General features: G+C 45.7%; 2 protein-coding genes across 4 annotated transcripts; both read right to left on the reverse strand.

Moving 5' to 3' along the window:
• Positions 1-21,749: 21,749 nt before the first annotated feature.
• CHST15 (carbohydrate sulfotransferase 15) lies at positions 21,750-74,888 on the reverse strand. Of its 2 annotated transcripts, none has more exons than XM_066601165.1 (9): positions 74,850-74,888; positions 49,404-49,558; positions 48,954-49,299; positions 37,776-38,115; positions 35,202-35,348; positions 34,961-35,117; positions 30,418-30,574; positions 25,729-25,876; positions 21,750-22,389 (listed from the first exon to the last, which is right to left on the reverse strand). In XM_066601165.1, exons 2-9 carry the CDS (start codon positions 49,535-49,537, stop codon positions 22,202-22,204), a joined length of 1,617 nt encoding a protein of 538 aa, XP_066457262.1. In that variant the 5' UTR covers positions 49,538-49,558; positions 74,850-74,888; the 3' UTR covers positions 21,750-22,201. The 2 variants fall into 2 exon arrangements, with proteins under 2 accessions (XP_066457262.1, XP_066457261.1); XM_066601164.1 differs by having other exon boundaries at positions 74,648-74,888.
• A 26,230-nt stretch (positions 74,889-101,118) lies between these two features.
• Positions 101,119-130,741, reverse strand: OAT (ornithine aminotransferase). Of its 2 annotated transcripts, none has more exons than XM_066601167.1 (10): positions 130,702-130,741; positions 115,681-115,899; positions 112,745-112,969; positions 111,062-111,157; positions 109,781-109,908; positions 106,856-106,978; positions 106,653-106,781; positions 103,972-104,085; positions 103,739-103,883; positions 101,119-101,633 (listed from the first exon to the last, which is right to left on the reverse strand). In XM_066601167.1, exons 2-10 carry the CDS (start codon positions 115,874-115,876, stop codon positions 101,473-101,475), a joined length of 1,317 nt encoding a protein of 438 aa, XP_066457264.1. In that variant the 5' UTR covers positions 115,877-115,899; positions 130,702-130,741; the 3' UTR covers positions 101,119-101,472. The 2 variants fall into 2 exon arrangements, with proteins under 2 accessions (XP_066457264.1, XP_066457265.1); XM_066601168.1 differs by lacking the exon at positions 130,702-130,741 and adding an exon at positions 116,907-116,927.
• Between the last annotated feature and the right edge of the window lie 13,438 nt (positions 130,742-144,179).

Consider the following 144,179-nt stretch of genomic DNA (forward strand, 5'->3'; position numbering starts at 1 on the left):
ATGGACAGGGAAAGAGCCTAACGGTACACTGACAGCAGAATTTGTGTGCAGCTCGGAGGAGGGAGATGGCGGAGCCCAATATTACATTGTTCAAAATAGTGTGGAGCTAGCCTCCGCTCCATCCAAGTCCCTGGCCAGCTCCCTTCTTCTTCTGGTCTGTGCATGAATTCTCCCATCCTAGATTCAGAATAAAGAGATTTTGACAGAGTGCAACCAGCATGTTTTAACAATGGCCTATCAAAGCTGATAGTTGTCACAACCACAATATGTCCTAAACGGTGGCACACACTATACTACCTGAGTAGCACACTGCTCAATCATGACCATTTAAGCTCTGTTTGATCAGTCCGTTTATATCGTCATTAGTAATGTGGACAAATACGGTCCCTTGAAATACATAGAGTCTAATAATGTAGCTTATCTTAGTGGTTCATGTGCCTTGCATGACTTGGGGAGCACTCTGCAGTACACCTTAGGACAAATGAAGGCTGTACGGTTCCAAGCTTAAAAATGGCAGTGGTCAACCACTTGGAAGTTATAGTTGTGTCTTATTTGTTTTTAAATGTGTACACTATGGTCCTACTCTAGAGACCGGTCTCTACTTACACTTGCGGTTTAAGTTCAGCCACTGCATAATCACCATCAGAATTCTCTGTAGCATTTGGAAACGATGTATCTCATCACTGCTTCTTTTCTCTCCAGCAGCACCAACCAATCCTCTCCAAAAACAATGGTGACTCACTGCTTTAACCCTTTCCACTCCAATTTGTATACTAGTTTTCCTAGGGGGCTTACTCTTTTTCTGCTGTTATACAACGGCGCTATATGCTGGCTAAAGCCAGTACTGCATGAGGTGACATGTTGGATAGACTCAGACAGAAGAGAGGTTGGCAATATACAGTAAGAGAACCCCGACGGGCATCTTCCAACATTAAAGCTGTACAGCCTTAAATCCTAATGTCTTTGGACGTCAGACAGTGGATTGGAAAGGGTTAAGCTCTCTACTGAGCATTTCTTCCCTGCTCTAAGTAACTTCCTTTCAGCTCAGGTAGCTCTCTTTTTCTACCAGCAGAGTAGACTTGGGGGACCCACGTTCACTCCTACTGAGCTGCTTCAAAACTAGCTGCGTCACCAGTCCTCTCCGCAGCAGCACTCCGCAACAATTGTTCGACCCCCTCTTTGTCAGGGTACCTGAAGACTACCAATCCGAAAATGATCCAGAGTAAAGCGATCCAGAGGTATTATTACTATAACTAGTTGCCACTCTAACATCAAATGTTCTCTGTATAAATTTGTCAGCTATGATGATTACTTAAGTGTTGTCTTCACACATCCCAACAGGGTAGCCCCCTTACAAATCTCATCTTGCCTTTAGAGTTTAGAAGGAAGAGTAATTGTGTACGAGATCTTGTGTCATAGATTGGATGGGGAAAGAAGTGACTAAGTGCCAGGAGGGACTCTCTTCTTTATATATGCACTTTTTTGTTGGGCTATTTTTTTAACCTCCTCTCCCAATCTGAAGCAACGATCTACACAATGTTGTCACTTCCTATAACTAACACATATTATAATGTATTAACAGATAAAGGAGTATGAATATTTCACTATATCCCCTTGTATACAGTAGAACCATGCAGCCAAATTTAATAAAGTTCACACTTAAAAAATGGAAAAATGGGACATGGAAAAAAGTATGTAAAACTTACGGTACTACCTTACTGTTCCTCCAGTTAGAGGGGTTTTAATGTATGGTCAGGTGGAAAAATCTCCTAATTCTTATTAGTATCTGGCAATATATTCTAGAAAGGCCTTATTGGCAAAGCGCTGGTTAAATTCCACATCTTGTGTGAATCAGGGCTGGGAGCGTGGCCTGCCAGGATTATGTAGTGAAGCTCGAGCGGGAGCCGTTTCAGAGCTGAGATCTTTCATCCTGCAGACAGTAGCGGAGAGAAGGGGCCGCACACCTGCGATTCTCACAACTTCTCCTGATTCACCTGGAAGAGATCATCAGATCTCTGACAAATACTTCACATAGCTGGAAAGTTTAAAAGTCCACTCAGGTCATCTTAAAATATCAGACAAGGAAAGCAAACTGAAAAACGAAGAAACAACACATATATTCCTTGAAACAGAGACTTAACTTAAAGCTCCAGGACCCCAATGCAAATCTGTGTCAGGGTCCCCACCTACCATGTGCTGTTTATAATACGGGTGACTTGGTATGTGTCAGAGCAAGGGGCCTTTGTGTCCTCTCAGATGACAGGAGTCACGGGGTGCTACCTGTGTACCCCTTACAGCTATGCTCCTCTTTTGCATATAAACATACAGATCTGAAATACAATGGTGATAAATTATTATAAAGGCCAACATACCACAGTAATACAAAGGGGGCAACTTGGAGCTTCTATCTGTGGCCATCAACTGTAGTTGCAAGTATCCACCATGTTTTCTACCAGTGCCCAAGAGGACTAATGAAAGTCGGGACTGAGTCTCCCGTCGGAATCACCAACAAAACAAGCTGCAGTAGCAAAGATATGTTACACCCTGAGAGATGATACTGTTGTACTGTTGGACCGTCTACAGCTGATGGACTTTGCTACAAAGCCCCACATGGATTCCAACATGAATATCCAAATGGTGCCCAGCCATCTTGTTCTTTTTCTTCTTCACAGACTGTTCCCGCCAAACATTCCCTGCCCAGAAGTTCCCACCTTGGCTACAGTAAAAGTAGGGTGGAAGACCACCCCCACTGGGGAACTCTGGCACGAAAGCCAAGACCGGCCCCAAGAGGAGGAGTCTTCTGTTGTAGAGGACCCGTCGTATCTCTCAGCTCATAGCACATCTGAATACGCCCACAGTAAGATGCTTCCTCCCTAGAGAGAGACCGAGGGCACCAAGTAGATACAGGGTGTGCCTGTGGGATACTCTCCACCGCAGCCGCTGTTTTATTGGGGAGATGAGCTGGAGCTCCTCGGATTGGCGACACCCCTGTAGACCCCTCTTTCTCCACAGCCGGGGAAGAGTACAGAGGAAGCTTCCGAGAAGAAATTCATTAGCTTGGGGGCCCTGAAGCCAGCCAGGCCCAGAATAGGATTGCGATCTATCCTTACAGAGGAAATTCCCTCATCTACGGCGACCCCTAGGATCTATCCTTATCAAAAGAGACAAATGATTCTCCCCTGGATAATTTTTCACCAGGAGAACTGGGTGGTCAGAGCCGCAATATCCCCAGGATTGCGTCCCTTTGTCAGGGACTTTGAGGACCCTGGGGTAAAAGTCTATTTTCACTCCCGTGAACGGTTGCACCTTTGGGAAGAGTGTTGGCAATCGCTGGCAGGGCCACGTGGACAAGAAACAGAGTCGGACCATCTAATGCAAGAGAATTTTTGTTCACAGAACTCATTGTCTCCTGCACAGACTATGGAAATAAGAGTCCAGGACCCCGACAGTCCCTCATCTCTGGCCTCTTTGGGGATCAGCACGTGGTCTAGCCTGCCACCCCCACCGGCTCGTCTACAGATTCCACGTCGGACGAGCCAATTCATGCCAGAAGTGTCATTTCACTCAGACACAGAAACTGCTTTAAATATTAACTCTAATGGACTCTCTCTGTAAGAGATGTTCCTTTTTTTCCTGTTAAGTCCCTTTAAAACAAGGACAAAAAAGTTTGTTTTTTCTTCCCTTTGCATAGCATGATAGATGACAAATGTTTATATCGTGCATTATACTGCTATTATATTGCAGGTCTTGAAATGTTTCATAACATACAAGATATTTTCTTATGCTAATTTAAAGCTCTTGTTTGAATGTGACCGCGCAAATGGCATGAATGATCAATGTGAAAGTATAGAGTTCTTGTTCCCTGCCATGCATCTTTTATGCCAGTGTCTGTTTAGTGTCCTATCTGTCATAGTAGGCATAGCGTCCTTTTTCACCTCATCCTCTAAGTCCCGGATAGGGGAGTATAGACTTAAGCTACCACCCATCATGGTGTTTTTCTTCAGAGAAAGTGATGGTCATTCCACTTGTCTCTTGTTTTTTCTGCCAGTTGCCCTTCTATATTCTTCAGTATTGCATCAGTGTTGTATTCACTTTGTCAGAGAAAGTGATGTTCATTCCAGTTGCCTCATATTCTTTGTCTTTGGGGAGAAGCGTCATGTACGTGCCACATAGCTATGCTAGTGTATCCTGAATTCAGTTCAGCCTAGCAGAAATTCTTTCATGGTTTAGGCCAAAACCATTTCATACATGCTGTCATACTGTAATGCTTTTCTAAGAAAGTGACATTTTTAAAGTGGCCTCAGAATACTAGAGTGGGTTAATCGTCTGTATAAATAATCGGAGGGTAGGAGCTGTGTTTACAGGTTTCACTTTGCCCACTCCGAAATTATGCAGTGCTCTTAGAGGTGAACTGGATTAGTACACTGAGATGTCTCTTCTCTGGATGTCACATTCTGTTTTGGAATGCTGGGTCGGCTTATTTTAAGTAAGGGGGAACTGTAATGGCCGAAGTATATGTCTAGCCCCTCCATAACTGTCATATATGTCATGTCTTTTATGTGGATGTTCTGTACACATTGTCTTGTCTTTAGTTATGGGCATTTGTACAGCTGCAGCATGTAAGAGGTTAATGTCTATGAATGTCTAGGATATGTCTGGAAATTGTAACCAATTGTTATGTCACGTGGGTATGAAAGATATATATAGGAGGTAAATGGGGGTACCTTCAACACTCATTTGTTGAAGAATGGAAGCCGAGGAGAGGTATCCTGATGTCCCAACTCCAGGACCCCTACCTTAAGTGAGAGTGAGAGAAGGAGCCGCCGTGCAGTGTCCAAGTATGCAAGTGAGTGTAAGTGGAGTGTTGTGTCCTCCTCTGGTGTGTGTATCCAGGAGCAAAGTCATACAGATAACCTTCCTCCTTCCTGACCTTGTTGAACCGTTCTTCCTGCACTGGTGTGTGAAGTTGTAAGGTGGAGAAGTAAAGTTCCAGTCACTGTCCATTCCCAGTGATTGAGTTTTCCTAATTCAACTGTGTGAGGAGTCTCTTATCTGCCCGATGGACATCCAACAGAGTAAAGGAACAGTGGCGTCACCCGTGACAACTCTTCAGGTCCACCACACCACTTATTCAGGTAACCGCTGTCACAGCGTGGCCTGAAAGTGGCTTAGCGGTGCCTTGGCTGAGATTGCACGCATTTCTCAGGGTGTAAAATGGTGAAACAGCACTCCTGTTGTGAATGTACCTGTTTCTGTAAATAAGGGTCTGCTGTTATAACTGACATTTTGTTGTTTGACCATAAGAAGTCACTGTGGCCTGGAATGCCACAGGAAAGAGGAAGTGCATCATTATTGCCCAGAGGGGAAAAAAAAGAAAAGAGGAGGTGTGTGTTGGCTTCGGGAGCAGTGTGCTTTTGGAGGAGTAGAGAGAGTGAGTCAACATGATCCACATGGAAAAGGACATCGAAAAGGGACTGGAGTCACCGTAAAGGGGAGCTGAATTAGAGACTGTTCCAGAGTTTGTCAGACCCCTATCCTATTAGAGGGGATTGCCATAAAGGGCCGGGCTCAGAGGTAGTAGTGTCAGTGAGACACATGGTTCTCGGATGAATCCCTATTCCTGCCGTTCTTGACAAAGTCTAGAGGTACCCAACAGACCCGGGTCAGGCAGAGAACAAAGGCCTCTGGTGTAACCGTGCACGCACCGCATTATATGTTTGGCGCCAAACTGTTCGAGGCTAATAACAAGGCCTGTAGTTAGTTTAGTTAGGTATACTGTCTGTCACAGGCCACACTACTGGTGACGGATGTGTCTATTTAGTAACCCTCAAACACAGAGAACTCTGTGGAGCTGGAATTTTCAGAGAGAGAGAAAGAGCTTATTAAAGAGGTCTAAAAGTCACATGTTATATAACTTTACATTCCCTTGGCTTGTGAGCTATATACCGATATATCTGTTTGGTGGTACTGTGGTTGGGGAGGATAGGGGTATGTTGGTAAGATTGTTAAGCTCTCGTATTGTGCCACCGGTGCGCTCCTAGCATCCTCTCTAATTGTTCCTGTTTCGAGGGTGATAGAAGGTAATAGCGGCTGGTTAGAGACAGCCTGCAGGTAGGCAAAAGCTTGGAGTATATTGGAAGCACACATTATAAAGCACCGCGCTGCATGGCATAAGGGCCCCGGCTGCTCAGCTGCATGTAAATATCCGGAGGGGTTCTTTTTGGTAAAGAGTTTTGCTAAACTAAGTAAACTCTCATTTTTACTAAGTGGGTCGGAGTCGTCTCTTTTGTTAGAGACTTCGCTGTATCCTGGGGAGTCCACCCCGGTACACGGCTTACAAGGGGAGGAGTTGATAGAGCCACCGTGACAAGTGCCATCTCTACCCCCGCCATCTCCTCAGCGTGTGCCTCGGTCACTGCAGGATGTTGCAGTTTCACTTCATCCCGTTCTAGCCCAAAAGCGTACCTGGGTGTCAGTTCCTGGCCAGCTGGCAGCAGGTGTGCAGATGGCAGGTTTTGCAGACAAGAACACAGAGTAGCATAATATGAAGCAAGACCATGTTGAACTTAAGGATGCTGGAAGCAGCTTAGCACCAAGGCATAAGAACAGTTCAAGACACTGTATTTGGGGGACACAGGCAGACCTGAGGTTCACAGTGTATGTTATCCATCGTTCATCACCCTTAAAGGCTATGGACACCTTTTTTGAAGCATTTTTTTATTAAATACATGTATTTTAGGCTGACCATCGTTTTTGCACTAAGGTTTATTAAAAAAAAAAATGCACCGTTTGTCTTCTGCAGCTTCTACATATCACTGTATATAGAAAGTGCAGTCTAATTCTCAGAAGGAGATCTGTCAGTGAGGCTGGATTGATGGCTTAGTTTACCTCTTCTCTTTTCTCTCCTGCACCTTCATATCAGCTAATTTATGACCACAGCAAAGTGTATCTTTATATATACAGTGATGTGTAGAAGTTGCAGAAGGCAAACAATGCAAATTTTTTTATTAAACCGTATTGTAAAAATGATTGTCAGCCCAAAATACATAATTTGAGTGAAAAAATAGTCCCCCAAAAAGTGTCCATGACCTTCAACCTTCGTATTGGATACCCAGGTTGCTGTCCCAGGAAGAGTCCCCAAGGATGGTCAGGACAGTTCCAAGTCAGCAACAGGCATTTAAGTGTTAGGTTCCAAGATAGGTAACAGAACTCATAGCCAGAAAGAACAGGCCAGGGGTCAGGACATAGAGAATGAAGTCGAGCAGAGTCAGGCAAGGTGGGTCAAAGACATGAAAATAGCTGGGCAAGTCATCAAAGAAACTGATAGCCAGCACCAGTATACTGGAGCAATCCACTTCTATGGTTTCATCTTAACAATTGGATGCCACAGCTTCAGGCGGGCAGACATGATTCTTACCTGGTTCTGATGGCACTACACTGGCTCGTGTTACTAATAAAACCATGAATGGCTATTTCTCACCTCTCTTGAGGTTTCAGTGGTTGATCTCAGACATTGAGTCAAATTTTAAGGAATGTTGCTGTAACTTGTTCTTTTCTTTATGCAGCAGTAGTTAAATAGTTAAGATTCTCCTCTACTGTAATGCATTGTAATCCTGCCAAATAATGAACGTCTGGACCCTCTGCCAGCCAGGAAACCATATTGTGCTGGTTATCAGCTGGGAACCATACTTCCAGAAATATGGGCTGATCATTCCATGCAAATCAACCTGACATTTATGGTCTTCATGTGTCTGTAGCACCTTGGATTCATTGGATAATATTCCAATATGTGACGTGGCTTAAAAATCAGGTGGTATACCATGTTTGGACTCTACCATCCCATTAGTAAACCTAAGTAATGACTATAGCTTTACACTCACCATGGTAAATCTATTTCAGTATTTGGATTCTAGGGAATGGATATTCCTTGTGGACATCCAGCTGGCATAAGGAGTCCTACAGGCAATGCTCTCTGGGAAACGGTATGCAAATTAGCAGAAAGAATAAAACGCTCTCTAGAGCCACCTATTGGATATATTCTTCCCTGGCTAAAATCTTTAGTCATGTTAGGAGGCTCTTTAAAGGGGTTGTCCTAGGAACATTTTTCTATATCAACATCATAGTTGATATGGATCTGATCAGTGGGGGTTCAACTGCTGGCATCTCTATTGATCACAAGAGAATGGGGCTCCCAAGTGTGCCCGAAAGAATATGGCAGAGGTTACACATGTGCAATACCACTTCATCTCTATCGGACTACTGGGGACAGCTGAGCAGTTGTACTTGGCTATCCTGGGCAATCCCACTGAAGTGAATGACAATGTAGTTGCTCAATGGCCGCTCCATTCATTTCGGGACCTGTTCTCATAATCATTAATGGTCCTAGTGGTGGGACCCATACAATTGGAAAGTTATCCCCTATCCTATGGATAGGGTATAACCTCTTTTTTGTGGGACACCCCTAACCTCTTTAATGGGTCAAACTTATAGGGTACCTAGCTCCAATAGGTAGCACTAGAGGGACAGCTTTCCTTTTCCTAGAGATTTGATATCCTTTCTCTAAGCTTTTTCTGTAGCGAAGTTTATTTGACTCAGAACGCGTCAACATAACTGTGACACAGTTTATTTGCCCTGGCAATAACTTATCAATAGCTGCTACTTTATTAAATAAGCATAACAATAACTTTTCAATAGTTTAAGCTTAAAAACTTGTCAGAGAAAGTAATCATAGAGAAATTAAACTTGGTGTAGTATCCCAGACTTGGGGTCCCACAGCACTTTTATAGCTACTTCCTGTGGTGTATGTATGTGTATGTATAGTAAACTGCATTTAGTTATGTGTAATGGCATTAACTAGGCACTAAAGAGTTAACGTCTGGTGTCCTCACTACCTAGCACTAGGTGACTAGGCAGAATTCACCCTAACCTGCTCTGTTATTGGTCAATCACTCCTAGCTAGTACTGGGATTGGGTAGAGAGAATCCTCTTAGCTCAGGATTGGTTAGTTGGGAAAGTCTAAAAGACAAATTGTGGGCGGGGTTAGTGTAGTAGAGAGTAGAGGAGAGAAGAAGATGAGATGGAGTAAAGTAGACTGGTCCAGGTCAGAATCTGGAGCCCGACTATGAAGGAAGTCCTGGAGTGAAGTTGAAAGGGGAAGAGAAAGGGACCGGTTTCAGAGAAGCTCTGCTGGTAAATCAGGAGGAACCTTGACACCACAACTGTGAGTTTGATTTGTCCCTGCACAACGAAGAGTCAGAGCATCCACAGGAGATCCTGTCCTGTCCCCTCATGCCTCCACAAATAACCTCCTAATTCAGCAACCACTTAACCTAGCCTTACAGTCTATCCCCTACTTCAGCAGAGAGTTAAGGAATTAATGTATGATAGTTAATATACTCAAGAGGTTGTTGGAGAATTTACTGCCTGTTCATTGAAACCTGTGAATCTTGTACTCCATCCGCAAGTTCAAGTAAACTGTGTGCCTTCGGTTTTACTAAAGCTCTTCAGACTTGTCTCTTTATTTCACCGTCACAATGGATTCAAAGGCACTGGTGTCACACCCAACTTATACTAATTACCCATTGCGATTGCCAAGAATCTCTTTGCAATCCCACCTGCCGCAGGAGCCACCATTTTGTAGGCAGAGTAGCCACCACGATGACCTGGCCAGAGTCGGCGTACCCATTTGGGCTACTCCTGCCAACGTCTGCTTGCTGCACTTGGCTACATCTGTACATGCAAAGGTAACCTTAAAGAGGTTGTCCAGGACCTTTACTATTAATGACCTATATTCAGGATAAGTTAGCAATAGACGATTGGTGGTGGTCCGCCACTTAAGATCTTAACTGATTACATGATTCCCGGGACCACTGGACAGCACTGGAAATAGACAGTGCTGTCCATATTGTAGCAACTCAATTTGATACTGTAGGCCCAGCTCCCATTGAAGTCCACACTGACAACGGGCTTGGCAATCATTTGATTAGTGGGAATCCCTTACAGCATGACTCCCCACAATCAACTATGGATGACATATCCTCAGGCTAAGTCCCAAAGAATCCTTTAAGGTCAAACTAAGGAATGACTTATCTCTAATTATATACTGTGCTACAGTACATTCCCTTAATATTGCCTTGTAAACATGATGGCTTGAACATAATAACCTTCATGGTGATATCTTCAATGTCACCGCCAGACATGAAGACTGATCACTGCATGTTACAGTGATTGCCTAGTACCATCTACTGGCCATATGGCTCATGGTGTATTACACATCACACAAGTGTCAGCTACAGCATAATACAAATACTGTCAATATATAGGACTGTTATATTATATATGTTAATAGTATTTGATTAAGTATAAATTTGTATCTCTCTGCAGGGTTTGGCACCATAGATAAACAAATTCTCCTCAATATGCTCTGCAGAGAAGTAGGAGGAAAACCAGGAATCCCCTGTTGGGATTCCTCAGGGTTCGGCCCTTGGCCTTCTTGTCTTTTCCATCTATACGGTCCCCACTGAACTTCCTGTGTTTCTGCCAACTACTAACTGACCTAAGGGTGGACACCCACTTGATATACGATAGCCTTGCAATGCGAGAGTGAGTGAAAACGAGTGAGTGATAATTTTTGATGGTTTCATTCTCATTTGCAATGTTTTCAATGTAATCTCGCATCGCAAATAAGAATGAGCGATATCGCCCATTGTTTTCAATGGGGCCAGCCGCAGCAGTGCTAGCCCCATTGAAAATATAGGGAGAACATTGCGCTCCCCTGACACAGCTGTGACGGCTATGGCAGGGGATTCCTTCAGCCCTGCGGGGACCGCGGGGATGAAGGGATCCTCTGCCACAGCTGTGGCAGAAGCCTGTGATGCTATCCCATTCCTTTCAATAGGGCAGGCACTGCTGTGGCCCCTTTGAAAGCAGTGGGTTTGCAGCAATGATTTTCAGGGAAGGGCTTGAAATATAAGCCCTTCCCTGAAAATGAAAGCAAGCTATAAAATAAGTAAAAAATAAAAAAAGATTAGCTCACCTAGAAGAGCTGTCCAGCTCTTCTCTCCGGCCCCGGCAGTCTTCTTCTCTGTTCTGAAGGCCAGGGATTGAAAAATCCCTGCCTCTAGAAAGTGCTGCCTCTGATTGGTGAGTGCTGTGGCCAATCAGAGGCAGTGCCCAGCCGTCATTGAATGACAGCTGAGTATTGCCTCTGATTGGCTGAGAGCCTCTCACTGCATCTATAGCTCCACCCTGTGTCAGTCACTGCATCTATACCTCCACCCTGTGCCAGTTCCTACACTGATGCTTCCACCCTGTGCCAGTCAATGCATCTATAACTAACCCTGTGCCAGTAACTACATTGAGGCCTCCACCCTGTGCTAGTCACTGCATTTGTACTTCCACCCTGTACCAGTCACTACACTGATGCCTCCACCCTGTGCTAGTCAGCGCATCCATACCTCACTCTATGCCAGTTACTACACCGATGCCTCTACTCTGTGCCAGTCAATGCTTCTATACCTCACCCTGTGCCAGTCAGTATACCGATGCCTCCACCCTGTGCAGTCAATTCATCTTTACTCCACTCTGTGTCAGTTACTGCATCTGTACCTCCACCCTGTGCCAGTCACGGTATCTATACCTCCAGCCTGCACCAGTTAATGCATCTATACCTCCACCCTGTGCCAGTCACTACAACGATGCCTCCACCCTGTGCCAGTCACAGCATCTATACCTCCACCCTGTGCCTGTTACTGCAGCTACACCTCCACTCTGTGTCAGTCACTACATCTACACCTCCACCCTGTGCCCGTCATGGTATCTTTACCTCCAGCCTGCACCAGTCAATGCTTCTATACCTCCACCCTGTGCCAGTTATGGTATCTATACCTCCACCCTGTGCCAGTCAGTGCATCCATACCTCACCCTTTGCCAGTTACTACACCGATGCCTCCACTCTGTGCCAGTCAATGCATGTATACCTCACCCTGTGCCAGTACACCAATGCCTTAACCCTGTGCCAGTCAATTCATCTTTACTCCATCCTGTGCCAGTCACTGCATCTGTACCTCCACACTGTGCCAGTCAGTGCCTCTACTTTCTTGTAGTCTGTAACACAGCCCTCACTCCCAAGAAGTGCATTGCTTTATTACTGGATGTTATGACCTATGTATTGTATGTTTCCCCAATTTGTAAAGCGCAGTGGTATATGTTGGCACTATATGTATAAAGATTTGATTATGTCAGAATGCAGCAATCATATAAAGGTACCGCTTATCTCAACCATTAGAAACAGGATTGATTTGAAATATATGGGTACATTCACACCTCTGTTGGAGCTTTCTAGCACAATTTCTCCTCTCTGTTCTGTTTTGGGAGCAGAAAGACTGATTAAACATTTGGCATGGAATGGCGCACGAAGCTGCAGAGTGCTGGATGGATTTAAAGGACTAGTAGGCCGAAATTGCGGTTGTTGTGGGACAACAAAGATTCGCAGGTTGCATTTAAAGGGCCAGGAGGCTGAAATTGCAGTTGCCGTTGGGCAGTGAAAACTGCAGGATGCGTTTAAAAGGCCAGGAGGCCGAAACTGCACTTGCCGTGAGGCAATGAAGGTCCAGGCAGAGAAAAGTTGGTGGACTTCTGAATTTTTGTCTATGTTGGACTGTACAGCCAAGATGGGGGTGATCGAGGGAGACCACGTAAAAGAGCCCAGCTGGGATTCTGTGCGGTATGGACTTGAAAGAACTAATGCCAATGTATTGAACATGCTGCATAATAGATTGTTTTTCGAAAAACTGTATTGCTAATCATGGGTTGCAGGAAAGGTTTCTCACTTACACAGAAGTATTATGTGTGGGGGATTGTGGAATGTTTTCCATATATGATATGCCTAGAATTTGTAGAAAATTTCCCCAAATGAAGGCAAAGTCTGAACAGGATGTTACAGGGAGTTCAGCCAGCGCCCTTAGGGAAGTTAGCTCAAATATGCATCTAGTGATAGAGAGGAGAAATAGTGAAAGCAAATGAGATAGAGGAGTTGCAGCTGTAGTTTCCTGTGAAACTGACACAGTCGCTAGTAGCAACCAAACATCGACTGGGACAACAGGTAGTACTAAAAAGGCAAAGAAGAGAAAAAAGACTGTTTCGAGCAAAACAGAGGATGTAGTCAGTGCAGACCCTATAGTCCAAAATGAAAAAGAAAGTGGAAAGTTGCTCATGTGAGCTTACCCAAATTTTCTTGAAAAACCCCATCAAGCTGCGAGTAGAAGGTAGCATGTGCAGTTAGGAAAAAAATGGCCAACTGGTATCAACTTGGAGAAGAGGTAGAAGCTGCTGGCAGAAAAGGAAACAGAAATACTCCAGAGAGAAAGAGAGAATGCTCTCTAAGAAGCCGCTCAGGTGGAAACAGAAAGTGTTCCTATCTTAAAGGAGAATAAGTGCCTTAGAAGATTAGATAAAGCTGAAGCTGATCACAGGTTGTTGCTAGAAAAGCAACCCCTTCAGTGTGAACAAGACTTGAAAGAATTGAGAAGTAAGAAAAAGAAATGTGAGGAATACGAGTATTTTTCAAAAGCCCATGAAGAGATACAAGACCTCAGAAAGGTAGCCAGAGATGAAGCTGATCGTTTGTCTGGAAAAGCAAATTGTTCAGTGTGAACAGGACTTTAAGAAAATGCAAATGAGAGCCCAAGAATTAGAGATGACGTTTTGCAACCTAAAAAGAAATAATACAGATGCACGAAATCAAAATACAGATTTGCAGAATCAAGTTGTAGAGTTGAAAGTGCATTTGGCAAAAAGAAATGGTGAACTGGAGTCTCAGATGTGAGCTCAGAGAAAGCCTAGAAATGGGGAATGCTGCTTGCAGTAACGCAGAAAACCAAACAAAGGTCTTGAAAGACATACTGGACTTCAAGGAAACCCAGGAAGCACTTCATGAACAAATTTTGACCCAGCAACAGATAAGAAAGGGTAAGGAAGCTGGAGTATATGAAACCCAGATCCAAGAGCTACAAGTAAAAATCTCTGAAGGTGACAGAGTATAGGCAGAGCTGTCTAAGAAGGTGAACAGACTACAGGTGGACTTGGAAGCTCAGAGTGAAGAGTCTCAAAAGCTGGTGCAAGAGGAGACGCGCCAGAGGCTTGGCCTTAGTGCACACCTGAAGAGAATGGAAGATGAGAGAAATGTGTTCCTCAAGCAGTTAGAGGAGGATGCAGGAACTAAGAGAAACCTGTCAGAGAAGATTTCAACACTTTAGGCTCAGATGTCAGCTACGGAAAAGAAAATGGAGAAGAATACTACATGCTTGAATTCTGTTGAAGGGTAAAAGAGAGAAATTCAAAGAGAGTTAGAAGCTACAAGTCAATGGTATGAAGAAAAAGCAGCTGCATATGATAAATTTGAGAAGTTAAAAACGAGTTTTCAGCAGGAATTAGAAGATATTACTGTGGAGCTTGATCAACAACATCAGATTGTGTCCAAACTGGAGAAGAAACAGAAGACATATAAACAGGGGCTTACTGAAGAGAAAATCGGGTCTCCGAGACCTGAACGTGAGCATGCTGAAGAAAGGGCTCATGAGAAAGAGACCAAAGTGCTAACCTTAACACGCACCCTGGAAGTTGTGTAAGAGGAAAAGGTGCTGTTTCAAATGTTCATCAAGACGTTAAGCACAAAGATGAAACACTGGGAGTCAAATAATCGTGTTGCTGACAGGAAGGTTCAGAAACTAGAGATGTCAAGGACCCAGTTCAGACAGCAAGTAAAAGTAAAAGATCTTGTTAAAGAATCTTAAAAATTAGATACAAGCAGTGAAGTATGCCAAATTATGCTTAGAAGGTGACCTGCACAGTACAGGTAAACAGTTTGTGAAAACTAGGAAAGTTTTGAGGAAAGGAATCGCCTCTATAAATACTAGTAAAGACATTGAGATGATGGAGGGTGAGCAATCCTCTGAAGTACAAGTGACCAAAGAGAAGGCAGAAGTTGAGGCTGCTGAAGCTCAGAAAGCCCCTAAAAAGGCAGGGACTGGAAAAAAGGCCTCAGAAGTTGCTGGTGAAGAAAGCTATGTGAAAGAAGTTGCAGTATAGCAAAACAGACTCAGTAGAGACAGACTTTACACAAGGAATTGAAGAGATGCAAGGTCAAGAGTTGACAGCTAGGAAAGGGCCAGTTAAGGAACAGACTGAAGAAAATGTTGTGACGGTAGTTGAGAATGCTCAGAAAAGTGAAAAGGCTCTTAGTGTTATAGAACATGAAGAAAGTGGCAGTGATAGCCCCACACATGGAGACCCCTGAGCTTGGATTTTTGGCCCCTAAGGGACAAAAGCTGTGATAAGCCCTATGGCCTTTATCAGATAAAATGGAAGGGATATGTAGAAGGGTAGTACACAGAATGGCCTGTAGGGGGCTGCAGACAGACTTTCTGGCACTAGAGATGAGAGAACACCTGTGGGTGTGTCAGGAAGTGAGATAAAAGGATCAGTTCCTGCCACATTCAGGGGGAAGCTGGCTGTCAGCCAGAGTGAGAGGCTGTAGAAGCAGCCACCAGGCATTGGTAGCCTGAGGTCTGTGTGGATCAATCTGGGCTGATCACCAGTCTAACAGAAGGAGGATGCCCTCTATATAGTGACAGAGTCCCCGTGGGTTGTGAACCCTGGATTGTTGTATGTACCGCAGCTTGCTGGGCTGTGTATGGAATAAATGCCGGTGGAAGCCAGATTTACAAGAAACTGCAAGTCTCCTGGAGCCTTTATGTGTGTTGTGCCAACCCATCCTGAGTGAAAGATGGTGATCCTAATAGGTGAGTGACCTTAACTTGCCACAATATATTTTTTTATTCTGCAATTTTTTTAACGTTTTTTAACATGTGTCCCTCATGACATCATATAAGACCCCTGGAGGTCATTCACACTGAGTTTTTTTTTGTATTTCACAGTTTTCTACTGTAATTAGGGCATTGATAGAAGCAGCATCTATAGGAGCTCCAGTTACAGGGATAAATATCCCCCTAGTGTGACAGTAGTCCCTAACAGAGTTGGGCTTGGGTCTGCAGCTCTGACATGCCGGGGGTTGCCGGTGATCACGTGATTGCCAAATCTCATGCAAGCAACGGCAGTGCCACTTTTCACTATGTAGCCTGCAGAATAGAAAGCAGAAGCAGTTAAAAAAAAAAACGCTTCTGTCTTCTACTTCTTCCGCTCCTCGGCTGTCTATGGCACCTAACAAACCGACGTGCTAGACTGCAGGAGCTTTAATCCAGCGCCAATTTTTACAATGGTGTGGGATTAAAGCCCAGAACCAAGCAGTGTATATTTACGGTGCTTCGTCTTCAGTTTATTCTGCTGCTCTTACAGAAGGAAGGAGAAGAGTGAAGATCCTAGTGATCAAACTTACTTCATATGTCATTCTTCAAGCACAATTTTCGCATTCGAGGGCAGACGCTTCTCAAAACTCATGTTGAGCCCCTGCGCAACACATGTTGTGTGCCTGAGCTTTAGGGGTGCAGAGACCTGGACCATGCTCGAACCCCCGGGAGCCTTTCCCGCCTGCTGACGAACGTCCAGAAGACTTGGATGACTTCCTTGCACATTCTTTGAAAGCAAGGGAGAGATGAAAGCAGAGTAGAGAGCCGGGGGGGACATCCTTCTATTCCTTCTATCAGACGCAGATGGGAGCTTGAAGAATCCTTTTAAACAGATGCCAGAATATGATAATCAGTGAATGCGGCGAATGCGAGTGGAGGACAAGGAAGTGCACCCTCACCCCGAAATGGCTCACACTGCTGATGTGCAGACAGTGACATAACAGAAGTATACAGCGCTCATGGGAGAGTGGGGAGTTCTGGGAAGAAGTCATATCCTTCTGTGGCTGTCAAGTCTTGCACGCCGCTCACAGATGCACAATAGTCGTACTAGTGTCTTCTCCATCTAAGGCCTCATTCTGGTGAACTTGTCCATTTTTGGTCCAACTTTTAATCCATGTGAATGTCCATGTGGGTCCATGTTTTAAGGCTGGTAATCACTCAGTGGCACTGCTACAGATGCACACATTGACGGCAGTGTGTGCACCGGGGTTCCTCCTACCCTGACCTCTCCTCCTTGGTTACATAGGAGGAGAGGGGAAGAGGAGTCCGGGCACATACTTCTGCTCGCAGCAGCATCAAACAGAGGAACAGCGGCGCTTTAAAGACCAGGAGGAGGGTGAGTATATCTGCTGAGGGGATTGCTATTACTACTAGGGCCATGTATATGGGGTAAACTACTACTACCAATATAGAGGACGCTATGACTATTGGGGAGCACTAGTACTACTGGGGCCAATATATGGGTCACTAGTACTACTAGGGCCACCAATATAGGGGAAGCTATAACTACTGGGACCACCATAATGGGGGGGGGGGCACTACTACTGGGGCCAATATAGGGGACACTATTGCTATTGGGGCCATCAATATAGGGGTCACTATTACTACACGGGGTGGATTTTCCACAGAATTCACAGTAGCTGCAGCAGCAAAGTGAATAATATTTTGAAAATCTCATCCACACCCTGTGAAAAAAATCTGCACAATAACCCTGAGTAGACATGCAGTGCAGAATTTAATTCCACAGCATGTCAATTTTATCGCCTTTTCTGCTGCGGAATACACCTCTTCTTAATGAGGGGGTGGATGCCACACAAAAATATGTGATAAAACCCATGAGGAGCAGGTGAGGCAGACGTTCTGCTACAGGGTGTCCGCAGCTAGGAAACAACCGCAGGGCGTTCCTGTCTTTTTTTAAATGGCCCTGTCCTTTTTATAATGACAGAGGTAGGGCTTATTCACACGGATGTATATTGGTCGGGTTTTCACGCCCGGCCGATATACGCTGCCCCTCTCTGCAAGGGGAGGAGGCGGGACGGGGCGGGAGCTTTGGTGCTGAACTCCCGCCCCCTACCACTGTTTGCAATTGGAGGGGTGGGATGGGGCGGAGCTTAGCCAATATACGTCCATGTGAATAAGCCCGTAAAATCATAAGTTACAATAAGCCCCGCCCCTGACCACACCTCTCTGTCCCGCATTGACCCTGGGAAAATCTCGTCACCTTACCTAAAAGACCAGGGTCTTTTTGTCCTGAAGGACTTTTTAGGGATTTTACCCATGTGGTGATTTTACTGCCCTTCAGCCCTTTTCCTTCAGCAACCAAAATTATTTTTGCAGTGTTTTTTTTCTGTGACACATACGGCTATTTTTTAATATCCATTTTCACTGACTTATTTTTCCATTTTTTATTGTTTTATTGGGGTAAAAAGCTAATAAAAGTTTGTTTTTTTTAAATTTACAGTTGATTATTTTTTAAATTAGTATATTTCTGCAAAAATAAAGTATGGGAATTTTGTTTTAGACGTTTTGGTATATAATATGTATGGTTTGGGATTACAGGACGCATACGGCGACAGTTTTGATTGGCGTCGGCTTTGGATCATCTTTTTTATGCATATATTTGTATTTTGTTCTATAATCTTTTAAACTTATTTTTGCAACTATTTTTTTTACCATCTTCAACCCCCATGACATCATATAAGACCTCTGGAGCTCATTCACATTGTATTTCTTTTATTTCACACTTCCCCACTGTAGCTGCGGCATTCATAGGAGCCCAGGTTACAGGGGAAATCATCCCCTGTAGTGACAATAGTCTGATCGGAGTCTGCTAGAAAGGAGAAGGTAGAATTGGTTAAAAACCGGTTCTCCAGTCTTCTACAGGTCCTTGGCTATAACTAACAGCCGAGTACCCGACCTGCTTGATTGCAGGAGCAGAGGCTTTAATCCCACGCCATATTTCTGCTATCAGTCAGGATTAAAGCCCTGGACCAAGCGCCACATATTTGTCACAATTGGTCCTTAAGGGTTAATAAAGGATAGCGTGAAGCCATTCTCTTAAAGGGGTTCTGACCCGAAAAAAAAATTTTTTACTCACCTTGCCTCACCTTCCCAGGACCAATCGCCAGGCATGCCCCCTCCGTCGGGTATCTTTTTCGGTGGCTTCTAGAAGCAGAGCAGGAGCGGTCAAATTGACCGCTTCCTGCTCTGCTCCGTCCGTCAGCCACTTCCGAGGTGACCGGACGGGCCGCCCACAGCAAGCACGTCACAAGCAGTGCTTGCTGTGGGCAGCCCGTCCGTCCTGGCTGAAGTCGGAGTTCTGCGCATGCGCAGTGGAGGCGCGACCCGTCCTGACTGCTGTCACAGGGCACCTCTCCACTGCGCATGCGCGGATTCCCGGAGAGGGGCTGCTCATCGGAGGATGAAGAGGAGCCTGCTGGAAGATGACCCTGCTGCACAACAACAGCAGGAACAAAAGGTAAGTATAAGATTTTTATGCTTTAGCAGCCATTGATCGTGAGTTCCTTGTGTCCATTAGGCAGACCAGGGAACAATGGCTGCTAAAGCATAAACATCTGATTCGTGTCAGAACCCCTTTAAAGGGGTTGTGCGAAGATGCCCGACCCCTTTATATAATCAGGGGCTTGAGGCGATCAGCGGTGCACTCCGCTCTATGACATTCATAAGCCTTAATAGGCAATGTGAACAGGGGATGCCATGTAGGGCGACACAACTCAATGCAGCTGCAGATCCTTACATTTTTCTCCAATTTAGCCTAAATCAAAACAGCCATAATCCGATAGAAATAGATGCAGAACAACAAAACCCCAAATTCACGGCCATGCAGGCATTTACCAAGGAGAGAAAAAGCCTGTAATTATCATTTAGCACAAGCAAAATAACGAGCATTTCTTTCTTTCTGGCATTGTGATGCAACAATTACATTGTGCAATCCAGGCTTCAGTGTCTGTGCAGCACCTAGTGGCCATTGTTGGTATTACACACTTGGTTTTCATACCTTCTTGCAACTCTTAGGGCGCCCACCCACTGGCGTTTGCGATTTCCGTGCGTAAAAAACGCAGCGTTTTCGGCGCGTTTTTCGCGGCGTTTTCACGGCATTTTCGCGGCTTTTTCGCGCCATTTCCATTGACATTCATGGGTGCATTACGAGAAAAATAAGGACACATATGCAACTGACAGTTCCTATGTTAAAAATCGCAACGGACCGAAAAAAAAAACGCCAGTGGACAGGAACACATTCAAAACTAATTGCTCTTGAGAAAAAACGCAAAACGCAAAGGAAAAAAAACGCCAGTGGGTGGGCGCCCTTAGGCTAGTTTCACACAGGGCAATCACGATTTCACCACGAGAAAATAGCGGCAGTATCGTATCTTTGTTCCTGCGATTTTTGAGCGTCAGCAATGCTTTTTTTTTTAAGATTAATCTCGCATTGCTGCCACCTGTGAGAAAATCGCACGTTTTTTTAATGTGAAGGTCAATAGGACTTTCTAGTATTAAACTCACATTGTAACGCAAGTTTGATGCATTGTGATGCGATAAAAAGGATGCTTCATAGGGAAACATGGAAGATAAAAAAAAAAACGCAAAACGCAGAAAGATAGAGCATGACGCGATTTTTTGTTCTCTCAACATCACATCAGTGAAAACATCGCAGATGGGAAGGAAAGCATTGCAAATCACTGGATTTATAATCTGCTTTTTTACTGACTCTCCCATTAGGCGAAAATCGCATGATTTTCTTGCCCGTATGAAACCACCCTTAGGCTAATTTCACACAGACGAGTGCGATATCATAGATGAGGCGACACAGTGAATAGAACCCATTTATTTAAATGGGTTTCTTCACATGAGGGTACTTCATTTGCGCAAAAATAAATATGCAGTATGCTCTATTTTCTTGCGTACTTGAATAGGAAAGCATGGATGCGCTACATGATGGTATGACGCATGGGCTCCCAGGAGCCCAGAGACAGGGATTTCATATTTGTGTTGTGGCCCCTGTAAGAGATAGAAAGTAAAACCCAATTGCAACATTGAAGAGTAGCATGTGAGAAGCAGAAATCCGCTTTCCCCATCCCATGGGACTACGGCTATGGCTGAAGTAAGGAAAGCTTTCTTGGAGTGGCCTCCTACTACGATGGGGCAGATCATCTAGGATCTCACCATCGTCTGCAGGAGCTTCAAGTACCGGTTCACGTTGAGAGTCCCTGGAATGAATGACGGCTCCATGCATATATTGTAGCCGAAGGAGGCCACTTCCAATAAACTTTCCTTATGATTGTGTGAAAGAGGCCTTAAGATAAGCTAACTTTCTGCAACAAGTTAACCTTTGCTACATCTGTAGGCGTTGTTCATCATATACACGGGCAGCACATGACAAACCTATAAGGCTGTATGATAGGGTCCCTGTTGCTACAAGATGCTATTCCAAAGCTGGCATGGGACTTCACCGGCGAGGATTTTCACATTTGCACACACGCCATAGACTTCTAGGGAGACCCATTTGCACACAAAAGTAGGGCATGCAGTGTTTTGTGTTTTTTTGCGCACGCGAAATGCACGCAAAATACGGAGATGTGTACAAACCCTTTGAAATCAATCTGCCCTATTCTCTGTGTATTGTTGTCTGACAGATAGCTGAAGTTGTTAGGGTTTCTCTATAGGGTTGTGCTATATGATAGTGGGGGGAGGCTCCTGCTGCAGCCAGAGAGAGGTCACTTTTACAGCTCAGGGACCAGATTATGATCTATACGTGAATTCCCCTCGTTAGAACTGTACTAGCACGCAAGCTAGGACCAAAGGCTGTAAATGCTTCCTTATAGCAATATAACAGAAAACGTCCCAAGCTAGAAAAAAAACACAAGACCCAATTTAAATATTAATTTAATTGTACATGAAGCATGAAAAAATAGGTTTCTGTGAGTTAAGAACAGCTGCATCCTGGCATGAGACGAGCCCTTTCTAACAAGCGCAGCTTCATTAAGTCCTTGCTGTATTCAGTGCATTTCACTTCATTAACAGTCCATTTATGCTTACCATAAATTAGTTTACGAGTTCATTAAATAAGTAGTGCGCCCTTTACAAGGAGGCCAATGCTGCACCCGAGCCTTTACATCAGTGTTAGTCCATATTGGCAATTTTTGGCACATTTCTGCGACTGCAATTCCAGCATTTTAAACACTAGAGGGCTGTCAACCCTTGCTAATGTCTGATGCATGCAATTCCCACATCAGGCCACTAGATGTCAGAGCTTCCCTGTACGTGCAATTGGCCATGCAGCAGAGAGAAAAAAGTTCAAGGCAGCGGTTTATTTCTTGCTACGCCTCCCACACATAAGCGCTGTCTGCAAGCATCTGAGCCAACTTCTGGTTGTAGGGCCGGTAGAAGTCAATCAGAGCCTGCCTGGTGTGGGGAAGCATTGGACCCAAGCTGCAGTCTTCAGGACGACGGCTGTTGGAGGCTTGCTTGTGCGTTACCGAAGCTTCTTGTTCTTCACTCAAAGGCCCTGCAAGTCATGAAAGGTCATTTATTTAATGCAATTTACAGATCTCCAATTCCTACATGTTACATTTTTCCTCTCTGTCTGGCAACCCAAATCTGATCATGCGAGTGAGAACATTTGTTTCACATCGTTATCTCATTCCACAGTCCAAATTTTCCACTCGGCCAATATAAAAAAAAGTTTAATTGGATGAAGTGAAATAATAGCTGTACAAAAAGGTCAACGCTGCTCAAACACTTACAGATGGTAAGAGAAAAAAAATGTAAAATAAAACTTTTCCAGAAACAGCGCCACTCTTGGCAATAGGCTGTGTTTGGTATTGCAGCTACGTGCCATTTAAGCAAATGAGGCTGCACTACCAGACACAGCCTATTGGACAGGAGTGGTGCTGTTTCTGGAGTAAAGCAGTCATGTTCTTCTACTGTCATGAAGCACTTTGAGAGAACCTGATGCAGTCCTACTAGGGTGCTTCCATACAGGCAGAATTATTCTGCCAGGGCTCAGCGGAATTAGCAGGCCTGCCGAAAATTCTGTACCGAAATCTGCATGGCTACCTTGCGGGATTTCGATGCGCAGTTGAAAAAAGCTTACAATCTGCCTGTAATGCCACATGAAAAGCTGCATGTAGACATGCGGGTTTTGCAGCGGCAGATTAAGAGGCATTTTACATTGCAGATTGCGGAGATCTCTCTCTCACACTCCTACATAAGGCACTAGTTTGCCTTAGCGAGTACACTCGCTCATCTCTAAGGGCGACCTTTTAGAGACCGAGTGCTCAAACTACAACCCAAAGCCCACTTATTTATAGCAAAGTGCCAACACGTCAAGGGGCGGGGCTTATCACGACATATGATTGTACCCCCGTCGTTATAAAAAGGACCGGGCCGCTTCAAAATAGACAGGGTGCAGATTTTGACTGCTTTTTTGATACGGAAATATTGCGGAATTTGCCACGGAAATTTCTGTATCCTGAGGACATTCTGTAACGTGTAAACATACCCCAAATTAAAAGTGACCCCCACAGTGGCCTCAGCAGTAATAGTGTCCCCCAAAGTGGCCTCAATAGTAATAGTGACCCCCTCAGCAGTAATAGTGACCTCCACAGTAGCCCCAGTAGTAATAGTGACTCCAACAGTGGTTTCAGTAGTAATAGTGTCCCCCACAGTTTCCCCGCCAGTTATAGTAACCCCCACAGAAGCCTCAGCAGTATTAGTGACCCCCCCTACAGTACCCTGAGTAGTAATAGTGACACCCCACAGCGGCCCCAGTAGTAATAGTGTTCTTAATAGTAATAGTGACACCCACAGTGGTCTCCGTAGCAATAGTAACCCCCTCAGCAGTAACAGTGATCTCCACAGAAGCGCCAGTACGAATAGTGACCCCCACAGTGGCCTTAGCAGTAATAGTGACCCTCACAGTGGTCTCAGTAGTAATAGTGACCCCTTCAGCAGTAACAGTGACCTCCCCAGTAGTAATAGTGACCCCCCACAGTGGCCTCAGCAGTAATAGTGACCCCCTCAGTAGTAATAGTGACCTCCACAGTAGCCCCAGTAGTAATAGTGTTCCCCACAGTAGTCTTAGTAGTAATAGTGACCCCACAGTGGTCTCAGTAGTAGTAGTAGTGACCCCCTGAATAGTAATAGTGACCTCCACAGTAGCATCAGTAGTAATAGTGACCCCCACAGTGGTTTCAGTAGTAATAGTGTCCCCCACAGCTGGCCCAGTAGTAATAGTGACCCACCACAGTAGCTGCAGTAGTAATAGTGCCCCCCCACAGTAGCCCCAGTAGTGATAGTGCCCCCCACTGTGGTTTCAGCAGTAATAGTGACCCCCACAGTGACCTCAGTAGTAATAGTGACCCTCCCAGTGGTCTCAGTAGTAATAGTGACCCCCACAGTAGCTCCAGCAGTAATAGTGACCCCCCCAGCGGCCCCAGCAGTAATAGTGACTCCCACAAAGGCCCAAGTAGTAATAGTGACCTCCACAGTGGCCCGAGTAGTAATAGTGACCCCAACAGTGGCCCAAGTAAAAATAGTGACCCCCAACAGTGGCCCCACTAGTAATAGTGACCCCCACAGCAGCCTCAGTGGTAATACTGACCCCCACAGCAGTCCCAGTAGTAATAGTGACCCCTACAACAGCCTCAGTAGTAATAGTTTCCCACAGAGTAGCCCCAGTAGTAACAGTGAACCCCACAGCGACCTCAGTAGTAATAGTGACCCCCACAGTGGCCTCAGTAGTAATAGTGGCCCCCACAGTGGCCTCAGTACTAGTAGTGACCCCCACAGCGGCCCCAGTAGTAATAGTGACCCCCATAGCGGTCCCAGTAGTAATAGTGACCCAGCGCTAGCGGCGCTAATCCCAAGTGCACACTGTGACATGGTAAGCAGCCGCCGGCGCATGTGCCAGCAGGAAGGGCTCTGTGTGCCGCCTCTGGCACGCATGCCATAGGTTCGCCACCACTGCCCTAAGGTATGTTCACATGGCAGCCTCCACTTGTAAAACTGCGGCGGAAATGCACGACTATTCTGCTGCATGTTTTTTTGCAGAATTGCACACGGATGTAGCCCTGCCAATGGGCAAAATTCACGTACAGGATTTTACTGTGTTTTTGCGTATATCACCATCAAGAAGTGACATGGAAACGCACCAGAATCCCGCACACTTTGCCCATTGAGCGGGCAAATGCAGATCCGTGGCAAAATAGCCACCAATTACTGCTATGGTTTTACATGCGAAATCTACACGGAAAAGTCCACGTCAGATTCCGCCTTAAGTTGCCCATATACCATCTATAGCTCTGATGTGTTCAGCCAGCAGCAACTAGCCCTGATGATTTCACATACGTGAACACTAGATGTGGTCAAACGTTTATAATGGCACACAAGAGAAAGCCGCCACCAGGCAGGAGCTTATCTCCAGGGCAAGCAAGAGGATCTGGTGTTGACATTGAACGTGCCCAAGCCTTCTTTCCTCCGACATCATCTGTTAGGGTAAAGTTGTGAGGCCCCCATACAAGACAGTCAACCTTTCTCTAAAGTGCATTTACAGATATAGCAAGAGCCAAAACTTGAGCAATGGTGGACACAGGACCCTGTGGAAGAACAGTGTACGGCCCCGTGCGCTCCCATCTCTCACCCCATACTGTAGCACCTCCCCTATAGTTTACTAACAGCCCACCAGGAAATTCGTAAACTCAGACCCTTATATCCCAATAACAGATGGGCCAAAGTTACATTGGGCCCTCTTTCCTTCTGGACCCCTGTGCAGCTGCAGAGGATGCACATATGATATATCCGCCCTGATTGAGGTTACCCCCACTAGAGAAAGCGCAGGACTCACCCAGGTTAAGAAATCTGTACACCAGCCTCATGCTCTGTGTGATATTCGCTGCATGGTCTTCCAGACGGAGTATAAGAAACTGATCCAGATCAAACACCGACAACCAGTCCCATAAATATACCACATAGAGGCCAACTTGGAGACGGACCTGCAAAACAGGACAAGCCAACTGTAGAATAGTCTTATTAGCATTAGAGATGATCGAGTATACTCGCTAAGGCACATTACTCGAGCGAGTAGTGCCTTAGCCGAGTATCTCCCCGCTCGTCTCTAAAGATTCGGGGGGCGGGGAGCAGCGGGAAAGAACAGAGGGGAGACCTCTCTCTCCCCCCCCTCCCTCCGCTATCCCCCGCAACTCACCTGTCACCCGCGCCGATCCCCGAATCTTTAGAGACGAGCGGGGAGATACTCGGCTAAGGCACTACTCGCTCGAGTAATGTGCCTTAGCAAGTATACTCGCTCATCTCTAATTAGCACCAAAGTAGAACCTCCGCCTGTGTACAAGGCGATTCAAAAGGATTTCATCATGCATGAAGTGACGTACAACAGCCTGGATGACATGAAAAGATACAAGAACTCTTCAAGTTTTCATTGCACCTTACAGATGATTGATGTGGGGGCCGTTGGTGACAACAGACAAGCTAAACACAACGCATCTCCACTGCAATCGAATCAATTAATGCCAGATGGCGTCTGGGCAGAACCGGACTACTGGCATGACATCTGCTGTATCACCCATGGTGCCCACATTGGTCATCTATGCAATAAAAACGCGTTTCTAGCTTTTCAGGTTATTCCGGCTGTTGTATATCAGTTCATATATGAAGAAATCAGCTTAACTTCTGTCCCATTCTTTTTGAATGTTAGAAAACTTCTAAAACTTTTTTGTTACTGGAACAGATTATACACACTGTGTTACAAAAATGTTGTTTATTACAGAGTTTTGGGTGCGGATTCCAAATTTCTGCTCAGATTTTGACTGTCAGGAACAGATTTACCGACCATAGCCTTAACAGTAGGATAAAGAAGTGTAGATGTAACTGCAATTAAATGTGTTTTATAAATGTCCTTATAAACAGTAAATCCTGAATAGGGTAACATACAGTTATATGCAGGACATAAGGTCACCAGGTGGTGTAAGGGGGATAAAAAGGGAATACGGAACTGGATTCGCCGAGGTCCATTAGCCTCTCTGTAGGACACACATACAAGAGTAGGTAATGTTATGACTGTGTAGACGATATAAAGGAGCAGCGATGAAAACCTTTCATGACTCCTCTACATGAGCAGAACAGATGTGTCTACGGTAGGTGGTGCTCATGCGCCGGAGCAATAATGGTACACTGAACCCTCTCCACCTGACTACGGGCTGTGTAGAGTAGGATTTACAAGGTTCTCCACAAATTCCCTTGAAGAGAGAAATGCAGGCACTGACGTCACGGAGCAGCGATATAACTGCACATACAACCATGCTGTGATCACTTACTTAATGTGATGCACTAGTAAGCAGATGGCAGTTAGGGTCCTTTACACGGGACTGTCAGCTGTCCCACCGATTATCACTCTTCTGCTTACACACAGGAGCGATGATGGCTTACTGAATGAAGGCGGAGCGCACTGGAGATCTCTTCCGCCCCTCTCCATTCAGAGAAAACAGGCAGTTGTTCATAGATGAGTGACTGCCTGTTTCAACAGACTGACAGTCAGTTGCTTTTTAGGTGAGCTATAAACCAAGTGACTCAGACAAGTGAGAAATTCTGCAGGAAGCAGACAGCTCTATTCTCCCTGCAGTGGCTAGGATTAGTATTACAAGCTAAGTTCCCATCAAAGTGAATGGGAACTTGGCCTGCAATACCATGCCTGGCCACTGCAGTAAGAATGGAGCTGCCTGCTTCCTGCAAAAGTCAGCTCAATACAGGAGCCTGCTAGTCTCAGCAAACAGCTGATCAATGGGGGTCCTGAGCGACAGACCCCCTTCAATTCACTATTGATGACCTGCCCTGAGAATAAACTATATAGTTTACAACTAGACGCCTTTCTTAATCTGACATTCCCTGGTGGTTGGTGTTGTACAGAAAGCTGAGTCCTGATACACATATCCATTAACCTCTCCTTTATGTTCTAAGTCCTTAAGGCCCATTTACACGCAAAGACAATCTTTCAAATGATTGAAAGATTGACAGTTTTAGCGATCATTTTACATAAACTGCTAATGGTCACTAATGGCCATTAGCAGTTTATTACCTCATTTGCGTGTAAATGCACCTCCAGCAGCTGTTTGCAAATCTCAGCATGGGGTCTGGACTTTGCACTCAGCTGCAATGTCTTCGCATGGGCTGCTGCGGAATACAATGTAATCAGCTGCTCCCATGGAGAACACAGTCTAACTGACCTTCCTCAAAGCTCTATGGAATACATTGTACAGGGATGGATAGAATACCGGCTGACGGTATATGGAGAATCGTCTCAGTAGACAGATGTATGGTGTCCAAGGCAGATTGCTATCCCAGTGCACTTAAAATGAACCTACGAGAAATGCATTCCATACCGGATCTCTGTGAGAACAATCACAGCTGAAATGCCAAATACTGGACTGCAAGAACGAAGAAACAGTCTAGCAAGCTGCATTCATCCCAAGGAGAGGGGGGAGGGGGGGGATTTTAATAACCATTGAGCGCACAGCCCGCTTCTGACTATAATGGAGCTTTCAATAGGTGGATACGGTCTTCCCGATAACAAAAGCACATGGAGTCGATGCAAGCAGTTGGGAGGACGTCTCTATATATGAGAGTCTATAATGGACTTGTAAGGTCCATATCATCTCTTCCCATATCAGGTACTGCAGTGCTGCCCTACAGATGTAGACGTGTTCTGCAATGCCTGTAAATGCAGTATATTAGGGAACTGCGTCATCAGCAACGTAATTACAAGGAGGAACAATTTAAATATTGCCATGTCCGACAGATCGGTTCTCTTCCACAACCACCAGGCATAGCGACGGTCACACCATCCACCAATAAACAATGTAAATAAGGGAGATGGAACAATACCGCCACAGCACCACCTATTGGAAGGCAGCACTCCTTCAAGCCAAAGTTAGACTCTTTATACAAGCCATGTAACAATAACTAGGAATTAAAAGCAAAGCCAGACTCCATGTACAGACAGCTGTTTCAGAGCATTTGCCCTTCATCAGTGTACAGTAGGAGTCTGGCTTTGCTAGTGAGAGGCCTGGGAAGGGGGTCAGAAACACTATCTTTTCTCCTTAGGGAGAGCACCTGTCCTAGACAGTGCGTGAGGAGACTCAAAAGGCCATTCATCGTCCTCTGGGTAATATGCAAATAAGGGAGATGGAATAATACCTCCCACCTATTGGAAGGAGTCTAACTTTGGCTTGAAGAAATGCTGCCTTCCAATAGGTGGCACTGTGGAGGTATTATTCCATCTCCCTTATTTGCATATTACCCAGAGGAGCATGAATGGCTTTTTGAGTCTCCTCCTCACCGACTAGGTGCTCTCCCTAAGGAGAAAAGATAGTGTGTCTGACCCCCAATAAATATTGTGGCATTCTGTACCAACATGACTTGGGCATGGAATAAAGATGTCATTTCTACTGCATCATTAATGTCATAAGAACAAAACCCTTCAAAAATGCTTTTTTTCATTTTGCCTTGAATTAGAAAGTTTTAGAAGTTTTCCAACACATTATCTAGTACTTTAAATGGTACCACTGCAACAATACAAGTCGCCCCACAATAAACAAGCCCTCAAGTAGCTATATGTAACCGGTAAAATAAAGTTATGATTTTTGAAAGTGGTAAAGAAAAAAAATGAAAGAGCCGCAGCGGGAAGATGCTAAGGGGGCTGTGCCATAATGGACATCAATCACCTGCATCGTGGGTGATAAATGTCTTATCACTGGAGGACCCAACGATCACTAGAACAAGAGTCCTAAACCCACCATTCCTTCTCACTGGAACGGGGGGGTTAGGAAGAGTTTGAAAGGTGCGGCGGTTGAGCATGAGCCCTGCAACTTCATTCAGCATCTACGCGGCCAATGGAAATTGTTTGTCCGGCGCTCCTCCACGTCACTACGATTGTGCAGTGAGGAGAAACGGGAGGCTCGGGACCCCTGTACTCGTGATCATGGGCATTTAGAGCCTTGTGTGGCACAGAGTTTTAAGGCAGCAGAAGTGCAGTCCTAAGCTCTCGCTCATGACCAGAAGGTTGTGAGTTCAATCCCTGTATGGTTCAGGTAGCCAGCTCAAGATTGACTCATCCTTCCAAGGTTGGTAAAATGAGTACCCAGCTTTGTTGGGGATACTAAATAAATTACCTGAAAGCAGTGTGAAATAAGTTGGCGCTATACAAATAACAGGATTTTTTTTTTTATTACCCATCAACTATCTGTCCAGCATAGCGGTTATTGAATTGTTATATAAAGGATGCCGTGGTGCTAGCGTGAACAGCCTGAGCCTATTAAAAATCCGAAACCCGCATTGAGCAGCGCTGTATTCATACTAATAGGATATTCTAATTAATTGTTGTATGCACATCCCGGGAATATGACGGCTCTGCTGCGAGGCTGGAAGGAGTAGCAGATGCGTGGTATTCCCCAGGTACTGATTAGAACAGATGTCGGTGGCCTTGGATGTGTACACAGAGGGTCCCCGGGGGGGCGGCACTTACCGGCAGCGTGTTGCTGAAGGTGGTATTGTAAGCACAGGAACGCAGGGAAGAAGCTTGAAGGCAGCTCTCAAACATCTGCAGGGACTCGTTCACTTTGTCGTTAAAATCCTCGGCTGACTTGTTTGCAATAGCAAAGTACAGATAATCAGAATAGAGCCTGTGAGGAGAGAGAAGCGGCGTCAGAGCCGGCGGCGACTGGAAGTAAAGGAATGTTCAGAGCTTGGCAGAAATAACAAAAGTGAAGTTGGGTCAGAATCTACAGAACTGTGCAAAAGTCTTAGGCAGGTGTGAAAACAAAGCTGCAAAGTGAGAATGCTTTCAAAAATAGAAGTGCTAACCCTTTCCAATCCACTGTCTGACGTCTAAAGACATTCTGATTGAAAGCTGTACAGCTCCGATGTCGGAAGACGTCCAGCAGGGTATTCTTACTGTAGATTACTGGCCGCTCTGTTGTCAGGGGCCTCTCCAGCATGTCCCATACCGCAGTACTGGCTATAGCCAGCAGATGGCCCCATTGTATAATGGCAGAAAGAGAAAGCCCCCTAGGAAACACTGAGTCCAAAACTGGATTGCAAAGGGTTAATAGTTTATTTGTCAATTAACAAAATGCAAAATGAATGAACAAACGAGAAATTTAAATCACATCAATATTTGGTGTAACCGCCCTTCGCCTTCAAAGCCGTATCAATTCTTCTATGGATGTCGGCTTGCTCAAACCTTCTGTCTCTTCATGTAATGTCAGATGGACTCAATGATGTCACTTGCACAAAGTTAGGGATATTAAAGGATTATAGTCAGTTGTATCATTAACCAAATAGGTGCGAATGATCATTATTTTCATATGTAGGTTGAAACAGTCATTAATGGAAACAAACATCTGTGTAGGAGGCTTAAACTGGGCAAGAAACAGCTCAACTCTGCTGCAAAGGTGAGGTTGCGGAAGACAGTTTCATGTCACAGATCATACACCATGGCAAAAAACTGAGCACAGTAACAAGACACAAGGTAGTTATACTGCACAAGCAAGGTCTTACCAGGCAAAGATTTCACAGAATACTGGGGTTTTAAGATATGCCGTTCAAGCTTTTTCGAAAAAGCACAAAGAAACGGGCAATGTTGAGGACCATAGACACAGTGGTCGGCCAAGGAAAGTTAGTGCAGCAGATGAAAGACACATTAGGCTTACTTCCCTTCAAAATCTGAAGATGTCCAGCAGTGCCATCAGCTCAGAACTGGAAGAAACCAGTGGGACTGTTCAGAGAAGTCTATCCAGAAATGGTCTTCGTGGACGAATTCTGGCCAAAAAGCCATACCTTCACATAGAAACAAGGTAAAGCGACCCAACCATGCACAAAAATATAGGAATTGGGGTGCAGAAAAATGGCAGCTCTGATGAGTCAAATTGTGAAATATTTGGCTGTAACAGAAAACATAGTATGTTCGGCTGAATGAAGACAACGTCCATCTAGTTCAGCCTCTTTCAACCCCCTTGTTGATCCAGAGGAAGGCAAAAAGAGAAGCCACTTTGTTTGCAGTAGGGCTGCAGAGCGGTACAATAATGAGTGCCTGCAGGTAGCAGTGAAGCAGTAAAGAACTATTTGCAGTGTAAAGAAGAACAAGGAGTCCTGGACGTGGTGATCTTCCCCCACCACAGAGCCCTGATCTCATCATCATCGATTCTGTCTGGGATTACATGAAGAGACAGAAGGATTTGAGCAAGCAGACATCCACAGAAGATCTGTACCTAGTTCTCCAAGATGTTTGAAAACAACCTCCTTGCTGAGTTCCTTCAAAAACTGTGTGCAAGTGTACCTAGAAGTGATGCTGTTTTGAAGGCAAAGAGTGGTTACATCAAATATTGATGTGATTTAGATTTCTCTCTTGTTCATTCACTTTGCATTTTGGCAGTAGACAAACGTAAGCTATTAACGCTTCTATTTTTGAAAGCATTCTTACTTTGCAGCATTTTTTTTTACACCTGCCTAAAACCTTTGCACAGTACTGCATGTGGACATGTACCAGAATTCTTAGGTCTCATTCATACAGTTGCATCCATATTGAATTTTCCCGATATTGATCTGATACCTACGGGTGGATTCAGACGACTGTATATCGGCTCGGTTTTCACGCCGAGCCGATATACGTGTCCTTGTCTGCAGGGAGGGAGGGGGAGAGGATGGAAGAGCCAGGAGCAGGAACTGAACTCCCGCCCCTTCCCCGCCACTATTTGCAATGGGAGAGGTGGGATGGGGCGGAGCTAAGTGCCAGGACTTAGCTCCACCCCAGTCTCGCCCCCTACTATTGCATATAGTGGCAAGGGGCGGGAGCTCAGTTCCTGCTCCTGGCTCTTCCATCCTCCCCCCCCCCCTCCCTGCAGACAAGGACACGTATATCGGCTCGGCGTGAAAACGGAGCCGATATACGGTCATCTGAATCCACCCTTAATCTGCAACAGAACTCCGAGGCTGAGCCATAGATTTCTATGTGAATCCATCCATACACACGGATTCAGCTGCAGTCAATGGGGCAAATCTTCATGCAGAAGCCACACCAATAATTAACATGTACACGTCAATGCCGATTTCAGGATTGGTAAAAATTTGCGCCAAGAACTACAGCACCGATTTCCATAGTATTCAACACAATGTTAAACTGGTGCCGATTGCCCTGAGGTTTTGGATGCAGAATCCTTGCTGCAACGACACCATGTGAACAGGGCCTACTGCTTTCACGAACCTTGGATACCATATATCTTAGAAACAAGGACTTAATAGCAATATTTATATAAAGGGTTCATGACTTGGAGGCAACGGCCAAGACAAAATTTGGAAAAAAAAATTAATGGCTTGCTGCTGATTTACTGCGCTGACAAGTAATAAGTGATGACGACATCAGAGCCGCTAATTCTAGAAGTCGTAGCGTGACAAATATACTTCTCAGCACAATCTTATGACTGCCAAACTTTATGACTTGGCAGAGATTTAGCATCTAAGAGGACGGTGTAATTCCTTCCTCCAAATTAACTGCAATTGGAGAGTGTGCAGCAGCAGAGGAGGACATTGAATGGCCACTCTATTAGAGACCCCCATCTAGCCATGCGTTGGACCTGCTTTAGAACCACAGCAATTCATGATGGCATGGATTTCACTAGATGCGAATCATTCTGCGGGAGTATCGGCCCACGCGGACAGGAAGCTTCTTGCGGTGATGTTTTTGGGTTAAAAATTTTATTTTATTTTCTCCTCCCTTATTCTATATATGGGAGTGAGATTGATGGACTCTTGATGAGTCGGAAGGGTGCAGCCAGTCCACGAAATGTCACACTCTCCTAGGAGGACGTGCAAATACATGGAATTAATATAGGAATAAAGTGGTTGTAGGCACAATCCCTTTTCTTAAAGAGGCACGAGACGTGTTTCTAAACTCGACTTCTCTGTTCTTATTAAGAATTAATACAGCATATAATAGACATGTTTCGGAAGCGTTGCGCACCTTCCTCAGTATTTTAGCTGGGGATATACAGCCAGCCCTGGTGTATTCTCTTTACTGAGGAGTGGAGCACACCAATGCTGGCTGTGTGTCCCCAGCTAAAATACTGAGGAAGGGGCGCAACGGTGCCGAAACAAATCTATTATTATATGCTGGAATATTCTTAATAAAAACAGAGGAGTTGAGCTTAGAAACAGTCTTGTGCCTCTTTAAGGAAAGGGATCGCGCGCACACATACACACACACACACACACACACACACACACACACACACACACACACTCTCTCAGGGAAGCCCCGTAACCCCGCCCCCTCTCATTCCCCACTACTGTATAGGGAAATCCCTTGCGGAGAGAGGTGGAGGGAGTCCCCTACTGCCCCTCACTGCTGGGGATAGTCCCCCTCATCCCCACGAGAACTAACAGGAGTTTACAGCGGGACATTTAAAATGTGCTTCTGGGCAGCACGGTTTATATGTCCGGCTGTAAGCAGCGGGGTATTCCCTCGGTCAGCACAAATCTTCTTTTCCTGCACAGGAGTTTCCATAGACTCCTGCTCCCATAGGAGTGTATGGAAACTCCTGCGCAGCTCGCACCAAAGATAGGTCAGGTCCTATTTTTTCACGCAGCACGGACGTTAGATGCGGGCATTGTATCCACGGATGTCCTATCTTTGATTGGTGCGAGTATTTAGCGCGTCTAAAATCTCTTTATGTGAACACTTCTATAGGAAACCATTGGTTCTTATAGAAGCGCTCTATTCATGCACATCTAATGCATGAAAACAGCACTCATCTGACCGAGGCCTAAGGATGCTTTACATGTAATGATTTGTGTCATGTGTCTAGGAACCGTAATGCAAAAAAAAAGAAAAAAAACGCATGAGATTTGTCACAAATTGCTGCTGTTTCCGTACAGTTGACAATCATAAACTTCCAAATCTCCTGAGCTTCTGCTGTATGAGATCAGGATTTTTCTAAACCCCAATCACTTCTATGTAGCTACGGATAAACAGTCACTATAGAAAAGAGATGAAGAATTAACAATGGTGTAACCTCTCCACAGGGTCCCGCAGCATGACCAGGAACTTGGCCCTTGGCTGGAAAGCATGGATGAAGTCCTGGATCAGCACCGGCGGCTCCGTGTTGGTGACATTGTCATAGAAGTAGGACCAGGCGCTGTTGTCCCACATGGTGGACGCACTGGCTTCTCCTAGGAAAAAATAGATATAGTAATCCCATCGTTCCCTAGGAAAGCGTCCAAGTATCATGGTGCCGCTCCTCTGCCGTCTCCTACCTGTGAGGATCTGATCCGTCCGTCCAGAATCTAACAGGATGTCTTCATTGTGAAAGTCTTGGATTTTCTGTGCTGCCATATCAAAAAGGTCGAGGTAATCCTCCAGTGGGAACGGCTTATGGAAAGGCTCCTTTAATCTCACAATTCCTTAAGATAGAAAACATGTGATAAGACGACAACCATCCATACCATAATAGAACTACACGTGCTCAGTGCGGAGTCTTATCAAGAGTCAGCGCAAGACGTCTGCAAGATAATCCCTGGGACTAGAGCAGACGGCACAACCTTTATCAGGCCGAGATTATACCAAGGCCAACGGCATTATATAAGATGGCATGTCAACAATACTTGCCATCACTTTATGACCTCCTGGGACCACACTGATCTTGAGAATGAAGGGTATGCAGTCTTGGTTTGCAGGCCACCTCCCTTCCCTATTACACAGTGGTGCCCCTACCATTTGCTGTGAATGGGGCGGCTGCAATAAATCTTATTATTTGTATAGTGCCAACTTATTCCGCAGCGCTTTCAGGTAATTTATTACCCCCCAAGTACCCACCAAGCTGGGTACTCATTTAGCCAACGAAGTTGACCTTGAGCCGGCTACCTGAACCAAGTGGAGATTGAACTTGCAACCTTCAGGTCGTGAGCGAGAGCTTAAAACTGCATCCTCTTCATTATCAAGGTCAGAGGGGTCCCAGAGGTCAGACCCCCACCGGGCATATACTAGCATTATACAATAATTTACAAGATGGGAATAACCCTTTCGGATGTCTAAAAAGTTGGAGTTCCACTTCACTTAGAAGAAGACCATGCATGCTTGTGGCTCTCTGGGTATGTTTACACATAGTGGATTTTGGTGCGGATCCGCACCAAAATCTGCATCAAATCCCACACCATTGATGCAGTTTTTAATACAGAACTGCAGCAGATTTCGCCCTTTCAATTGAAGGGGTGAGGTTTGTCGCGAGTCCGCATCACAATCCACACCTATGCAAGGTACCCTAAAAGTGGTTTATGACAGGGTACACAGCCCTCTACCCTATAAAGTGCTAGACATAGGGTCAAGAAAGTTCCCACACATGATGGCCCCCAGGACGTCATTGTGGGCCCTATATGGCCCTGGGCCAGTGGTTGTGCACTTGCAACAAGCCTAAATGATCGGTTTGAGAGGTGCATACCATCTGTAGGCAGCGATAGATCAATAAGAAAATCAAAAAAGTTTGCACCTACATCCCAGCTTTATGCCGGGGTGCCCACGGGGCCTGATATCTCAAGAAGTACATCAGTACAGAATATGGCATATTACAATAGCAGCATTATGTGATTAAAGTATTTAAATGTATTTCACCAGTCTGTGTAGATGTTGAGAAGTAAAGAATGCTGGGAGTCTTTAAAGGGGTTGTCCGGTTGTAAACTATCGATGGCCTATCAGGGGGATAGGCCATCTATAATAGATCAGTGGGGGCCTGCCACTTGGGACCTCTGTCAATCAGCTGTTTGTTCGGTCAGTGTGCTTGTGCATTGAGCTGACTTCTGCAGGAAGCAGACAGCTCTGTTCTCAATGCAGTGGCCAGCTTTGGCATTGCAGGCTATGCTCCCATTCACTTCAATGTAAGCTAGGCCTGCAATACCAAGCCTGGCCACTGTAGTGAGTACAGAGCTGTCTGCTTCCTGCAGAAGTCAGCTCAATGCACAAGCATACAGGGCTAGTGAACAACGGATTGGCGGGTTCCCCGGCAACAGACCCCCGTTAATCTACTACTGATGACTTATCTTGCTGATAGGCTATCAGTAGTTTACAATTGGACAACCCCCTTAAACTCTGAAGCCTGCAGAATTGTGAATGCAGCTGTGTACTTTAACACAAGCCGTAATTCAGGATCGGTATAGGTAATCCAACAGGTTTACACACTTTATGTAGGTGAATGAGGTTCTCCTGGACCTTTACTATTGATGACCTTTTCTCCGGATAGGACACTAATGGTCAATCGGTGGGCATCTCTCAGTAACGCCACCAATCAACTGAGAGCTGTGCCTGCAGTATCTGCATCTGCTTCCAGCGCTGTCCACATACAGCGAGCCCAGTGATCAGCTGATCGGAGGAGATCCTGACTGGTGGACCCCCACTGATCACCTATTGATGACCTTTCCTGGGGATAGGTCATCAATTGTAAAAGTCCCTTTAATTCTGCATGCAAACATGCATCTCACTGTAAACTAAACCCGCCTTTCGATCAACTGATTGCCGGGGTAGTTGTATCTGAAGCTGGACGCACCGCAATCGGCTGTTATTGCAGTGGAAAGTAGCAGCTGACAATAAATGTTTGCACTTCATGCAGGACTGGTGACAATCTCACTTCGGCATGTTCACGGCTACCGTTAGCGATTGTCATCTTAGATATGATTTCACAAGATGACGACTTTTCCTTCCTCTTATTTACCAGCACAGCCGCCAGCGTCACTCCTCCTCCTCCTCCTCCTCCTCCTCCTCACTCTTTCCCAAGCTTCGTTAAAGGAAATGACAGTATTTGCAGTGTTAATGTCATGATGAAACACAAAGTGTCAGCTCACCGAATCGTTTCCGCGTCCACCAATGCGGCTCCTTGATAACCGAGAAGTGGACGTTGGGGTGTAGTCGTAGACGGTCGTAGAGGTCAGTAGTTCCACACTTGGGCTGCCCGATAATGTAAAAGTGAGGCAAACACCGCAGCCGATAGTAACGACTGTCCCTTACGGTAAGCCGCGACCAGAACCTTCTTCTCATGTCCTCAAATATGTTGTGTAAACGCTTGGCGTACAAAGAATAGGCGTTGGTCCCATAGGGATCACTGCTGACGTTTCCATTGTATTCATGGTACCAGCAAGGACTTTGGCACGAGTGAAGGAATTGGCGCGGTATGACAGAGAAGAGCTAGGGGGAAAGAGAACACAAAAAGTTACGGTAAAGTTTCTAAAGTTTACTTTCTGCAGACGAGACAAATCCTTCTATTCTATTCATTTCTCATCTACATTATATTCCGGAAAAGTTGAATGACACCCACTATGGCCGCCATCATACCTGCAAGAGGATTGTAACCCAACTTTTCTAGGGTCCTGAATGGGAATTTCGAATGGTAATCCAGCATTACACAATTAGGGATATATTTCACAATTATGGCATGCCAAAAAATTCCAAAATTGCAGCAAAGTCTGCATGTCACAGATCCAGACTACAGAACCCATAGAATATATGGGCCCTTAAAAGGGTTCTCCGGGACTTTTACTGTAGATGGCCATCAATAGTTGATTGGCAGGGGTGTGTCGCTCAGGATCCGTGAAGATCAGCTGTTTCCAGACACTGCATTCAGTATGGACAGTAAGCAGATAGCTCCGTCTGTATTGTAGTGGCGCAGTTTGGTACTGCAGGCACAGCTCACACTGCATTCATTGGGAGCCGTACATGCAGAACAAAACTGGCCTCAAAAACAAAAATAGCCGTACCAATTCTCTGACTACCTGATGTACAATGTGTATTAGTATGTGACCCTGCTCACCCAATGGTCAAGCAATCTAGCCTGCATTTTCAGCAAGATCTTGTGGTCATCGGCAGTCATGTATGGGGGAGGTTGTGGCCACACTGCAGTTACCGAAATGTCAAAGCGCACCCTAAAGACTAAACAAATTTGTTAGGGAGGAGGCATCATCATTCTCCCTTTGCACGTAATAAAAACAATGGCAACCACTCTTAAAGTTATACATTGGGTGCACCAAGACGTACCCCTTAAAAAATGGCTTTACCACATCTCTGACTAGCTACTGTGTATTAGTATGCATTGATAGTCTAAGTGGTAGTCACTACCTATTAATCTGACTGGCCGCTGCTGCTCACATGGACAGCACTGGTTAATCCAGTGATTGCCAACCAGGGAGCTGTGACGCCAGGGGTGGATTGCCCGTTCAGTCCACCAGAAAAAAGCTGGAGCATGAGAGGAGGATAGCCACAGCTTCCAAAGGTGCTCTCATTTATCTTCTCGTAACGCATTTAAGTTTCTGATATAACATAATCATATTAATTTGAGACATAACTGCTGAAAGCTGAAGAAGAGCAGTAATCTGCTATTTTGAGGCAATATGGATCCGGGTGGCCAGCAAGATACACTGAGCTAGACAGAATGTCGAATTAGACATATTAATGGGCTTATCTCCTAAGAACTATGCAGAAGGTAATTATAGGGCATAAAGCGTTGGTTATACTCTCTATCAACGTAACTACCTGCGACTATAAACGTTCTACCACTGGACATGACCAACATATATGGTACGTAATACCCTGATGTTGGTAGCCCAGAAAGCAGCATGGGAATGCAGATGGGTAGACTGCAAGAAGTCGTACAGGGACATAGTAAGACCTGTGGAGAATTTTTCATGCGGTCTTAGGCAGAGTTACCTGCCAACTTCCTTCAGAAAGGACCTCACAGCATGACCTCAAGCACTACATGGTTCTATGAATGTACGCTTCCCACTGCAGCATAAAAGGGCAATTTAGAGTCCTGAGAGGGAGCGTTAATAGCACCATATAATAAAGATAATAACCCTGTACGCAAGGAAGTATATATAGCCATAGACTCCAACATCGAGTAGGAAATTGACTCCTCCCGAGCTAATAGAAAGATGAGAAAACTTGATGAATTTAGAGGCTGAAATTAAGTCTTAGAAGACAGTTACAGACATAACTTTATAGTTAGAAGTAAACTTATGTACCTTCGTGAGACCCATCGGGAACCACCACGTAAAGTCATTAGGGAGTAATCCCGGTGGAAGTAGTAGACTAAATTTGGTATAGATAGGCCACCTACTGTTTTATGCAAATCCATGATATTTTTAAGAATACGTGGGCGGCGATTATTTTAAATAAAACACCTCTTTTTGTAAGGATGTTAAATCTCAAACAGGGACAGGAATGGTAAAGGTGAGAAAGAAATATAACAAGCAAAGGAGTATAACCATTTTTACAGCATTAATCCTTCCCATCCAGGAAAGATGCGGGCAATTCCAAGTAAGAAGATCACTTTTGATAGCTCTGTAGATCTTTCGGTAGTTCACGAAATAGAACTTTTCTACCAAAATCCAAAAAGTTAGCAATAATAAGTTTTTGCATTTGAAGTACAGTTAAAAAAAATTTTGCAGATTTTGTCTGATTAATTTTTAAGACCTGAAGCCTCAGAAAATCTATCCGAAATATTAAAACAATTGGGAAGAAAAGTAAGGGGTTTGGTTAAAAATACCTAATAACTCATCAGCGAATAAATTTGCCTCATACACTGTAGTGCTAATGGGAATGCCCATTGCGTTTGGGCTATGCCAAATAAGAATTATTAAAGGCTCCGTGAGAAGGGTAAAGAGGGCAGGTGAGAGAGGGCATCACTGCCGATTACCTCACCCAATAACAATAGGAGTAGCAGATCGAAGTTTAAGGTAAACAACTGGAGAAGAGTATAAGGGGCTGCAAAAAGGGGCCTGAGAATACCATTCTACGTAGTTATGTCCATCCAGGACGCGCTGGATTTGTCACCCGCAGATCTCCCACAAATGAACAAATAACAAATCAGAGATAGAACCAAAATATGGGAAAACACTGTCCATATATAACCAAACACAAGGAAGGGCCCTGCCTGAATGCAGGGCAATCGCCCCAATAAGGACATGAGGAGGGTAAAGAGGGCAGGTGAGAGAGGGCATCACTGCCTATTACCTCACCCAATAACAATAGGAGTAGCAGATCGAAGTTTAAGGTAAACAACTGGAGAAGAGTATAAGGGGCTGCAAAAAGGGGCCTGAGAATACCATTCTACGTAGTTATGTCCATCCAGGACGCGCTGGATTTGTCACCCGCAGATCTCCCACAAATGAACAAATAACAAATCAGGGATAGAATCAAAATATGGGAAAACACTGTCCATATATAACCAAACACAAGGAAGGGCCCTGCCTGAATGCAGGGCAATCGCCCCAATAAGGACAACCCTGACTGTGTACCTCGGCCCCTACTTAACCCTACATGGGAAAGGAAAAATACAAGAAAACCAAAACTAGAAATAACAAGTGATGTACTTAGCTTGAGATGCAGCCGGTAACTGAACGCTCCAGGACCTGAGCTCTGAATGCTGGCTCAGCCAGGCAGAGACTGAAAATCAACTGCAGTTCAGGTCAGTATCAGTCCAGGTTAAATAGCCCTAGAATTACTCACAAGTGCGACTAAGCACGTCACACCTAATACCACACCCACTGAGCCAACTCCAAAACCAGCACCAGACTATCAGCAAGGCAGCAATTCCAGAACTGCCACAACATCTACAAACCTGTATGTTCAAGAGACACAATTGAACGCTTTTTCAATAGCTAATGATAATACAGAAATTGTTGTTGAAGTAGTATTAGCCCAAGATATTATATCTAATACCTTGCAGATATTATCAGAGGCCTAGTGGCCTGGTACAAACATGACCTGATCTGCGTGGTCAGATTAGGTAAGAGGGTATTTAAACGTGGCCCCCAGTGTGGGAGGCCAGTATCTATATTATTAAGAAAAATGATGCAATAATTTGCCGGATGAGAAGGGTTCTTATTTGGTTTTGGGATAATTGTATTTATGGCATCCAGAAAGTCAGGAGGCATGGAGCATGAATAGGACTGCAGTAGTTAACATTATGGGGAGATAGACTGGAAAGAAATTCGTTACAATAGAAGGCTGTGAAGCCACCCGGCCCTGGAGCTTTTCCTAGTTTAGACCGTTTATCACAAGATTTCTGTTAAAGTGGGAAGACAGCTTGTGATAAAGTGGGACGATGAACTGAATCAAACAAACGGATGATGGATGGGGTACAATCCACATTGGGTTCTGTATACAAGGAATTACAGAAATTGCAAAAGGTCTCGTAAACTTTGGATGGATGAGAAGAGGAAAGTCCAGACCTAATCTGGATACTGTACACTTGGTTGATCCTCTGTCTATTCCTTAACATCTGTGATGATAACTTCTCTGGCTTATTGACCCATATATAGTAGGTGGCCTCGGTCCATCGCAACGCTTCTTCTGTTCGCTCAGATAGAATAACATCTAACTGGAGTTTAATATCCTTAAAGGGGTTGTCCCGCGGCAGCAAGTGGGTCTATACACTTCTGTATGGCCATATTAATGCACTTTGTAATGTACATTGTGCATTAATTATGAGCCATACAGAAGTTATAAGAAGTTTTTCACTTACCTGCTCCGTTGCTAGCGTCCTCGTTTCCATGGAGCCGACTAATTTTCGGCGTCTAATGGCCAAATTAGACGCGCTTGCGCAGTCCGGGTCTTCTTCTTTTCTCAATGGGGCCGCTCGTGCAGGATGCCGGCTCCGTGTAGCTCCGCCCCGTCACGTGCCGATTCCAGCCAATCAGGAGGCTGGAATCGGCAATGGAAAGCACAGAAGCCCTGCGGTCCACCGAGGGAGAAGATCCTGGCGGCCATCTTCAGCAGGTAAGTAAGAAGTCACCGGAGCGCGGGGATTCAGGTAAGCGCTGTGCGGTGTTCTTTTTTAACCCCTGCATCGGGGTTGTCTCGCGCCGAACGGGGGGGGGGGGGGGGTTGAAAAAAAAAAACCCCGTTTCGGCGTGGGACAACCCCTTTAACAGCTCTGTACCGATACAAGGAGGGGTTGTGCTGATGAGCAGTAACTAGTTTAGCTTGATTTCCAGCATCACGCTTTTAAGTAATGTGATAGACAGACCGTTGTTTCTTATATTTAAGGAGTCTATAGTGATGGTCTGTTCCAGTGGATTGGTGCATAGCCAATGTACTGCCAATATTCAAAAAGGAGTCAAAAAGTGAATCAGGAAACTACAGGCCGGTAAGTCTTACTTCTATTGTGGGTAAAATGTTTGAAGGGTTTCTAAAAGATGCTGTCCTGGAGGACCTCAAGGAAAATAGCTGTATAACTCCATATCAGGATGGGTTTATGAGAGATCACTCCTGTCAAACCAACTGATCAGCTTCTACGAGGAGGTAAATTCTAGACTGGACCGGGGAGAGTCATTGGATCTTGTGTATCTGGACTTTTCCAAAGCGTTTGATACTGTGCCGCATAAAGGTTGGTATATAAAATGAGAATGCTTGAGGTGCATCAAAAGAGGTCTAGGGGCACATGACAAAAACATTGTTCTTCCTCCTTACAAGTCACTAGTCAGACCACACATGGCATATTGTCTACAATTTTGGACACCGGTATTCAAGAAGGACTTATCACAGCTTGAGCAAGTTCAAAGGCGGGCAACTCAAGTACTAAACAAACTGGGAGGACTACAATCCAGTGAGGTAGTTAAACTTGGGGTTATTTAGTTTAGAAAAGAAGATAGCTGAGTGGCGACCTAATAACTATGTATAAATATATCAGGGGACAATACCGAGATCTCTCCCATCATCTATTTATACCCAGGACTGTAACAAGGGGACATCCTCTACGCCTAGAGAAAACAAGGTTTCTACACCAACATAGAAGAGGGTTCTTTACTGTAAGAGTAGTGAGACTATGGAACGCTCTGCCTGAGGGCGTGGTGGTGGCAAATTTGATATAAGAGTTCAAGAGGGGCCTGGACGTCTTTCTTGAGTGTAATAATATTATGTAATATTCAGTTATGAATTCAGAAGGGTTGGTGATCCAGGGAAGGATTTTTTTTCCTTAAACGAAGAAAATTGGCATCTACCTCATTGGGTTTTTTGCCTTCCTCTGGATCAACATTGTGGGAGTAATAAGCTAAATTTAGATGGACATATGTCTTTTTTGCCCTAACATACTATGCTACTTGGATTCTGGTGCAATTTTTATTTAAAGGGTAACGCAACATCAAAGCAGGTACATCAAAAGATGTAGTGTTCAGAATTGTACATGACACAAAAATATCTGCACAAAAGAGGAAAATGAATACAGAAGCAGTCCGTGCAGCTTTATGCTATTGTAGCAAGTATTTGTATTGCTTCCTTTTTTTGGAGCCTTTTCAGTCATGCATACTTTTGGAACACCACATCTTTTGATGTACCTGTTTTGATGTCGTGTTACCCTTTGAACCCGGACTGTACTTCATTATAGGCTCTGAGGTTTTGGCTATTTCAGTCTTGACTTGCACATATGTCTTGTGGAGTACCAGGCTTCAGGGATTTGACTGATGTTTTGTTCTACATACACTCATTGTAAAAAAAAACAATCCAGGAGGTGAAAAAAATCTAGAAGAAGTTGTCAGATTCGAATGAAACTGTGTGATTGTAATGTTGATATAAGTAAGTAATTACAATATCAGAGCAAAAGGATTAAAGGGGTTCTGACATCAAAAAAAAAAAAATGTACTCACCTTGCCTGGCCTGGCCCAATCGCCAGGCATGTCCCCTCCAGCCGGCATCTTCTTCTGTGCCTTTAAAGCAGAGCAGGAGCGGTCAAAAAGACCGCTTCCTGCTCTGGTCCGTCCGTCAGGCACTTCCGAGGTCAACGGACGGACCGCCACAGCAAGCACGTCACAAGCAGTGCTTGCTGTGGGCGGCCCGTCCGTCTGGCTGAACTCCGGAGTGCTGCGCATGCGCAGTGGAGACGCAGCCCGTCCTGACTCCTGTCAGAGGGCACCTCTCCACTGCACATGCGCGCGATCCCGGAGCGGCGCGGCTCGTGCAGACAGAAGAGGAGGAGCAGCGCCTGCCGGGAGATGACCCCCCCGATGTCAACAACAACAGAAGAACAGGTAAGTGTTATCTTTTTATGCTTTAGCAGCCATTAAACCATGGGTTCCCTGTGTCCATTAGGCAGACCAGGGAACAATGGCTGCTAAAGCATAAAAACATTATTCATGTCAGAACCCCTTTAATAATTGCAGAAAACTGACCCCTGGAAGGAAGGCTCTAGTACTCTGTTGTACTGTCTCTAGCTTGGATACAAGATGTGATACAGGCAAGCATGGAGGCTCTAGTACCCTGTTGTACCGCCTCTAGCTTGGAAACTAGATGTGATATGGGTGGGCATGGAGGCTATAGTACCCTGTTGTACCGCCTCTAGCTTGGATACAAGATGTGATACGGGCAGGCATGGAGGCTCTAGTACCCTGTTGTACCGCCTCTAGCTTGGATACAAGATGTGATACGGATGGTCATGGTTGCTCTAGTACCCTGTTGTACCGCCTCTAGCTTGGATACAAGATGTGATACGGGCAAGCATGGAGGCTCTAGTACCCTGTTGTACCGCCTCTAGCTTGGATACAAGATGTGATATAAGCGGGCACCGAGGCGCTAGTACCCTGTTGTGCCGCCTCTAGCTTGGATACAAGATGTGATACGGGCAAGCATGGAGGCTCTAGTACCCTGTTGTACCGCCTCTAGCTTGGATACAAGATGTGATATAAGCGGGCACCGAGGCGCTAGTACCCTGTTGTGCCGCCTCTAGCTTGGATACAAGATGTGATATGGGCGGGCATGGAGGCTCTAATACCCTGTTGTACAGCCTCTAGCTTGGATACAAGATGTGATATGGGTGGGCATGGAGGCTCTAGTACCCTGTTGTACAGTCTCTAGCTTGGCTACAAGATATGATATGGGCAGGCATGGGGGCTCTAGTACCGTTGTACCGCCTCTAGCTTGGATACAAGATGTGATATGGGCAGGCATGGGGGCTCTAGTACCGTTGTACCGCCTCTAGCTTGCATACAAGCTGTGTTACGGAGGGCATGGAGGCTCTAATATCCTGTTGTACCGCCTCCAGCTTGGATACAAGATGTGATAAAGGCGTGTATGGAGGCTCTAGTACCCTGTTGTACCGCTTCTAGCTGGGATACAAGATGTGATATGGATGGGAATGGAGGCTCTAGTATCCTGTTGGGCCGCCTCTAGCTTGGATACAAGATGTGATACGGGCGGGCAAGGAGGCATACAGGTTCCATATGGTATTCTGCGGCATATCAATCCACATTGGCTGTTACTGAGACTCTTGATCGCGGAAACTCGTAGGCTGTAGAAGTTCTATTGGAGACAAATCTGGAGACGGAACAGGATACAGAAGTGTGACAACGTTGTGGGGGCTCCTGTGACCCCCTTGTGTCTGCGGCCGAGCAATATCCTGCTGGAAGCCGCCATGAGAGGAATACATGTGGCTGCAGGATGTCCTGAAAATATTGCTGAGCGGTCATTGTCCCTCGTACCACCACTAGGGGTGACGGACTGTGGTATGTGATGGCTTCCCAGACCATTACACCAGCAGGGGCAGTGTGCCGCTCCACAGCAAAGGCAGGATTGTGGCATTCACCCCGAGGTCTCCAGACAGGAACACTGCCGTCGTCAGTACCCAAACTAAGTCTGGATTCACCACTGAAGACAACCCGATTCCAGTTTGTAGCGTCCAGTTTAGTTGTTCACGACACCACTGTAAATGGAGGCAACAGTGGGCATCAAAGGCCGTACATGTAATGGGCGCCGTGAGACTAAGGCTTAATGTCTACGGGGAAAATCAGGTCTGCCGCGGATTCTCCATGCAGAATCCCGCAGCGGGTCCCTCCTGCCCCGCGGACATGAGGCTGGAAATAAGAATAAAACTGTTGCGTTTTTTTTCCCGCACGCGGATTCGCACCCGAAGGGGAAAATGACATCCACAGGCATTTAACTACCTGCGGGTGTCCAATGCATCCCTATGGGGCGCAGATCCGCGTGCGGGAGAAACGCTGTGGATTTTAAATATTTATTATCCCGAGGCCTTAATGTCCTTCAGGTAAGCACCTGGAAATGGTTCAGATAGACACAGGGGTGTAACAATGGTGTCACCTGTCTCTGGATGACGGACAACCTAACAGTTGGAGCTGCTCCTGCTTGTTGGGCAATCAGATGCTCCTCTCTACTGGTGGTCTGTCGGGGGGTCCTGAGGCCGGTCGCCTTGTGTGCCCTCACACACCCACTGGTCCCAACATCCCCTAACAGTCTGGTCAGACGCTCCTCTCTACTGGCGTTCTATCGGCGGGTCCTGAGCCCGGTCACCTTGTATGCCCTCAAACACCCACTGGTCCCAACACCACCTAACAGTCTGGTCAGACGCTCCTCTCTACTGGTGGTCTGTCGGGGGTCCTGAGCCCGGTCACCTTGTGTGCCCTCATCCACTGGTCTCAACACCGCCTAACAGTCTGGTCAGATGCTCCTCTCTACTGTTAGTCTGCAGGGGCATCCTGAGCCGGTCACCTTGTGTGCCCCCATCCACTGGTCCCAACATCCCCTAACAGTCTGGTCAGACGCTCCTCTCTATTGATGGTCTGTAGGGGGCGTCCTGAGCCCGGTCACCTTGTGTGCCCTCACACAGCCACTGGTCCCAACACCTCCTAACAGTCTGGTCAGATGCTCCTCTATACTAGAGGTCGGGGGTTCTGAGCCCGGTCAACCTCTGTGCCCCCATCTACTAGTTCCAACACCCCTTAACAGTCTGGTCAGAAAGGCCGGTGGGGGACAATTCATCAATACGGCCATCCACCTTCCCGCATCCCAATAATGCGCCCCTCTTAGACTCTGGTAACGGGGTGAAATCTCTTTGATTGTGTCGAAGAAGCGTCTAGTGGTCAACAAGCTCTACAATTCTTACATATGTCGATAAAACAATAGTAAGTCACCTTTACAGCATTGGAAACAATATCTGGATCCTGCAAAAAGATTGCTTGAGAAGCCACACTATCAGAAAAGGTCTTCCTGATGCACACCTGCAGGGAAAGCGTCGTCCACCAACATTCTGCATGTTGTATATTTTACAGGTGAAGCGATAACATACCACGAGTTACAAATTCTCATTCATCATTTAAGGGTGCTTTCAAGCTAGCGGAATAATTCTGCACCAAAACCCACATGCAGACATCTGGGGTATTGCAGTGGAATTCCATAGCTGCAGAATAAGCCGCGTCTTTCATTGCATCTTGGTGGGAGGACGACAGGTATGTAGTAAGCTTGTTGTTACATGTTATTAAATACGAGTCTTTTTTGTTGTAACAGATTCTGCATTGACAAAAAGCAATAATGACACCACGATGCGTGCAAATGGGATTTTGAAATTCCTATTCACACTATGTGGGCAGAACGACCCCGTTAGTCGCACATTCCACGATATTGAGATTTCACCATTGCTATTGAATATTTGTGCATGATTAAAATCCTTTGATGGGGCATCTTATGGTTCTATGTGATTTTGTATGTTTCCTAATCTTGGTGTATGATGCGAAGAATGTTCAATGGAAGACGTCTTCATCATACACCAAGATTAGGAAACGTACGAAATCACTGAGAACCATAGGATGCCCCATCAAAGGATTTTAATCCCATGCACAAATATGATAATCATGGACCATTGACCCGTTCACTGCTTAGCTCCTTATCAGATTCATTATTAATGACTACTACGCTTGGTAATTAAGCTGATGCTTAGAACATTCCCCAGATAGAGCTAATGAAGGCTTTACCGTAAGAGCTCTGTGAGATTAAATGGGATGTCTGGCGGAGGAGCATTTTGTAGTAGGTCGGGCAGGAGGAATCTTCAAGTGATTGTCCAATAACCTTCTAATTGCAGCAATGCTGCCTTCCAAAAGGTGGCACTGTAGAGGTATTGTTCCATCTCCCTTATCTGCATATTACCCAGAGGAGCATGAATGGCCTTAAAAGTCTTCTCATTGACTTACCTTCTAGACGCTCTCCCTAAGGAGAAAAGATAGCGTTCTTGAATAAGTTTCTGTACTTACATGAGGCTCATATTGCTCCAGTTCTGCTGCGGTTGGGATCCGCCGGGGCGTTAGATGGAGCTCTCCTTTATCCAGGAAGGAATTCCCTATGTGCGGAGTGGTGTAGGTAAGGTTTATGTTACACTCCTTAATGGCTTGAGCGACCTCCTTTGGTCTTTCTGTACCAGATTGGTTGGAGTTGAAAGCAAAGTCTCTTGAGAAGGAGGCAGAGAGCATCTGGATCAGATCCGATCGCCCTCCCGAAAGTGCGTAAGATGCAATCACCAATAAAGTGATTATGACAGCCAGAAGCAAACTGCACAAGGTCCTTCTGCCAAATCTCTTCCAGAGTCTCCACTGGCTGCTCCTGTGTGGAAGCATGCCCATCGCCGGAGACTTAGTACGTTGTACAGCAGTTAATTTTGCAACTCATAAGACACTGAGACGTCCACATCGCAGCCTGAACCTCACCTGGCATAGCAGTACCTAAGAGCAGCAATGACAATGAGGGGGCATGACAGGCAGCAGGTCTCTTCAGGTGTGCCACCACTTCTGCTGGGTGACTGGGGACTGTAGCCTGTATCAGAAGTATGGTGGCTCTTCATTGTTCCCAAACTGTAAATGCCCTGTAAGAGGAACAAAAAAGAAAAAAAAAAAACATGCAGAGGTCAGCAATGTGGGAGTATTTGGACACGTACCAACCCAGTCAGTATCATTTCCCTCAACTGCAAATGCCACAAGTATTTTATTCATCATGTGGTAATAGATGACCTGGGTTACTAAAATTTCGTAACATGAGCAATGTGCCCTCTGCTTCGACTTTAGATACAATATTTCCTTCCAGCTTCCCCACAAATACAAGATCATGCATAAGCATAAATAAAACCGGAAAAGTTCTACAACTTTCTAACATACTTTGTGCTTCAATTCTTTACTGTTTTCTAGATATTAATATAGTTTGTTGTCAGAATAGAATATTCTTAGACAATGCTCTGTGAGCTAAATACATCAGCAGCAGCTGTACAAATCCCACTGCTAGTTTGCCACAATGTATAATTGTGGAGTTCCGGCTGTTCAGCTCACAGAGCGAACTAGTACAGAGATTTATGCAGCTGATGTACTTAGCTCACAGAGCATTGTCTAGACCGGATACAAGTGTATCTACGTCTAGCTGTGTAGGGGGTTTGTAGGCTGTGCATTTAACATGAGTGTTCTGATTCACTTACAGCTGTGTTGAAACCGGTGAGAAATTCAAACACTAAAGGGGAAAATACACATTGAGCAGCATTTTATACATTGGTTTATTTCCCCCTTAGACTACCCACACACGGGTGAGAATATTGCGCTCACCAACGTGTGCTTTCCTGCTGAGAAGTAGATACAATTGTAACCAGTCTAGAAAATGCTCTGTGAGCTAAACAGCTGGATTGCAGACTGATACATTGTGGCAAAGTAGCAGAGATTTGTGCAGCTGCTGCTGCTGTGTTTAACTCACAGAGCATTGTCTAGACTGGATATAATTGTATCTACTTCTCGGCTGAGAGCAGGACAAGCTGTATACAGAGTTTGCGATACAAGGTCTCCCACTGAAAACAATGGGAGAAACTCAGTGATCCTCTGCCGCGGCTGATGTGAGGCGGTTTTGAAACAAAAACACCTCCCATCCGCAGGGAAAATAAATGTTGGTAAGCGCGATATCGGGCTGTGAGTGCACAGCCTACAAATCCTGTACACAGCTAGTTAGTACTGCTCTCAGCTAGGAAGTAGATACATTTGTATCCACTCCAGACAATGCTCTGTGAGCTGAAGGCCGCCTGCACAAGGGTGGGTCGGATTCCGCATGGGTGATTCTGCAGCGGAATCCGACACTGTGGCCGGCCGGTGACCACCGTGTAACTGTCCACAGTCTTCTGTATTTGTACTGCGGATGTGCCGGCTGTCGTACATGTGCAGTACAGATTATGCCACGCCGTCGCTAGGCGATAATGCGGATCATTGATTTCAATGGGAGCCGTCCACACAGAATCCGCCTCAAAAGAGGGCATGCTGCGATTTTTCCCAGTGAGAAGAAAAGCGCAATTGATTTCTGCTCGTGAGCAGGCAAAAACGATTTTCCATAGCATGCTATTGGCGGTACTTGCTGGGGAATCCGGAGGCAGACTCTCGCTCCGGTTTCTGCAATGCAAATCCGGCAGTGTACAGGCGGCCAAATACATTACCTGCACAAATCTCTCTGCTAGTTTGCTACAATGCATCAGTCTACAGTACAGCTGTTTAGCTCACAGAGCATTGTCAAGACAGGATACAACTGAGGAGTGGATACAGTTGCATCAAGTCTATACAATGCCCTGTGAGCTTAACGAACTTAACTCCAGAATTATACATTATATCAAAACTAGCAAAGAGATTTGTGCAGCTGCTGCTGCTGTGTTTAGCTCACAGAGCATTGTTTAGACCAGATACAATTATATCTACTTCTCAGCTGAGAGCAGGACAAGCTGTATACAGGGTTCGCAAACTAAAATGTTGAAACACTAAAGGGAAAATATATACAGACCAGAATTTTACATGTTTGTCTAAGTAAAGACTTAAGTGGAGTGAAGTGCGCCAAATTAGAAGGCTAGCATCTCTTAATATCTTTGGCATATGTCTGGCCAGTTGGTGCTCCAGAATGTGAAATCTATGCCAGCTATGAGTTGGCGTGGATTTCCACTGTAATTTATGTTGGTTTCTGATGCAAATTACATTAAATACAACAGGCTGTAGAAAGGCCACACCCCCTTTTCATTAAGCCCTACCCACTTTTAGAAAAGTGGAGAGTCGGGAACAAAAAGGACAAAAAGCTGCAAGTTTCTGCTCAAGTATGACTTGTGCAAAAGTTTGCAACTTTTTAACGCTTAAATTCCGGCACAGCCAGCTGGATAAAAGACGCATTATACTTAACCCTTTCCAATCCACTGTCTGACGTCTAAAGACATTATGATTGAAGGCTGTACAGCTCCGATATCAGAAGACGTCCGGCAGGGTATTCTTACTGTAGATTACTGGCCGCTCTGTTGTCGGGGGGCCTCTTCAGAATGTCACATAGTGCAGTACTTGCTATAGCCAGCAGATGGCGCCATTGTATAATGGTAAAAAAAGAAAGCCCCCTAGGAAACCCTGAAACTAAAATTGGATTGCAAAGGGTTAAATGTTACTAATGGGGTCCCAACGCTGAGCATGTAGTTTGTCATAATAACCTTTTTTTGAATGTTTTATTCGGATAGACGTATCACGCAAGCGGTGGATTTCGAATTGTTGGTTTTGAAAAGGGGGGTTGCTATACTACAAAACCTCTTGCATTGCAACAATAAAACGGAAGCGCTTGGAAACGTCAATTACGGCCACTTTTTTAACACTGCGTTATACAGCGTGAGCGTTTGCCTGCGTTTCTACTGCATACTTTGCGCAGTAACAATGCAGGCAAAGCAAGCTGATGACATCACCATTTCCCCCCCTCCCAGTGGAATAGTAAGCAGCATTTTACAGAGTTTTTTTAAACACTCGCCATTCATTTCAATGGGCGATGCAAGGCGTCAAAAACACGCAGAACGTCCCCAAATAAAACATACAGAAGCCCCATTGAAATGACTCTGTGTACGGCCGCATCACGTAGTGTGTATGACTGCGTATTGACGCAGGCGGTCATGCGCAGTAAAGCTTTTTATGTTTGTTGATACATTTCCCCCGCAGCCCATACACAATGGAGTTGCGTATAGGCTGTGGGTATATCTGTGACCACAGAGTACATGCTGCATTCTATTTTCCGTGAACGGATTACACAATTCCGACCGCAGATTAAACGCTTGCAGGATCCGCAATTTAAATCCAGTCGTGTGAGACCGGCCCAAGTATTTCTCAATGTCCTATTCTCCGATGCATCCTCATATTAATAATTAGGCACACCTGATTAAGGCCGGCTGCACACGGATGAATTTCCGCCGCGTAATTCGCGGCGGAAATCCGCTGCATTGCCCGCAGCTATTAGGTTCTATTGAACCTAATAGCTCAGGGCTCACGGTGTGGAATTCCACCGCGGAATTCCGCACTGTGAAATCTCCCGTCCTCACCCGCTGCATGCTCTATTTGCCGCGGGTATACGCGCGGACGGCTTCCATTGCAGTCAATGGAAGCCGTCCGTTCACGCTATCTTCCGCTGTAGCACAGCGGAAGATAGCGTGAAATCGCCTCTCCGCCTACCGCTGGCCGCGTCATGTGACGTGGCCGGCGTGTCACATGACGCTGCGGCGCGTCACGCTCAAGCGTCATGCGGGAGCGAGGACGCCGGATCCGCAGGTAAGTATGGGGTCTCTGGGGGGCGCCGTGACGGGCTCCGCTGCGGAGCCCGTCTTGGCTGTGTGCAGCCGGCCTAATACGGATACGACGCCCCTTGAGTATCGGCTAAATCAGCTATGCAGAAAGATAGGACGTGCTTGGATTTTCAAATATCGCAACATCGCATGAGCGAAAACACCGCAAACGGGAGTGAAAGCATTGAAAAGCACGGGTTTCATAATTCTGCGTTTTCACTCACTCTCACATCGCTCAAAAATTGCACAATTTTCTCGCAAGTGTGAAGGCAACCTGAGGGCTCCTTCACACCGGCGATCGCGATCTCGCCGCAAGTAAATCGCAGCAATATCACAATTTTGCCCATGAGACGTCTGATTGTCAGTGCTGCTTGTTCTTGCAAAAACATGGCTGCCGCTTGCGATTTTCTTGCGAGAAAGACAATCGGACTTTCTAATGTTAAAAACGCATCGCACGACAATTTCATGTTCGGGCGTTGCAATAAAATGAAGGCTCCATAGGGAAACATGGGCGATAAAAAAGAGCAAAACGCAGAAAGATAGGGCATGGCAGGATTTTTTTTCCCGCCACATCGCATGAGCAAAAACATCACAATTGCGAAGGAAACCATTGAAAAGTAGATCAGACCGAAAGCAGTGATAAATGGGCGAAAAAGTCAAACGTAAGTTTATAAGGACTCATATTCAGGCTGGGTTCACACTGGGCGTATTCCCGCCGGAAATCCCGCGGTTTGGCCGCAGCAAAAACCGCAAGATTTCCGCGCGGGAGACCCGCGGTGGAAAAACCCGCGGCGGCTTTGAAGCGGCCCGGCCGCTCGCTCTTTCGCTGCGGCCAGCGCTCCCATAGAGGAGAGCGCAGCCGCGGCGGAAACAAAAGATAAATACACATGCTGCATCTTCTGAAACCGCGGCTGCGGCCGCCGCAGCCGCGGTTCCAGCCTGACTTACCGCAGCGGATTGGCTGTTCCGTGTGGATGAGATTTCTGAGAAATCTCGTCCACATGGCTGGCTAATCCCGAGATTAGCGGCCGCGGGCGGATTTGCCGCTGTGAAATTCCGCACGGAATTTCCGCGGCAAATCCGCCCTGTGTGAACCCAGCCTAAATGTCACTACCCATCCGCCATGTTAACCCTTGGTTATTTTTTAGCCTTACCCCATCAGACTTGCCTTACAGCGGCGCAGCGAAGGAACGCACCTTCTCTCATTGAGACGTACGTGGACGCCAGCGCAGAAGGCTGCGAGTCGGATTCAGCGCGGAGCCTATGAATATTTCACAGTCCTGGCACACGCATGAAGTCACAGAGAAGCTGTTTTTACCAGATCTGCTCACAGACGGTTCGTCAAGCAGAAGGAATCTGAGCTGACGGTCTCCGACCTCTTCTCGGGCGCGATGCTCCCAGCGGCAGGCGCACAACTGCCACTCCTAGGACTTCAGTCCTCCTCGCTTGGCAAACAAACCCTCCATATTTTGGAGCAGAGTCATTTACGGAAAGCCATCACACGGGGCAGATGAGAAGAATGCCATAATCTGATTTAATTTGCCTCCTTTCATCATTTAACTAGCCCCGCTGCTATTTAATAGGCACCATTCCAGTTAATTAAATGTCTCCCAGCAAGGATTTAACAGCAGTAAGCGACTGAGGAATTGTAAAACGGAGTAAACCAACGCCAATTACACTGATGAGAGCGCGAACGGCGAGGCAGACAGACGTACGAGCGAGCAGTTTAATAGCGAACAGTTTCCATTCACCGTGCTCGTAGAAATGTAGCAGAGCCCAGTCAGATAGCCGGAGAGACGCAGCAGAGCCCAGTCAGATAGCCGGACAGACGCAGCAGAGCCCAGTCAGATAGCCGGAGAGACGCAGCAGAGCCCAGTCAGATAGCCGGAGAGACGCAGCAGAGCCCAGTCAGATAGCCGGAGAGACGCAGCAGAGCCCAGTCAGATAGCCGGAGAGACGCAGCAGAGCCCAGTCAGATAGCCAGAGAGACGCAGCAGAGCCCAGTCAGATAGCCGGAGAGACGCAGCAGAGCCCAGTCAGATAGCCAGAGAGACGCAGCAGAGCCCAGTCAGATAGCCGGAGAGACGCAGCAGAGCCCAGTCAGATAGCCGGAGAGACGCAGCAGAGCCCAGTCAGATAGCCGGAGAGACGCAGCAGAGCCCAGTCAGATAGCCGGAGAGACGCAGCAGAGCCCAGTCAGATAGCCGGAGAGACGCAGCAGAGCCCAGTCCGATAGCCGGAGAGACGCAGCAGAGCCCAGTCCGATAGCCGGAGAGACGCAGCAGAGCCCAGTCAGATAGCCGGAGAGACGCAGCAGAGCCCAGTCAGATAGCCGGAGAGACGCAGCAGAGCCCAGTCAGATAGCCGGAGAGACGCAGCAGAGCCCAGTCAGATAGCCGGAGAGACGCAGCAGAGCCCAGTCAGATAGCCGAAAAGACGCAGCAGAGCCCAGTCAGATAGCCGGACAGACGCAGCAGAGCCCAGTCAGATAGCCGGACGGACGCAGCAGAGCCCAGTCAGATAGCCGGACGGACGCAGCAGAGCCCAGTCAGATAGCCGGACGGACGCAGCAGAGCCCAGTCAGATAGCCGGACGGACGCAGCAGAGCCCAGTCAGATAGCCGGACGGACGCAGCAGAGCCCAGTCAGATAGCCGGACGGACGCAGCAGAGCCCAGTCAGATAGCCGGACGGACGCAGCAGAGCCCAGTCTGATACCCGGACGGACGCAGCAGAGCCCAGTCTGATACCCGGACGGACGCAGCAGAGCCCAGTCAGATACCCGGACGGACGCAGCAGAGCCCAGTCTGATGCCCGGACGGACGCAGCAGAGCCCAGTCTGATGCCCGGACGGACGCAGCAGAGCCCAGTCTGATGCCCGGACGGACGCAGCAGAGCCCAGTCTGATGCCCGGACGGACGCAGCAGAGCCCAGTCTGATGCCCGGACGGACGCAGCAGAGCCCAGTCTGATGCCCGGACGGACGCAGCAGAGCTCAGTCTGATGCCCGGACAGACGCAGCAGAGCTCAGTCTGATGCCCGGACAGACGCAGCAGAGCTCAGTCTGATGCCCGGACAGACGCAGCAGAGCTCAGTCTGATGCCCGGACAGACGCAGCAGAGCTCAGTCTGATGCCCGGACAGACGCAGCAGAGCTCAGTCTGATGCCCGGACAGACGCAGCAGAGCTCAGTCTGATGCCCGGACAGACGCAGCAGAGCTCAGTCTGATGCCCGGACAGACGCAGAAGAGCTCAGTCTGATGCCCGGACAGACGCAGCAGAGCTCAGTCTGATGCCCGGACAGACGCAGCAGAGCTCAGTCTGATGCCCGGACAGACGCAGCAGAGCTCAGTCTGATGCCCGGACAGACGCAGCAGAGCTCAGTCTGATGCCCGGACAGACGCAGCAGAGCTCAGTCTGATGCCCGGACAGACACAGCAGAGCCCAGTCAGATAGCCGGACAGACGCAGCAGAGCCCAGTCAGATAGCCGGAGAGACGCAGCAGAGCTCAGTCAGATAGCCGGAGAGACGCAGCAGAGCTCAGTCAGATAGCCAGAGAGACGCAGCAGAGCCCAGTCAGATAGCCGGAGAGACGCAGCAGAGCCCAGTCAGATAGCCGGAGAGACGCAGCAGAGCCCAGTCAGATAGCCGGAGAGACGCAGCAGAGCCCAGTCAGATAGCCGGAGAGACGCAGCAGAGCCCAGTCAGATAGCCGGACAGACGCAGCAGAGCCCAGTCAGATAGCCGGACAGACGCAGCAGAGCCCAGTCAGATAGCCGGACAGACGCAGCAGAGCCCAGTCAGATAGCCGGACGGACGCAGCAGAGCCCAGTCAGATAGCCGGACGGACGCAGCAGAGCCCAGTCAGATAGCCGGACGGACGCAGCAGAGCCCAGTCTGATGCCCGGACGGACGCAGCAGAGCCCAGTCTGATACCCGGACGGACGCAGCAGAGCCCAGTCTGATGCCCGGACGGACGCAGCAGAGCCCAGTCTGATGCCCGGACGGACGCAGCAGAGCCCAGTCTGATGCCCGGACGGACGCAGCAGAGCCCAGTCTGATGCCCGGACGGACGCAGCAGAGCCCAGTCTGATGCCCGGACGGACGCAGCAGAGCCCAGTCTGATGCCCGGACGGACGCAGCAGAGCCCAGTCTGATGCCCGGACGGACGCAGCAGAGCCCAGTCTGATGCCCGGACGGACGCAGCAGAGCTCAGTCTGATGCCCGGACGGACGCAGCAGAGCTCAGTCTGATGCCCGGACGGACGCAGCAGAGCTCAGTCTGATGCCCGGACGGACGCAGCAGAGCTCAGTCTGATGCCCGGACAGACGCAGCAGAGCTCAGTCTGATGCCCGGACAGACGCAGCAGAGCTCAGTCTGATGCCCGGACAGACGCGGCAGAGCTCAGTCTGATGCCCGGACAGACGCGGCAGAGCTCAGTCTGATGCCCGGACAGACGCGGCAGAGCTCAGTCTGATGCCCGGACAGACGCGGCAGAGCTCAGTCTGATGCCCGGACAGACGCGGCAGAGCTCAGTCTGATGCCCGGACAGACGCAGAAGAGCTCAGTCTGATGCCCGGACAGACGCGGCAGAGCTCAGTCTGATGCCCGGACAGACGCGGCAGAGCTCAGTCTGATGCCCGGACAGACGCGGCAGAGCTCAGTCTGATGCCCGGACAGACGCGGCAGAGCTCAGTCTGATGCCCGGACAGACGCGGCAGAGCTCAGTCTGATGCCCGGACAGACGCGGCAGAGCTCAGTCTGATGCCCGGACAGACGCGGCAGAGCTCAGTCTGATGCCCGGACAGACGCGGCAGAGCTCAGTCTGATGCCCGGACAGACGCGGCAGAGCTCAGTCTGATGCCCGGACAGACGCGGCAGAGCTCAGTCTGATGCCCGGACAGACGCGGCAGAGCTCAGTCTGATGCACGGACAGACGCGGCAGAGCTCAGTCTGATGCACGGACAGACGAGGCAGAGCTCAGTCTGATGCACGGACAGACGCAGCAGAGCTCAGTCTGATGCACGGACAGACGCAGCAGAGCTCAGTCTGATGCACGGACAGACGCAGCAGAGCTCAGTCTGATGCACGGACAGACGCAGCAGAGCTCAGTCTGATGCACGGACAGACGCAGCAGAGCTCAGTTTGATACACGGACAGACGCAGCAGAGCTCAGTCTGATACACGGACAGACGCAGCAGAGCTCAGTCTGATACACGGACAGACGCAGCAGAGCTCAGTCTGATACACGGACAGACGCAGCAGAGCTCAGTCTGATACACGGACAGACGCAGCAGAGCTCAGTCTGATTCAAGTACAGATGTAGCAGAACCAAGTCTGTACAGATGTTGCAAAGTTTACATTGACACTTTGTGTTCTTCCTCACAGTTTGTGTGTCCTTTCAATAGTTTTTCAATAGCTTAACCCCTTGCCACCCAAGCCAGTTTTGGTCTATGTGATCTGACATGTTTCACTTTATGGAGTAATAACTTTGAAAAGCTATTTCTTATTCAAGGGGTTCTGGGACTGTTTCTCCGTGACACCATTTTACTTTACATTCACGGGAAAGTTTGTTTGTTTTCTTTTGCGTTTATTTAGGGGGAAAAAATTGAATATCTAGAGAAAATTTTTAAAAAATATCATTTTTCCTAATTTGACTATTTCTGCTTGCAATACAGATAGTCATACCAGACACAATAGCTAATAAATACATTTACCATATGCCTACATTATGGCGACATACTTTTAATAACTTTCCTTTTAATTTTTTCCGGACATCACAAGGCTTAAGCCGACTTCATGCGGGCGTAAGTGTATTTACGCACACATTTGTGCTGCGTAATGGGCGTATCATTTTTGAGCACTTCTGCCTACTTTACTGTACTTTATGCGTGCGTATGCCGTACATATTTGCATGCGCAGAAAAAATAAAATAATATGCAAGCAAGCTCCCATTGACGTCAATGACCAACTAAATGCATCACAGAAGGGGAAATTAAAAATTAAAAACAATCACAGAAAACGGCCATTACTTACTGGGTGAGGAGTGCATATAGGTGCATCCTCCTCTCACCATGCAGGTAGCTGACTACCAAATGGAGGAGCAAATTACCACTGTGCAGGCACCGATGAGACACCCACTCACACTGCCTCCTGATAATGAGGGGGGTGGTTGCTTGGTGTACACTCCCACACATAGTAGATACAGGGTGCCAGACCATTCTGATATATGTAGTTCACCATGCAGACCAGCAACTTATTAATGACGCCATGATAATTTGGCAGGTTGCCCTGCATTTCAAACAGTGAACCACATTGGTAGAGACCCACTACAACGCAAGGAACCGTGACGTGGTTAGTGAGCTGATGTATCTTGGCCAACATCCAACCAATGCCTTGCATTTATTATCTATCATTCACATGCAGCGTGGCTTTAAGACTCCAGGGGGAGCCCAGGGTGGCAGTACCAATGTGGTTCACTGATGGAAGTGCAGGGCAACCCGCCGAATTATTATGGCGTCATTAATAGGTTGCTGATCTGCATGGTGAACTACATATATCAGAATGGTCTGGCACCCTGTATCCACTATGTGTGGGAGTATACACCAAGCAACAACCCCCCTCATTATCAGGAGGCAGTGTGAGTGGCTGTCTCATCGGTGTCCTGCACAGGTGTTATTGGCTCCTCCATTTGGTAGTCGGCTACCTGCATGGTGAGAGGAGGATGCACCTATATGCACTCCTCAGTCAGTAAGTAATGGCCGTTTTCTGTGATTGTCAATGGCGAACTAAGTTTCATTAATTTAATTTGTGCTATTAATGCGTACAATACACATGAAAATACGACATGCTGCATTTTTTTTTGGCGTGACCAAAACGCACACATGAGACCGAACGCATTGAAATCAGTGGGTTCTATTCATAGCATATTGCTGGCACAGTTTTTGCACGTGTAATACAGAGTGCAGATGCGTTCGTGTGAATAAACCCTTATTAATATAGGAGCAATTCTTCAAATTTGGAAGACTATTACCAAACTCAATTTCTTCACAGCCATCACATGACTGGAGATCATGCTGATTGGTCTGTCATCAGACACTATTATCAGGGAGCCTGTGCGGGGGGGGGGGGGGGGGGGGGGGACAAAGGGGGATTCTCTGGAATGGTGTATTAAAATATACATACATAATAGATAAGGACTGCTTGGATGTTATAGTCTATGGGAAGTCGTGAAGTGGTTAGAATGAGATAACTTGTTGCAGTCAAGTTAAACCACAAATAATCATATTGAAGAAAATTGCGAAAAAATGAAAAGCTCAGCTGCTGATGTAGCAAAGTTGGGCTCTTTCACACAGGGAGCTAGGCGCGCAAAAGTCCAGCGCTTAAAACACACGCGGCTATCAGGACCAATGGTTTTCTATGGGAACGTTCAGATGAAGGAACTTTGGATCACCATTCTGGATCGCTGCCAATCACCTGATCGTCTGACCTGCTATTGGTGCAGTGGGCTGCGTGTCGTCATCGGCGGTCAGAGGCGGACATGTACTCTATAGCTTCACTCCTATTGAAATCAATGGATGAAGAAGAAACCCTTCCTTCACATTCTCCATTCCTTCAGAATCGACTTCCGTCTCGGGCTCAAAAAACTGCAGTGTTTTTTCAAAAATTTAGTGAAACCCCCCTTGAAGTAGGTGAGGTAAAGTCCCCTGGTGCAAGCACCGACTCATAACCAACTCCCTCACCTGTTTTTGGTTATTGCTGCTGTCCAAATTTGGTAATACAATACTGACTCCTAAGGTGACGTCACATCGTGACATTTTCTTGGCAGACTGTTTTTAACGGGGTGGTTTGCCATTGCCTTCCCCAGTCATCTTTTACCCCCCGGCAAGCTGGGTACTCATTTTACCAACCTCGGAACGATGGAAGGCTGAGTCAATCTTGAGCGGACTACCTGAACCTTGCATGGATTGAACCTGCAACCTTCAGGTCGTGAGCCCTTGAAGTACTGTACTGTAAATGGTGCCAACATTGGCGCATATATATGAAGTGGCGGTCAGTAGCACATGTCCTTGGTACTTGTCACTGGTCATATGTCTGAACAGAATCGTCACCGGGGAAATATTCCTTAGGGTGGCTTCAGACGAGCGTATGTGCAAATACGCTCGTCTTCGTGCCGCAATGTATTTGTGCAATGAATTAGGCTGATTTGCGTGCGCATCGGCGCATTGAAATCTGCTGCAGATCCACACCAAAATCCGCAGCAAATCTGCATGTGAACGCAACTTTACCACGGAACGGTCACCGACTAATCTCTACAGTTATATTGGACACTTGCTTCTCCGTCCAGGGAGATCTCCCCCCCCCCCCCTTCTTTCTCAAGACGTCCCTCGATAATCCAGAAGAGTTGGCAAGTAGGAGTTCTTCCCATGAGCCTAACTCAGCGAACCAACTACCTGCACCCTGCAGCGCTCGATGCGACTTGTTCCAATCACAGCTGGAGAATAGAAGTGATGCCAACGTCAGCGGGCAATCATATAGGGGGTAAGGACAGGGCACGCACATTAGCTCAACAACCCCCCAGCGTGCATTCACTTGCTATAGGGAAGTGGACTTCAGATACATCTCCAGCCGCAGCGGCAGCGAAACAAACCCACCCTGTGGGGAAGCCAAGAATCCGTCTATACATGTAATTACTCCAACAGCGCAGCTCTTGTGCTCCCGCAGGACGCTGCCAGGGGGAGGAGGGCAAAACTTTCCAGCAACTGCTTTAAGAGAAGCATTTAATTCAAGTGGTAGGGAGGGGGGGTTCTTTTCTGAGCCGAATCTATAAGCAGACAGCTAAAACACACAGGGGACAGGATTGCACCCCTGTACAAGTGCAGGGTCCCGTACGTTGGACAGCGCACAAACGCGTCCGATGGAATTGCGCCCAAGAATATCGGGTGCAACTTTAATATTGTCTGTGTGCTAGAAGCGTTACATTGAATGTATCATTAGAAAATGACCTATTATGAAAATGTGCATTTTTGTGTTAAACATATTAAAGAATTTTTGGTGATTTTTTTTTTTTTTACATTTCCGGTCACTATCTATATTTTTGGAAAAAATCCCAAAATCCTACATTTTTCACACGACCCCAGAACCTAAAGCTAGTCCGTCACTTCCTGATCTGTAGAGAAAGCTTTGCAGCTGCTTCTCACTAACATCACAGACAGGATTACCCTGAGATGTGACACCTACGTGTTTCCCTGAAAATAAGACCCTGTCTTATACTAAGTTTTGCCCCAAAAGAGGCACGGGCTCTTATTTTCAGGGGGATGCCTTATACTTACCTAGCAGGTGCTGTCTGGGTCCCTCCCGCAGCTTTCCACAGTAGTCAGCGCCAACAGAAAATTGCTTGCTGGTAACGGGGTTTGTAAAGCCCACCTCCAGCAAGCGATTACTCCGTGGCTCAGCCATTAACCCTGCTCTCTCTCTCTTCCTGCTACAGGTTAATCCCTCATAGCCTAGTTCTCTCTCTCCCTGCTCTGGGGATCCCTGAGGGATATTCCCATAGTGCAGAGAGAGAGGGGGTGGGGCTAGAGGTCTTCTCCCTGGGATTTTTCTATTGCAAGGTATCTGCCTGCCTAAACAGGCTGCAAAAGAGCGTACAAGCTAGTGGTGAGGTCTCTCATTCATTCGAATGATAATCGTCTCATCTTAAAAAAAACCTTGGCGAATATTTACTGAATCACAAATACTGAAATCACATCTGCACTGCTCAGTACTCTGTTAAGTGCCCTCCATGCTGCTGTTATTTCTCTGTGTGCTACAGAAGGTTAGAGAGTAGAATCTGCTGTTTTCTCTGTGCACAATGTATAAAAGATGACTTAACAGTCTCCTTCCAGCAGCTCAGAGACAATTGAAAATCAGAGATAGAGTCTGCAGAGGGGAACACTGGTGATAACTGCAAGTCATACAGATGTAGCAACTGTTGACTTGACTTTTTATGCATTATGAGAACATAATTACAAAGTATCGCAATGCTGCAAATCGCAGAATGAGACAGTCGTATTAACCATTGTTATACCTGTATAATGGACAGATATAGTGTTATTCCTCATGTTTACACATGGCAGCTTTTTTTAAAAAGTTATCTAAAAGTGCGAGTACGCTTTAAGGCATTTCAGTTTATGTATCTTCTAGGTGCTCTCCCTAAGAAGAAAAGATAGCTTTCCTGACCCCCATCGCAGGCCTCTCGCTAGCCAAGCCAAGAACCTACTGCACAGTAATGAGAGGCAAACACCCCAAAACAGCTGTCTATGCATGGTTATTCTGGCTTTTGGTTTTCAATTCCCAGTCATTGTTACAAGGCTTGTATAAAGGGTGTGACATTGATTTGCAGGAAAGCTGCCATCCAATAGGTGGCGCTGCAGAGGTATTGTGAGAGGCCTATATATGTGGGTCAGGAAGGGTATCGTTTCTCCTTAAGGAGAGCACCCAGAAGGTGCGTGAGGAGACTTATAAGGCCATGCATGGTCCTCGGGAAAAAATGTAAAAAAGGAAAAAACAAGAACAATACCTTTGCAGCGCCACCTATTGGAAGGCAGCATTGCTGCAAGTCAATGTCACACCCTTTATACAAGCCTTTATTTCCCAGAGAAACAAGCATGGCCTTATAAGTCTTCTCACTCCCCTCCCTAAGAAGAGATGATACCCTTCCAGAATCCAGTGAAACATGTACAGAAAGAGCTTTTTATGCCTTTGTGGGAGATCAGAGGCTCCTGGACGATACAGTAATAAACTTTATGGACACCATATTACGACTCGAAGGTTGTATGAAGCCATAATATGCTCCAATTCTAAGCACTCCCCTGTGAGCTAAGTGTTCTGGACTGCAGACTGGCATCTCACCTCCACTGATCCATTGTATATCAGGACAGGGGAGATATGTGCTGCTGCTAATGTACTTAGCTGACAGATGAATGGAAACGTGAAACTAAAGACTCACTTCGTATTAGAGCGGACGATCCCCGAAGCCATTAGGAAAGAGCGTCTCTAAATCTGAAGGACTCTGCCTGCCCATTAATCAGTCATTTCATGCAAAATCAAGGGGCGACATATCAAACCAATGAAGACGCAACTTGGGCAATACAAGAGGCCAAAAAAGTGTAGTTGGCACGCCATAGACACCTGAATACCAAGTATGTCGCATGGTGCATGACTGCAATTGCATCATGGGGGAAGGGTGGGGTGGCGTAAAGTTACTTACCCAATGCGTTCTGTACCCTCGCCATCCCCATGCCATAATACTACTACAGCATGGTGCAGCAAGCCATGCCATACTACTGCAATACAGAAAGGGGTGAAATGCATTGTGTGCTGGGCTGTGCAATACCAGACTCAGCCCATGGACAAGAGTGGCGCTGTTGCTGGAAAACAAATTAAAAACTTTTTTTTTGTAGCCGCTGATTGAAGGGCCTGGCTGCTGAAATGCCAAGTGATCAGCTTATGCCATTGGTGCGGTGACACGTCAGTCTATATCAAGAATCCACTTTATGATATCTGTATACCCATTAACAACATTCAGACCCTTAAAAAAAAAAAAAAAAAAAAAAACCACACCCTTCTGCCAATTTATTCACACATTTCCAGGAGGATTAACAGAGGAACAGCTACGTTTAGGCCACTTGTATAGGAACGGGTGAGATTCTGCATGCGGGAGCCCGCAGCGGCATCTGGCCTTGTGCCCGGCCGGCGTCTGCACGTACTTGTCATTAATCTTCTTTTTCTGAACTGCGGATGGTCGCAGCGAGCCGCCGCCGGACATGCGCAGTGCAGATTTTTTTAAATGTCTATTTTTCCTGCACCGTCACTAGGCGATGATGCGAAATCCGCAAGCTGGCAGCAATTTCAATTGCAGACCAGCCGCAGGTCGGACTGCTTCCATTGACCTCAATAGAAGTCGTCCGTATGGACCCTGCACAAAAATAGAGCATGCTGCCATTTTTCCCCTGCGAGCATTTTCTCGCGCTGTCGCATCGCAGCAAAATCACGCGATTTTGTCGCCCATGTGAATGCGGCTGAAAGGGTAGTAACTAGAGATCTCTCTCACTCTCCCCTCCGCTAGCCCCTGTCCCCCGCTGCTCCCCCGAGCCTGCTCGGACGAGAATGCAGATACGCGACCTTATCCGAGCAGGCTCGCTCATCTCTAGTAGTAACCCATCCTCGACCTGGGAGATCCAGCACTGCAGCCACTGGTCAGAGGCCGCCGCATCACTCCCCGTTCTCCTGGCGTCAGCGCTCACATCCCGGATGCCATAATGCGCAAAAGTTCAAAACCACTACAACCTCTCTGCCTTCTACTAACCAGGAGTCTTGGAAAGCTGGGTGAGAACCATGCAGGAGCTAGAATGGTTGTCACCTTCCCTAGATATAGTCACGACCATGAAGCGAATATATTTTACGGATTTGATCATGTAAAGGAGGATCTCGCCGCGCGGTCTGATGCCGCTCGCCCGGATCAGGAGACGGGATTTCTACCTTCAGACACATGAAAACACTTCAGTCTGGCAGATAGATGGAGCGTATAGAGAAGCCATTGAGGTCTTGCGAGCGCCGACCTGCGATGCTGAAATAAAATAACATCGCAGCGCACGGCAGCAGGAAAAACATTCCGAACGGTAACAATAACGCCTTTTAAAGCCGCTCGTAATCCCTTTATGGAATTTTTCAGTATAGGAAACATTTATGAAGGAGTCACTCCTTGGAAAGAGCGCGGCGGGGCGACGAGCGCATATAATTACCACCAAAACCAGACATACATAATTCATAGGCGTCATCAAAAATCGCTTCGCGCTGCATTTCGAGGAGATGGCGAGGCGTCCCTCGAGGACCTTGTGTTACATGGTCAGGAAAAGAGCTCAACAGGCACCATGTCAGACCTCAAAGGGAGCCGAAATTAGGGTATGGGGCTCAAAGGTCAGGAAACAGTGGGAGGGGGGGGGGACACTGTGGAAAAACGAAGCAAACAGAAACCTGCTGTATCAGTGTGCATCCGTTTTTTTCTTTCTGCTTTCTTTCCATTAAGCTGTTCGCACAACGGAAACAAAATCCCTTACGGCTCCTTCCAACGGATTTATTAGCGCACGCATAAAATTCACGCGCCATACGCATTGATTTTAACGGGTTCGTTCACACGCACGTATTTTGCGTGCGCATTTTTGGCCATGAAAAAAAAAAAGATAGAGCCTGCTCTATTTTTCTGCGCATTTGTGCACCAAAGGGATACACAAAACACTGCGCAATTCCGTTAGAAAAAAACACATCTGGAACTTAGAGTGAATAGCCATGTAAATTTGGGGCGTGTTCATCTGTCGCATGTAAATGACCATGCCCTGCGTGTACACAAGGTAAAGAAAAACGCGCCGATACGTGCGCAAAAAAGCCTCGTTCATTGCACACGCAGAAGCATGTGCATTCGCAGTTACGCCAGTCTTAGGCTACCTACACATGGGCGAGCGTGAAATCGGGCCGTAAAACTCAGCCTGATATCGCACTCGTGAACGTGCGATTCGCTCCACTTGCGCCACATCTGTGAAGTTCCGATCTTCTTGCGCGAGATTCACGCGTGATAGAGGATCAGAAGTGTTTACTGTTGATTTCAATGGGCAACCTCACATCGCACGGCAGCGAGAGTCATGCAAGGCATTAAAGATCCCATTAAAATCACCGGGAGGCGATGTATTCCAAGGAATGCAAAAAGAATGGAGTTCGTATTCGCGCGAGATCTGTGCGTATTGAAACGCACAGATCTCACACGATTTTCTCGGCCGTGTGACGCCAGCCTTAAGCTGTATTTACACAGGTGAGTCCAATGTAGGTCGGTGAATATCTAACCATTTTCCTTGCAATTTTATGTGCGATTGTGTGGAAATGCAGCAAATTTTCACAGCACATGTTAACCCTTTCCAATCCAATTTTGGATTCAGGGTTTCCTAAAAGGCTTTCTCATTTTGCTGTTATACAACAGTGCCATCTGCTGGCTAAATCCAGTGTGTGCGTGCCAGAGAGGCTCCGACAGTGGAGTGGCTGGCAATAGACGGTAAGAATACCCTGTCGGACGTTTTCTGACATTGGAGCTGTACAAGCTTCAATCAGAATGTAGGAAGACGTCAGACAGTGGATTGGAAAGGGTTAAAAGGTGAAATCTAATGCAAAACTCGTATGTAGCACCTGGATTACACCGTGGTGTAAGTTCTCCTCCGCATCTAGACGTATCCTAGGAGTCCTTATTATGGATGATCAGACACTCTATGTGCAGACATATGACATTCCCTCTGGCAGGCCACACATTTCCTATCCGTGTGTGCCCTTATGAAATCAGATGTACATGGATGTACCATATGAACCTCTCAGAGTCCTTCCTCAGGCATGATGGAACAAATCAATAAAGATGTATTTACTATAACACATGATCACATGGGAGGACACGAACATGGGGAACTTAATAGATAAATACCAGAGAGAGAGGCTAAGAGAGCACAGAAATGTTGGGATTAATAGCATTTAGATAAATACCAGGGAGGGATGACCATAACAGTAAATAATTAGTTCAATGACAAGGAATGTGAAATCTCTCCTTCAGACCTGCAAACAAGGAAGATGGAACAATACCTCTGCAGCGCCACCTATTGGATGAAAACATTCCTTCAAATCAATGTATGAGTTTTTACCAAGTCTGTAAAACAATGATTGGGAATGGCTCCCATTCTGGGTGCTCTCCCTGGGGAGAGACGATACCATGCCCCGACCCACTCACCCCCCAGGTGTCTCCACACACCCTGGGTACTCTCCTTAAGGACACCTCTCTTGACCTCCTTCAGAGCTTTCATATTCTCCACTGCTGCAAGAAAACCCCTCTGAGGTTCATTCCATTCTTGAGTGTATCAAAAATGGCTATAAATGTATACTCCCAAATCCTTCTGTGGCGCTGCAACTTGAAGTTGCCCTTCAGTATGATAACTCTCATCTGCTCTATGCTGTGTCCGCTTCAATGCACACCGCCAGACGAGTGGAAACCAAAGACTGTCTGAGATTACGAATATCAACCAGACACAGGATGTTGTTGTGCGGTCTGGACAGGTGTCACCCCAGCCGAGACACAAAACATCGCCAACATGTTGGTAATGAGCAAAACTATTGTTTTACAACAGAGATACTTTTATGACTTGTCATCATTGGTGGCGCGATCCGTAAAGGTCCCTCACAGACTACACTAGCAAAAATGAGAAGATGGAAATGTCCATTAGATTCCTCCATGAATGACTTCTCAAGTCAATGGTTATGTAAGTGCGAAGAATATTTACACAGCACAACAGCAAATCCTCTCCTGAGAGTTAAACAAATAGTATATAGTATACGTGGCATCACACCCTCGCTACTACAAGACACCAGCGATTGTCCGCTGTCTTCCTGTCCTCTCGCTATTTACAACTGAAACTCTCAACAACTGAAATTTTTGTCTTTCCGACGTCTACTAACTGACCTTAATCTGACATCTCTATCTCAGTCTGTGGTATCACCATAGCATGCCCGCTGTCTTGGCGCTTTATTTGACTCCAACCTTCCTTCCCTCTCCATATTCCGTCACTTGTATGTTTATGTCACTTCTCAAAAACATCTGTATAATCTGCCCTTTACTCACCAGGGAGGCATCAAAAACTCTCATCATTGCCCTGATCATCGCTAAACCCTCTCCTCTCCAATTCACCCTACTACATCAATGTCTCTATCCTGTACCAGTCACTACACCAATGTGCCAGTCACAACACCAATGTGCCAGTCACTACACTAATGTGCCAGTCACTACACCAATGTGCCCGTCACAACACTGGTTTCCCGTCCACTAAAGAATACAAAAAACTCTCATCCATAAAGCTCTCCTCAGTGCTGCACCTCCTTATATCTCCTCAATCATCTCTATCTACCACTAAAAAAAGTTGTTGAATACCTCTAATTTTTCCAGCTATTTTTGACATTAATACAGTTCAAATCCAGCAAAAAATGTGGAATGGTTCAAAGATTCAAAAGTGAGTTAAAAACATAAAAATATGATTCAATTTTAACCTGAAACGCAACAATAATCTGAACACATCAAGGACAGCTGCTCTGCAGCGGTGAAAGCAAATTATGGTTTGAAATTGGATGTAAACTATTCCTACAGATGTCTCAACTTTTGTAGACTACTTTCAAACCTTCTGATTCTATATATCAAGTGTTGGAACAGACTGCATTACACCCTCTAGGGCAGGATTTGGACAGTTTTACTCTTCAGAACAGAGCACATTGTTGTCATAATGGCAATAAAAAGACAATTAACCAAAGAAGACAGACGACTATAACCCTTAGAAGTGTAAGTCTGTCTTACAGAGAAATTGCCAAGAAAGTCAAGGTGGCAGTCAGTAGTTTCCTATAAAACTGGAAACTGGAGGAAACTGACAGGAAGACATCTGGCAGACCAAACGCCACTACAAAATCAGATGACAGGTTTTTGAGAGTCAACAGTTTCCCATTTCCACTGTGAAGAGAAGACTTCTATCTGCAGGTCTAAAAAGGTCCCCTGCACACGGGCGGAAATTACGCGGCGGGATTTCCCGCAGAATTTCCGTCCATGCCCGCCTGCATAGGATTGCATTACAAAATGCAATCCTATGCACACAGCCACGATTTGTCCGCGTGAAAGCACACGCGGAAAACAAATCACGGCATGTTCTATTTCCGTGCGGGTCTCGCAGAGGCCCACACAGAAAGGTCAGTAAGGACCTGCCGGCTCTGTGCATGCCCCGGCTGGGCAGCAGCCGGCACATCACAGAGCTTCGAAGAGCGGGTGAGCTGCAGGTCTCTGCAGGGGCACGGGTCCGCATCCCGCCGTGAGAATTCTTGCAGCAGTATGGTATCAGTAACAGAAAGCCACTGTTATGATTGCAAGATAAGAAAAAGACTTGCCTGGGCCAAGTGGACTACTGAAGAGTGGAAGAAGGTCTTATGGACTGATGAATCAAAATATGACATCTTTAGTTCATCACACAGGGCTTTCGTATGCCGTTGAGTCGGTGAAAGGATGGTTCCTGAGTGTGTGACCCCTACTGGAGGATGAAGTGTGATGGTCTGGGGCTCTTTTGCGGGATTCAGAGCTGGCAACTTGCAGAGGGTGACTGGCACACTGGACAAAAAAAGGCTACTACAACATTTTGAGGGTATTACACCATGCAATACCCTCTGGTTTACGCCTAGTTGGTCAGGGGTTCATATTACAGCAAGACAGTGATCCCAAATATCCTTCTAGCGTATATTAGAACTAGTTGAAAAGACAAGAAGCAGTCAGGCTTCAAAGAACGGAATGGCCTGCACAGTCTGCCGACTTAAACCCCATTGAGCTTGTTTGGGATGAGCTGCACAGAAGGGTGAAAACAAAGTAACCTACAAGTGCAGCACATTTGTGGGAACTTCTGCAACAATGCTGAGAAGAAATTTCTGAACAATATCTGATGCAGTTGTAGAAAGAATGCCTGGATTGTGTAAAGCTGTTCTGTCAGCTAGAGGGGGCGACTTTGAGTCGAAAATCTTAGATTTAATTTGGTGAAACAAAGTTAATCCATTATTTGTATTCAGTTTAACTTGTTTATTTGTTTGGCACTTTCATTTCAAAGTATATTTGAGACATTAAACTGTGTAAATATCAATAAAACATTGAATAATTGATCGAGGCTTGCTCCATTTTACTGCAGTCACCGCACGAATGGCTTCCATTGATTCCATTTATATTGCGGATGGGCCGCAGATTCCACGGGAAAAGCAGTTTTTTAAAATCTTTACTGCGCATGTCCAGCGGCGAGCCGTGCGAACCATCCGTAATACAGAAAAAGATAGCAGGTACACGCGGATGCCGGCGGGGTACAGGGTCGAATTTTGTTGCGTTTGCATGCGGCCTAAGGGTACATCTAGAACTACAGTATAATACGGATCTGCTTATTTTCCCCCCAGAGACAGCGCCACTTCTGTAGATGGACTGTGTCTAGTACTTAAGAGTTGAGCGAACATGCTCGTCCGAGTATTAGCATACTCGATGGTGCTCGTTACTCGAGCGAGTACCACGCCGTGTTCAACCCCTCCACAGAGAGAGAGAGGGGGGAAAAAAGCAGCTCGGCACCCGGCGGGTCCGATACAAAAATGCTCGAGTCTCCCATTGACTTCAATGGGGTTCGTTACTCGAGTAGAGCTCTCGAATATTACGAAAAGCTCGACTCGAATAACGAGGACCGGAGCATTTTGGTACTCGCTCATCTCTACTAGTACTGCAACTCAGCCATACTCCCTTGAATGGAGATGAATTACAATGCAAGACACAGCCCACGGATATAAGTGGCGCCGTTTCCAAAGCGAGGGGGGTGGGCAATAATCACCCCTCTATTCTGCAGACACCATTAATGTACTGATCGTACACTTGTGCAAAGCTACACTTCATTTTTGTGTTTTCTTCCTAGTCTCTCTGCTCTGGTGCGGCAGGGGTTAATCTTCCCTGTAATATCTTATTATTCTACTGGTGTCCCAACTGGAGAAAAACATTATCACATTTCATTTTTCTGATACATTGTATCGCAGGAGATAGAAATATATTAGAAGCTGATGTGAGACTGCTCACAATGTGGCTCTGCTACCAGGCGGCGGAATACAGAATGGAGATGGCACTGATACCAGGGACGCGACGGGCGGGGGGCTTCTTTACAGGGGCATTCCCATTTTATAAAGCAATGGCATTTCAGCAAGACATGACCAACTTCCATGACTCCCACTGTTGGGGAGAATGAAGGAGACGCCTGCTAGGACTCTTTCACACGAGCGTCATTTCAGGACTCGCTAAAAATCGCGGTTATCAGAGCAATAGATTGCGTGAATGAAGAATAGCCACGACCAAGTCGCGGCTATTCTCCACGTGTTTATGCGGCTGGCGGTGGCATCTTGCAGTGCCGCAGCCCTAAAATCTCTCTGCCGCCAGAACAATGAAAGGCATCCCCACTGGGATGCCTTTCGTGGTGGGGATGCAGGGAATCCCTGCGAAGATAAAGGGGATTCCCTTCATCTCTGTCGGGATTCCCTTCAACCTCGCAGTGTTAAACTCCCTCCCCCCTCCCTTTGCCAGTCAGCTTGTATAGTCTCCCATAGGAGTCTATGGAGCCGCCGGCGTTGTGCCGATCTTTTGACGTAGAGAAATCTTTTGAAGCGCGATTTTTTTTTGGCGCATCGAAAAAATCGTTCATCTGAAGGAACCCACAGGAATCCATAGATTCTTTTAGATGCGATTTTTTGATGCGCCTACTCTGCGTCAAAATGACCCTCGTGTGAATGAGGCCTTACACATTTCATAGATGTGTCAGGCTCCGTTCACATCCGCGTTGAAGACTCCTCCGGCGCAAAATTCCATACGAAAGAGCGCTGCACTAGGTGGTCTGCGAAAATAAAAGCCTGATGGGTTATGCCAGGCGCTGTTCGCTTCGATCATGTGACATATCCGTTCTCCGCTGTTTCGCTGTTCCTATGACGGAACGTTAAAACACAAGGATGAAGACCGCATTCGCCCTTCCCTCAGGGATGTCCGTTACAATTCCGTCCCTCCGTTTTTAGAGAACAGAAACAGAAATGAAGACAAAATAAACGTTTTTTTCTTTCACAACTAATTTCAGTGGTTACAAAAAGCAGAAGCTTAACAGAGCAGACCCGGCGAAAGGCTTCCATTTTTACTGCTTTTTTGGGGGGGGGCTTTTTTGAAATCAATGGGGAAGAAAAAAAAAAATTTTTTTCCATTTCTCTGCTTCAAAAACAGAACAGAGACAATTATAACCGAGAGCCCTAAGAAGTAGGAATATACGCCAAGCGCAAAATCTAAGGGCCCGACCGCACTGTCACATGGCAAACGTGAAAAAAAAATGGATGACACACAGAGAGCAGAAAGACCCAGAAAAAACTAAAAAGGATGCCGTCTGTGCGCGGTCTGTGTTTTTTTTTTGTTTTTTTTTAAAGATGCAGAAAAAAAAATTGGACTTGACTTTTTTTTTTTGCACACATGAAAAATGCGTAGTATACGGAGAGAAAAAAAAAAAACAGGCGCCCAGACCGAATACAGAGGCCACACGTATAATAAAAAAAAGGCTGTTTTTTGCGGATGTAAGGGCTCAATCACAATACCGTGTTTCCCCGAAAATAAGACAGTGTCTTATATTAATTTTTGTTCAAAAACTTCACTTTTTTACATGTATAGCTGCCTGGACACTATTTAAATTTACCTTTTTAATTAACTGTTAGCAGGGCTTAATTTTGGAGTAGGGCTTATATTTCAAGCATCCTCAAAAAGCCTGAAAAATCATTTTGCATCCTCAAAATTTCTGGAAAATCATGCTATGTCTTATTTTCAGGGTATGTCTTATTTTCAGGGAAACAGGGTAGTATCCAAAATTCGGAAGAACCCCCCGCGCTAAAATAAAAACTGGATGAAATAAAGCTGCGCGCGGGGCTGTTTCATCCAGTCAAACTGAACAGACGCCAGCGCGGTCGACTCGGCGCCATTCTGTTCCACCACAGGGCGGTTCCGTTCGTCCAGGGGTTGAACAGAAACCCCTGGTGTTGATGTGAACGCGCCCTTACAGGGACATATATGTAGACAGGCGTGAAAAACGTAAGGCGCAGCGTCCTCGCTCGCTGGAATAAGCCATTAGTTACACGGGTGATTGTTCCGCACGTAACATTTTTTAGGCAATTTTGGCAAAAAAAGAAAATGTTTCAATCGCATCGTACGAGCGTGCGGATGTGTATTGTCAAGTTCCGTGAAATAATGCGCAATTTTTACACACATGAAAGACGCATTGGGGGAAAAAAAACACGCAAGCGCAGCGATGCGATACAGTTTTATCGCAAAAGCGTCACAATCGTGGCAGGGGGAAAAATGGCGCTTGCAAGTGCGATATTGGTCTGATTTTCTCAGACTGATATTGCGCTCGCCGTACGTACAGCCTAAAGGCTCATTCGCCTTTTTATCGGTGTTTCCGTCTAGAGCCTCTGTCCCGGACTTCTATTAAATCCCATCTTGCGTGTTGCGCTATTTTATCCGTAACCATCTTGCAGGATGTAACCGAAGTTAGACAGTAGTCAACGGGGTTCATTCACATCACCGCCAAGGGATTCCGTTTTTCTGCTTCCGTGACAAAAGTGAAATCCGTATACGGCGCTGCGAACGCACACTTTACCATCACGCCCAATTCCTCTAATCCAGAATGAACCATTCTCCCGGATTATTAAAATTCTGGACTATCGGGCGTACATAAAACACAACACATACCTAAAAACCTGCGCCGCCGACCTCCGCCGATTCTTCTACCAGGGTTTCTGGACTATTGGATGCAGAAGAAGAGCTGCAGCAGCTGGAGGTGGCTCCCATCCGTACAGCAGAGCTGTGTGTGTGCAGTGCACGGAGTAGCAGAGCTCCACTGACCACACTACAGCCAGCAAGTTGTAGCAGATGACCCCCAGCAGCAGCTTACCTGTGCGGGCAGAGAACAGCCATCTGCAGCAGCAGCATCCCTGGCATCTGCCCGGCTCTGGATGCCCCAGCCAGGCCCCGCCCCCCGCTACAACCGCTACCGTAATGCACCTACTACACCGGCCTCCGCCGTAATGTGCATAGTAGCCGCGCAGCCCCAGATGCGGATGGAGGAAGCCGCTGATCTCCGGTTCCTCGCACATGGGAAGAGCTGCAGGAAGCTGGGGGATACATGTCAGCTTCTCACTGCACACTGCAATCACATTTATATGTCCATCTGCCTATTTAGGGGTTAAAGTGTTCAAGGGTTAATGGTAAAAAAAAAACCCGCTGCGGTTAGATGTGGAATAAGGAAAGCGCTACAAACTCTGACGCGGATTTACTATTCAGAATACAACGTTTTTTGGAGCGGCACATTTACTGCGTTCTTACGGCTAAACATCGCGTTTTCTTGCCCATTCAAAATAGCCGCGATAGAACGTTCGGGTGAATAAGGCCTTAGGTCGGGCTTACATTATCGCGCAAGTGACAAGCGTGCTGGCCGCGTGCCGCCAAGATAGAGGATACGGAGGGGGTTTGGGCACAAATGATATGCGCGCGTAAAAAACACCAGTGTGACTTATCCCATACAAATCAAAGAGCTGCCGGCATCACGTGTCACACAGAAACATGGTGCGTGCAATAACAAGAGTTACTACTATATATTAGACTGTAAGCTCTTGGGAGCAGAGTTTCTACTATATGTTAGACTGTAAGCTCTTAGGAGCAGAGTTTCTACGGTATATTAGACTGTAAGCTCTTGGGAGCAGAGTTTCTACTATATATTAGACCGTAAGCTCTTGGGAGCAGAGTTTCTACTATATATTAGACTGTAAGCTCTTGGGAGCAGAGTTTCTACTATATATTAGACTGTAAGCTCTTGGGAGGAGAGTTTCTACTATATATTAGACTGTAAGCTCTTGGGAGGAGAGTTTCCGCTATATATTAGACTGTAAGCTCTTGGGAGCAGAGTTTCTACTATATATTAGACTGTAAGCTCTTGGGAGCAGAGTTTCTACTATATATTAGACTGTAAGCTCTTGGGAGCAGAGTTTCTACTATATATTAGACTGTAAGCTCTTGAGAGCAGAGTTTCTACTATATATTAGACTGTAAGCTCTTGGGAGCAGAGTTTCTACCATATATTAGACTGTAAGCTCTTAGGAGCAGAGTTTCTACTATATATTAGACTGTAAGCTCTTGGGAGCAGAGTTTCTACCATATATTAGACCGTAAGCTCTTGGGAGCAGAGTTTCTACCATATATTAGACTGTAAGCTCTTGGGAGCAGAGTCTCTACTATATATTAGACTGTAAGCTCTTGGGAGCAGAGTTTCTACTATATATTAGACCGTAAGCTCTTGGCAGCAGAGTTTCTACTATATATTAGACCGTAAGCTCTTAGGAGCAGAGTTTCTACTATATATTAGACTGTAAGCTCTTGGGAGCAGAGTTTCTACTATAAATTAGACCGTAAGCTCTTGGGAGCAGAGTTTCTACGGTATATTAGACCGTAAGCTCTTGGGAGGAGAGTTTCCGCTATATATTAGACTGTAAGCTCTTGGGATCAGAGTTTCTACTATATATTAGACTGTAAGCTCTTGGGAGCAGAGTTTCTACTGTATATTAGACTGTAAGCTCCTAGGAGCAGAGTTTCTACTATATATTAGACTGTAAGCTCTTGGGAGCAGAGTTTCTACGGTATATTAGACCGTAAGCTCTTAGGAGCAGAGTTTCTACTATATATTAGACTGTAAGCTCTTGGGAGGAGAGTTTCTACTATATATTAGACTGTAAGCTCTTAGGAGCAGAGTTTCTACCATATATTAGACTGTAAGCTCTTAGGAGCAGAGTTTCTACTATATATTAGACTGTAAGCTCTTGGGAGCAGAGTTTCTACTATATATTAGACTGTAAGCTCTTAGGAACAGAGTTTCTACCATATATTAGACTGTAAGCTCTTGGGAGGAGAGTTTCTACTATATATTAGACTGTAAGCTCTTAGGAGCAGAGTGTCTACTATATATTAGACTGTAAGCTCTTGGGAGCAGAGTTTCTACCATATATTAGACTGTAAGCTCTTGGGAGGAGAGTTTCTACTATATATTAGACTGTAAGCTCTTGGGAGCAGAGTTTCTACTATATATTAGACCGTAAGCTCTTGGGAGCAGGTTGTATAATAAGTCGCTCTCTTTACAGGGTTGGCTCTCCTGACCTTATACACAGATATCCAGCAGTATGCAGCAGCACAGATTAGATCCGGGGTGATATCCGATCGCCACATCAGGGGTCAGGAAGGAATTTTTTTCCCCTGAGGCAGAACTCTCCGGAGGTTTTCTTCGCCTTTCTCTGGATCTCGGGGTCCGGGGCTCTCATCCTAGATAATGGTGGAACGGCCGCAGCAAGTTCTGCAGTCTCTACCTCGCCGACATGAGAGTCTCTGGGATCCTTGTGTTATTTATTAAAGGGCCGGTAATATTTTATTACAATGTTTCTCATTGCTATTCCAATAAAGAAATGAAAAATCTACATATTGTGGTGTTTTTGTCTGGACGTCTTACATGGTGGCCATGATGAGAGCGATCGTTGCTGCTCTGTATTCCAGGGCTAGACTTATCCTGCATATATATAGCCATGTATCATCTCTTAAAGACATGGCGGCAGCTGTAGCAGGACAGGAACCATGGTGGACTCCATATAATGAGCGCAGAGAACATATGACTCCGTCCATAATGCCAAATCCTGACTCTAGAAACATTACATGGGTTATGGGGTTCAGTTTCTATACTGGGGGGCAGTATCATTGTGTGCCTTCAAGTTTACACAACATACTACCAGAAAGAAGACTGAAGGCTGGGGCAGGAAGAGCAACTGAGTACAGAAGACACTGGGGGGGGCTTGCATTTATAATAAGATGCAAACTAACGAGGTGTGGTTCACAAGGGGCCTATAATAAAAGTGGGAAGGCAGCAACACTCATTAATGATCAGTGTTAGGAGACAATGGCCCAAATTTACTAAGACTGGTATGTCCTATGCCAGTCTAATGCCCGGCACACTGGTGTATCTTGGGTCGTGTTAATCCACAGACAGCACCCAGACCCATTATAAGCCTATGAGAAAACTCACATTGAAGTTTTTCGTGCGAACTGATGGTCCACGTGAAAAAACTCACGGCATATCCTATTACTGTCTGTTTCATAGATGAGACTTAGGACATGCCAATGCATGTCAATGGGCTGTGTCCATGTAAATCGGTCAGCACGTGACTTTGTGCTGTCCAATATTAGTTGTGCCCGAGCCTCAATGTGTACTTATGGCTACTGCGCCGGAGGCCTAGATAAAGGTAATAGGGGAGTGATTTGCAGTAAATGTGATAAAAGTTGCCCATATCTTAATAAATATGACAAACCTGGAACTGTTTAAGAGTAGTGATGAGCGAGCATTGCCCTTAGCGAGTACCTGCCCGCTCGAGAGAAAAGGTTCAGGTGCCAGCGGCGGGCAGGGAGCTGCGGGGGAGAGCGGGGAGGAACGGAGGGGAGATCTCTCTCTCCCTCTCTCCCCCCGCTCCCTCCTGCTGACTGCCGCTACTCACCGCTCCCCCGCCGCCGGCACCCGAACCTTTTCTCTCGAGCGGGCAGGTACTCGCTAAGGGCAATGCTCACTCGAGCAATTGCCCTTAGCGAGTATGCTCGCTCATCTCTATTTAAGAGTATATTCACTCCATGTGAACACCCCCGAAGGACATATATAATTCAATAAAAGGTATCTATGACTTACATCAATATGATATGAAACCTAAACCCAGGAGCTCCATATAGAATATATACAGGTCAATGCTATAAAAAACAAAAAGGCTATATAATCGGGTGCAACGCTGATAAATGATGAAGAACAAGGTAAAAACTTCTAAAAATGTGATGTCCTGAAAATGTCTATACAAAAAAGCTCCAAAGAGGAAGTTAATGCAAATACTAGCTATAGTAAGAAGGATAGGGAACAACCCCCGCGTATCGCCGCCTCGCATGCAGCTTCGTCAGGGCAGGTGTCACTCAAACCAAAAGAATCGACAACATCCTAAAAAGAGCGCACATCCAAAAAATATGGAAAAGTAGGACTGACTTTATTATTCTGGTATTGCCACTCAGCCTCACTGACGTCAAGCGACCCTTCAGTTCCAGACAAACCATCCCACTTCTTTGACTGGTTGATGTACACTGTGTATTAGTATGCACTGGTAGTCTAAGACACTCCATGCTTCTCTGATTGGCCAGCGGTGTTCACATGAGCAGCATTGGCCAATCAGAGCAGCGTGTAATGTCTTAGACTACTCATGCATACTACTACCCAGTGTGCATCAGGTAGTTAGAGACTCGGTGTTGCCATGTTGGTTTGTTAAGGACTGGATGGTCCCTTTAAAGGAAATATTTCAAGTCTCTTATGATACCTTCTCAGAGGGCAGAAGAATGCAGTGACAGACATGCTGATTTTAGGGGGGCGGGGTTACTTGAGTGCGGGAGTTTTGGAAAACTTAAATGTAAAACGACACTGTTGACAAGCTTTCCCCAGGATAGGTTATCAATAGTTGATCGGTGGGAGCCCATCACTTGGTGCTCGGAGGATCTCACATTTATCGGTCACATGGCCTGACAGCAGCTCAGTCCCATTCAAATGAATGAAATTGAGCTGCAATACCAAGCACAGCCACTATACAATGTATGGTGCTGTGCCTTGCATGGATTGGAGTGACAGTGGTGCTAACCGGAGCATCGCTATCATGTCAATCAGCTGGGTTCATTGATTCATTGATTCATGCTGCTTGTGCCAAATTATGAGACCCTATCAGCTATAGAAACCTGGATTCATCTGGCTGGGTGATGTTTTTCCGCTGCTCAGTGATCCAATCTTTTGCACTCTTTTGCTCACAGGAGCTTCGCCTTTCTGTTTCTTTTTGGCAACAATGGCGCTGAAACTGGTCATCTGCTGTTATAGCTAATCCGTGCTGAGTAACTGCGAGTTGTGCGTTTAGACACATTAGTTGGTGCATCAGTGTTGTAACCGACTGCAATTTACTTGACTGTGCAGCGCCTGTTCGTCAGAAGGATTCTTGACCTCCCCCTCTGACCCCTTTTGTTGACTACTTATTTCTGTCCCCTTTTCCTGGAGGTTTTTCCTCAATCACATCATTCATGGTATACTCTCCACTCTGCTAAATGACAGAGCCCCACATAGTTGGCAGTAAAATCCCGACCCCGGCTAGTCCAGCACCGATGACCAGGACTCGTTGGAAGTCACTCAGATCGCTGGATTTTCCCATCTAATGTGGATTCACACTGAAACTCATCCACGGAAACTTCCTTACTTGATTTTATGCTGCACTCCGGGGTCTAATTTACTAGGGAAGCTCCAATCGTCAAAGGGGCAGGGCCTAAGAAAGTAGTCATTCAGCTAAATCAATAACCCTGCGTTTAATGTATCTCATCTACCCAACTTGTACTGATGAGAGACAAGAACCCCAAAACAGCCTCTCTACTGATGGGTTGCTCTACCTTTTGGAAGAGTCTCTAATTTGGCTGATTTGAACTAATTTGCATACTTTTTCCCATGAATCATTTCTTGAAGAATACACCCTTCAATGAGAACTGGTAACTCCCCAAGCTGCAGCGAAGACATCTCATGGAGCCAACCAATCATGAATCCACTGTAGGTTTCATTCAAGAAGATCACCTAGCAACTTTTTGAGATCTAACAGGGGGGAGAGGTCTTTCTGTTGGGTGCCATAGAGAGATGAACTAAACATTTTCACTGCAGCATTACTGACCAAGTATAACATGGTGTACATTGATTTTTGTAACTGATGTAAGTCCTCCAGGATGGGGGAACTGATGGGGCTGTAGTCTTCAGCTAATCCCAAATCACAAGGATACAAAAAAAAAAAGGTTGTTTATTCTTAAAGGGGTTGCCAGGGACTTTAACATTGATGCCCTATACTTAGGAAAGGTCATCAATACCAGACCGGTGAGCACCCAACACCCATCATGGAAGAAGTTCAGCGGAGGACCCAACTCTGTTAGCTGCAGTGAAGAAGCATGGCAGAAAGGCACTCTTACTCTTGGGGATTGCTCCAGATGGGGATGCTCCATGGTCAAGGAAGCAAAGACATGGGGAACTGACTGGTGGGGCCCTCACAATGCAGAGCTCTTCTAACTGCTCTAAAAATCTATTTCTAACCCCTTCACCCTGTTGCACAGCTATATTGTTAGTCGGAGATAGAAAGTTACCAATGAAGTGCCCCCCCAATGACAGGTGAACCCATAAACCACGACAAGCCTTTGCCTTTTAGTCCGTGTACAATAGGGAAGGCTGCATGTGTTGTTCCCACAGAATGTCTCTCTATACGTGTCCTGCTTTAGAAAAAGTCCCCGTCCCTAATCCTGCTGACCAGCAGCGGCAAGAGGCTGCCAAGCAAGCCACTTTTTGCAAAATCTGCACAATGGCCAAGAAAGAATTCCCCTGATGTATAATTAATGTCTACATGCATAGCAATTTATGGATTCATGAAGTAATTAGCATTTCCTTCACATAACGCTACTGTTTGTAGCTACGCTGAGCATTTATCACCTCCAGGATAAAAGATAGAATCTTCATTAACTATCTGAAATAGAACTTTTTGGCCGGCTTCCTGCAGATCAGATACATGTGACATGGTGTGTATCTAGCTATTTGTACCAGTTAAAGGGACCGTGCCATTGGCATTTTAGCCACCAAACTCTACTCACCCCTAACTACCGTGTTTCCCCGAAAATAAGACAGTGTCTTATATTAATTTTTGTTCAAAAAGGTTTAACTTTTTTACATGTATAGCTGCCTGGACACTATTTAAATTGACTTTTTAAATTAATTGTTAGCAGGGCTTAATTTTGGAGTAGGACTTATATTTCAAGCATCCTCAAAAATTCTGGAAAATCATGCTATGTCTTATTTTCAGGGTCTGTCTTATTTTCAGGGAAACAGGGTAGTAACTTTTTGAACTAGTACATATACAAAACTGCCACATATGCAAAATCACTCCTAATCATATTCCCACCCTGTATACTGATGAGTAGCAGCACGTCATCTGGACTGTGAACGGCACCTACCAGGGGCGTAAATAAAAACTCAGGTGCCCGGGTGCAAAAGTGCAGCTGAGCCCCCCTTCATCTGTACCCATACCCATAGGTGTAACTTGAAGATTCAGGGCCCCAATGCAAAATCTGTAACAGGGCCCCCAACTATAATGCTTTATTCATACTACTATGCATCCTATATGGAAAAGAGAAGCCTTATGGGCCCCCTAAGGCTCCTGGCATCCCCTATAGTTACACCCCTGGGCCCTGGCACCTACTACACCTTGATTGACAACTTCATCTGTATCCGGATCTCTGAAGTACCAACTGAAATCCTTTCATACTTTCTTTCTAGCTCTTTCTCCGCTACCTGCGCATGCGTTGTCTTCAGCATCTGTTTAGTGAAGTATGAACACTACAAAGATGGACAACTGTGTGCATCTACCAGACTGGTAGGTCAATGTGAGGATGTGAAGCTTGAGTGGATCCATCAACATTGATCTATCAGCATTACTTAAAGGGGTTGTCCCGCGCCGAAACGGGTTTTTTTTTTTTTTAAACCCCCCCCCCTGTTCGGCGCGAGACAACCCCGATGCAGGGGTTAAAAAAACCACCCTCACAGCGCTTACCTGAATCCCGGCGGTCCGGCGTCTTCATACTCACCTGCTGAAGATGGCCGCCGGGATCCTCTGTCTTCATGGACCGCAGGGCTTCTGTGCGGTCCATTGCCGATTCCAGCCTCCTGATTGGCTGGAATCGGCACGTGACGGGGCGGAGCTACACGGAGCTACACGGAGCCCCATAGAGAAGAGGAGAAGACCCGGACTGCGCAAGCGCGGCTAATTTGGCCATCGGAGGGCGAAAATTAGTCGGCACCATGGAGACGAGGACGCCAGCAACGGAGCAGGTAAGTATAAAACTTTTTATAACTTCTGTATGGCTCATAATTAATGCACAATGTACATTACAAAGTGCATTATTATGGCCATGCAGAAGTGTATAGACCCACTTGCTGCCTCGGGACAACCCCTTTAAGATCTGGTTTTGGGACAGAATCCTGCCAGGACTGTAGAACCGGCATCATGCTGAGTTCCTCCCTTCTTCTGTCTTGCCTGCATTGGTGTGTTCTTAAGCTGTAAAGTGTTGAAGTTTTACAAGTAAAGTTTTCCCAGGCCCTGACAGTTCCCAGGGACTAAGGGACTTAACCACTAAGTCGTGTGTGGACTCTCTTTATTATCGTCAAGGTTCGTTCTGGTGGCGTCACGTGACAATCTAAATTTCTACGGCATGTTTATTGGCCATCCCTCTCCTAGGGGTGTCCAGAAGAGGCCCAGCAATGCTCTGGCTGAGGAGTCTGGTAAGTGCCACCATGACAAGTGACAGCTTTACCCTCCCAGCTCTTCAGCGTGTGCCCCGTGTCCTGAGTTACCCTTTGGGACGCTGCAATAGAGCGCCTTCTATGATTGTGTGCAACGGTTGGATCACTTTTCATACAGTGGTGGGCAGAGGCGTAACTTGAAGCTCCTCGGCCCCAATGCAAAACCTGTAATAGGGCCCCCAACTATAATGCTTTATTCATAGTACTGGGCTCCCTATATGGAGAAGAGAGGCCTTATGGGCCCCCCAAGGCTCCTGGGCCCGGGTGCAACCGCATCCCCTGCATCCGCCATAGTTATGCCTCTGGTGGTGGGGTCTCCAGAAGGATATCACTATAGAGGGTGTAGAAGGGGCATCTGCTATATAAGAAAAGAGTAGTAATATAAATGACAGATATTTGGGGTACAACCGTCTTTATAGATTTTGCGTTGGGGTCCAAGGAGCTTTAAGTTAAGCCTATGTACATACTGTATGCAAGAGATAGGTAGAAAGATTCAAACCCCCTCCAATCCTGTTGTCAGATGACATCTGAGTAGTGCTATGTGAGTAAGGTCCTGTTACATTATGGGAACTACCCTCAAAGTGAAGCTACCCTTTTGGTAGTCCATATCTTCCATAGAGCGCTGCATATTCCTATGCATAACAGATTGTTCCACTTTCCGGCATAAATATGATCCTCCGACCTTCGGGCTGGGCATTTTCACCATCTAGTCTATCAACCAGATGAATAGTCCATTACCATAAATCAGAAATCTCTTATTTACGATTAGAATGTTTCCAAATCTAAACCAGAACCGCGTGCGTTCATGCCTTGCAACAGCCGCGTACGCTAAATTACTAGCAGATATGAGCCTGTTAATCTTCTTACAGAAGCGACTAACGGGAAGCGTTCTGCTACATATGGCCTTGATATTCCACTGGTCTTACTTACACAATGCGGGGGCCAAAGGGTTATTCTTATCCTAACAAAGCCCGTCTCCCGTTCTCCTTTATTGTGTTTATAGCCGCGTTCTATTTCTGTGCCTGCGCGATATTTGTCTTTCAGTCATAACTTCGTCTCTCTGTTTCGTTTTCTGCGCGGAGAATCAGAATTAAAATAATAAAAGGTTGGGTTTTTTTCCCCATTTCAATGGGCTTTCAAAAAAACTAAAAAAAAAAGAGGAAAGTTTTTTGTTGGCTTCTATTCTTGTTCCTTTCCAATTTTTTTTCCATTGAACAAATAACGCTGCGAACCGCGCAATTGTTCAGTTTAAAAAATGGGAACAGAATGGAAGCAAACCCAAAGCTTTCCGTTTTTTTGAACACCCACTGAAATCAATGGCGGAAACAAAACTATTTATTTCAGTATTAATTTAGTTTCTCTGCTCAGAAAAGAGAGAGTCAGAATTGCGGCTGAACGGAGAAACGCAGATGTGAATGTTGCCTTAACCCCTTAAGGACACGGCCTATTTTGGGTTTAAGGACACAATGATTTTTGGCGGATTTTCTTCTCCATTTATCAAAAGTCATAACTTTTTTATTTTTCCGTCGACGCGGCCGTATAAGGGCTTGTTTTTTGCGTGGCGAACTGTCGTTTTTATCGTTGCCACTTTTGGGTACATTTGACTATATTGTAAAACTTTTCTTTTTTTTTTATGATAGCAGGAAGAGAAAACGCATCAATTCTGCCATAGATTTTTTTTTTTTACAACGTTAATCATGCAGCATAAATGACACATTCCATTTTTTCTGCGGGTCGGTACGGTTAAAACGATACCAAAATTCTTACATTTTTTAAAGTTTTTTCCACTTTTCTGCACTAAAAACCCTTTTTTGGAAACCTTTTTTTTTTCTAAATCGCTGCATTCAAAGTCCTGTAAGTTTTTTATTTTTTTTATGTATGGAGCTCTGTAAGGGCTTATTATTTGCGAGACGAGCTGTTGTTTTTATTTGCACCATTTTGGGGTACATATGTCTTTTTTGGTCACGTTTATTGTATTGTGTGCTTTTATCAGTTTTTTAGCTTTTTTTTACGCTTTTTTACGTGCACACTCAAAAGCATGTGCAGCTTATTGTACGCGTCGTTACGGACGCGACAATACCAAATATGTGGGGTTTTAATTTTTTTTAACCTTTTTTTATGCTAATATGAGAAAAAGCATAAAAAAAGGGTTTTTTTAAACTTTTTTTTTACATTTTTTTAAAACTTTTTTTATTTATTTCACCAAAGTACTGCTGATCGCTGCTGCCCTGCCATGCCTTATCGCTTATACAGCGATCATAGGCATTGGCACTACAGTGTCTGGCGTCCTGTTGCCATGGCGACAGGCCAGGCTCTCGCGCTCCCTCTGTGAACCCTTTCCCTGCCACGATCTACTTAGATCGCGGCAGGGAAGGGGTTAACAGCGGGGGGCACATCTCCGATGTGACTGACAGCCAGCTCCCGCTGCGGGATAGCGCGAGATCATATGTGATCTCACGCTATCCCCAGGACGTAAGTTTATGCCCTGTTGCGGGAAGTACCCCACTTCCGGGACGTAAACTTACGCCCTGGAGCGGGAAGGGGTTAAACTACTTATACACATTTTCTAACTTGGCAAATTCTGCAAAATTTTGCCTTAAAACCTAATCCGCTGAGCGCACGCGTTTTACGCTGAACCATAATAGTTCAGATTCTCGCTGGATCCTGAACGATAATTGTTCGCCATTGAGTTTCTGAAGGCATAAAAATCAAATGATGATCGTTCTCTGCAAACAGCAATTGTTCATCTATGAACGACTGCCTGTTTACCGTGATTACCGTGGAAACGATCTTCGTCCCTCTCCGCCTCCATTCACTGAGCAGATGTTGATATGAATGCACGTGGAGCAGCCGGGGATTGTTCCCGTCCGCCCTCTCCCATTCACGGTAAATAGGAGTCGTTCATAGATTGAGCAGCTGCTATCTACACAAGTGAGAAGCCGCTCTGTAGTCATTCTGTTTCAGTAAGCTGAAATGCAACGACTAGCAACTACTCACTCGGTGCCCTATCGGGGCCATCTGAACAAAGGCCAACCGTCGCCCGAAATTGTTCATTTGAGCATTCGACTATCAGCCTGTGTAAAGGTACTTTTGCGCTTGCTGCAATATCGATTTTGTAACGGTAGAAGAGGAGGCAGATAGAAGTAACACATGACTACAGGATCAGACTACATGGTGTTTGTTTGTAGTCTGTAGCCATGGAGACACATAGTCCTATATTGAGCTGTATACATGAAACAATAGGATATTTCTATGAAGACTTCTTGTAAAATTGCTTTACTTTATAGGAATACGGTTTTTTGCGAAAGTGTACAAAACCTCCACACTAAATGGGAAACACTGACATAGAAAAGGATTTGGGGATTTTGGTTAACTGTAAGCTTAACTGGAGCGACCAGTGTCAGGCAGCTGCTGCCAAAGCAAAGAGGACCATGGGGTGCATCAAAAGAGGTCTAGGGGCGCATGATGAGAACATTGTTCTTCCTCTTTACAAGTCACTGGTCAGACCACACATGGAATATTGTGGACAGTTTTGGGCACCGGTGCCCAAGAACAACATATCAGAGCTTGAGCGTGCACAAAGGCGGGCAACTAGAGTAATAAAGGGAATGGGTGGACTACAATACCCAGAGAGGTTATCAAAATTGGGATGATTTCGTTTAGAAAAAAAGACGTCTGAGGGGCGTCCAAATAATTATGTGTAACTATATCAGGGGACACTATAGGGATCTCTCCCATCATCTATTTATACCCAGGACTGTGACTGTAACAAGGGGGCACTCTCTATGTCTAGAGGAAAGAAGGTTTCTACACCGACATAGAAGAGGGTTCTTTACTGTAAGAGCAGTGAGACTATGGAACTCTCTGCCTGAGGATGTGGCGATGGGGAACTCACTAAAAGAGTACAAGAGGGGCCTGGATGTCTTTCTTGGGCGATACAATATTATATGTTATAATCATTAATTACTTCAGAAGGGTCGGTAATTCGGGGATTGTTCCGATTGCCCTATTAAAGTCATTAAAGAATTTTTTCCCTTAAATTGGCTTCTACCTCATTGGATTTTTTTTTGCCTTCCTCATAATCAACAATGAGGGGTAATAGGCTGAACCGGATGGACATATATCTTTTTTTTCGGCCTGACATACTATGTTACTATGTATTATGTTCCACAATGGTAAAGATACAAAGCATATGCTGTAGGTTGTCATGTGGATACAAAAGGCCAGTGATGATATATCCGAAAACATATTGGGCATTTTTCATTAGTTTTTGTGTATTCTATCATTTCCATACTTGGCTCTGAAGTTCCAGTCCCTATCGCTCCGAACCTGGAAAAAGCTGGTTGTGGTCACATGCCGTTCATTGTGACGGCTCAGCCAATTTCAGGCTTCAGCGCTACATTGAACGACATATGACAGCAGCCGGCTCTTTCTGGGTCCGGAGCGGTGGGGGGCCTCTGAAGGAAGGAAGCCTTCTTTCTTTATTTCATACTAGTCCTCGGCTGTAGTGGACCCCTTTAATATTCATTTTCTCCCATGATGAAAGCTGTCCAATTAGCGTGCTCAGCCATCCTGCGTGATTAGTAGGAGACAGGAAAGGGATTCGTTTTAACAATGGAAAGAATGTAAGTCCAGACGTGGATGAATCATGTCCCATCTACTGACCTCAAAGCAGATGTGATCGCACACACAAACTTACCACCTTTGGGGACTACTTTCTTCAGCCTTGATGACCCCAGTAGGGCGCAGACTGTGCCAAACTTGTCGAATATGGACCTCTAGGCAAACTAGTCCTCACTCACTGTTCCCTGGATAGTAAAAGGTTAATTCTAAAATCCCCAGTGGACTACAAGCTGGTCTCACACAACTGGATTTGAATTGCGAATGCCACGATCGCCATCCGCGTGGGCGATCCGCAGTAATACACGGGCATTACTCGCAGGTCTTCCACTGCAGATATGCGCAAGCGGAATCGGACCCGTTCGTGTGAGCCCGGCCTTAGGGAAGAGGGCGATATCAGAAAGCAGCTGTAATGTTGTATGAGTGGATATACTATATACTGAATATACTATATACTCAGGCTCTAAAGCCCAGCAATATCCTGACTGTCAGCGGCGGCGGCGGACTTCTGGAGCAGCCATTGAATTAAGCGCACCACATAATGAGTAGGTTCGTCTTCGCTTCTGGGGGTGTCAGCAGTTTGGCCTCATTCACAAGCATGGAACGGTATGAGGATTCCAGAACGATGATGTCGCTCATGAGGTCAAGCCGAGAATACTGCATATCCGAGGTGAAAGTATTTCCACATGGAGGCGAATACAAGCGTGTAAGTCCTGATCACACAGCAGGGAACTAAATGCAAAAAAACATTTGTTAACCTGTTAGTTTCCTAGTTTTGCCAACCTTACTGTTTACTTTTTTACCTGTGCTATTTGAGATGGCACGGGGCATCCAGTCTGCACCATTAGTGGGTGCGGGAAGGATGCCCCGTGCCATCTCAAATAGCACATCATCTAGCACCGCTGTAGATTGTCAATGGCCACGTGGTTTACCTAAAACTGCGCAGCTATTAAAATTAGTGTTCACCAGCTGTTAATTGTTCTTAGCCGGTCGCAGTAACCTGCATCACTGGTGGGGTTCTCCACCACATCGCTGCCGCAAGTCCGTGCGACAACCAGGGCATAGGACCGTGCCCTATCATTAAATAAATATATATATATATATATATATATATATATATATATATATATATATATATATATATGATAATGGTGATGATGAGTGAGTGAGGTATGGCGTGTAGTTACATAATGCATGCACATGGTGGCAGAGTTGTTTTGATAAATCACACCACATCAGGCTAAGATATATATATCTTCACCATTATCATATATATATATATTTAGATTTACCGATAGGGAACGGTCTACATATATATATATATATATATATATATATATATATATATATATATATATCTTAGCCTGATGTGGTGTGATTTATCAAAACAACTCTGCCACCATGTGCATGCATTATGTAACTACATGCCATGCCTCACTCTCACTCATCATCACCATAGCATCTACTGGGTGGGCCATGGAAAAGAAGCCCGATACCACACTCTTATGACAGCTGTCTAAAAGAAAATCTGTCTGAAACAAGTGTATCATCAGGCTTGCACCTCTTAAAGGGATATTATGGTCTTTTTTTAATTGATGGCCTAACCCTGAATAGGTCATCAGTAGTTGATAGACGGGATCACTTGGGGCCACTAACCATCAGCAGATCATTTATCCCGCTGTCAGTGCAGCAGCCCAGACGTCATTATCAGTGGTCAGAGAAGGAAATAGGAGTGCTGGCTTTGCTCCCGTTTAAATCAATGGGAGCGCCGCGCTGCTCCTACACAGAACAGGATGTGACATTTTGACTACGGTGCTGAGAAGGAAGTGTAGGAGCAGCACGGCGCTCCCATTGAAATGGGAGTGAAGCCGGCGCTCTGACTTCCTTCTCTGACCACTGATGACGACGTCTGGCCTGCTGTGCTCGGCGACCCCCGAATCTTTTCACCCGAGTAGTGAAGTACTCGAAAATCGCGGTGCTCGATTGCGAAATCGGCTTTACTGAGTACGTTCGCTCATCTCTACTGATGACCTATCTACGGGATAGGTCATCAGTTAAAAAAGTCTGCAATACCCTTTTAATACATTTCTCATTTGTATCCAGGTCAGAGTTTACTTAGACCAGTGTATGAAATGTTAGTCTAAGTAAATAAGCCCCACTGTTCTTCCCTTTCCGCTAGCCAATAACCACAGCGATAAAATATGTTCACTATTAGGCCTCTTTCACACGAGCGGTGTGATTTTTTGGGGCCACCTGCATCGCGGCCGAGAATCGCATGCAGGTGAGAAAGCCACAATCAAGTATATACGCTGCAGCCCATAATTCCGTCCTAAGGTCTCTCACCCTCCCCTTGCTGTCTGATATAGGCAATAGAAGCTCCCATAGAAGCCTATGGGAGCTGCCGGCAAGGGGAGGGGGTGAGACTTTAGCAGCGTTTGCCATGCTCGCGTTGCTAAAGTCCATCCTCCTACCCTTGCCGGCAGCTCCCATAGGCTAGGGAGGGACTTTAGCAATGTGAGCCCCTGCTAAACTCCCTTTCCCTCCCCTTTTCTGACAGCTCTTATAGGCTACCATAGGAGCCTACGATAGCCGTACAAGTTCTATGTTTTCAGGCCGCGCATAAAAGCGACGGTCCAGAATGCGCACCATATGCGCTATTTTTTCCGCCCGGCCCATTTTACACACTGGAAAATCGCCCATCTGAACAAATGCATTGAAATCCAATGCTTCAGATGGTCGCGATTTTAAGCTGGTGGCGGACCAAGGGCGTTCGGTCGTCAGGAGCCGGTAGGACCGGAGCTCCTAGAGGGCCGCGAGTCAGCAGGCGTTTTACCACGTCGTACAGATTTAAGAACCTCCGTTGCAGATTTCTGTTAAGATCCAGGATGAAATAGCGCTGCATGCGGATATTGAAGTCAGTAGTGTCCGTTCAGTTCCGTCAAATCCATTACAGCCAGGGATTCCTCCTACGACCGAATAGGAAAACGGAATCTATAATGCTGATGTGAACAAGGTCTTACACGTTTCCGGGTTAAATCCCCTTGATCAGATAAGGCAGATGTATAAACTGCACCTTCATGGCTATAGAACAATTCTTGAATTCCACAATACAGGAGAGCCCCATGAAAATCTTATGTTGCTTCTGTGCTAAAACAGTAATATGCAGTTAGCCACTAGGTGGCGCCACTTTGTTGTAGATACGCTCACAGGTAGATTGAGCAAATTTATATAACCAATTACACTTCCACCAGTTTGTAATCCATCCGCTATTAAGATACATTCTGCTTGTCATTCAGCTTCAGCAAGCCAAATTAAATAATTGATTTTTCCATTATAGTCTATGAGCCGGCGAATCAATTTCCTCACAATCGTATTTGTGATATTTAGACCAGCAACTACAAATGGAATTCTTTGCTATGTAAGGCTTCTTTCACATGGGCAATGCATTTTTCGGATGGCTGTACGGATGCCAAAAAACGCATGAGTGGGTGAATGACGCAACTTGGTCACGGCTGAATCTTGCGTTTTCTTGCCCAATCACGCGTATATACGCCGCAGCCCGGAGATCCATCATCCTGGAAAAAATCCTTCAACTGGGTCAGTAAAGTCAGATGACAGTTTAGCTGCGCCAGTGCTACCAAATTCCCTCCCCCTCCCTTTGCCAGCTGGCTCCTGGCAAAAGAAGCTCCCATAGCAGACTATGGGAACTGTCTGCAAAAGGAGGGGGGAGGGAGTTTAGCAGTGTTTAAAATTAGCGAGTGATTTTATTTAGCTATTTGTGAGACAGCGTAGGTTTTGACGTACGCGTGTTGGCCTTGCCGTGGCCCGTAAGCTTGCATGTTTTGGCCAAAATGCAAACTAACAGCCACATTTATCAGTGTGTTTTTGCATGCAGTGTGCTATTGATGCTAGGGGAGCCCAGGATGCCCTACCAGTATGGGGCACTGTGGTGATACAGGGCAATCTACTGCTTTGCCAGTGGGGCGTGTATTCCTGTATAGTGTGGCACACTTATCTATGGCTGGCATCCTTGGTATTAGTTCATATGTGCAGACTATGTTATCTGCAGTCACCCCTCACCCAATCTTGGGTTGAGGTGAGTGGCTGCACATGAGTCTGCATTAAACATTTAGCTCCCTCATATTGCAATCTGGCTTTCTGCAGGCTACTTGGGGATATGGTGATTGAGCTGCCCTGCAGTATCAGGCGATGCATATTTGGCTTCTTTTTCTGTGAGTTATGACACGCAAAGATGTCAGCAATACCCACTGGGTTCTCATTGTCTACAACCTTTGGAATCTGGCGTGAGGTGGACCCTCTCTACAGAGGAGTTTAAAATGTTCCAGTTTGCTCACAAACACCCCTACTGGCCTCTTGGGAAGGTGTCAGTGTACATAAAATATCTCCTTGTAGCCCCAGTGCCATTCTCAAATTTGGTGGTAGTACTCTGTGGTGCATCCATTCTAAACCGCTCCTCAAACTTAGTAGAGCAATATTAGGTTTTTAGTCTATAAATTTAACATCTGATTCACTTTAGCTGATATTTCCCTCTATTCATCCTGCAAACCTCTGTCAACTTTTCTCAAAGAAGATGTATCAGCCTGTTTACAATGGTGCAAGGAACATCATCGAACAGTTGAGCAATGGAAGGACCTTCTACGAATCCCACTACTCCATCTTCAAATCCGATAGACTTACCTGGGTCTAGAGGATGCCTGGCGAACACCTTTTCTTAGAGCGTGTTGTGCCAAAAGTTAAGGACGGCAGAGGTTCTGTTATGGTTTGGGGATGTACTACATGGCATGGTCTTGTCATCTATGGTTGGCATCCTTGGCATCAGTTCATATGTGCAGACAATGTTGTCTGCAGTCACCACTCCCCCAATCTAAGGTTGAGTTGAGTGACTGCATGTTAGCTGAACATTTAGCTCCCTCATATTGCAATCTGGCTTTCTACATGCTAGTAGGGTATATGGTGATTGAGCCTGTCCTGAAGTATTAGGCAATGCATATTTGGCTTCTTTTTCTGCATGTTGTGTCTTTGTACATTTTTTCCCTTACCTCTGTGATTTTATTTTCCATCTTTGTGAGTCAGACCAGGGAGATGCCATGTGCAGTAATGGATTAGTTATTTTTTATGCTGACCAGTGACTAAGTGCTTTTCAAAGGCATGGTGTACGGGTACCAACCTAGAACTGCAGGTTATCAAAGAGCAGCGCTATCAGCTCAAGCATTGTATAAGGGCCTTGATGCTAAAAAACGAGCCAAGGTGGCCCTTTAATGTCGGAATAACACACAGGGGCCAGACAGATGAGGATTAGGCAGGTAAGTGAATGGAAGAACCTAGGTGTAAACCATCTCCAAGACTAGATGTCCAGCAGGGATTTGCTTCTGCCCATTGACATTAGCTAGTTACAAAGGCTCAGGCTATAACAGGTTATGCCAACGCGACTACCCCTATTTTTTATAACATTAGAGAAATCTTGCTAAATAGTTTGTGCTCCTTATAGTCTAGAGTAACAGATGCTCAGTAATGCTGAAGCAGAGGGGTAGAGGAGCCTAGTCGAGTGAAATAACCCTTGGCCTACCTCCACCTCTGGGGCCGGTAATAGCCGCTGTCCTGTAAAGCTGCATAAAAGATGAGCGATGAAGCTCATCGTTAAAGGGGTTGTCCCGCGAAAGCAAGTGGGGTTATACACTTCTGTATGGCCATATTAATGCACTTTGTAATGTACATTGTGCATTAATTATGAGCCAAACAGAAGTTATTCACTTACCTGTTCCGTTGCTAGCGTCCTCGTCTCCATGGTGCCGTCTAATTTTCAGCGTCTAATCGCCCAATTAGACGCGCTTGCGCAGTCCGGTCTTCTTTGTTCTGAATGGGGCCGCTCGTGCCGGAGAGCGGCTCCTCGTAGCTCCGCCCTGTCACGTGTGCCGATTCCAGCCAATCAGGAGGCTGGAATCGGCAATGGACCGCACAGAAGACCTGCGGTCCACCGAGGGTGAAGATCCCGGCGGCCATCTTCACAAGGTAAGTAAGAAGTCACCGGAGCGCGGGGATTCAGGTAAGCACTATCCGTTTTTTTTTTAACCCCTGCATCGGGTTCGTCTCGCGCCAAACGGGGGGGCTATTGAAAAAAAAAAAACCCCGTTTCGGGGCGGGACAACCCCTTTAAGTTTAAACAGCGTCCGTTCCATAGTGAACGGCCACTGTGTATCTCAATAGAGAGGGGCTGGGGAGCGAGAGAAATCTCCTGCACTGCCTTGCCCCCCCTGCTGGCCACTCCATATGCAAGCCAGCTGTGCTAGCTCCCGTTCAGAAGCACTGGAGCGCAGAGACACAGGGATGAGTGTCGGGCATCGTTTGCCCGACACTCGTCCAGTGTAAACAGGCCTTAAGCCCAGACCACATACTGGGATTTGCAAACAGCTGCTGGAGGCTCATTTACATGTAAATGAAGCTGATAAAGTGGTAATGGGCATTAGTACCCATTAGTACTTTATGCGAAAACTGTCAGTCTTTCAATCGTTTGAAAGATTTTTTTTGCGTGTAAATGAGCCTTAAGTCTGTGGCCACTTGTCACCAGACAAACTTCTATGGGGACCCTTAATGCGCAAATGCACACAAAAGTAGAGCATGCTGCTTTTCACGCGTGCGCAAAAGAAAAAAAAAGGATATGCGGAGTGAACTGAAATCAATGGGTTCTATTTTCTACATATTGCACATGCAAATCTTGTGTATGCCAAAATGCGCCCAAATACACCCATGTGAATACTGTCCTTTCTCCTGTCAAAATCATATGGCCATCGGAAAGTGTTTGAGCCACATGTGGCTACTGTAGCATGGAAACCCTGAGAGATCATGTATTAATGTCCTTTGGTGATTAGTGAGCAGGAAAGCCCCATTGACTGTATACATAACAGCCCATTGTTGTCTGGCCCTGAAATGTCACTAACTGAACATGCAGATGTAGCTCCAAGGCTAAAGTAGTCAAAGCAGATTAGCTAATCTTACATTGTGATCACTGGTGCAGCACAAACACATTGTCACTTCTAGTGAGTGAATTAACTCAACAAGCCCGAAATGAACTTGTCCTCTACGAATGGAGAGGACAAGCAATATAGGCCTGGCTGTAGAAACTGAATAACTGCGGTACAATCTGTCGTATATAGACTGTAGAACACCGGACCCGACCTGTAGAAAGGCAGTTCCCCACATAAGATATTCTATCCGGCAGATGCATGTCCTGGGTATAACAGTCGTTTCCAGTTGTAGCCTTCTAACCTTTCTTCCCCACTAACGACCAACACTTACTATGCCCGAATGATGACAGACACTTATTATCTTTGTAATAAAATGGCTGCTGTAGCTAAATTATCCAAACAGAATTTACATATAATTAAGATAAAATTAACCCAATTTAACCATCAACTCATTAATTAACATTCACCATCACCAAAAGAAGGAAAGTCCTTGGAGCCCCAAAATCTGTCACCTCCAGCCACACTCCAACTGACTTGGAAGCTCACTAGCCTTTAGAAGGCTAGACAGACCACCATCTCTGCAAGGACTTCCCCCTGTCAGAGCCAAGAGGAAATAGAACCAGCAGCAACCATAAGTAAAAGGGGAGAGGATGGAAGGGGGAGGAGGTGGCTATCCTCCCCCGCCTTCTCCAAATTTTTTTAAACGACTTCAAAGTTCCCCCCCCCCTCACGTGCCACAACAAGCATGACTTTACCACCTCAAGTCTGCGCTGCACCCTACAAAACCAACGCTCTCTCAATCCCTTCTTTGATCGATCATGTCCAAAGGTCAATGCCCACCGGATTCAAATGGACACCGTCAGTCTTCCAAAAATTCCCGTGTGCAGATTCCAAATGCCGAACGGCTACAACCCCATTGCGAGCCATAAATCCCCAAATCTCTGTTTAACTTCACCCGAGCCTTAATCAACCTTTGCATCGACCTTGCATTGCGCCATGACTTACGTGGCATAATCTCTGACCAAACCACTATCAACCTTGGAAACTACATTATTAATTTCAAAATATCATAACCAATATCTCACAACAGCTCATGAAAAGGCCTACTACCCAAATCATTCCTCCCAATATGTAGAACCAAAACATTCAGAACCCTATCCAGACCCACAAAATGTTGGAAATCCGTCAGAACCCTACACCATGCCATCCTGCGCAGCCCTATCAACCTCATCACTGCAACTGTCATGTCTTACCAATGCTGGATTGGACCCACAGGTGTAGTAGCTAAGCCATTCACTGTAGAGTAGTCAGAATAGCCGGGAGTCGTTATTGGAAAGTCACGGTATGCAGTACAAATGGATGAGATGGAAGCATAGTCAATGGAAGCCAAATGTCAGCAGCAGGAGGTATCAGTAGCAGTACAAATGGGATGAGATGGAAGCATAGTTAATAGAAGCCAAAGGTCAGCAGCAGGAGGTATCCGTATGTAGTACAAATGAATGAGACAGAAGTATAGTCAATAGAAGCCAAAGGTCAACAGCAGTAGGTATCTGTATGCTTGTAGAGGAGCAGAAGGAAGAGGCGCTTGATCAAGGTGGTGGAACAATAATCACACACTGAAGGAGTAGCAGGGCTAGGCTTATATAGGAAGTGCAATCAGGAACAGGGGTGGGGTCAGGACCAAGAGGCAGGAACTAGGTAACTGAAATACAGAGCAAGGCTAGATTTCAGCAAGGGAACTGTCTAAGTCCTAGTGGAAAGAGCTGCCGACTGGAACACAAGAGGTTGTGGGTTCAAGCCCTGACCGCAACACTCCTAGCAAACCCCAACTGTCTTTCATTAGGGCAGATGTTTGCCCTCTCTGCACCCCAATACACGTAGGAATGCTCCAAGATCCATACTGATGAGCGATGATCTGTAAAAGAAGAAGAGGGAAAAAAAACAGCCAAAACATAATACAGTTTTTATACGTTCCCGCCACCATGCGCAGGACTCTTACCTCCCATCACTGACCCTTACAATAAATAAGGTCTTATACTGTATAGGACCTATACTATCTGGATTCCCATCTACCAATCCTTTTTACCGTTGCTGCACCCACACGGAAAGAATGAGACCCAAAAAGAGAACTATTGAGTCACAGGCTTGTCAATGCCTTACGGAATAACGCAGTAAATTAGAATCTGGACAAAAAGGAACAGTCTGCATAACACAACGTCCATGCGCTCACCCCTGATTTTTTGTAGACCTCCCAACACTTGACCGAGCACATCCATGTCCCTGGAACTTGTCCAACAACAATTCTTCGACCTATTTGCACCTGATCTGTCTTAGAAAGACAAATTCAAACCTCCAATCGACCCTCGATAAACCTCACAACCTTCGTGTATAAACCACTCCCCATCCTTAGAAAAGCCAATTCCCCTACTCAAAGCTCCAAAGAATGCCAGGGAAAAAGCAACTTCAAGTAAGGACTGTTCAAAAACTTTGCAACTTTTTTCCAATAAAACCCCCAATTGCAACAATTTGAACACAAGCCTCCGTTTGTCCGATCTACCCTTTCCCTTTCTGAAACATTTCAGCGCCTGGCATACTGAAAACTGTTTTGTCACGTCTTTTTAAACCCCTCAATTTAAAGCTGAAAGCTAAGGCCGCCATAAAGCGGTAAACCTTAGCTACAGAACAAGCCACCATGGATGCATTCCCCAACCAGTACAATAAAGCTCCTACCCGATCATCTGTCCGTATGTCCCCAAATTCCAGTAGCGAGTGCTCTCATTCCCACCACACTGGCTCATATGCAGACAATGTACCCGGCACCAACGATGCACTAATCAGGTGATGCGCTGCTCGATCAATCTCCAGAGCCATAGCAGGCACATCCTCCCCTCTTCTGCTCCCAGAGCTAGCAATCGAAAACGCTCCCACTAAAACAGAGAATCTGAAATTGAGTTTCTTTTACACCCCGTACATGCACTGCCATAACCCATATGTTCAGTGACAAGACGTGCAACACCAGATAACGCAACAAACCCAATTCTAGGGAAGAGTGCCATTAAATTGTTAATCACTTGAACCACCTCCAAACTGTTGCAATGAAACCTAACCTTATTGCAAAAACACTCCCCCCCCCTAGCATCACCGCAATAATTGGGAAAAGCTCAAGCACCAAATTCCTCACCAATCCGAACTCCACCCACTCCACTGGCCAACACCATTGAAAATAAGCACTAAATCCCGAACTACCTGCTGCGTCCGTAAACATGCCGCAGTCAAAATTCTCAATTGCCTCCACAATCACTGACTTTCCATCACAACATTCCAGAAAGGACATCCAAGTCAACTTTATGATCTTTTCCCAAACAAATGGAATGATTGGCCTCTAACTCCCAACGTGGCAGATACCAACAGTCTGCAGAAAACCCTTCCCATTGGCATTATCCAACACAAAATTGAGTTTCCCCAGGAGAGATTGCAGGTCCCGCAGTGTAATCTTGTTACCATGCCGAGCCCCAAGTACCTGCTGCTGCAAGGCCTGCAATTTCTCCACCGGCAACCTGCACTCCATAGCCTCCAGGTTGATGGTTATGCCCAAAAAAGCAAGACATGTTGAATGGCACTCCATCTTGTCGGGACCCAAAAACAATGTGCCACCCACTGAACTATTGCAAGAAGGGTCGAAGAGATCAGCGAACTTGCTGGACCTATGCAAAAAATAAAAAATCATCCAAGTAATGGATTAGCGAGCCAATACCCGCCGTATCTTTTACCACCCACTCCACAATAGAACTAAATGCTTAAAAATAAGTGCATGAAGTCAAAACCTCCCATAGGCAGACACCTGTATGCAAAATAACTCCCTCCCTAATCGCACCCCAAACAAACAAATGCTCTCTGGCTATACTGGAAGACGAAATTAAAATGGCAACACTCCAGGTTTGGTCCCCACCAATTGCCCAAATGCCTGTGAACCACCGGCTGAGCCTGAAGTTCCGGATCCCTGTACCGCATCGGGTCCATCACCCGTAATCAAAGGCCTACATCTCTCTGATCCTATCCGATACTAAGGTGATCTGATACTAGGGTGAACTGCTTTTCTCTGCCTGACCTGCTCATCATACTACAGTTAGGTCTGCCCCCATACATACTATACGCTTCCCCAGTTGGATCCATGTGGCAAAAGTGGTGAACAATTTTTCAGGCACCTTTTACCCACTCACACTCGCCAAGATGGCAAAGGCCCGCAGCCCATTCATAAACGTCTGCAGAATCAGGCACCATCTACCCTTTATATTCTGTCCCCTCTTTTCCAAATTGAATTTTTCCCCAAAAGTGAAAGAATCTCTCCACGCCATGTTTTTTTTTAACTTTCTGTAAATGCGCTCCCAATGGACCTTCAAAACATGTAAACCTCTCCCTTTGCTCTGTTATCCAACTGGATCCTATCTCTTTTCCATTTGCACCATAGCAGTCACCCTGAAGCCTGCTGCACCTATGATGCCCCCACCGAGCTCCTACAGGGAATGCTACCCCCCTACTCATTGACAGACGCAACATCCACGCTGGAATAGGAGATTGTCACCCCTTGACCCGACACCGGTCCCCTCTCATGCCCGTTTAATAGCTCCTGCATACACCCCAAGATGTCCTTAAAATCATCCCCCACGCCACATGCATTCAAACTGGACACCTTGCTTCCAAAACCCCTACCTAAACTGCTCCCAGCGGGCGCCAGCAGACTAAATTAAAGGACAAAAAAACATGGAAATGTACTTCACATGAGCTGTGATCCCACCAGCCGCCATCCCTGCATCCCGAGGCCCATCTCTTCTCCACATCCCTGCAGGACCTCTAAAATCCAGTCTACAGCAACTGCTACTCCTGCAGCCGATACCAGCTTCTTTGCAGATGTATCCTTTCCTTGCGCCACTGTACCGACCATCTGGGCTCCTGGCATCCCCACCATGATCCTGTCCTGTGACAGGCGTGCTCCCTTACCAGTGCATTGCCAGGTGAGCTTCCACTTGCACATGCCCTGCTCTGTTAGTCTTTTTTGGAACAAGGCCTAGTACTCCATGCTGTCTCATGATTCCTCCCAGCCCTGCTCTCCCCCCCTGACAAGTGGTGGAGCCTTAAGTGCCAATAAATCTTTGTGGTCATAACTTCAAATGTAGCTGTATGACACTTTGTATTTTACAGGAAGCGCTCTAGCTTATAAACTCAAAAGGTTCCTATAATGTATTTAGGAAGTTTTTGGTTTTTTTTTATCACCCCAGCAAAAAAAAAAAAATTTTTTTTAAAACTGTTGTACCTCTAAATTCAGTATTAAGGACTAACTTTGGTTGTCTAAGGGCTATGAGCATGCATTTGGTGTCAATTTAAAGTAAAAGAATCTTAGCTTACAAAAAAAAAAAAAAAAATTCCACCAGAAGCATGTTGGTGGCTCCGACTCCAATGGTTGTTGCTCCGCTTCTATTAGAACTAGTGACATATGTCCTAAACTAATGTACTTTTCCTGCAAGTCCTTTTGGTGCTTGCAAGTACCAAAATCATGACTGCCTAGAAAAGTCCCAATGCGACTTCAGCCTAGTATTCAGACTGTTTTTGTGGGGTGCCATTATCTTCCCCAGTCATCTTTTTAACCCCCCCCCCCCCCCCCAGCAAGCTGGGTACTCCTTTACCAACCTCAGAAGGATGGAAGGCAGAGTCAACCTTGAGCCAGCTACCTGAACCACGTGGGGATTGAACCCACAACCTTCAGGCTGCATTTCTGCTGCCTTAACCCTTTGAATTAAAAAAGCCAATTTTAGGTGAGGAACTTCCTTAAAGCTTGCAACATCCATTTACAGTTTGGTTGAAAGGTCCTTTAGGAGACCACAAGACATTCATTACTCTTCTGGGAAGTTTGGTATGCAAGTGTACCATGGTACAAGGCTTCTGCAACACCACTTAGTGGAAGGCAATGTTCCGAGTCAATGTGACCTTTTAACAGGCCCTGTAGCACATGACTGGAAGTTACCTTCTGGAGAAGATGGGCTTTAGGTTAAAGAACCATGCAGAGCTTGACTTCTATTCCCAGTTGTGCCAACATGTACTACATCAGTATAGAGCCATACTTTCATGCTATAGAACAGACCAGTCCGATGTCATGGAGAAGCCACACTTTATTCACATTTTATATGCAGCAACAATAATATCTAGAAAAGGAATTTAATAACTTCTACTTTTATTACTATAAATACAATACATACAGAACTAAATACAAGCACAGGTAAGTCTTAAATACAAAGAGGACTGTACGAGCCGACTATATGGTCCATCGGCCATAAATGAGACCCTCCATCCAGCCCTTACCTGTATAATACAGGGATCGCCAGCCGTTTACCAGAGGGCACACCGTGTCCATTGGACCAAGTTTAGTAACACTCTAAAAGCTTAGAGTAATGCAATCAACCACATGAAAAGCAGTATGAAGCAGTACAAGACTCCACAATGGTTGCTCAGAATGAGAGGAGAGTCTTATGGATGATTTCAGTACATTCCTGGATCTCATCCTCCTTGATGATTAGCGGTGGTGCCAGTCTGATGATATCCCCATGAGTCGGCTTGGCCAGGAGTCCATTATCACGAAGTCGGAGACAAACCTTCCAAGCATCACAGTCTAAGAAGAAGTCAAAGTACCAGGTTAATGAAGACATCATGGAAATACGGATACATGACCAGGGCAGATCTTATTTTGCACTACAATGGGGGGGGGGGGGGGGGGGGTTGATATTTACCATGTAGGTTTAGCAAAGCTGTTCTAGAATGATTTAAAGAGCCCTCCAGATGAGGGAAGTGAAAAAGTCCATAAAAACAGATAAATGCTCATTGGTAGAAGTGCTGCTAATGGCAACAGGATTTACATGGCCAAGATTATAACAGCCATGTGGATGAGATATTAATCTCAGTTTTTGACCAAAAGGTGGAGATTTTTAAATCTGCAACATGCTGATTTGTGGTGGATAGTTATCATGGCCGTATGCATAAGCCATTGCAGGACTTCCTGCAGCCATATGCTCTCCACATGTGGCACTGCGCATCCCTGCAAATCACATGCAGCGTTGGTGGTTATTTTTCTTATTACCCACTCTGCTCAGAGTGAGGATGCATATGGAAATGCTGCCCATACACTATGTATTGTGGACAGTGACTCATATGCAGCCCATACAACTGTACAGGGTTCATGCTGTGTATGTACAGAGAGAAAAGCACATGTTGTGATTTATTGCTCTTGTGCATACAGTGTCCACAGGCCGGTTGCCTATTGACTCCATTCACCATGTATCATACATCTGATACGCAGTAAAAACACGATCATGGTCATGAGCCCTAAATGGGCCATTAGCCAACGATGCCTCCATGCAGCCTCATTTAAACGCAACGATTATCGCTCAAATGTCTTTTGAGTGATAATTGTTGCGTGTAAATGCTACCATAGTTTGCTTTTCGTCTAAACGTCATTCAGCTCGGAGATCCAATAGCAGAGACCATACGCTGTGATTCTCCATGGGAGCACAGATAAACATGGTTCTGCTGTGGGACTTCACCTTAATACAAAAGGGGCTGTATGCAGTTAACAGACCACCTGCTGTTCTCTGCATACAGCTCTGTCTCATTTACATTCAAATGAAGCTAACAAAACTACTAATGGGCATCAGTGCCCATTAGTAGTTTATACAAAATGACTGAAACTGTCAACCATCCAATCTTTTGAATGATCTGTGTGTAAATGGGGCTATAGGTAAAATAATGCCCAGCTAAAGCATTGCTGCCCCAGACACCATTTGAATACAACAGGCACCATGTTCTACAACAGGGAATGGTTTTTACTACTTTGAGGGTTCCAGTAGTTGGACATTCTATGATCAGCTCATTGAGGGTTGCCATACTAAATGGCTTGTCCTTGTTGGTTGAGGCTTTAATCTTTTTGGAGTGTATTCAAAACATCCACAGCAATCTGCATGCAAGATGCAAATTTTACTGCGAGGTGTGCCTTTACACTAAGGGCACTCACACTGGTTTTGAACAGGTTTGTTTTCTCAGAGTTTTTAATGCATCCCATCAGAGCAATGGGCGATTGTGTTAAAAGAGCATCTAAAAAGGCACCAAGATAGAGCACACAACGTTTGAACATGGCATTTCTAACGCTGCAATTTTCAAACACTCATCTGAAAAGCCACATCAAATGCTACAAAATGCCTCCAAGTTCAAATGCTGTAAGAAAAAAAAGGGGGGGGGCTTTAAAAGGTATATTGCTACAGTGTATTTCCCCTTCAAACCATGTAACCTTTTCAGACAATGGATGTTTTGGAGATAGATCTAGACAATCAGGAGTTCAACAGGTAGGGTGTTTTTTTTTGAGAAGCCGATTTGAACGAGTGAGGCGATTGCTCCTACAGGCAGATACATTGTCGGCTCATCCAAATAAGAAATCATTCAGTCTTTCACATTTGCAGCGAAGGAGGATGACTGAACAAATGCTTTTTAAGCCAAACGATAAGTGAACGAGCTAACGATGATTATTATGCCTGCAGAAAATGGCCAAACAAATTGGTTGTTGGCTTATGTTTAGTCTAAACGATCAAATAAAAATCTGGCACTTCTGACTTTAGTGTTCAGCTGCAAGGACCAATAATGGAAGCTGGAAGTGTTAGTGTGAGTGAGGCCTAACTAAATTGCAGCTTGTTGTGGTGGCTAAAGCAAAGTCATTATAGAAGTACTTACCTCTTGTTTGTTTTATGACAATGGCATTTAGCAATCCCTTTCCCCTCACATCAGTGACAATATCTGAAGGAGTCTTCATGAGCTCTGCTCTTAGCAGCTCACCCATCGCTCTGGCATTTTCCACCAATTTCTCCTCTTCAATGACCTATAAGAGCATATAAGACCAGTCAACCTAGTGCCAACCCAACATGAATACCTATATCACTTCTGACCCACAAGTATTGGTAACATACCTCTAGGGAAGCCATGGCCACACGGCAGGCCAGAGGATTGCCACCATATGTTGACCCATGTTCTCCTGGCTTAATTGTGAGCATCACTTCATCGTCACACAGTACAGCAGAGACCTGGGGAAATGGGGAGGGCTTTGGGTTAGTACAAGGTTACTGAAATATCCTTGTGTCCCTGATGAAATACAGTAAAACGTATTTAAGTTAGGTTTCTCAGTCATTATACCACACCAGTGCAAAATGAAGGTCAACATTTGGAACTGACAATTAGAAAAGTATGATGAGATCAGGTGCCCAGACTCCCAAAACTTACTCTTAAGTGCTCCAATTTGCCTTTGCATAACTCATTGGGTTGTCTTTAGTGGGTTACAGTGTTTCGCAGCTCCTGGGATTTACATGAATTTGCATTCTAAGCAGACCTCTACACTGCCGTTTTTTGGGGGTTTTTTTTAACTATGGTGATTTGGACAAAGGCTGTATGAAAAGTGCTGCATTTGCAAATCAGGCAGAAACCAAGGTAAACACTGAAGTCTACAACTCTGGCAGGAGCGTCACAACCGCTTCAAATAGCCGATTGGCGGGAGGTCTCTGGGATTCTACTCTTACCCAGCGTTGGACCTAGAGCCCATCAGTACAATTTATTCTGGATGCCCACTGTGCAGCTACATGCAAATATTACCCGACCTTCGTTCATGAGTTACTTGCAGCTGCGTTCTCCATATAAGTTAGTAGAAAGGTTGCTTGTTTGCAGCAGCCCGTATATTGAGAATGCAGTGGCCAGGAATTTGTAGACAATTTAATATGTGCAGATCCTGTGAACAGCTTGTATGGGAAAGGCCCACTAAGGAAAAAGTTTGTGGACCAGTCCACAAGCCTGCTTACACCATAACATTGGTTGTAGTCTTGCCCACATATAGTAGGTACCGTAACAGCCACCCATTTTAACATACCATTTGACTATTGTTTAGTTTTTCCCCCTACAGGTAAAGGCTCCTTTACATGGACAAATTTCATCAGTAATTTGTGAGCCAAAACCAGGAGTGGGTCCAAAATACGGAAGAAATGCAGATCTTTCCATTATACTTTGTAAGTCCCACTCCTGGTTTTGGTTCACAAAAGACTAATGAAGTGTGCCCTGTAAAGGAGTCCTAAATCAAGCATTTAAGAGGGAGGGGAAAAAAAGAAAAAAGTTACCACTTCCATTCCACATTAAGTGGGAAGTCTTCAGCAGTAAACACTTTTACAGAATGTTCCTTCATGTAAACTGTCTCAAGGCCTCATGCCCACAGCTGTGGCGGACTCAGCTAGTGGAATATCGCAGTGGAGTCCACCACGGTGTCCCCCCCATACTCCCCTCCCGGATCCGCTGTGTTATCCCCATGCCTCGATCCGGCGCACATGATGCACTGGTAGTGTGGGATGACGTGGCCGGCGGGGGATGCAAAATTCACACAATATTTTCGCTGTGCTACAGTGGAAGTATAGCGCGACAGCTGGCTTCTATTGACTACCAGCCATGCGTATTCCTGTGGCGGTTAGAGCATGCCGCGGTGTCTTTCAGGCTATGGAATTCCATGGTGGAATTCCGCAGCGTGAACATTAAGCCATTAGGTTCAACAGAATTGAATAGCTGCGGTGCAACATAAAATGTGGCAGAAGTCCGTCAGTGGGCATTAGCCCTAATGCTAATAATCAGGCAGTCAAGAAAGTGCACTGACCAGTATACATCTACACATCTACATTTGTTAGTTAGCACAACTCAGACCTCACGCTTCATATGTCTCCACTAATCTGTCTTCAAATCCTCCATGTGTATGGGGCTGAAGTTTACATATCTGTTCATAATGTCCAATAGATGTGTCCCTAAATGTTCATCATGTCTTCAACGTGGATTGCACAACTACAGTGCATAAGAGGTTAATGTCTAGGTATGTCTGGAAAACGTAACAGTTTGTATCGAATGTGAGCATGAAAGATGTGTCAGTCTGACAGTAATCGTGTGGGTCTACCTGTGGATTACAATCTGCTTTAAAAGGAGTGTGAGAGAAGCCCCACCTAGGCCTAATCCAATATGGAAGAAGCAGAATGATATTCCATCTACTGAGAATGGAGAATACCCAGTCGGTCTAGAGTATTGAGTCATCATGGAAGGATTGACAGAGTGCCCAGACAACTAAACAGTGAGTGTTGGCTGGTTGAGTGTGAGAGAAGTCATTCAGGAGAGTGATCCTACAGATAACCAGGACTATACGTATCAAGATGCCCAGAGTTGCCTCCCTGCCGCATCACAAATAGAAGTGGTCTCTAAGCCAATCCTCCATTGCAAGAGCTGTTGTGTGTTATCCCTGCTGGATGTTCTAGTAAAGAAAGGCTTCACCGACCGTTCTTGTTCAGTCCATTTAAAGGACCACTGTGTGTGGACCATTTATTGCACCATCCTCGGAGTTCACCGCAGCAGATTGAATGGTGGAGTCACCCGTGACATACTGAAGTTTTCACGCAGAGTTTTATACAGGTAACCGCATCGCTAGCATTGCCTGGAGAGGCCTGCCAGGGCCTTGGTAAAATGTTGCATGCGTACTTCAAGGGCATCATGACATCCCTTTCAGCTACCCTGCCATCTCCTCACCTGTAGGCCTGGTGCCTTGGTCACTGCAAAAGTATTTAGTCCCACATATACTTACAGGGTAAACTCCTCCTGAAAGGGCTTTTCCCAGCATCACAATATCTGGGCGGACATTCTCATGGTCCACAGCCAGCATCTTCCCAGTTCTGGCCAAGCCGGTCTGCACCTCATCAGCAATGAATAGCACCTATAGAAGAGAATAAAGCTCAGCCACTGCACAGCAGAGTCATAAAGAGTCTTCATGGGTATTTAGCCACCTACATTGTGCGCCGAGCACAGCTGCCTCACTCCAGTCAAGTAACCCTCATCGGGAACAATGACACCCGCCTCACCCTGAATTGGCTCCACCATGAATGCAGCTACGTTGGGGTCCTGAAGTGCTCTCTAAATGAAGGGGGAAACAAAAAAATTTAAATATTCTAGACACCTTTACTCGAATTCCAGAAAACAGGTTTCAACACTTGAACTTGAGCGATAATACTACTACAAGTATGACCAGTTTAGGCCAAACTACTGGAGGGTCAAGCAATCAGTTGTGCTGCACACAAGTGCCTGGATGAGGGGTGGGCAGCCCCTATTGCACCATTTTGAAAACAATGTAGGTCTTGAAGTTTAAAAAGCACATTTTTTGGTGCAATGAAAAATAAATAAAATAAATAAAGTGTTCACATTTTAACACAAGAGCTTGTCCCAGCCTGCCATTACCAGCTGAAAAATTGTGATATATTACACCCCATTGAGGCTGCATGATTTTATCCATGCCAATTCTGTTGCTGGGGTAGCATGCCAGAAAAGTTTATAAGCAGTGGTTGATGCCAACAGTGGAAGCTGAACACCAAGTCTCACTTACAGTTCTTCAATCAGGGTACTGCAGTGTAGGGCCTCCAAATGTCTAACCATGTAACACTAGACTGACGTCATGTATAAGAACTCCAATCTTAAACTTAAATATCAGCTGTTGCGATCACCTTCTGCAAGGGTCTGTTTACATGTACTGTAAGCTAATGTGGATTTTCTGTTGTGGAAAGTCTGCACCAAACATGAACCACTACTGCAGATTGACATGGATCTACAGCAGATTTCAACCCTTCAATTGAAGGTTCAAAGCCAGCTGTGGCTAAGCATCAAGAACTACACCAATGGTGCTAATTCTCTGCACCATTGCTGCCATGTCTAAAAGGTACCCCAAATGAAGTTGTCCCCGATTGCAGACGTCCCCCCCCCCCCCCCCTTCATTCTGACCTTGGCACACAACAAGCTTCATCAGATATAACCAAGGTCAATTCTAGCTCTATGGGTAATCCAGATGCTGTCAAATAAAAGCCAACGTTTGCAGAGTGGAACATGCAAGAAACAAAAAGGCAGGATAAGGTTGGTAAGGCCTGCTTGATTTATGCCCATAGCCAGTAATGTGTTCCCACAAAAGGACAAAACCTCTGCATCCTATGGATGGCCTGGGCTCAAAAGCTGACAACAGGCCTATCGCTACAAGAGCAGGGATCAGTGAGAATACAGCTCCTCGCTGTTAACCCATTAGAATCAATGTTGACTGCAGCATGCAAAGGGTTCAGAGGGAGGGTGCTCCCTATGTGATGTCAGCCTGCCACAATGTAACTGCAAAAAGCTGATTGGTTGCTACAGCATCTGGTTTCCAGACTGTTTCGGTCTGCCATTGTCCATGATAGTGATAATACATGGAGGGACAAGAGTGTGTGTGTGTGTGTGTGTGTGTGTGTGTGTGTGTGTGTGTGTGTGTGTGTGTGTGTGTGTGTGTGTGTGTGTGTGTGTGTGTGTGTGTGTGTGTGGGGGGGGGGGGGGGTGCAGACATGAAAATCACCCCATTTTAGTCCCAAGGACACATCAGTATAGGATCTGCTTTGCACCTTAAAGCCTCCATTACAGCACTATCAGCAATGGTTTTACAGAGCTGTAGCGGCTGATGCATTTATGCTTTGGCAGACCAAGCCATAAAACAAACATTTATAGAAACAAGGGGCTTTGTGGCAGGAAATGAGATGCGCCTACTTCCTGGATGGCAGCCAACGCCACATCCGATTGGAGGAAAGTAAACAGAACTTCTTGCTGCCATTCTTGACCAGTGCTTTTGTAAAGCTCATGAAGGAGCTGCCACATCAGGAACCCACGCTGTAGTCTAGCAGAAGTATCCGAGTATCTGCATTACAAAACGCAACGGATCTAGTATAGCAACCATTAACTACAGCAACTGGCAGGAGACGCTGAGCTGCAGTTTCACCCCGGCCGAAGGCCACTTTATAACAGGGTAAATGATACTTGTGAGCCACAAAAGTAGTCTGACACTTATGAAAGAAGTCTACAAGAAAGTCTGTCTGTTGCACTTAGCAACCAGTCACGCCACAGCTTTCATTTCTTATACTGCTGAGTAGAGACGAGCATGCTCGTTTGAGCATTAGCATACTCAAAGTACTTGTTACTCTAGCGAACACCACTGCGGTGCTTGAGAAAAAGGTGACCCTCTATTGTCTTCAGTGGAGCGGCGGCTGGCGGCTCCATTTAAAACAACGGTCTGCCGGCACCCCTGCATTGTTTTCCAGGGAAAGGCTTTACATATAAGCCCTTCCCTGAAAAACAAGGATTTTAGTGTTTAAAAAAAAAAAAAAAAATTGATTAAGTTACCTCTCTGCTGCGGGGATGAACACATCTGCTGCATGCGTCAGATGTGTTTATCCCCACGGGGGACATGGCAGTGGCGGATAGGCAAGTTTTAATTTTTTTTTTTAACACTAAAATCCTTATTTTTCAGGGAAGGGCTTTACATAAGCCCTTCCATAAAAAATACAGAGGTACCAGCAGACCATTGTTTTCAATGGAGCCGCTGGCAGCAGTTGTGGCTCAGTTAAAAATGCTTGGGTCCCCATCGACTTCAATGGGGTTTGTTACTCGAAACGAGCTCTCGAGCATTGCGAAAAAGCTTGGCTCGAGTAACAAGCACCCAAGAGTTTTGGTGCTTGCTCATCTTTACTTGGCTATGGCAAAAAAAAAAAACAACTTGTTTCCTGTAGACCACTTTCATAAGTGTGTGGTAGTGGACTACTTGTCTGTGGCCACCCTTTAGTTTGAGACTCTTTATACCATTCACCATAAGAACTCAAATCTATGGCACACATTTTGTATTGGTGGCAACAATTTCATAGCCATATCTCTTACCTCAAGAGCAGGCAAGTCATTGTAGGGAATTATTTTAAATCCTGGCATAAATGGTCCAAAGCCTTCATAGCTGGATGGATCTGTAGAGCTGGATATGGCAGACATGGTCCTTCCCCAGAAGTTACCAGCTATAGAGAAGAAATAGTGCACATATGAAGACAAGTGCTGCAATGGATAATGGCATCACCGTGCCCAAACTTCTACCTTATCATACCCTGGAGAGAGGGCATACCAGATGGTGTGGGGTTGCTGCCTGGCCACAAGTTCAGAGTGGGTACAGCACAAGGAGGGCACCTCTCACTCCACCCCCATTTCTATTTGAGCTACTTCTGGAGGCACCATTACTACTGGGGCCATTGGTGCTACTGGGGACACTGTTACTAGTTTCAGCCACTAAAATAATGGAGGTAAAACTAAATGTGATAAGCTACAACCCTATTAGAGACCCCAGCCTTTACATGATTGGAGCTTCCATGTATGAAAGTTAGATCTGTGGCCCTGGAGTGCAGAATAAAGTCATGGGACAAGTTGTTGGTAAATTAGTTTGTGTGAATCTACATTAGAGGAGGAAACCCAGCAATCAGACTTCCAATGAGACCTAGTCATCAGTGCTGGACTAGCCGTGGCTTCATTGACAATCTTACGGGGTTTTCATCTACAGTAGTGTTGACTATACAATGAATGAGGGAAGACATCCAGCAAAATGGGATCCTGTAGACTTCACTGGTTGCCGAAAGGGTCAGGAGAGGTCAAGAGTCAGTTTTAGGAACAAGCGCTGCAAAGTATTCTATTTGGCTGAAACTAAAAGCACCTGGATGCACAACTTGCTGTTCCTTAGCAAAAATGTGCTATAACAGTGGACAACCACTTCTAGCGCTGTTGCTGACTATGGAGGACCAGACCACTCCAGCGGGCAAAAGAGTGCTAAAAACACATGATATCTGCAAGCATGAGTGCTACTCTCTCCATGTAATAAGTTATTGCATCTGTCTGATATGGGAATACTAAGCAGCTTGGTGCAACTACAGAGAACAGTATATTATTTCTTTAGTACAAGAAATACTACATTAGAAAAGCCAGACCTTCCTACAGTAAGGTACTACAGGGGCTAGAAATTGATTAGCTCAATTAATGTGATTAATTGGGTTCTGTCAAGTTTCAAAGGGATATTCCATTTCATCACCTTGAAGGCACAATGAATCAGATTTGTTAACCAACTGCTCAAAATTAGCATGTCTTGTTGCTATGTCAAGTAGTTATGCTGGCAGTCCAATCATTTACCTGCAAAGATAATCTGAGCCTTGTACTTGGGTACTCCTTTCACTGTGTACGCCCATTTTCTTGCCAACTTCAATGCAGTTTCTCCACTTTCAACTCCTAAAGAAAGTTACAGGATTTAGACCAGTGCAGAAGAGGATAAACTGTTGCTAAATGAAGGCTACCCCCCCCCCCCCCCCAAAAAAAAAAAAATTAGAGGCTCTCCAAGATGTTAAAGCAGAGGATGTAATAAAGGTTTCTAATATAACTCAATTACATTCTAGTCCCCCCAGCAGAGATCCAACCGTACAGCAAGCCTATGAAAACCAAGCATCCTGCAATTTCCAATCTTTAGTCGGGAGACCTACCACATAACCTTACGGTGCTACATGTTCTGTTCAGTAGACCAATAGGGGTTCAGGCATTTTCAGGGACGAACAGTTACACATGTATCCTTATATGAATGAGGTTCTTAAGGATGCAGCTTTTTTTATTTTCAGTTTCTTCTCCACACTAAGCCTGGGTTCACACGGGGCGGATTCCCGTCGGAAATCTCGCGGTTTGTCCGCAGCAAAATCTGCGAGATTTCTGCCGGGAGAACCGCGGCGGCTTTGAAGCGGCCCGGCCGCTCACTCTTTCGCTGTGGCTGGCGCTCCCATAGAGGAGAGCGCGGCCACAGCGGAATGAAAAAAAGAATGGACATGCTGAATATTCTGAAACCGCGGCTGCAGCAGCCGCAGTTTCAGCCGGACTTACCGCAGCGGATTGGCCGTCCCGTGTGGATGAGATTTCTGAGAAATCTCGTCCACATGGCTGGCTAATCCCGAGATTAGCGGCCGTTGGTGGATTTGCCGTGGCGAAATTCCATGTGGCAAAACTGCGGTAAATCCGCCCTGTGTGAACCCAGCCTAACAGAATAAATCAGATTCATTTTTTATGTAGCCGTCTGAGTGTTTGTTTTTGTAGGACGAGTTGTATTTTTCAGTGATGCAATGTATCATAATCTACTGAAAAACTAATCTCTAAGTAAAGTGATATGGGAAAAGGAAAAAAAAAACAAAAAAAAAAACACACAATCTTGCTGTCTTTGCAGGGGTATTGTTTTTACAATGTACATACTGAGGCAAGATGGCAACTTTAATCTGCTGGTGGATAACTCCTCATTTTACTTTTAGTCCCCATGGAGGATTTGAACTTTCAATTGCTCATAGAGTATAATGCATTACCAGAGTATTTCATTAAACCACATTTTGACAATCAGCTGTGGCGGGCAGCCCTGGGGGCCTTCAGAAGACAAGCAAATAGCATCTTGCGATCTCATGAAGGGAGGAGCGTTGAATACCTTTCTATCTCTGATCATGGGGAATTCAATCCCTGTCAGAATTGACAGTGATATTTAAAAGGTTAGCCACCATGATCAGCATGAGCATTGATGGCAGGTGTCAGCCGTCAGAAACAGCCAGCACCCACCCTGTATTTAGCAGGATCAGCTACTGTTACAGTTCCATACAAACCCTGATGCTGCAGCATGTACATGAATGCTGCCTACTGGAAGGAGACTTCCTTCAAGTCCATGTTGGAGCTTCCCATAGGTAGTGCTTTGGAAGTACAGACATGGTCTGTACAAGGCTCCTTATGCCAATGTGGCGCTCTCCTCGAGAAGCCTTGGTAGACCATAAAATGGATGTTGATACTTTAGATTCTTACCTGTGTTCATGGGCAATACTTTGTTGTAGTTGAACAGTTTTGTGACGTACTCCTCATACTCCCCCAGGACGTCGTTGTAAAAGGCTCTGGAAGTGAGCGTCAGCTTCTCTGCCTGAGATGTTAAAGCGTTGATGATCTTTGGATGACAATGTCCCTGGTTCACTGCACTGTAGGCACTCAAGAAGTCGAAGTATCTTCGGCCTTCCACATCCCATACATAAACACCTGGAAGCCAAAAGAGGTACACGTTTAGGTGAATACAGGAGATGTCCGCTCTAATAGCCTTCCTCAACTTGTATATGGAGGGCAGGAAAAATGAAGAAAGCAAAGCAAATAGGCAGGACCTGGTGTAGAGTTGTGAGCAACAGTATAGAAGTTAATGTGATGGTGCTGCCAGCCTGGAATAGAATTCAGAATGAAAGTGAAAACCACTAGGGGTATGGCACAGCCCAACAGGTATGATTTGGAAGCTCTGAAAATTGGAATTCAGAATACTTTAATTTGTGCTGCTTGTAGTGAAAAAGCATCTTATTCCAGTTATTTTCTGATCTTCCACCTCCTTACACTGTTAAGTCATGCTATACCACTACTGGGTTTTTTTTTGCACATTCTTTCAGCTTGGACATGGCGTTGTAGTGGCAACATCTATGCCAATAAATGTGTGAACTGAACCTGGAGAAACTACATTGTGTTAAACTTTATTTTCTGCATCTTACTTCACCTTCTTAACATCAATACTGCTTTAGTTAAGCAAGCAAGCTGTTTATGCCTTCTCCAAGGTTGACCACTCTTGGCATGCCATTCCACAAGCACTGGGGTCAGAAACGCTATCTTTTCTCCTTAGGAAGAGCAACTATAATATAAACTAAATGAGACTTAAATGGCCACGCACGCTCCTCTGGGTAATATGCAAATAAGGGAGATGGAATAAATCCTCCACAGTGCCACCTATTGGAAGGCAGCATTCCTTCAAGCCAAAGTCAGACTTTTTATACAAGCCTTGTTACACTGGCCGGGAATTAAAAGCAAAGCCAGACTCCATGTACATACAGCTGTTTCAGGGTTTTTGCCCTTCAGTGTACAATAGGAGTCTGGCTTTGCTAGTGAGGCCTGGGACGGAATTCAGAAACGCTATATTTTCTCCTTAGGGAGAGCAACTATATACTATAAACTAAATGAGACTCAAATGGCCACGCACGCTCCTCTGGATAATATGCAAATAAGGGAGATGGAATAAATCCTCCACAGTGCCACCTATTGGAAGACAGCATTCCTTCAAGCCAAAGTCAGACTTTTTATACAAGCCTTGTTACAATGGCCAGGAATTAAAAGCACACAAGGATTAAAAATCCACAGGCACTAGCATGCACAGATTCAGTACCAGTTTCAAGGGTGCACCTCCTCTTACAAGTTCAGCCAAGCAGTTATGAAAACTGCTACTGGTAGCAGCAGCTAGCGCTCATATAGCAGCACCCTTAAGACTGGTGTTAGTCACTTGTTGACCCCGCTGCTATGCCTCAGTTCCAAGCTTGCATTTGGCTTCAGTGTGAAGGGCAAAGAATCCAGACCTGGTAGTAGCCGGTCTCCCACAGGAACATAGAATTTGGCACGTTGAGGTTGTCCCAGTCATATTCCATGCCACCTGACCTCTACTATTGAAAGTTACCCATACAGACATTTCTATAAAAATCAGTAAGTTTAGACAAGATCTGAGGGTTTGGCCAGCTTTAAGAAAACTTATCAGCTTTTAACATGCAGGGTCGCAAATACTTGTATACTCTAGGGAACGATTCTGGGTTGTTTCTCTGAGCACTCTGTGGTTCCTGTTATTCCTAGAAATCAATGAATAAACTGATAGCTGGGTTGTAGTGTTTGGTTGGATGTCCATATACAGTCTAACACTGACCACATTGGGCCTGGTGGTGTACAATTTTCTGGTCTGAGGGCCACATTGCCATAGTGAACCATTTTCAATGGCAACAAGGGTATTCCTATCTGAAATATTTATGGTATATCCCAAGTATATGCCACCATAAGTTGAAGTTCCACTTCAGGACTCCCACCTATTGGAGAATTTACCAAGACATGCCCACATCCTTTAACTGTTCCTCATATTAGGACATTTTTAAGCACTGAAGTTAGTATGATTACAAGAGACCAGCTGCCAGAATATTTTTTTCCCCATAAATGCTCTATAAAAACCCAACAGAAGATGTTGGAGTGCAGTTGATAAATTCTGCATTTAAAGTGACATCTGTACTCTATTCTGCATTATAAACCCCAAAAGGTACTCCATGGGTGACCATATAGTGGCTCCAGTGCTCTGGAGTCTCATCTAGAAACAAGGCTTCTGGGGAGCGTATGTCTTAAAGCACACATTTTAGCAATTGATGGCACACAAGTACAGTATGAGCCCAAATGTAACAGGTGAATATAAGCAGCTGAAATTGCCACCAAAGGATGCATAGTTAGCTGAAGCTTTGCCAACTCCTGGGGCAGAGGAGTACTGGTTGCAGAAGATAGTTGTACTTGGGTCCTGCAAGTTCTCCTTCCTCAACAAGATGACCAGTGCTATAAATGAAGCATAGTTGGGGACCCGCATTATAGATTTTGCAATGGGGCCAAGCAGCTTCAAGCCCTGAGGTTCGACACCAACAAAAATTACTGCTGGATCTATTCATAGTCTTTTGTTGAAGGATCTTCATAGGTATACTAGGATTCCATATGTTTCAATAGACTCATTTACTAGCTGTTAACAGAGAGACCCTTAACATAATTTCTATGGTTGCATTATCAAACTTTGCTTTTGTTGATAGCAACATAACAGATTAATTTAAAAGGAACTATAGTAGCCAAGTTATACAACTCAAAAAAGTAGAGAAGACAGAATGGTTAAAAAAAAATAAATAAAAATAAATAGATTTTAGTTAACAAACCTTTTCCTCTTTCAAGGGCCACAGGGAGCGGGTGGTAGTTGTGCGCTCCATATTTTGCTTCCCTTTCAAATACATAATCTGAGGTTAACGCTTCCTCTATGGTGCTTTGTGTAGCTGCCGGTCCTGCAGAACTCATTGAAGCCCTCAGGTTCTTTAGTGCACCCAGGCTGCATCTCTGGACAAGCTTGGAGAACATTGTTGAAGGAGATATTAGAAGTCCTATGATAGAGAAACGTAACAGTCAGAAGAGGGTGCACCAAAGAGTAAGTTAGCTCAGATACAACAGCCTATAAATATCCATGAGGACTAGCGTAAACCCAATCGATATTAGGCGTCACATAGTACTCCCCATGCCAAGAGCTCAGTGGAGTGCAAAAGTGACCATGAGAACACACCTAAAGCCACGCAGATGAACTTACTGAGTCAATAGTCTAGATTGTGCAGTACAAGTACACTTTTCAGGGGGTGAAGAAAATTTGCTCAGCTTTGCAATTACCCTTATAGAAGCAGCAGGCAGCTTATCTGACCGAGGGTTTACTGCAACTATGAAGTTAAAGAGGTCTGCAGGGTCATTTGGCTCTATGCCCTGTAAAGCGAGCCATACATCTATCGTATTCCAAAGAAAAATTTCCCCTGCGCTTGTGGGTTCCAGCAACAATAAAGGACTCAATGTCTGTAGGTAACTTTAAATGGTTTATTCCTTTGTTGCTACGTGTTTCTGCGGGATAACCCGCTCTCTTCAGGCACATATATGCCTGAAGAGAGTGGGTTATCCCGCAGAAACGCGGACATTGAGTCCTTTATTGTTGCTGGAACCCACCAGCGCAGGGGAAATTTCTCTTTGGAATACGAGAGGTTATGCAAACAGCCCGATCACGGCTGTAACCCCAGTGACGCTCTGCGGTGATCGGATTCAGGACTCCAGGGACGCTACAAGCCAGCTCGTATACAAGGTGCCGGTCAATCTCCTGGGTAGGAGTTTTGGCCGAGCACCAGGTGAGTACTCAAAAGTATCTCACGTTTTTGAAAATCGTTTAGTGCGAGTAGGCACTGATCCTTGTTCTTTTCCATACATCATCTATTAAGATATAGCAGGGAAGCAGCAAGGGGGAACGGACAAATGCATTATGTCAAAGGTATGCCAAAGGTATTCCATAACCAATATCAGGAGGGGTGCCAGATAAACCCCATTCTGCTACATCTGCCATTAGCTCGGAACTAGATACCTTTTAGCTTTGTGAGCGCTCCGAAATCTGCAGCAGACACTTCCTCATTCAGAGTCTGGAATGTCCCACCCAACCAGTCATTTCCTATTAGATGACTAAGTGTGCAAAACTGCTTCAGGTAGTTGCAGACCTGTCTTGGATGCCAACTAGGAGACATGCCAAGTATTAAGACTTTATCCTGCCATATGCAACCACCAACTTTGCTAAGAGAAATGTTTATCAAGTCAAAGGAAAATAAGGTCCCACTGAAGTTTTTTGCTGCCATTTTTATATTAATTTAGGACTGTAACATTCCCCTCTGTACAAACCCATAACCCCACTATTGGATGCACAGTGCAGTTTATATTCTCTGGCAAGCAAACACATAACTAACTATGCTTTTCACTGTATTGCTCCATCTTCCTTATTTGCATATTTCCCAGGAGCATGGATAGCATTAGAAGTCTCCTCCCAGGTGCTCTCCTTAACCCCTTCCCACCCCATGACATAAGGGTACATCATGGGAGCAGGGTACTGCCCGCAAGATGACGTACCCTTATGTCATAGGTATAGCGCAAGATTATAGCAGATCTCTCGCTATCCCGCAGCGGGAGCTGGCTGTCACTAGTAGCGGGCCTCCCGCTGCGACAGCGGGGGGACATCGGAGATGCGCCCACCTGCCTTTGACCCCTTCCCTGCCGCGATCTAACTAGATCGCTGCAGGAAAAGTGTTCAGAGGGAGCGTGCTCCCTCTGTAACTTCAGCCAGCTCTCGCGATAATGTCGGGAGAGCCTGGCTGGTTGCTTTGCCTACAGGATGCCAGATACCGGCATCCTGTATTGCCATTGCCTAAGATCGCTATATAAGCGATAAGGCATAGCAGGAGAGAAGTCCTGCCATGCCTTATCGTAGCGATCTTCAGTGCTGCAGTGCAAGTCCCTCAGAGGGACACAGATGGTGGAAAAATAAGAGCAAAATAAAGTACAAAAAAATAAATGTAAAAAGTTAACCCTTTATGCTTTCTCATATTAGCATAAAAACACCCACATATTTGGTATCAACACGTCCCCAACGGTGCATACAATAAATTGAACACGCTTTTTATCCTGCACGGCTAAAAAAGGGTTTAAAAAAGCTAAAAAACTAAAGCAAAATGCTCATTTTAGCATTTTGCCTTGCAAAAAACGCAATAAAGTGATAAAGAAAACATATGTACCCCAAGATGGTACCAATAAAAGTTACAGCTCATCTTGCAAAAAATAAACCCTCACAGAGCTCCATCCATGAAAATAAAAAGTTATGACTGAATGCAGTGATTTTAGAAAAAATTTCCCCCCCCAAAAAAAAGGCTTTATTGTGGAAAAACCTTAAAAAATTTATAATATATATATATATATATATATATATATATATATATATATATATATATATATATATATATATATATATATATATATATATATTTTGGTATTGTAACCGCCCCACAAAAAGTATAGTGTCATTTATGCTGCGTAATTAACACTATAAAAAAAAATCTAGGGCAGGATTGATGCGTTCTCTCCCTACGATCATAAAAAACATAAGTTTGACAATATAGTCTATGTACCAAAAAGTGATACCAATAAAAACTGCAGATCACCACGCAAAAAACAAGCCCTCATACGTCTGCGTCAATGGAAAAACAAAAAAAGTTGTGGCTGTTAAAAAGTGGAGATGAAAAAAATACCAAAAATAGTTTGCTCCTCAATGCCAAGATAGGCCATGTCCTTAAGGGGTTAAGCAGAAACACCCTTCCCATTTCTATAGGCCTCTCACTAGCCAAGCCAGAATCCTACTGCAAAACCCCCCAAACAGCTGTCAGTTTATGGATTCTGGATTGGTATTCAATTCCCAGTCATTGTTATAAGGCTTGTATTAAAATTAACATTGGCTTGCAGGAATTCTGGCTTCCAACAGGTGGCGCTGCAGAAGTATTGTTCCATCTTCCTTTTTATTGGAGGAGAAGAGCCACAACCCACCACACACCTAGTAAACATACTGTAAGGTCAGGCATGTCAGGTATACAATTTCTACAGTATGTGCCAAGTTAAGCATACACAAAGTTTCCTAATCTCAGTAAATAGCAGGTTTATGCTCCAGTGACCGGCATATCCAGATTGTAGGAATTGTAAGGCCCTGGATGCACTACAGTTGGGGATTTTGTTTATACGCTTATGACATTGGCCTGTGATGTCACAGTTGCATATCAGCCATAGGGTATTCACCATGTTATAAGCAGGGGAGTAGCTAAAGGCTCATGGACACAAGTGTTTCTTGAGGCTCCCCAACCTCTTAACCCCTTAATGCAGAGGTAACTTGAAGCTCCTGGGCCCAAATGCAAAACCTGTAACAGGCCCCCCCCCCCCCCCCACCCCCAACTATAATTCTTTATAGTACTACGTTCCCTATATGAAGGAGAGGTGTTATTGAGCCCCCTAAGGCTCCTGGGCCCAGGTGCAACCGCATCTCCTAGAGTTACACCAGTGGTTGCAAGTGTATATTGTATGGTGCATATAGAAAGATGTAGCCTGCGGTGCTTTCCTTTATAGTTAAAAAACAAGCACTGTACATTTTTACATACTGACCCAATGAGATATGGATGAGGGTAGTGGCATAACTATAGAGGATGCAGGGGATGCGGTTGCACCCGGGCCCAGGAGCATTAGGGGGCCCATAAGGCCTCTCTTCTCCATATAGGGAGCCCAGTACTATGAGTAAAGCATTATAGTTGGGGGCCCTGTTACAAGTTTTGCATCGGGGCCCAGAAGCTTCAAGTTACACCTCTGAGGGTTTAACATAGTATACAAACACTACAGCAGAGGTTCCCAGCCTTTTAAAGTTTGAGCCACATGAAACATTGAAAGTTGTACTGATCATGCAAGTCAATAAGTTCACATGAAATGTGGTGAAACAGTCATGAGTTACAAGTCAGTAAAGTTTGATACAATTTTAAATAGTCTAAATAGGCACTTCCCTGGGGATAAGATAGGTCTGTAGTTTTGTCAGTGTGGATGTCACATTGTATCAAGTATGTTGCAAGCCAGCCAGCAAAGAGTGAGAGTTGATACTCTATAGCAACATACTGTACAACTTAGATTACAGCTACAGAAAGGACACGATCACTTCAGCAACACAGGAGATCCCTCATGCTACTAAAACATATCTTCCCAGCTAGGCCCTTTCAACAATTGGCTGCCTCATTCATTACTCAGTCAGCTGCTGTAATACACTAGTGGCCTGGGGGTGCAGAACAGGTTATTTGACAACCCCATTGACCTGGGGCAGTAATGGAGTTTTGTAACTTCTGATATTCCTGTAGACTCAAACCTCATACAACTGTACACCCCCCGCCCCAATCACAGCCATACTTCCCAAGCCCTCAGACTGCCATATAACATTTACTACATACTGTATAGCACAATCCTTGAAGTACCATACTCTTCCCATATGGTTACAAGGTCCAGTAGCTTCCTATATAATGGATATGCCAAGCCACTATACAAGTTCAGGACCCCTGCAGTACTGTACTTTGGCAAATGAGTGGGTGGGTATTCCACTGCCATCATCCAAGTATATTGCACTTCTGAATAGTTACAAAGATCCTTAGCAAAAAAAAAGTTTTAAGCTGAAACTCAAGCAAGATAGCAACTGCAATCAGCTTGGTGGCACCACCACATATAGTAGTCCTTTCTCTTTACAGTTAGCTCTAGAATGCCAAGACTAGCAAGCCTAAACCACATAGCCTACAGGGTGATCCACCTTATCACTGCTATATAGATAGGGAACATGTCAAGGAGTCACCTAGACAAATACAATGCAAGGTCTTCTATGTCACATCAGGAGATGTGCAAGCAAGTATGCCAAAAGTTACCATTTACTGTGTCAGGCCTATTGTGCAATCCTCCTACACTTGGCTCAGTGATGTTGGGCCATGAACTTTACAGTCCCTAAATAACCTCATGCGATAACTACAGCTCCCAAGGATCACCAGTGTCCCTGCTATATCTGGATGAGTATACTGAGCCAATACCAGACCAATATACTCTACTTGTTCCACCTGTCCATTCATTCTAGTTCTGGAATCTCAGCTGCTTGTATTGTTAGTATGCCTTTTGGCTGGTCTCACAACCAGATCATGGATTTTGTAATTGAAGTCACCTGCATGAATGATCTGAGGTATTCTGCACACATTGAAAAAAAAAAATAGAACAGTTGCATATCCGCTCAGATGAGTGGATAGCAATTGCTCTAATTGGATTAAAATGGCAGCATGTTCTATTTTTCTGTGGAATCCGCACAGACGGCTTCTATTGAAGTCAATGGGAGCAGTCTGACCTGCAACCCATCAGCAATTAACCCTTTCCAATCCAATTTGTATCCTGGTTTTCCTAGGGGGCTTACTCTTTTTCTGCCTTTATACAACAGCACTATCTGCTGGCTAAAGCCAGTACTGCATGAGGTGACACATTGGATAGGCTCCGACAGCAGAGAGGCTGGCAATATACAGTAAGAGAACCCCGACGGACGTCTTCCAACATTGGAGCTGTACAGCCTGTCCATGGGCGATTGTTCATTGCGATTTGCTGAGATTCTCTGCAGTGAGCCCATTGGTCAGATAGACTCACCGCAGAGAACTGACAGCGCCCTCCTCCCCCACGATGGAATATTGCTGGTGATATTCTGCAATGGCTGTAGACAGGGGGCCTTAAGCCTGCATATACATTGAGGCAGTGGCTTGGCTGACTACATGGAGCCAGGAGTGCAGAAACCTCAGATCCTGGCAGTTTAACCCCTTACATTCCACAATCAATAGCAACTGCAGCATGTAAGCATATGAAAGGGGGCTGTTATCCATTGGCACCCCACAATGCAATTGCAAGGCATTAATTGGGTTCCCATGGCAGCTAGAAGTCTGAAAAAGAGCACCCCACCCATGTTTGCCATGTAACTCAGCCTATTAGGCCTGAGCTCCAGCAGAGTAATATGCAATGAATTCTACTTAGCCCAAGTCCCCTTGAGAGAAAGGAAAAAAAAAAAAAAAAAAAGTCTAAGGGCTTATTCAGACGACCGTATATCGGCTTGGTTTTCACGCCCAGCTGATATTCGGTGTTCTTGTCTGTGGGGGGGGGGGGGGTCCATCCATCCTCCCTCTGCAGACAAGGACACCGTATATCGCCTCGGTGTGAAAACCGAGCCGATATACGGTCGTCTGAAATAGCCCTAAGCCTGGGTTCACACAGGGCGGATTTGTTGCGGTTTTTACGCAGAAGAACTGCTTCTGCGGCAAAACCGCTTCAAAGGTTAATTTGGTCTTGCGGATTTTGCGGTGGATTTTCGTGCGGAAAAATCCGCAAGCGTTGTTTTTACTTTTTGCTGCGTATTTGGTGCAGTTTTGGCTGCATCCATAGAGGTCTATGGACAAAAAAGCGTTGCGGAAAAAACCAAAGAATGAACATGCTGCGTCTTTTAAAATCGCGACGCAGTTGCATTTCCACACTGCGGCTGTGCAGAAAAAAAATCCGTCCTGTGAGAACAGCTTTTTGGCAAATCTCATTTGTGCTGCATTGCACTGCAAACACAGCGGTTTTGCCGCAGTGCGGATATGCAACGGAAATCCGCGGCAAATCCACCCTGTGTGACCCCAGTCATACGCATCTCAAAATAGTATCAAAAACTACAACTTTCTGCAAATAAAACAGGCTCTCAGCAGGTTTGTTTTTCTAGCACCACTACCATGGTCCTAGAATGTGGGGATGCAGATTGTTTCTTTAAAAACATGTTTGTTGAAAAGTAGTAAAAATAAAATAAAAGACTATATAAAACTTGGTGTTGCAGTAATCCTGTTAATCCAGACAAAGTTTTTACCCGATTGCTAACACTGAAAACAACCCCAAAACAATGGTGCAATTTCTGGACATTTTTTTCCCCCCATTTTGTGAATCTTGGGGTTTTAGTTTGCGATATTCTAGTAATGCCTTTTAAACATGTCACATTCTTAGCCTGCGTTGCTTTCAGGGTTATCTCCTCAGTCTATTTGCATTGCTCTTTATTACGTATGTGCACTACAGATTGCAAAACTAGATGGACAGTGCCAGGGCAAACAGGTGTTGCTTACGTGTGCATCCGCCACCTGAGTAATTGGCTGCTGCCGCCCTCTCCTCCATACACTCCTCTGCTTGGTGACCAGTCACTGCAGAGATCTCCACACACCCATTGCCTACTTTGAACTTCCAAGTGAGAAAGTAGTAGGAGTTCTTATCAGTAATTCAGTTTGTAGGAAACCTTCCATGAGCAGAGGAAGTCTCCTGTACCCAGGGGCATAACTAAAGGCTCAGGGGCCCTGATGCAAAACATGATGCCCGCCCCCCTACCCCCCCCCCCCCCCTCTATCTGTATCCATAACTAAACCATGCTGCACAGAGACATAACTTGAAGTTTCTGGGCCCCAATGCAAAACTGGTAACAGGGCCCCCAACTATAATGCTTTATTCATAGCACTGGGCTCCCTATATAGAGAAGAGAAGCCTTATAGGCCCCCTAAGGCTCCTGGGCCCGGGTGCAACCGCATCCCCTGCACCCTCTCTAGTTATACCCCTGCCTGTACCCCAATACAGACAGAAAGCACCAAGAGGTAAAATAAATCCTCTTCATCTGTTACAAATGGAGACAAAGATGTCTATACCATAGATAGGGAGTGCAAGAAGTGTGCTGTCATGCAGGGTTTCTAGAACCCAGATCAGTTAAGACCCCATTCTCCATCTTCTCAAGTTACCCTTTATAACACCACAGGAGAACCCCAAATAATGAGATTCTTAGGGAGGGATAATGGCAAAGAACTTCACTGCCAAAAGAAAGATCTTGAACAGGCAAGACAAGTTTGTATTGTCTTGCAGAGTTATGGACCATGCAACATCTCTACTGGATGGAAGCATAGTCTTTCCCAGTCCAGGTGATGATATGGTCTCGCTTCCCCTCCAATGTTCTTAATCTGATGTATTGAAGGTATCCAGATATCAGCAATATCACCATGGTAAAAGTGTCTTATATGCACTAACAGATGTTAACATGGCACCCAGCAGACTTCATTTACACCTAAAGAAAGCAGAGGAACATCTGATGTTCAGGCCACCAGAAAGGTGAAAAAAGATGACTACAGTCTCAAAAGGACCTGAGCTAGCTAATAACCATTTTAACATTACCCAAAGGTGCAGAAAAAGGGCAACGGTCCAAGTCTGCATAAGTTCGAACAGCACTTTTGGAAGAATACCATGGGATTGACCCCAGCCCCAAGAAAAGCCTCTGTATGCCACACGGACAGCGAAATCGAGGGATGAAGTTAGGGAGGAGATATTAAGCCTCTAAGCTTCCTGTCCCTCTTCAGGTGTGATGTCCGCCACCTGTAGTGCCATGATGGAGGGAGGAATTGAGAAAGTTGAAATCCCCTAAGGTTCACCAGGTTGATGCCAGAATTATCAAACCATCAACCCAGCCAAGCCAAACTACAGTACAAGAGCCTATAGTGCAAAAAACATTAAATGTCAGCTGGCTGCTGAAAATGCCAGCCTGGCATACAGAGGTGCCAGTGTGCACACTTAACCTGTTTTGCAGAAAACTAATCCATGACAGAGCTAACCCCAGCATTATCTGAAACTCAAACATAGGCAATTTTAATGTAACCATTTCATAGCCGTCAAGCTGTTAAAGGGTTTTTCCAGGACTACCTATCCTCAGAATAGGATATCAGTAGTTGACTGGCAGGGATTGTGAGCAGTGGACCCCACCAATCAGCTACCAGCCCCAGTGCTTTTAGTTTTGTTTACCGACAGACACCTTGGTCCATATTGCAGCAGCCTGGGTTGGTATTGTAGGCACAGCTCCCATCAAATTTAATGGCAACAGCACCTGCAATACCAACTTGGAGCTGAAAGACTGCTCTGTCAATGCTACAGATGCCTATTTGCACTGATGGCAGGCTTTAACAGCTGATCACCAGGGATCCAGAGCAGCAGATCCCTGCCAATCAACGAATGATGACTTATCCTGATAGTTCATTAATAGTCAAGTCCCAGAAAACTCCTTTAAGTATTAAGCCATTTGTGAACACTTGTATGGTTGGCATCTAGAATTAATCTATAAGAATTAAAGGGCTTGTCCAAGGATGGACTATTCCTACCTGGTCCAGTGGTGTCAGAATCTCCACTTCTGACCTGGTTCTCGCACCTGGTCACATGGTATGGCAGTTTCATTGCTCATGTCATTGCAGAGGTTGGCCATTTGGCTTATTGAAACAGCTCCTTCCTGTATCCATTGGCCATGACAGAAGGGGCTGGTTAAATTATTGAAGGGAGCCAAACAGCCAGCTCCCTGTGATGACATCATGGGCAACAGAAGATCCATACCACATGATCAGGTGTCACAACCAGGCCAGAAGTGGAGGTTGTCACTGTTAGACTGGTCTTCCCTCCCTGGACAGCTCCTTTAAAGTTACTGGTTTCACATAACTCACAACTGGAAAGCAGGATTTAGCTTTACACCAATCTGAGATTACACAGCACCGGTCCGAGTCTACCTACATTCTTCATTGCACTTCCAGGCTCCTTCCCAAACATTGAGAATCATAAGCGAATGTGATGCAAGTGTGCACATGGTCCAGCAGAAGGATGAACAGGGGCATAACTATAGTGGATGCAGGGGATGTGGTTGCACTCGGGCTCATGGGCCTTAGGGGGCCCATCAGGCCTCTTCTCCATTTAGGGAGCTCAGTATGATGAATAAAGTATTATACTTGGAGGCCTGTTACAGATTTTGTACCAGGGCCCAGAAGCTTCAAGTTATGCCTCTGATGAGGAACACCGAGTTCTCCATCAAGGATAACTAGGATATTGGGTGCTACCTTATTTATGATCTTCCTTCAACCCTATAGATTTCTGAAGTACAGCAAATCAGAGCATCACACAATCAGAGCGTCCTCCGTCAAGTGTAACCAGGTAATAACAAGTGACCCGAGCATGACCAGAGATGCTCAATGAAACGGTGAACAGGCAGAGTGTGTTTTCTATATTGCCAGAGTACAACAACGACTATGCTTTACAGCAGTGATTTTTAGACACTTGGGGTAACTACACCGACATAACAGAAGATCCACAACCCTTTATTACCCCCACACCAAAATATGAACTGCAGAGTCTAGTCACCAAGACATTTACTAGTTAGGCTGAGGCATGCTAGAACCTGCCGGCTTAGAACTGCATAGTTTTGTTACATAAAACATAATTAATGCAGTCATCAAGTATTGCTGCATCAATATGCAGGACGAGCCATGAACAACCCTGCTCATAGACCGAGCCACATGTGCCACACAAGCTGTAGTCACAACTGCCCAAGGCTCTAGTCACATGTGTTGGAGGCTCCCACAACTTCTGGCACAGACCCGGCATGAAATGCTGACTGCAGCAATAATGCATACAGGACTTCCGTTAGGTAAAAATATCACAGGTGCAGGGACCAAACGGACCCCATTATAGGCAATAGGGTCTTTTTGGCACAGTGGTTCTGTTATGAGATGATCTGCTCATCCAGGGGATTCCCTAGTGGAGCAGGAAAATGGAATCCGTAGAGCAGATGTGAGCTTAGCCTTGATGATAAACGGTACAAGAGTATGTACAAGCGTACACTACAGTTCTGGACTAATTCTACCGACTCATACACATGAAAAAAAAATCTGCAAGTCACAAATCTGAGTAGTAATATTCAAGACTTAGGCCTCATACATGACCAGGTTTGAATCATGAAATCAGCAATCACTCCTGCATGGACGATCCATGGCATTGCACACCAAATCAAACCAATAGAGCATCTGCATTTCCACTCACACAAGTGGACAGTGACTTTCCACTTACAGGCAGCTTCCATTAAAGTCAATGGAAGCCATTCCCCCCCATGGCCATTCTGTAATTAACACTGCGGAAAGGTCGTGGATTCCATGTCATTGATAGGCAATGATGCGGGAAAAGCAGGAGTTTAGGGGGAAAAGTCTGTACTGCACATGTCAGACGGCGAGCTGTTCGGACCATTCGCAGTACAGAAGGGAAGACAGAACAGTTACACGGGGACGCCAGCCTGCCAGAGCCGGATCATACTGAGGGCTCTTGCATGCGGAATCCGACCCATTCTTGTGCAGGCGGCCTTAGATTAAGTATTACATGCAGATTCACAGCGCAGTCAGGGGCCAAGGGCTCTTGTCCACAGGCAATGATTTGCCACAAATCACTCTATCTGAAGCTTTCCATAGTGTTGCTATGGAACGCACAGGGCCGGCGGGCTGCAATTTGCCATGGTGAGCCCATCTGTCAGATAGCTCTCCACACTGAGCCCATCAGCTCTCACCTGCTTCGGGGTGGCGTCTCCCGCGGGATATCTCTACATCCATGGACAGGCAGCCTAAGGACCCTTTTACACATTTGCTTTCAAACGATGCCCATTTACACACAGATCCCCTTTTAAATCTATTCTTCATTTTGTAGTTCAGCTGATCGCTGGTCTGTCTGGGAGTCTAGTTGGTGAATGACTGCCTTCACAAACAACTGGCAAGCGGCAAACAATTTTGATGCCTTCTTGAAGTGAACGAACAATAAGCAAACAAGTTATTGTTCAATTGTTAACCATATTTACACTGAATTATCATTCATTTTCACAATGCTACGATATAAACGAAATCGTTCCATGTAAGAGGGCTCTAAAAATGTCCAGTGGTCTCCAACCTGCAGCTTTCCTGCAGTTAGCAAATACTGGGAGTTTTCCAACAGCTGAAGAACCACAAGTTGAGACTACATTGCGGCTTGTGGTATATACACGATTAGTACTAATCGCACCTAAGCCCCAACGGCTTAAGACTCCTTTACATTAGTGCTAAGTATTCTCATTCCGTTTACTCCATTCATGGAGCAGGAAGAACGCAAAACCAGAACAAATAGAACCATCATATGACAGATCTGAGTAGAGGTCACCGACTGTAATGGGGTCTGCTCTGTTTCCAGCTAGCCATCTAGCATTTTGACTGATTTAACAGGATGAAGTTATGCCATATGCAGCACCAGTTCATCCTGTACTTTAGCAGAAGTCAGCAACTGAAGCTCCAGAGAGAACTGCTGATGTGAGTTAACCCTTACACTGCCTGTCAACCTAGCAAAAGACAGATCTAAAAAGCTGGCACAACATGCTTAAACTTGGTCCTGTTACAATCATCCTAGATGAAGCAGTCAGACACGATGGGGCATATTAGTGGTGTTACACCAGAAATCTGATGTAGGTTGCACTTTTTCTTGGTGCAGATCAATTTAGACAAATTGACTACAGATTTGCTTCAGGAAAACAGATGGAACAATGCCTTTGTAGCATCACCTGTTGGAAGGCAGCATTCCTGCAAGTCAATGTCTGATCTTTTAACAATGACTGGGAATATAAGCTGAAGTGAGAATCTTCTCCAGGAGGAATAGATCACCATCTACAGACAGACTGCTTTGGGGTTTTCACCCCTCAGTGTGCAGCAGGTTTCTGGCTGGAAGAGAAGCCAATGAAAGAGGGCAGACCCCATTATAGTCAATAAGGGTCCACTCGGCACTGTTCAGTTCCATCCAAAGACAGAAGAGTTCAGCAGTGAGGACTCCTTTCCTGCTCCCATAGGGAAACAGAAAAGCAAAATCCTCAGTGCAGATGTGAAATAACCCTTAAGTGTTCATGCAACTGCATTCACTACTCAAGAGTCTATGGGATGATCTTCAGACAGTAAGCACTGAGCACCTGGATGAGCGCTTAAGCTGGCTAGTTCTAGCAATTGGTGAAGACTGGACCACAAGTGATTAAGACTTTCGATCCATTTGCCCCACTTCTGGTTGTGCCTCCAATCAAAGGGGCATCACTTTGAATGGAGCACTAGCCGCACGTGTCGTGCTGCTCCATTTGTTTCAATGAGGCTAAGGAAAATTGCCAAGTACACTATTTCAATCAGCCTCATTGAAATGAATGGAACGGCACTGCACATGTACGGCCAAAACACCATTCACTCGAGTCAGTGCTGCAATATAGCAGTGACCAGAAGGGGGGCAAATAGTCAGGTTCCCATTGGATGGGTGAAAACTTAAGCCAATTGCCAGAATATCCCTTTAAGGGCTCACTCACTCCTGCGTTGAGCCTGTGTGTAGGCTTTCAATCTCTTCCATTTTTGGGTTCTTTTTTAATGGAACAAGAGGCACAGACTAGTGCCATTTGTTCTGTTAAAAAAAAAAAGGGGGGGGGGGGGGGGATACCTAACAGAAGATGAATGGAATATTTTTTTAAAGAAAAACAATATTGACACCAGTGGAAAAATCCAGAACCACTTAAAAAGGGTTATTAGACAAGTATTGATATAGATTTTTCTTCTATTCCTCCCCAGGCAGTCTACTTACCAGATCACCTTGCCGATCTTCCGGCTCCTCCAGTCCCCTGGGTCATAACCCTCCAGCAGGCCTGATCTTCCTGTTTTGGAGCGTCTATTAGCAGTTCACTTCCTGCAGGGCAGTGAACACTGAGTGATGCAACGTTCACTTCCTAGCAGGGAAGCCTGAAACTCGGGTAGTTTGCTTTAGCGCACATGCGCGATCTCACCATTACACATGCGCAGTCACGCTAAAGCATGCTGCCGAGCATTCGGCTAGGCAGTGAATGCTGCGTCACTAGTGACTTGCCGCACACTGCCCTGCTGGAAGCAGAATGCCAGCAATGCACAGTACATCACAGGAAGAACAGGATCCGGACTGCTGGAGGTGACATGACCCCGTCGGGACTGAAGGAGCCAGGAGAAGACCAAGGAGGTGAAGATCTAGTAAGAAGACCGCCTGCAGAGGAATAGGCAAAAAAAATATATAAATATATATATATACATATATATATATATATATATATATATATATATATATATATATATATATATATATATATTTAAACTTTATAAATGACAAAACCCCTGATTCCATTTCTTTGCCTTAAAAATAAATAAAAAAAAGGGAAAGCCTGAACAGATTGAGATAACCCATAAAGACCCTTTTGCACAGAAAAACTATCTGAAGTGCCCGATAGCTGGCCCAGCAATCATCATTCTTCTGTTTTTAAGAAACGATCATTTCTTAATGAATGCAGGCAGAGTGGGCCAGGTATCATCTCAGCCAGCCACCTCCATTCACTGCTTGTCTGGTGATAAATCATCATTCAATTGGCCTTCTACAGAAAAAAACCTGCCATAATAGCTCCCCGAATGACAAACTCCCCGCAGCTATTCAGATCTTCTGCACCACATCATTCCTGGTTGCTTGTAGATTGCCCCTTATGTGGACCCCTAGTACTAGATGTAGGTGACCCCGACTAGATCGTTTAGGACTCCCGACATCTATAGATAGGACTATAAGGGACACCGCACAGCTGTCACATGATCACGTGACAAAGACCTAGCCCCTGCCGCAGGCACATCGTGACCCCTCCGTCATCCACACTACGCCATGCAGCACAAAAAAAACCTCGGGACCCTTTAAGAAAAAGGAGAACCCGGAGAATCCCCGGCCCTGCAGGATGATGTAATGCTAGCCCAACAGCCCGGCCTCACTCATCCGCCCCCCCTTCCTGCATCAGCACCATTGCCTCCCCGACCACCACAGGGGCAGCAGCTAGGTGAACACAGCGCCAAGACCACCCGTACAGGGATTTAAATCCACCAAATGCCCGCGCGACAACCCGGGTCACCCACCTGCTACAAACACCAGCTGAGACCGAGACCGCGCCCCCTCCCGGCCTTTTATGTAAATCGCTGCCGTGTGACGTTCGGACAGGTTTCAGCTGATTGGTCACATCACTCACCGGCGGACCAATCGCGTTCTGTTCTCGAGCCATCTCCCTCCACCCGCCCACGTGTGTGACAGGAGGGAGGGGCCGGGCCGGGCGGAATGTGTGGAGCTCGACGTTAATCTGATCCCCAGCACGTGGTCACGTGTCCTGCCCGTGCTACATGTGCGGATACTAACAGATACAGTATATATAATAATAGGTATATGCTGTTTATCTGACCCCTGTACACACTGTTTGTAAAGAAAACCCAACACGTAGAAGTTGTTGTCAATTTGTTGCAAGACTCGGCATGCAGTTCCATCTCAGGCAGATATGCAAAGGATAAGGGTTGTGGTGTGATTAGAGGAACGGTCTTCTCACCGGAGGCCCTAAAAGTGGTTCCCCCCTTGGCCTATAAGAGGCTCTCGGGAGGCTCCTTGTGTATAGTGGAACTCTTCTTGGTCGTCTGCGCTCTACGACACAGAGAAGAGATTTCCCTCCGTTACCAGAGTCTGAGAGAGGCGCACTATTCGGATGTGAGAAGCTGGATGGTCATAGTGAGAAATTGTCCCCCACCGGGCTGTTCTGACCAGACTGTTAGGAGGTGTGGGGACCAGTGGATGTGTGAGGGCACACAAGGTGAGCGGGCTCAGGCCCCCAACAGACCAGCAGTAGAGAGGAGCATCGCACAAGCAGCTCCAACTGTTTCGTTGTCTGCCATCCAGAGTCAGGGGGTGTCATCATTACATTCTGGTATCTGCCGGAACCATATCCAGCCGCTTGGCTGAAGGACATTTGGTCTCATAGCAATCATTACATGTTCTGCCTCTGACACCCACCGTCGCCTCCGTTTGCAGTGGTGTCATGAATGATAAAACTGGACGCTATGGAGTGGAACCGGGTTGTCTTCTGTGATGAATCCCAGTTTAGTTTGGGCGCTGACGCTGGCCATGTCCATGTCTGGAGACCTTGGGGTGAGCGCCTCAATCCTGCCTTTGCTATGGAGCAACATTGGCCCCTTCTGGTCTGATGGTCTGGGGGCCATCACATACGACAGTCGGTCACCCCTAGTAGTGGTACGAGGGGCAATGACAGCTCAGCGATATGTTCAGGACATCCTGCAGCCACATGTGTTCCTCTCATGGCGGCTTCCAAGAGGCAACGGGATAATGCTCGGCCGCACACACAAGGGGGTCACAGACAGCGGCATAACTAAATGCTCAGGGACCCGGGTGTAAAAGTTCAGCTCGGGGCCACCACTCATCTGTACCTGTACCCAGAGGTGTAACTTGAAGCTTCTGGGCCCCATTACAAAACCTGTAACAGGGCCCCCAACTATAATGGTTTATTCATACTACTGGGCTCCCTATATGGATAAGACAGGCCTTATGGGCCCCCTAAGACTCCTGGGTCTGGGTGTAACCGCATCACCTATAGTTATGCCCCTTCGCTGTACCCATACCTAAACCGTACTGCCTACAGCAGCAAAACCAATTTACATACATGATCTAGCCCCTTGGCATAAGCTTTCCAAACATGACTCATTTTCTGGACTACATGAATACTTGTTTGTAGCCCCTTAGGCTTATTTCACATGGGCGAGTGCGATATTGGGCCACGAATCTTTGCGCTCACCAATATATGAATTCACCGTGGATGACAGGCATTTTTGTATCAAAAACGTCTCGCATCACTCCGGGGACGTAGTGATATTCCACCACGGCTGACAGCCACAGCGGGGGATCGCAGAGTTTCTCCCATCGTTTTCGTGCGCCTAGCACGTGGTACGATGATGCCGCTGGCCCCATTGAAATCAATGGGAGATGCGATGCAAGGGCAAGCCAAAAGATAGGCCAGAGAGACCTCATATCTCCAGTATATAATTAGATATGTATAGCTGGTATAAGTTATACATCTGTATTTTTCCAGCAGGATAATGCTCGGCCGCACGCACAAGGGGGTCACAGGAATGCCCCCACAACATTGTCACACTTCTGTGGCTACCCGGTCACCAGATTAATATTTGGGACCATCTGGCTTGGCAACTTTGACAGCCAATGAGTTTGGATGATCAAGAGGCTCAGTAACAGCAAATGTGATGCGATATGCCGCAGGATACCATAAAAAATCTGTATAACTCAATGCCCAACTCTATCACATCTTACATCCAAGCTAGAGGTGGTCCAACAGGATACTAGAGTCTCCATGCCCACCCTTATCACATATTGTATCCAAGCTAGAGGTGGTACAACAGGTTACTAGAGCCTCTATGCCCACCCTTATCACATCTCGTGTCCAAGCTAGAGGCAGTACAACAGGGTAGTAAAGCCTCCATTCCTGCCCGAATCACATCTTGTATCCAAACTAGAGACTGTACAACAGGATACTAGAGCCCCCATACCCACCCATATCATATCTTGTATTCAAGCTAGAGGTGGTATAGCAGAGCACTAGAGCCTCTATGCCCACCTGTATCACATCTTGTATCCAAGCTAGAGGCGGTATAACAGGGCACTAGAGCCTCCATGCACACCTGTATGACATTTTATATCCAAACTAGAGATGATACAACAGGGTACTAGAGCCCCCATGCCCACCATATCAGAGCTTGTATCCCAGCTAGAGGCGGTAAAACAGGGTATTAGAGCCTCCATGCCCTCCCGTATTTCATCTTGTATCCAAGCTAGAGGTGGTACAACAGGGCACTAGAGCCTCCATGCCCACTCATATCACATCTTGTGCCCAAGCTAGAGGCAGTACAACAGGGTACTAGAGCCTCCATGCCCTCCCGTATTTCATCTTGTATCCAAGCTAGAGGCGGTACAACAGGGCACTAGAGCCTCCATGCCCGCTCATATCACATCTTGTGCCCAAGCTAGAGGCAGTACAACAGGGTACTAGAGCCTCCATGCCCGCTCATATCACATCTTGTGCCCAAGCTAGAGGCGGTACAACAGAGTACTAGAGCCTCCATGCCCTCCCGTATTTCATCTTGTATCCAAGCTAGAGGCGGTACAACAGGGCACTAGAGCCTCCATGCCCGCTCATATCACATCTTGTGCCCAAGCTAGAGGCAGTACAACAGGGTACTAGAGCCTCCATGCCCGCTCATATCACATCTTGTGCCCAAGCTAGAGGCAGTACAACAGGGTACTAGAGCCTCCATGCCCTCCCGTATTTCATCTTGTATCCAAGCTAGAGGCGGTACAACAGAGTACTAGAGCCTCCATGCCCTCCCGTATTTCATCGTGTATCCAAGCTAGAGATGGTACAACAGGGTAGCAGAGCCTCCCTTCAAGGGTTCAGCTTTCCGCAATAAATTCTCCTTTTGCTCTGATATTGTAATCACTTACATCAATGTTACAATCACACAGAGAAAGTTTCATTCGATTCCGAAAACTCCTTCTAGCTTGATTATTTTAGTCGATGACTGTATATGAACAGCTTGTTGTATTCAGAACATGTGCTTTTTATTCCTGCCCAAACAACAGACAGGATGAGGCGCCATTATGAGTACATGTGCATTATTTTATGGTGGACGCTGGTGAGTGTTGCCCGGCTTGGTTCTGGTACCGTATTTATTCACTAAGCTGTTCTTGTGTGGGTACCATCTTGCTGCTTTCTGCATAAGTACATACATGCTGATCAGTGCAATATATATAGTTTTTTTTCTGATGATGGGGAGCAAAAACAATTCTGCACAGGGTGCCATCTAACTAACCTAAGGCCAGCACTGCCTACTGCTAGTGGTTTTCTAGTGGTCATCTATGCCCTGGCACAAACCAAGGTCATGTTGTGTTACATTATCACCTGAAGGGCAGCATGGACCCAGCAAATAACATGAGAGATAAGATAAGCGGTATGTGTAGACCTGAGGGTGAGAATGCTGAAGACGAATTTCAAAGGCATATTGTAGTTTTAGCAAATAACGGTATAAAAATATATATATACAATTTTCCTGTATAATCCTCTATCGGTTCTTTGTGGTTTTAAAAATCTCTGCTTGCTGTCATGAAATAATCATTTTAATGGCTTTCCGGGTGATATAAATCTATTCTGGTCATGTGATGGACACACCATGAGTTGTTACAGGACAGACCTCCGCGCTGGGTGTAATCATATCACAACAGAGATGTATGCACTGAAAGCAATAAAGGTTACTACTGACTGACAGCAAGCAGAGATCTTAAAAAGAGTAACTGAGGAATTGTTACAGAAAGTATGCTGGAAATTCATATAACTCTTTTATCTAAAACTCCTGACGAATTTTAAAAATATAATTATAATTTGCAACGAAGGATTGCTGCTGCTTCTCATTCGCCTCCACACACAGACGGTCGAACCTGGGATACGTAAAAAGCCCCACAGTGTCCTGTTATCACCGACATTCTCCATTTCCTCCTTTTGTGTTATAGCAGGATGTTTGCTTACAAATTATTCCAAATAAAGAAATTTCATGTCACATGTCCTGATATATATATATATATATATACACAGCACACAAATATATATATATATATATATATATATATATATATGTAATGTTTTACATGTTGCCGCATGCATGTTGTTATTATTTATGTATCAACTTCCATAGAGCTTTCAGTAGCACAATATTGGGGTGACACATTGTATCATTTGTTTATTTATACTCAGTGTGTTGAATAATAACATATAACTTGTACAAGCAGATGCAGCCTCAACGTTCTGAATCAATCATTAACCCTTTCCAATCCAATTTGTATCCTGGTTTTCCTAGGGGGCTTACTCTTTTTCTGCCGTTATACAACAGCGCTATCTGCTGGCTAAAGCCAGTATTGCATGAGGTGACACGTTGGATAGGCTCCAACAGCAGAGAGGCTGGCAATATACAGTAAGAGAACCCCGACGGACGTCTTCCAACATCAGAGCTGTACAGCCATAAATCATATTGTCTTCAGACGTTAGACAGGGGATTGGAAAGGGTTAATAGAAAATGATCTATATAACAATACAAAATTTGCAGTGTGATTTATTACCGTATACAGACAAAGGCTTCCCAATTATGCATGCCGATAGTCTCTAGGGAAAAAATACCTAGAAGGGCAATAAGAAGTCTGAAATTATGTAAACCACATAGAAAACGGGACACAGAAGGCAGAATAACTGTAGCAATAGTACATTCAGTGGGTCTGTAGATACTTTTGCACTCCGACCTATATCACCTAACACAATTATGAGGCTGTCTATCTATCTTTATCCGTTTAGTCAAGGCCAACTCTCTGGCACCTTATGGATCAGTCATCGCCACTCGGTTCTGTTTTGTACTGCCTCTAGAGATGAGCGAGTATACTCGCTAAAGGCAATTGCTCGAGCGAGCATTGCCTTTAGCGAGTACCTGCCCGCTTGAGACAAAAGGTTCGGGTGCCGGCCCCAATGCAAAACCTGTAACAGGGCCCCCAACTATAATGCTTTATTCATACTACTAGGCTCCCTATATTGAGAAGATGGGCCTTATGGGCCCCCTAAGGGTTCTGGGCACGGGTGCAACCGCATCCCCTGCACCCCCTATAGTTACGCCCCTGCTGAAAACTACAGTGATGGTTTTTTTTAATACAGCTGGGACGTATTTTAGGGTTTTTACAGTACGACTTCCTACTGTAAAAGTTGCATCGCACCGCACAAAAAATGCATTTTCGTGCACTGCGATGCAACAGATTGAGAACATATAGTAAAGATCGCGATCCTCTGGCACAGCTGTGACAGCTGTGGCAGAGGAGAGCGATGTTCTCCCATTGAATTCAATGGAGCCGGCAATACAGCCGTCTCCATTGAAAGCAATGGGCTGCCGGCAAGCACTGCTGTGATTTTCAGGAAATGGCTTAAAATATAAGCCCTTCTCTGAAAAGCATCCCAAAAATGTGTAAAAAAAAAAAAAAATCTATACTCACCTCTCTGCAGCTGCTGGGGCTCAGGTGAGTCCAGCCGACTCTTCTCCTGCACTGCTATGAAGAGCTTTCAGCAGGCAGGGATTTAAAATCCCCACCTGCTGAAAAGGCTGGCTCTGATTGGCTGAGCACTGTGGCCAATCAGAGTCAGCTCTCAGCTATTGAATGACAGCTGAGAGCTGCCTGTGATTGGTACCTGTGCTCAGCCAATCAGAGGCAGCACTCACCCATTCATGAAGGATGGTATCCGTTAAGTCTTTATTTCATTCAGGACACATATTAAATCGAAAACCCAAGTACATATTTCAAGTGAAACATCCCTCCTTGGCCTTATGCACACTAGCTTTGTCTACAAAATCGGATGCAGAAAGCATTAGACAGCACATGGATGCAATGAGAATATCTCTATGTACAAGGTGGCCAGTTGGACGTTAACAGCTGAGCGTGGCTGTGCTACACGGCTTCTGTAGCTTCCATTGACTTTTATGCAAGTTACAGAAACAACAAGAAAATCCACGGCACTCAATGTTATCTTGACGCAGTTAGTAGCGTAGCTTATTGACACATGTGACTAACTCCAAGGCATTAGTTGGAATTTATTAAAGCAACCCTCCAGCTCTGGGAAACACAGATGGCCATACTGCTTCTCTAGCTACCTGATGTACTGTGTGCATTCATATGTATTACTACTCTAAGACATTACAGCTGCTTTGACTGCTTCATGAGCGGTGCTGAGCAGCCAGATTAGCATGTAGTGTCTTAAACTACCAATACATTCTATTATACAGTGTGTATCAAGTAGTCAGAGGTCAGGAATGCTATTGTTACATTCGTCCTGGACTGCCAATAGAAACAATTACGGGAGGGCAGTCAGAACGTACGCCGGAAGCTAGAAAAACGGGTGACTAGACACAGGATGGGTAACAGATTCAAACAGGATGCACTGGCAGAAACACCAACAGGACACTGAACTGCATACTGGGAACTGGGCACACGGACAGACATAACATAGGGAATGACAAATGACCAAAACACTCACCTTGCATACCTGCACACATAGCAGATGGAATTGCCTATGAAAGTACGAGGTATTGGTTCATGAATTGGCCAAGTCACTTAAGGCTGCAAGCCACTTCAAGGCTCCTTGTTGTCTTGCGGGTCCTTACTCTAATAAGACAACATAAACCAGAACCCTGCCTGCAAGCAGGGCGATCGCCCCGATAAGGGCGGCCTTGCACTGGAACCTAGAAATAACAAACCTAGCCCAGACATAACAAACGATCCAGTAGGACAGAGCAAAGACAAACTGACAGAAAATCAACGTAAGAATACACACAGAACAAGACTATCCACACCTAATGTCTGTTCACCTGCACAAACACTGGACAAGACACAGTTCACACACATCACATATAAAGGCATGCAGGAAACCAAACCCTAGAGAGAAGGGATATCAGCTTCCTCTTGCAGAGGCACTGGTGTACATATATGCAGCAGACCCATGGGCATTGGCTGGCAGGAGGAATTCCACACCCAGACAGCTCAATTATCCCTCAACTGTGAAGGTGTGCTCCTGGAACCCTGTAGAACAACAGATCCCAGCAGCATAAGGGTGGATTCACACGACCGTATATCGGCTCGGTTTTCACACCGAGCCGATATACAGTGTCCTTGTCTGCAGGGGGGGGGGGGGGAAGAAGGAAGAGCCAGGAGCAGGAACTGAGCTCCCACCCCTCTCTGCCTCCTATCCACTCACTCTCCGCCCCTCTGCACTATTTGCAATGAAAGGAGGCGGGATGGGGTGGGGCTAAGTTCCGAGAAATAGCTCCGCCCCGTCCCGCCACTCCTCATTGAAAATAGTGTAGGGGGGTGGAGAGGAGGCAGAGAGGGGGCGGGAGCTCAGAGCACTGCTCCTGGCTCTTCCACTCTCCCCCCCCTCCTGCAGAGAGAGACGACATATATCGGCTGGGCGTGAAAACCGAGCCGATATACGTTCGTCTGAATCCAGCCTCAACCTGACAGCTATCTTTTGTCCTTAGGGAGAGCACCTAGAAGGTGAGTGAGGAGACTTTTCTTGCTGTGTGATAAGGGCTGTGTCCAAGCCTTCCAAACCGAGTGCTGGAGCGTCAGTACAAAATTACGGAAATAACGTAAGACCGCCCGCTCAGCTGTCTGTGTAGCTACCGACTGACACATGCAGGGCAGAATGTAGTACCCCTTTTAAAAAGAAAGCGGTATCCCCGCTCAATATGTTATGTAATATTGGATCTTCGCAAAATGTACGCAGGCATTTTTTAAGGGTCCAAAAAATCCTGGAAAACTCTAGAGAATATTATATGGCGAAGGTAATGTGAATAGTCTGACCTCAGCGGGGTGCCACTCATTTGTAAAATCTGTTTCTCAGAACAGGCTCCCTAATCTCTAGTACTCCCCTACCGGTATACTGAGACCTGTGTGCTCGGGTGACAAGGAGGCATGTAAGATATTTATAGTAGTAGGCTTGCTATACCGTGTAGGGCCGCTGAGTGTACTTTAGCCATGTATTTGGTCTGTGTTTCACGGAACATAATACAGAGATTTACAAACTTGTCTAAAAGTAAAACTGTCTTAGAGTAACTTTACATGTAGCGGAAATGCTGTGGATTTTCCGCAGCAGAGAATTCCGCAGCATTTCTGCAAAACACACAGTCAAAATTCGTACTATTGGTGCAGAATTTTGCCAGAAATCACCTTCCTTCCCAACTGATTTATGAAGATACTGTGCTCCCCTAACTTCCAAAGTCTTTGTGCTCCTAGTGCTTCCTTCACCCGGCCGCCTCTAGTGAGCACAGCGCCACTGGTCAGGTGATGTGGAAGTGGCATCGCCTGACCAGCGGCGCTGAGCTTACTAGAGGCCACTGGGAGACCGGTGAAGGAAGTGCCGACAGCACGAAGACTGTGGAGGGGAAGGGCCGCATGGTATCTTCTGAAATCAGTTGCGCTGCTGATTTCAAGTCCAAAGCTGCACCCATGGTTTTGGATGTGGAAATGCTGCAGAATGTGCATCTCCGCTATGTGTAAACATATCCCTTGTTGCATGCTTTTCCACCTGATCAGCCCCCTCCATGATACAATCACAAATTATTAAATGGTCATCATGATAGCTAAGAGCCTGGTATAGACCTCCAGGGCAAGAAGGTTGTTCATCCGGGTCTTACATTTAGGTAAGAACTCAAACGTTGATCCAGAGATTATTCTGACTGCCAATTATGGAGTCGGGAAGAAATTTTTTCCTCCAAATGAGCTAAATTAGCTTCTTTCTCGTTGTTTTTTTTTTTTGCCTTTCTCTGGATCAACAAGGTGGGGGGGGGGGGGTTGAAACAAGCTGAATAGAGATGAGCGAACGTACTCGGTTCGGGTGTTTTTGCACTCGAGCAGCGCTTTTTTCGAGTAACTGACTACTGGGGCAAAAAGATTCGGGGGGCGCCGGGGGTGAGCGGGGGGTTGCAGAGAGGAGGGGGGGGGGGGGAGAGAGAGCTCCCCCCAGTTCCCCACTGCTAGCCCCTGCTCCACCACGCCGCCACCCAAATCTTTTCGCCCGAGTAGTCAGTTACTCAAAAAAAGCGGTGCTCGATTGCGAAATCGCCCTAAACGAGTACGTTCGCTCATCTGTAAAGCTGAACTAGATGGACATTGTCTTCATTCAGCCTAACATACTTTGTTACTATGTTCAAGTTTCCCTAGGGACTAAAAAAATGCTGGAAAAAAGTTTAAAAACATGTCTAAAAATGTATATTTAAAAAATATTAAAAGTTCAAAATAAAAAGTCCTTTTTAGAGATGAGCCAGCATACTCGCTAAGGACAATTACTCGATCGAGCATTGTCCTTAGCGAGTATCTCCCCGCTCGGCAGAGAAGGTTCGTGGGCCGGCGCGGGTGACAGGTGAGTTGCGGCAGTGAGCAGGGGGGAGCAGGAGGGAGAGAGGGAGAGAGAGATCTCCCCTCCGTTCCTCCCCGCTCTCCCCGCCCGCCGGCACCTGAATCTTTTCTTCCGAGCGGGCAGGTACTCGCTAAGGGCAATGCTCGATCGAGTAATTGCCCTTAGCGAGTATGCTCGCTCATCTCTAGTCCTTTTCCATTTTCTTTATCCCACACGGTGAACGCCATAACAAAAAAAAAATACTAGAATTTCATTTGTTTGGTCACATCTGCTCACCGAAAAATCTTGAATACAAAATGAATTAAAAGATGTATGCAACCGAGAAAGATGGCAATAAAAAGTGGAGCCACGAAAAGCAAGCCCACATACAGCTCAGCTCCATCAAGAGAAACATGAAAAAGTTACGCATGTCAGTGTACAGTAACAAAAATGTATATTTTTTCTTTATGTAGTAAAACACAATAAAACTATACAACTGGTGATGCTATACTATAATCGTGCTGAAACGGACTAGAGTTTACCGTACAGTGAACACCGTAAAAACAAAACCACTACAAAAATGGTGCCATTTCATTTTAAAAGGTGTCCAATACATTATATGGCACATTAAATGGTGCCAAATTACAACTTCCCCCACAAAAGACAAGCTCTCATATGGCGACCTTGACATAAAAGCTAAAGGTTATAGCTTCTGGAAGACAAGAATGAAAAAAAAAATGACTGTGGGGAGAAGGGGCTATGGGAAAGAAGAATGAAAGAAATGTCTGGAATATATTGGTTTATGCCCTGTGGATAATTGCTATATCGCTCTAGATGGTAATAAAAAGGCAAAAACGCATGGCAGTTTGCGTAACTACACTTGCCGCTACAGAGCATAGTTGCGCATGAACAGGCCTATTTTTTCCCTCGGAGTACTGAAGCGCGCAAATTTGAATAGAAACAGTGGGAAGATAGTTCCTGCCTAGAGATGACCGAGTATACTCACTAAGGCACATTACGCGAGCGAGTAGTGCCTTAGCCGAGTATCTCCCTGCTTGTCTCTAAAGATTTGGGGGCCGGCGCGGGTGACAGGTGAGTTGCGGCGGGGAGCGGGGGGGATAGAGGGAGAGAGAGATCTCCCCTCTGTTCCTGCCCGCTCTCCCCCGCTGCTCCCCGCCACCCGCCGGCCCCCGAATCTTTAGAGACGAGCTGGGAGATACTCAGCTAAGGCACTACTCACTCGAGTAATGTGCCTTAGCGAGTATACTTGCTCATCTCTATTCCCGCCCTATCTTTCCTGCACTAAGTTAATATTACATGCTGGAAAGGGCAAGTCCTATCTTTTCTCGGCAGTACTAATAATGAGTGAGACTACCACTAGTGAAAACTAAACCACTGAAATCAATGGTTTTGTCCCGTTATGCGGCTGTGATTATCCTATCATATTTTTGTCTTGACATGATGCAGAGGACCTCACTAAAGGCTGGTTTAGACGCAACGATAATCGCTCAAAAGATGTCGCTCAAGTGACTTTTGAGTGACAATCGTTGTGTCATTTACAGCGCAAGATGATCGCTCAAGATCGATCATCTTGCGCTGCCAGCTGAGGATGCAGAAGACAAGCAGGGTGTCCACACTTGTTTTCTGCATCCAGCTGTTCTCCGCTCCGAGCGCCCGGCTGTTATACAGCAGAGTGCTCCGTGCCAGGTATGAAGAACACAGCTGGACCACTCTGCTCTTCATACTCAACCCGTTATCAGGGAGCTGGATACAGCTGAAACAATAGTATCAGCTGTGTCCCGCTGTGAATCCCTGATAAGACTCATCGTTGTCTTTCAGCGTGATGATCGATGGTTAACGAAAACTGCACGATGTCAGTGCAGTTACACACAACGATTATCGCTCTAAAGACGGCTTTTGAGCAAATTTTGAGCTATAATCGTTGTGTCTAAATAGGCCTTTATGTCCTTGAGTTGGTAAGGGATGTGACTAGCTAATGCCTGTAGATGTCTAGCAAGCCCAGCATATTTTGCCGGAAGGGAATCAGTCCAAGACACTGGTGAGGAGCTCATATGGACTTTCAGAAGGCCATCACTAATTGGAGGTTGTGGCTAATCCATCACTAATATTTCCGCTCTTTAGTGGGAATAAGAATAAAGTTGTCCATCTATCTTCAATAGCACGTTCAGCCAACAGATGGTTTTCTTGGCTTCCCCATACACTTGAATTCTCGGTTCTGCAGCACATTCATGGGTTTTCAATTGGAAGAGTAGAGAAACTGTCAACCAGACAGCCGTGATGGCTTATCTCCAGGAAGTCAAAAGAATTGGGCATTGAAATTCAGTGTGTCTGACCTTTCTTTCCCCTGGCATCATCTACTGGGGAAAAATCACATGCGAGTGTTATCTAGTCCCAACAGAATCGGTGGGTTTGGACAGCTTTTGACTAATGTGTATGGGGGGGCTTAAAGGGGTACTCTGGTGACATTAAGTCATTCTCTATCCACAGGATTGGGGAAAACTAGCTAATCGGTGGGGGTCTAACCGATTGCTAGAATAAGGGTCCCATGTTCCCCAAGAGACTGGCGAAAGAAATGGAGCAGCAGCACTCATGCTCGGCCACTGCTCCATTAATTTTAATGGAACCACCGAAAATAACGGAATACAAGTGCGTTGAATTCTCATTGAAACGAATGGAGTATTGGCCAAGCATGTACACTGTTACTCCGTTCATTTTGCCACTCTCACTCGGGGGACATGGGATCACTCTTCTAGCTGATCAGTAGTGCACCATAGGACTATTTTCCCAGGTGGACAGGTGAGCTGATCTCATGTTTCTTGTTCATTATGGCAGTGACTCTTTTCTAGTCATCTGATATCCAGGATACAGTCTTGGGTTCTGTTGGTAAACGGTTTGTATCCTCATTTACAGTGTAATGAAATGTAATAGATCTCCAGAGTTCTTCACCGAGGATGTAGAAGGGGTGGTGAGATACCCGCCCTTCATTCTGCACGCTTGGGTAAGACGGACGTCTGGATACACTTGAGCTTGAAAGTTTATGGACTTGAAAGGTAATGCAGCACAATCTGCTGCCTGCAGGTGACATTGTGGTCTGTCTAAAGGAGAACCACTCAGGTTACTATGCTTCTTATTTAGTAATAAGACCTTTCAAGGGATGGTCCAGTTTTAACGTATTGATTTAAACTAAAAGATCATTTGCTGTGATCGGTCTTTACAATGTATTTTCTGTTATATTCCCATTGCGATACTTTCTTTACATTTGACAAAGCCCCTACAAATACTGAAACAGGACTTGATAATGGGCAGCACATGACTGCCTGTGATGGAAAACCTACCAGAAATTTTTTTTTTAAAGTTGTAAATTGAAAACTTCTTTCTGCTTTGCCGAGAAATGATTACTTAAAGGGGCTGTACCAGAGGCGTAACTTGAAGCTCCCCGGCCCCAATGCAAAACCTGTAACAGGGCCCACAACTATAATGCTTTATTCATAGTACCGGACTCCCTATATGGAAAAGAGAGACTTTATGGGCCCCCTAAGGCTCCTGGGCCCGGTT

This window comes from Eleutherodactylus coqui, chromosome 4 (assembly GCF_035609145.1).
Source record: "Eleutherodactylus coqui strain aEleCoq1 chromosome 4, aEleCoq1.hap1, whole genome shotgun sequence".
Taxonomy (NCBI): Eukaryota; Metazoa; Chordata; class Amphibia; order Anura; family Eleutherodactylidae; genus Eleutherodactylus; species Eleutherodactylus coqui.

Coding starts and splice junctions, on each gene's coding strand:
- CHST15 (XM_066601165.1), bottom strand. CDS start 49,537: ATGAAGAGCCACCATACTTCTGATACAGGCTACAGTCCCCAGTCACCC. Junction 35,349..37,775: donor GTGGACGCGGAAACGATTCG/GTGAGCTGACAC, acceptor TTCTATCTTAAG/GAATTGTGAGATTAAAGGAG. Junction 35,118..35,201: donor GACGGATCAGATCCTCACAG/GTAGGAGACGGC, acceptor ATTTTTTCCTAG/GAGAAGCCAGTGCGTCCACC.
- OAT (XM_066601167.1), bottom strand. CDS start 115,876: ATGTTCTCCAAGCTTGTCCAGAGATGCAGCCTGGGTGCACTAAAGAAC. Junction 112,970..115,680: donor GGCCCTTGAAAGAGGAAAAG/GTTTGTTAACTA, acceptor TTTGGCTTCCAG/GTGTTTATGTATGGGATGTG. Junction 111,158..112,744: donor AGTATTGCCCATGAACACAG/GTAAGAATCTAA, acceptor AACTTTCTTTAG/GAGTTGAAAGTGGAGAAACT.